This window comes from Pan troglodytes, chromosome 1 (genome assembly GCF_028858775.2).
Source record: "Pan troglodytes isolate AG18354 chromosome 1, NHGRI_mPanTro3-v2.0_pri, whole genome shotgun sequence".
NCBI lineage: Eukaryota > Metazoa > Chordata > Mammalia > Primates > Hominidae > Pan > Pan troglodytes.
In genome coordinates, this window is record NC_072398.2 from 129,769,072 (window position 1) to 129,913,250 (window position 144,179).

Here is a 144,179-nt window from a genome sequence, read left to right on the forward strand (position 1 = left end):
GGTCGAAGATGCTTAGTATTGCTCCCACTCAAGGTTCACAGCAGCAGAACAAAAAGTAATTTACATTTGTTGATTCTTAATTTAATACTTTTATAATGTGGCAGAAAAAACAGCATCATAAAAGTTTAAGATTCTACAGTGTCTCCAGTTAATTCTATCCAAAAATAAAAAATTAAAATAGGAGGTTTATTGGCCAATAACAAAAGAATGGAGGCAGCAAAGCTGGAAATATATGCCCAATCAACTTGGAGACATTGTCTTAAATTTATCGCAATCTTCTGGGATATATTGAATGGATATACAGCTATAAGCTGCCCTCTTTAAACTAAACACTGCACTGTATTTTTGCCCTTTATAACAACTTCCTCAGTGAAACCTGCCCTGTGATTATATCCTCCTCATCTGTCCCAAGAGAATAAGGCAAAAATATTATTAAAACCTTAGCTTTTTTCAGTGTCATCTCTTAAATATATCTGTTTCTGACTCATAGGCAGTATTTTCCTTTTATCTATTTCTTACTCATATGAATGAAGCTTTAAAGAAAATTTTACACTGATGCATGCCTCCAACTTGCCTCAGGTAAAATGAATGAGACATCATCTACACAGCACTTTGAGCTCCCCAGACAGGGACATCAGAAATGAGCAGTAGCCTTGCTCTTGTCAAAGATATCAACTGAGCCTGGCAAGACTCCAAACCATAGAATAACTTTCCTGACCCCTCATCTGTATCTCTCAACTAGATACAGAATTGAAAATAGGAACCAGTCATTTGGGGTAAAACATATGCCGAAATAGTTCTGCAGCGTGGGTAAGAAAAAGGGTGAGATGTGCAAAGGGGAAGCTCTCTGAAAGCAGAGAATATAATTAAGTCAACTTTCAAATTCAAATGTACTTCTTCCTTTCCCACATGTTCTAAATCAGACCTCTTTCCCATAGGGCTGCAGATGGTGCCTCTAGGGCTGGCTGTCACTGATCTCTGAAGGGTAAAACTGAACTGAAACCTACAAGCTTCACACCTGTGGGGTCAGCTTCATTAACAACTTTGACCTTTGCTCGTTTTTAAGAGCTGCCCCAACAAATATCGCTGCAAACAAGGTGCACCCTGACTCTTTGGTGATATATCACCTTCTCTTTTCACCCTGACCCTTTGGTCATATATCACCTGACCTTTTGGTGATACATTACCTTCTTGGCAATCTAATTTTAAGTCTCACTTCATGTTAATCCAGGACAGGGATCTTAAGTCAGTCTTGAACTCTCTTTGTAAAACCTAAGGGAGGTGTAACTACTAATTTACTGCTTGGACCTCAGTTAACATCTTCTGTTTTTAAAAATCACTTAACATTGCCACAAAATAATAGTTCTACGCTTCTCTGACAGATTTCATCACCTCAGTTTTCCAACTTTTGACCCAACTACAGTTAAAGCATGAAAAAGACACATTGGTAAGGCCAGCTAGTGGTCATGTCACACATAAATTACCACTTTCTACTGTAGGAACTGTCTCCATCTGTAGGAAAAACCTGGAGAATCCTGTAAATAGCAGAAATATTATAACAAATCTTTGGTGAATGGAGGAAAGTGGTGGAATTAAAGGTAGAACTATCAGAAATTACTTAAAAAAAAAAGGACTTGTGAGGCTTGTCCACAATACTTATCCCCATTTTACCCAATAAAAAACCTAGACACAAAGAGGTTAACTTGCCCAACTTATACAACTAAATTATAAAGATTCCTATAAATACATTCTCAATATGTGAAGCACATTATACACTTTATTGACGCATTTAGTATTTAGTGATTATCATTCTAACAATGTAGGAGAATATACTTTAAGAAATAGGGAGCAAAATCATTCATTTTGAGCAAGGCCTTGGGTTGGCAGTGAATCAAGATGACAGCTTTACTATTTAAGAACAGCTCTTTGAATTGTAGAAATAGTCCTTAATCACAGGACAAACTTGGCTCCATGGTGGAAAAGATTGTTTTGTTTTAATTCCAAATATCTATTAAGTACCTACTGCTAGTCCCCAGTACTGTGCTGATATGCCACAGATGTGCCCATCCCCTCTTTTTGCAAAATTTTGAAAATCTAATAAGGGTAGAGAAATAACCAACTTTTATGTTTTATTCTGCATTACAATTCAATGCAGAATCAAAAGATTTCCAAATAGAGCTACAAGCAAGCAGCATTTGGAACCCCAAGGAAGGAGCATGATGACCCAGGAAAATGTCAAGAATTGGATGTTGAACATTAGCCTTTCAGCCACAATCACAGACAGGAGCACTGTCTTCCAAAATAAAGAATAAGGTATGATTACAGGACTAAGCTGAACATAAAATTGGCCTCTAGATGGTCCTGGTGAGGTGAAAATGGCTAAAGGAACTTCATCAAGATTACCTGGAGAAAGTGGCCAGAGATACATTAAGTAGCAATAGGGTTTGGTGCCTAATGGTAAAGAAGAGCATGCATATCGGACAGTCAACGGGAAAGAAAAAAGGAGGGAAGACAAACAAAAAACAACATGGCCAAAGCTTTGTTTAAATAATTTAATCAGCAGCTTCAATTTGATCCAGAGATAAAGGGGGATGAAATGAAACAATGAGAAGGACCAGAATAGAAAACTTGAGTAACGTGATGATATCATCAGCATCAGTTTTCTAAGTGTTTACTATGCATAGGATGTTATGATTAGTGTGAAGTAAGGCAGCCTTTGCCTTCAAAGAACATTTAGGTTAGTTAGGGAGGCTGAAAAAATGTCAGAAGATGTCCATACAGATGCTAAATGGGAGTTATATCAAAATAAGTGCTTTGGGGCCAAGAGGCAAGGAAGACAGGAGTTAAGGTAAACAGAGGATGCCATAACTGAGGCTCAAGAGAGAGAGGCAGGGATATGGAACACTCTGTAGTGCAAGTAAAGAAGGAGTAACTTGAGATTATGTTAAAGTACTATAAACAAACCCAAACAAAGCATAACATTCTGTGGGGCATAACATATTCACCCACAAACACTAAAACCATTTGGGCCCCAGAGGCTTTTCCAGGATGTGAAGTTGCCACCAGATTTTCAACAAGCAAACGACAATTTGTTGAAGGTATGTTGTACATGCTAAGACAACCTTTTTGTCACTTATACTCACCAAACTTATACTATTCTGGCCAAAAATCAGGTTCCATTTTAGAAACTGAAGAACGATGCATCTGGTATGAGTGATACGATTAATTAGAAACATCTCCTATGGCATTTCATGTTGAATGAATCAGATTGCACTTACATATTATAACTTTCAGAGAATGCCATATAGCTAGCATGTGGTGGGAGTGGTCATGTATTCAGAAAATGTGAAATCAATCTCTTTTGTTTAGAAAATGGCGTAGAAAATCACTTTGTTCATTTAGAAACTGCTTTATGCAAATATGTGCTGTACTTATGCAGTAAATAATTCATTTGGCTTCCAATGCAATCAAGAGTCAATCATCTCCCAAATATCCTACTTTTTGAAGTGCTAAATGTATTTCATGCTTTCCATTCAAAATGTAAATAAAATACCTATAAAAAATTTAAAACCACTGTTTTTTAACAGAAATTACAAAGTACTAAAAATCATCTTAGTACTCTGTGCTTGGCAATCAATAAAATTGTTGTGGTAAAGATATCTGGACGGAGGTGACAGTAAGCATTTACCATCAGTAGTAGACAGAATCATGGGCCCCCAAGATGTCAACATCCTAATCCCCTAAACTTTTGAATATATCGTCTGATATGGCAAAGGTGACTTTGCAGATATGATAAAGTTAAGGATCTCGAGCTGGGAAGATGATCCTGTATTATCCAAGTGGGCCCAATGTAATCACAAGGGTTCTTAGAGAGGCAGCAGGGTCAAAGTCAGAGAAGGAAATGTGACCATGAAAAGCAAGGTCAGAATGAGGTGAAGGAGAGGCCACGACCTGAAGAATGCAGCCAGCCTCTAGAAGCTGGAAAAAGCAAGGAAACATTCTCCCCTGAGGTCTCCTAAGGGGACACAGCTCTGCTAACCCATTTTAGACTTCTAGCAATGTCCAGAAAACATTCTGTAAAAGACCAGACAGTGAATATTTTGGTTTTTCTGGGTCATATGGTCCCTGTTGCTCCTAAATTCTGCTGCTATAGTGCAAAAGAAGCCATAGAAAATCTTAAAATGAATGGGCTGACAGGCTGTGTTCCAGTAAAACTGTATTTTTGAAAAGAGTGGTGGGTCAGCTTTGGCTTACAGTCTGACCCCTGAACTAAGGTATTGAAATCAACCAGTAGTAACAGACAAGGTTAAAAAGTGCTCCATTAGAAAAAGGAACACTTATACACTGTTGGTGGGAGTGTAAATTAGTTCAGCCATTGTGGAAGACAGTGTTGTGATTCCTCAAAGACCTAAAGATAGAACTACCATTAGATCCAGCAATCCCATTACTGGGTATATACCCAAAGGAATATAAATTGTTCTGTTATAAAGAAGACACTGCAGCTGGGTGCAGTGTCTCACACCTGTAATCCTAGGGCTTTGGAAGGCCAAGGTGGGCAGATGACTTTACGTCAGGAGTTCAAGACCAGCCTGGCCAACATGGTGAAACCCAGTCTTTACTAAAAATACAAAAATTAGCCGCATGCCTATCATCCCAGCTACTTAGGAGGCTGAGGCACAAGAATCACTTGAATCTGGGAGGCAGTGCTTGCAGTGCGCTGAAATCATGTCACTGCACTCCAGCCTCAGTAATAGAGACTCTGTCTCAAAGAAAAGATACATGCATATGTATGTTAATTGCAGCACTATTCACAGTAGCAAAGACATGGAATCAACCTAAATGCCTATCAATGATAGACTGGATAAAGAAAATTCAGTACATATACACCATGGAATACTATGAAGACATAAAAAATAATAAGATCATGTCCTTTGCAGGGATAGGGGTGGAGCTGGGAGCCATTATTCTTAACAAACTAATGCAGGAACAGAAAACCAAATACCTCATGTTCTCAGTTTTAAGTGGGAGCTAAATGATTACAACACATAGACACATAGAGGGGAACAACAGACACTGGGGCCCTATCAGAGGGTGTATGGTGGGAGGAGGGAGAGGATCAGGAAAAATAATTAATGGGCACTAGACTTAATACCTGGGTGATTAAATAATCCGTACAACAAACCCCCATGACACAAGTTTACCTGTGTAACAAACCTGAACATGTACACCGTAACTTAAAATAAAAGTTAAAAAATAAGAGTTTGATGTATGGGAAGTATTGGAGTTCATGGATGGAGACTTTGCCTAAGCAAAAAATGAACCATGGGGACTTGACATCAATATATCAGAAGAGTTTAAAAGATCAGTATGAGAGGTTTGGTATATAAAATTAAAGACGCATTTATTGCCAGGCCTAGCCAAGGATTAGAGGGAATCTGAATTTGTTCCAGAATTGTATCTGTTAAAATGCATTTCTCCCAGGGACTTTTATTCTCCATACTCCTTCCCACTCCAGATCATCTCAGATTTACTCTGACAAGAACACTTTAAGTCTCAATAATTCTTTATTCTTAGTGTTGCTATGACAAAGCTTAATTTCAGCTCACAGATTGGGCTCATAGTCAACATAGGGAGAAAGTTGACATACGCTGCATATCTTCCTTTGTTCTTTGTATATAATTTAGTTTCAGCATTTTTCACTCTAGAGCATATGAAATGTTTCAACTCCAATTATCTCCACAGAAATGAAGGCTTCCCCTTCTCTTATTTTATAATTCAGAGGGGACAGCATATCCAGTGTTATGGCAAAAGATTTTTTAAAATAAGGGAAAAAACTCTCTGCTATAAATAAGTTATTGATAAATAATTCCTTCCGATATTTTTTGTTGCTGCTGTACTCAAAATAAATCACATGAAGAGTTCAGGAGAACAATGCAGATTCTCATTTTAATTTCAGTCACTCTTCTAAAGCCCTGAGGTCACTGTAGAGTCCAAAATTGGGTGGAATAGTGACTCATCTTGCTCCCTACCACTACTCTGTTTCCAGGTGTTTCCCTGTCACTTTCCATCCACCCTGCTGAGCAAATAAATCATTCAGTGAGAAGGTAGCATCATTTATAATACATTTTCTGGGAGGGGTATTTATCTCATCCCCAGACAATAATAACTTTTCCACTGGCTTCTCTATTATGTCCTCATGTGCCTTCTTAGCATTTCAGTTCCTTAATATGGTATTGAACAGGGAGAAGAATGAAAGGACATGGAAAAGCTCTGTGAAATACATGCACTTAAGGGACTGAGACACTTGCAAATACACAGGAGAAGAGAAATCTCCTTATGTTCTAGCACATTAGAATGATGTCAGAGAAAGTGCAAACTTGTAAGACTGAATTGGGAAGGATTTGAGATTCTACCTATATCACAAAGACATGTTGAAAGGGTAACAGTGCCCAAGCAGTCAATTTAGATTAAAACACAACTGCAATGACAGACATTCAATATAGAAGTCAATAGAGTTGGACCGATTGAAGTGACAAGTGCATAGGGACTGAATCTTAAATCTTTTCTACCCATACAAAAATCTGTGTACATGCGTGTGTGTGTGTGTATATATATATGTGTATATATGTACGTGTTTGTGTGTGTGTGTGTATATATATATATATATATATATATATATATATAGGCTTTCCTTAGATTGCAGGGAGTCCAGGGAGATGTGTTTGGATGCACATTTTAGTTTTCTCCTATACAGAACCTAACTTCATTAATGCTTTGATTCAATCAGCATTGACAAGTGATGAGTGATGGAAATATATATATATATATATATATATATACACACACACACATACATAGTTGTGTATATACACACATATATATAAGGATTAAAATAAGTCTATTAAAATCCTACACCTTGTTTTATAATGGTATACAGGGATTATCCCAAACTATAAAAGTAGCTAGGGGTGACTTTTATCACTATATATTTCTATATTTCTACAAGTTCTTTAGTGAGTAATATAACTTTCAGATTAAAATATTGACATTAATAAAAATCCTCCTCTTCATTTTTTTTCTTAGAAATAAGATCAGATCTCAGGAATGCCTCAAGTATCCTGCTGAGGAAAGACCATAAACAGAAAAAACAACTGCAAACAGGTGTCTTGTACTTATGTAGGGAAAAAAAGGGAATCTCCCAAGCCTTAATCCTGTGCCCAGAGTAAGTGCAGATGAAACACAGGAAAGCAGAGGGGGTCTTGGCCAACCCGAGAAGGGGCAGAGAGGAGTGGAAGCCCAGACACAGTGGGAAGAGGCAGGGGATGTCTTCAAGCCGGATGTGCCTGCTCATACTCTGCTGTCACTCCCCACCCTCTAAGCCAAGAGTCCTCCCTCCCATCCAGCATCCTTGGATTCTCTCCTAACTCACCATCTTAAAAGTCCTATGAACTTGGCTGGGCACAGTGGCTCACGCCTGTAATCCCAGCACTTTGGGAGGCCGAGGTGAGGGGATCATGTGGTCAAGAGATCAAGACCATCCTGGCCAATATGGTGAAACCCCAACTACTAAAAATACAAAAATTAGCTGGTGTGGTGGCACACACCTGTAGTCCCAGCTACGCGGGAGGCTGAGGCAAGAGAATTGTTTGAACCTGGGAGGTGGGGCTTGCAGTGAGCCGAGATTGTGCCACTGCACTCCAGCCTGGGGGACAGAGTGAGACTCCTTCTCAAAAAAAAAAAAAAAAAAGTCCTGTGAACTTATTCAGACTGAGATGTGACTGCTTTGGGTTAACCATCCAATGTGATGTAACAAGAGGATTGTTACAATTGTTACAAAGAACATTGTGAGGAAGGTCGCAAAAAGAATAAAGGAAAAATTTGGAGAAGAAAGTATTTGGGGTGACACAGGGAGCCCTCTGGGACTGCTCTCTCCCTCCTATATGGACACACCTCTGTTAAAACAATGTAGGTGGTGCTTCAGAGTTCAAGTCCAGGAGCCAGATGGCCACAGTTCATATGCCTGGTTCTACCTCTTGCTAGCAGTGTAAACTTGGATAAGTCCTTGAGTTCATTTGCCCCAGAGCTAATCCATACAAAGTACTTTGAATAGTGCCTACCATATAGGACAGAGACAATAAATGTCATCAATAATTATTATCACAACATATACACAGTACACAGTTTCAATCTCCCAAGAGAAATGAGAATCCTTGAGAGCAGGACCCATGACCAGTCATCTTTGAGCCTAGTTCACACAAAGCAATCCATAAATGCTGATTGAATCAAGGCGTTAAAGAAGTTAGGTTCTGTGTGGGAGAAAACTAAAATGTGCATCCAAACACAACCTAAGGAAAGCCCAGGGCCACTCCCTCTGGAAAGTCTTCTCTGATGGGGTCCTAGCCAAAGCTATGGGCCCTGATGGGAACCCCACCTGCACCCTGCACTTCTCCCTTATGATCATTTGTTGAAAACCCTTGTTTGATTCTTTTTTTTCACAAGAGAAAGCTTCTTGAGAGCAGCAACCATGTCATTTATCATGAAATGTAATCACCACTTTTCCCCTAGTTCCTTGCACGATATTACTACATAGTAGATGTTCAATAATTATGTGTAAGTACATAAAAATAATAATATTACAGTAAGTCCTCACTTAATGTCCTACACAGGTCCTTAAATAACTTTCTTTTTTTCAGTGTTGTTTCATTAAAACTGATGAGGAAAATGGCTTTGTAATACATCATTTCACTTAAAGTAATGGTTTCCAAGAACCTATCAATGACATTAAGGGAAAACTTACTGTGCTATTATTTTGTAGAGTCTTATATTGTACAAAATACTCATCTAATTCTCATAGCTAGTGGTACTTTTATTAATCCCATTTTACATGCAAAAAAAATCAAGGTTTACATGAATGCGCCGCTGCTCTCCACCTGGGCGACGGGAGTAAAACCCTGTCACAAAAGGAAAAAGAAAAAAGTCAAGGCTCAGAAAGAGAAATTATTCTGTAGTCAAACACACATAGGATGTAAACCCAGGTCTGTCTGGCTCAGAATTATACTCTATTACATGAACGCCTCTCTAAAGAGCTAGATCCAGGCTTACACACAGAAAACTAAAGGGAAAACTAGCGTTCATATACAAATTCCTTTCAAGCTCTATTATTCATATTTCCCCAATCTAACTTTGTATTTTAATTAAATACTGAATTTGATGGATAGGTTCTGTGTAAGTCTCATTGCTAAGGAACTCTGAACAAAGAAAACAGGTCAGCGTATTTTAACAGTTCCGTTTTGAGCAATGTTGGTGACAAAGGAAAAAAATCAATAGAGAAAACTGTGCATTAGGAAAGAAACACTGGGCTAATGGTAAATCAAAATGTTTTGAGCAAAAGCCAGACAAAACTGGATTCTACTTATGCCTTTCCACTATTTAATTCTTCAAAATCCTTGAATTTTTTCAAGGGGAAATAAAATGCACTGGTTTGAATGAGAGAGAGAACAGATGTAAACCACGTCTTGTAAATTTGAGTTTGTACCCAAGAACTTTAGTTCCCACATCCTTACCTGCAGCCTTTGTGATTTGTGCTGTGAGAGTGCAAATATGTCCAGCAAGAAGGAAATAGCTCTCAGCTTGCAAAAAAAGCTTCTAGAGGGAGGTTCCAGAGAACTGAAATGATGAGGCTGGCACGTGAGAAAGGCTACAATCATCAGGGAGTTTTTGAAGTGCCCCAGGAATTTGATGGGTGTCTGAACTAGGGGGCAGAACACTGATTTCATTTTCATTGCTTTACAGTGACACTCTGTAATGTGATGTGGTGTGTGTGAACGATTGCATGTGTGATTTTGTGTGTGATATGTTGTGCATGTGTGTGTGATTGTATGTATATAATGTGGTATATGTGTGATTAAGGCTTGTGATTATGTGTGTGTAAATATATTGAGGATCTATATCAGAGAGAGAAATCAATTACCCCTGTGCTTAGGTAGGGGAATAGACTGCAGCTAAAGATTCAACAACACCCAGCAATGTACTGATGAGTGTGAGCAAAGCAGGAGTCCTAAAGCCAAATGATACAACGTTTTACTGCAGAAAACACAACTAGGCTTGATTTAAAAAAAAAAATTTTACATAATTTATAGCAAAATGAGATATTGGTCTTTGTCTATCAATTTCGCAAAAGTTAAAAAAATTGATAATAGCCAGTGTGGGCAAGATGTGGGAGACTTGACATTAGTGTACATATCTGGTGGCAGTGTATTTAGTACACTGCTGGAGGGCCATTGGCAATATGTTCAACATAAATTATACTCAATATTTGATCCAGGAATTCCATGTTGTTGAAATTTATCATAGGAAATAAAAGGGTAAGTGTGGAAAGGTGTAAGTGAAAAGACACTCCTTGCAGCACCATGTGTAACAGGAGCAATCTCATCAACGATAGTATTTATTTGTTGAATAAATAATAATACTTCTATTTGAAGGATGAGCTGTAGTGCTGTAGGTAATGATCCAGAAAGATGTCTAATATATTCACAGTGTTAAGGCAAAAGATAACCTTGCCATATGTTTTTGTTTCAAAAAAATAAAATTGTGTTAACATTTATAGAAAATATTTGGAATGATTAATAACAAAATATTAACAGTGGATTATGACTGAAGGGGATGACATTGGGGATAGGCAGAGAATTTTACTTTCTATTCTATACATAATTATTTTTTCCAAAAAAAGCATATATTATGTCTATACTTGTGGGGAAATAACAGTAAGGATGTTTCTGTTTAGAAATGAAGGAAGAAAGGAAGCTTTTGCAAATACCTATGGTAGAGCAGACTCAGTTTATATCTCTCCATTTCTGACCTGAGGCTATGGCCAAATTTCCAGGCTATGCAACCAACTAAAAATTCAAATAACCAGATTTCTAAATCTGTTTTCCCATTGATTCATAGCCTGTTATTTCCTGTGCAGCCTGTGTATCTGCAGCCATCTGGGCAAAACAGAGCTGCTGCAGTAGACAAGCAAGGTAAGTCCTTCCCCAAGAGCCCACCTTGTGCTTGTGATAGATACAGGAAAAAGGAGAGCTTTGGTCGTAGAGGGCCTTATAGATGGTTTAATTTTTTGGATAGTAAAAATGAAAGCAAGGACTACCTATGCTCTTACAACCAATCAAAAGACATTATTAAGAAGTCATGCTATTTAGCATAGAAATGTACAGACCACCTTTTTATACATAGCAATAATATTTAGATTTTAAAGTGTGTGTTGAATAATTAAAAAAAAGTACCTACTTTCAACAATGCTGCAGTTCTATTCAATTGTTTTGGACTTTTCTGCCTGTGACTTGCTGAAATAGAGCCTTTCGTCATTCATAGCATGTCTTCTCATAAAATACTATACTTCTCCTCTGTGCAAAAATGTAGCTTCCATTACAAGGAAAAAGGCATCTTAAACCTTACAAACCATAAAAAAATTTCATTTTGTGTCACATTTTTAAAATGTATTGTGAATTTCGTATTTTTCCCTTGGCTTAACCATTTTCCAAGTGGATTTTTTTCAGTTTTTAAATCTTTAACCACTACTATTTCCTAAAACATTTTCTCTTTTTTTACCTTCTCTTCTCTACCATCACTATTTCCTATTTCTTTGTAATCTACAAATAAAATCGTAAGTATATTAGATCTGTTCTATTTAAAATAATTCTTGGAGAAAAGCCCCCTGGAAATTAAGGAATTATACAGGCCAATAATGTAACTCATCTGTCTTATACATTTCTCATTTAGAATATGAGTTCTTTTTGAAGTGGATACATCTAAATTTTTATGTTTCTTGTTGTATAACTATAAAAAACAAGCAAGGAAAGAGAAGGAAATATCTTCAGACAATGCAAATTAATTGCAGTTGATTCAGGAGTCCTAATTCTCAGTTACAACCAAGGTATTTTTAGGATTAATACATATATATTTTTTTTAATTCTGAAAATAGATCTTCCTATGAAGAGAAACAGGAATCCACTGCTGATGCTAATTTCTCTGAGAAGACTACTGGTCAGTTCTACCTGGCATGTAGCTTCCTTCTCTTTGACAACAACAAAGACTATTTTAATCTTCCTGGCATCAGCGCTTTGTCAGTAATCTGAAGGACAAGAGGATGCAGTAAAGCAACAATAAGTAACTATGACCTTATATGTGGAGCCTAGAATTATAAGAAAATAGTTAGAAATACACTCCATATTGTCATCTTTCTTTGTACGTGCTCATATGTGGGACACATACAGATGGGCAAATCAGGTGCCAAGCAAAATAGATTACATATGATTCTGAATAGGTACAGGTTTGTGACTTTGGTGGCTAACTCACTTGAATCTGACATGTAGCAGTTCTCAGCCTCAGTCTCCCTCAGATATTTGAAGCCTTATTGTAAAAGATTCGAACACTACAGAGGCTTCAGAAGTGCTAGACTCTTCCTTCACCTCTTACGTTTTTACCCCCACACCGAATGAGGATTGAACTGTTAATAATTTGTTGGGTTTCTGTGAAGACCTTTTCTTCCTCGTCTTTTTTTTTTTATTTGACAGGGTCTTGCTTTGTTGCCCAGGCTAGAATGCAATAGCAATATCTCGGCTCACTGCAACCTCTACCTCCCAGGCTCAAGGGATCCTCCCACCTCAGCCTCACAAGTCAAGTAGCTAGGACCACAGGCACATATCACCATGCCTAGCTAATTTTTTAATTTTTTAGAGTCGAGGTCTCACTTATTGCCCAGACTGGTCTCAAACTCCTGGGCTCCAGAGATCCTCCTGCTTCAGCCTCCCAAAGTGCTGGGATTACAGGAGTGAGCCACCAGTGTGGTGGTGGCTAGTCCTTTTTTTATGTCACCACTTGGATATAAATATAGAGAAAACCTTGATCTTCTTATTGTATTAATGGAGAAATACAGCTTTGGTGATTATGGTAGATTACATGGTTGTTGCCTACTATTGGGTCCTCTTCTTAAAAGGATAGCACACATCCTTGTCTATTGCAGTATGATTTGCAGTTCCTCCCAATATGTACATCTGAGAGAGTGGAAATTTACATAGGCAATTTGAACTTCCCATCTGGATCTCAGAGAAGTCTGAAATAAAGTGATGTAAAAATTTGGGGGTTGTCATATGAATGATGGTGCTGTTCTCTAAATCAGGGAACCATGGAGATGGGCCAGCATCCCAGTTACTGTGACTATGTATAAATAAAAAGTGCTTTTCCTTCTACATTAACACTAAACACATCCCACTTCACTTCTGACACCAGATGTGTCGGGGGTTCCCCACAAACCAAGCAATTCTCCAGCAGACACCAATTGGGTGTCCTATAATTTAACTCAATTCTGACACTATCTCCGTGGAGTTAGAGTCAGATCCCACAGGTTAAGGGCTCAGTTCCACAAGATTTCCCCCACTTCAGATGCCAATTGCAAGTAGTAGGTTGTCACCTACACTTCTGACAAACTAGCTATACATCAAGGTTCCCAAAACCCCCTTCTTCAATTTGCTAGAATGGCTCACAGAATTCAGCGAAACACACTTTCTGGTTTATTATATTAATTAAAAATATGATAAATGATACAGATGGGCATCCAGATGGAAGAGAAGCATAGGTCAATGTATGTGGGAAGGGTTGTGGCGCTTCTATGCCCTCTCTGGACACCATCCTCCAGGCACCTTCATGTGTTCAGCTATCTGGAAGCTCCCCAAACCCTGTTTTTTGAACTTTTATGGAAGCTGTATTATGTAGTCATAAATGATTACACCATTGGCCACTGGTGATCAATTCAGCCTTCAGCTCCTCTCCCCTCCCTGGAGGTCCGGTGGTGGTGCTGGAAGTTCCAACCCTCTAATCACATGGTTGGTTCCCGTGGCAACCAGCCCCCAACCAAGGCTCTCCAGGATCCCATGCAGAGTCGCCTCATTAGAACAAAAGATGTACCTTTCACTCAGGAAGCACCAAGAGATTTAGAGCTCAGTGTCAGATGCTCCTATCACTCAGGAAATTACAAAAAAATTGGGAAACCTGTCTCAGAATATTTGAGCTCTAACTCAAATATTAAAACAAAAGATTCTCCTAGCATCCCATCTCCAACGGTATTAGAAGCTGTCTCAGGAACTGGAGGCAGAAACCAAATATATATTTCTTATTATAAATCACAATACCCCAAAACTTAGTACCTTAAAATAACAATTACATTGTGTTGTGTTCTCTCATCGTCTGGGATTTGACGGGCTCCAGCGGGGCACTTCTCCCTCAGACTTTCTTACACGGTTTTAGGCAGAAGGTGGCTCATTCACATGTCTGGTACCTGGGCCCAGAGAGACTGAGGCATCTGGTGGCCAGAGCAGCTGAGGATCCTCCCACATGTTTCTCTGTCTCCATGTTGTCTCTCCGCATGGTCTCTCCAGCAAGATCACTTCAGCTGTGTGTCTTCCATGACAGTTTAGGATTTCCAAGGTTCCTATGCCAAGAGAGTGACTCATCCATGAGCTGCATCCTCTTTATGGCCTCAGAAGTCCTATAGCATCACTTCTCCTGTACCCTGTTAGTACAAGCAGCAGTCACAGGCACCTTAACAAAAATTCAAGGGGAAAGAACACAGATCCCCATCTCTTTGTGGGAGGAGTATCTTAAGAAGCACGTGGGGGATGGGATATATCTCTAGCATCTCTTTGGAAAATATAATCTGCCACAACCAGATTTAGGAGCCTAGTAAAATGGGCGATAGGGATATTGTCAAAATGGCTGTGAATTAAAAATTATTATTGCCATCGTTAAAATTACAACTTAAATATTTTCACCCAAACTACTGGTAAAAGTGGAAATGATGAGTCTAAAATTAAGCTATAATCACGTATTTCTTTTTCATTAAAGGGAAGCATTTTACTCATCTTTACATCACTTTAATATGTATATTAATAAAGATTTACATGAATAAGTTCACTGATCTCTACTACTCAAAACTTTTTTCCTTATCTTTTCAGAAGTTGATTACTAAAAACATGTAAAGTTCAGTATAAATAAGATTAATGGGAAGACTTTATTAGAAATACATTGATAAATTATTCATAATAAACTTAATTTCCTTATCTTCTGGGAACAGAGCAAACATTTAACAGGAGGAAATAGCGCTGTAAACCAAGTTATTTATTCAGAAAGCTACAAGTTTCTGGGATTCGTGTACTGTACAAAAGCAAAATACACCATAGAGAATACAGCCATACATAAGAAAGTAATCAGGCAGAGATTTCTGTCAGCGTTTCTGAATTATTTACAACAAATTGATCTCAGTTATTCTTTTAATGCAATTCAGAATATTCAGTTATAAAAATAGTCATGTTTTCAGTAATGAAGATAAGAATATCTAAATCAAAATACTAATAAAGAATTTATAATTGCATGAAGGCCGACATGTAAATTCATGGACAAAATTTCTAGTTATGAACTGTTCCATCAGCCACTGATTTGTTGTACAAAAATTGCTACATCCACTCTATTGGTTTAAAGTTAACTGAGCAATATAATGAGTCATTAATAGACACAGAAACCACTTTCCCAATATTGTCATGTTTGTTCAAATCCTAATGAAACAAAACAGATTTACTATTGAATGTAAAATCCTAACCTTTATATTGGTATTGTATAGAAGGCATATTTTTTAAAAAGCTAAACATCACATTATTTTCTATTTTTAAGTATTGATACCCGAAGATTACGGGCATTTCATCTATTGGATAACAATAGGATAAATAAAAATTCATTTGGTAATTAATCTAAGATACTGTGATTTTGCCCAAAAAGTTCTAAAAATCATTTGCCAAACTCCCAGTCAGCTGGAAAATTTCACGCCTGGCAGACTTGTCTTAATGTCCCTTGAAAGCACAAGTGTTTGTTCATATAACTAAAAGGTCTAGGATAAATCTTTCAGTGCAGTCAGAGTCAGCGACTCACATAATGTCATCATAGCCTCTCTTTCACTGCCTGTATTGAATGTAGTCTCTCTCTCAGGGAGAGCCCTTCCAGTGTCCTGGCTTGAAACACTGGGGTTTACTTTATAACACTTCAGCAAGCAGATAAAGAGAAGAGGAAAGAAGAGGGACGAGGGACGGGGAGAGGTGATGAGAGTGGAACAGAAGCGTCGGGGAGGGCAAGAGGAAGGAGGGAGGGAAACGGAAGTGGAGAGGGAGGGGAGAAAAGAAATAAAAGTAGAAGAAAAAGAAAAAGACAAATGCAATAAATGTGGAAACATGATAACTGTTGAATCTGGGTGATAAGTATGAATATGTAGGGATTCATTATATTCTTCTCCCTGACACTTCAGGGTTTTTAAATTTTTCAAATCTTTTTAAATTTAAGTTTAATTTATGAAGAATTGATCCAGAAAAATAAAGGACTAAAACAAGGAAGAAGAAAGCACATGACCAAGCAGAGGAGAGGTCCTGCACAGAAAAATGGTGTGGTCCAAAAATGACCGTGTGCAACAGCCCTGGAGGAAAGCAGACTGGAGCGGAAGGATCAATGCGCCACAGTAAAGTGGCGCGGCAGTGAAGGCAGGAATAATTGACAGATCATCAGACATGATTAAACCACTTGGGGAAAGCTTCTTAACTGTGTAGAGCAGACCTAATGGAGCATTTGGAAAAGATAAGAATAGGTCTATAGGAGACTAAGGACCTAAAACACATAAAGCAGTTTTTGATTCCGAAAAAAGTTTTTAAGTAGTAAAAAAGGAACTATAGAGCCTAATAAAGGGAATCATAGTATATTAGCAAGCTATTCAGTAAAATATATTTTCTACATAATCATATAAGGACTGATATTTTGTTGCTGTTGCAGTAAGATTGTGGCCTAATTAATTATAATAGACAAAGGAAGGGAATAAATTTCGGCCAATGCATCTGTAATCTCAGCACTTTGGGAGGCTGAGGCAGAGGGATACCTTGAACCCAGGAGTTTGAGGCTGCAGTGAGCTATGATCATGACACTGCACTCCAGCCTGGGCAATAGAGTGAGACCCTGTTTCAAAAAAAAAGAAAAAGAAAAAATTGGAGGAAGTGGTAGAGAGTTAAATCATCAGCTGTGATAAAAGGAAGTCAATAGAAAATGTCTAAAACTTTGGATTCAAGTAATTACAATATGTTGAAATTAATATTAGAACAGAGAGTAAAAAAGGTTAAAAGCGGTCTACTCTGATGTGGGAGAAGTAGGGCAGAAACGGCCACTTTTCATTAGAATCCTTGGGTAATATTTGTAACTGTGCATGTATTGTATTGACAACATTTATTTAAGAGTAAAACTAAGTTTATGAACCAAGAAAAACCAAAATTTTAAGTAATTTTTAAAAATGTGTCCTTGGAAACAGCTGGTTCAGTTTTATCCTTTAGCTCAAGAGTTTGAAAAGTACCAAAGACACTGGGGAAAATGAGCCCTAATGTCTGCCTTTGACCCGGGAAAGGCAGGGTCTCCAACAGATCATCATTAGGCATCAATAAGCTCAGGAAAGAAAGAATTCCCTGAGGGCTCTTAGTTATCCTGTCACACGGCGGAGAATAAGGGTGGTCCTAAATGAAGATGTTATTCCAATAAACGAATCCCCCAGCTTATAGAATAGCTTAGAAATCCATGGAAGTTTAATCGATTTGAATTAGGTTTTACAGACATAGTGTTATAATCTCAAGTATGCCTTTCTGAATCCTTTCAGGATTTTAGTAGCAATGGATCCAAGGGGTGGGAGTGTGAGCTTGGTGGAATAGAAACAGCACTGAAATAGAAACCATGAGATCTGGTTTCTTACTCCAACTAAATATGCAACACTAGGATGTGACTTAAATGTTCTGAGCCATAGTTTGCTCGTTTTAATTCCCTTCGAGTTTGAAAATACTATGATTTGGAACTTGCTACCCATGAGAAATGCCATAGTATAAAAATACAAAGTAGAAGCTTGAAATTCTTTTGTTTTGTCTTCCTTTTGAATTTTAGGCCCATTGTCTCACGTTTATTTGGAAATATGAATATTCAGGATTCATAAAGAGAATATATTGAACACGTAATAACCTCAGCATGAACAGTTGCAGACAAAAGCTAGAAAGGGTTCTTAAGGCCAAAAGTAGCAGAATACCTTGTCCTTTAGCTTCCAAGTGCATTTTGACATGAAAACACTCATAGAAAATGTAAAGGACAAGATAAAATAATGGCTCTTGAGAAGCTATTTGGGTCATTTGAGAAAGTTCAATTGAATAGATAATGCCAAAACATTCACTTACTCTCTTTACCACAGCCCATCTACTTGGCCTTGTGCTGCAGAGACTCAGAAAAAAAAAATTATCCTGTTTATGTGTGTGACCAGATAGAAGCAGAGCAGTAAAATAAGTCAACACAGTGGTGCTAAATTTGGGGGCCACACTTACAATATTTCCAGGCTTTATTTGATTTCATGGTCTGTTTTGAGTTTCAGAAGTATTTTCCTCATCGTGCCTGACCACCCACACTTCTTCTGCTCCCTGTAAGTCTCTACCTCTAAGCATGTACAGCATATGTACCTCCCTCCTCCATGTGTACAAACATTCATCACAAACAGAGTCCCGGCCATGTGTCAGGAGGAGATGTGAGGCATTATGAATGAAGACAGGAGTTGCAACCAAACATGCAGAAGACAAGCTCCAATGATATCTCACTGTCTGCTCACTTTTCACCAGCACTATCCAGAGAATAGTTTTTCTCCTTCTGCCTTTTAAGTCCCAAAGTTCTTTTTAATCTTTTTCTGTGATAGTGTTCCCCTGATGCCTTCTCTTGATTCAAGTCAAGCAGCATATGAAACTGCCTCTGGCAAGATGCCTGTTCAGTGGGTCAATTGGCATATCATACATATCATACTGCTGGAAATAAGAATATGAAGAAATCATAGAGGAGCTACTGCTTATTGAGGGCTTACTAAGAATCAGACATCCTCTTGCTTGCTGCCAGGTAAGACGTGACTTTGCTCCTCCTTTGCCTTCTGCCATGATTGTGAGGCCTCCTCAGCCACGTGGAACTGTGAGTCAATTAAACCTCTTCCCTTTGTAAATTAAAAAAGAAAAATCAGACATGATGTTAGGTGACTATTACATAACACTTGTCTCATTATTCCATCTTTCAGATTATGAACTTGAAGCCCAGAATGATTAAATCTCTTTGTCCAAGATCCCCCAAATAGAATGTGGCACACACAGGATCTGAACCCCTCTCTGTCAAGCTCCCAAAACCCCAGTGCTTGATTCTATGCCATTGTGGCAGCCACAAAAGATGATGAGTCACTGCAGTAGACTGCTTACTACACAAAGCACACAGAGATAAGTGATGGTTTAAATGAGCTTCACATGACTTAGAGTGGTTCACAAACCATAGCAACATAAGAATCATCTTGAGAACTTGTTTTAAAAAAAAAGTAGATTTGCAGGTTCTTCTCCAAGTCCCCTAACACAAACCTCTGGGGATAGAGCTTAGAAGATTAGCATCTTGAACAGCCTCCACCAGTGATTCTTAGCAGGTGGCCCTCACACCATACATTGAAAAACACCAGTTTAACAGCCCTTGGCAAGCTGTTTCTCTAATCCAGTGGTTCTCAAAGTGAGGTCCCCAGGCTAGCAGCACCTGGAAACTTTGTTAGAAATGCAAATTTTCAAACCCTACCCCAGATCTACTGAAGCAGAAACCCTGGGACTGGGGCCCAACAATTTGGTTTAACAAGCCCTGAGGTGATTCTAATGCATATGAAAGTATGAGAACCAATGCTCTAACCTAATGTGATCTTGACATTTTCAGGCCTGACCCACATTGCCAACACCATGGGAAAGCAGGCCTCCAAAACCTTCATGAATTTTATCCAGGGTGCTCGACCAATCCCACTAACTCATCTCTCACCACAGACTCTAACCTGTTCCCATCCTCCTGGATTCTAACCTTGTCATTTATTCTCTACCACCCTTCACCTGACATTCAGATTTATACATTTGGATCCATCCCTCTCTAATCAAAATGTGGGTGGGTAAAAACTTACCTAGTTCTCATGTTTCTCAGAGCAGGCCCCAGAGACATTCGCTCTGGTGAGTGCCCTTGGTCCTAAATGGGGTACCCAATTATTCTGTTTCACCCCAGCTTCTTTTGAGAACTCTTGAACTTGACATCTGCAGACTCAGTCTATCATTGTTGGACTCTGTAGTAATGTTGTTTGTTGTTGATATGGTTTGGCTGTGTCCCCACCCAAATCTCATCTTGAATTCCCATGTATTGTGGGAGGGACCCAGTGGGAGGTAATTGAATCATGGAGGCAGGTCTTTCTCATGCTGTTCTCATGATAGGAAATGGGTCTCACAAGATCTGATGGTTTTATAAACAGGAATTTCTCTACACAAGCTCCCTCCTTTATGTCTTTGCCTGCCGCCATCTATGTAAGATGTGTCTTACTCCTCCTTGCCTTCCACCATGACTGTGAGGCTTCTCCAGCCATGTGGAACTGTGAGTTTTCCATTAAACCTGTTTCCTTTGTAAATTGTCCAGTCTCAGGTATGTCTTTATCAGCAGCATGAAAATGAACTAATACAGTAAATTGGTACCAGTAGAGTGGGGCACTGCTGAAAAGATATCCAAAAATGTGGAAGTGGCTTTGGAACTGGGTAACAGGCAGGGGTTGGAACAGGTTGGAGGGGTCAGAAGAAGACAGGAAAATGTGGGAAAGTTTGGAACTCCCTAGAGACTTGTTGAATGGCTTTGACCAAAATGCTGATAATGATATGGACAATGAAATCCAGGCTGAGGTGGTCTCACATGGAGATGAGGAACTTGTTGGGAACTGGAGTAAAGGTGACTCTTGTTATGTTTTAGCAAAGAGACTGGCAGCATTTTGCCCCTGTCCTACAGATTTGTGGAACTTTGAACTTGAGAGGGATGATTTAGGGTATCTGGCAGAATAAATTGTTAAGCAGCAAAGCATTCAAGAGGTGACTTGGGTGCTATTAAAGACATTGAGTTTTATAAGGGAAACAACATAAATGTTTGGAAAATTTGCATCCTGACAATGTGATAGAAAAGAAAATCCCATTTTCTGAGGAGAAATTCAAGCCAGCTGCAGAAATTTGCATATGTAACAAGGAGCTGAATGTTAATCCCTAGGACAATGGGGAAATGTCTCCAGAGCATGTCAGAAGTCTTCACAGCAGCCCCTCTCATCACAGGCCTGGAGGCCTAGGAGGAAAAAGTGGCTTCATGGGCTGAGCCCTTGGTCCTTGTGCTGTTTGCAGCCTAGGGACTTGGTGCCCTGTGTTCCAGCTGCTACAGCTGTAGCTGAAAGGGTTCATTGCAGAGCTCAGGCCATGGCCTCAGAGGGTGGAAGCCCCAAGCCTTGGCAGCTTCCACGTGGTGTTGGGCCTGCAAGTGCACACAAGTCAAGAACTGGGGTTTGAGAACCTCTGCCTAGATTTCAGAGGATGTATGGAAACATCTGGATACCCAGGCAGAAGTTTGCTGCAGGGGCAGGGCCCTCGTGGAGAACCTCTGCTAGGTCAGTGCAAAAGGGAAATGTGGGGTCAGAGCCCCCACACAGAGTCCCTACTGGGGCACCATCTAGTGGAGCTGTGAGAAGAGAGCCACCATCTTCCAGACCCCAGAACAGTAGATCCACTGACTGCTTACATTGTGTGCCTGGAAAAGCCAGACACTCAATGCTGGCCCATGAAAGCAGCCAGAAGAGGGGCTATACCCTGCAAAGCCACAGGGACAGAGCTGCCCAAGACTATTGGAACCTACCTCTTACATCTCACATGACCTGGATGTGAGACAGCGTCAAAGGAGACCATTTTGGAGCTTTAAGATTTGACAGCCCTGCTGGATTTCAGACTTGCATGGGGCCTGTAGCCCCTTTGTTTTGGCCAATTTCTCCCATTTGGAATGGCTGTATTTACCTAATGCCTGTACCCTCCATTCTATCTAGTAAGTAACTAACCTGCTTTGATTTTACAGGCTTATAGGCAGAAGGGACTTGCCTTGTCTCAGATGAGACTTTTGACTGTGGACGTTTGAGTTAACACTGAAATGAGCTGAGACTTTGGGAGACTATTGGGAAGGCATGATTGGTTTTGAAATGTGAAGATATGAGATTTGGGAGGGGTTGGGGTGGAATGATATGATTTGGCTCTGTGTCCCCATCCAAATCTCATCTTGTAGCTCCCATAATTCCTACATGTTGTGGGAGGTACCCAAGGAGAGATGATCAAATCATGCGGGCAGGTCTTTAACATGCTGTTCTTGTGAAAATGCAAGGGTCTCACGCGATCTGAAGGTTTTAAAAACAGGAGTTTCTCTGCACAAGCTCTCTCTTTACCTGCCACCATCCATGTAAGATGTGACTTGCTCCTTCTTGCCTTCCACCATGATTGTGAGGCTTCCCTAGCCATGTGAAACTGTGAGTTCTCCATTAAGCCTCTTTCCTTTGTAAGTTGCCCGGTCTTTGGTATGCCTTTATCAGCACCATGAAAATGAACTAATACAGTTGTATATCCAACATATAGACTCTCCTCCCCCATCCTCAACAGAATTCAATTCCTGTTCAGATATCTACCCCATTTTTACCTTCAGAGACTATTACACATCAGTCAATGTGCCAATTAGCACATGACCCAGGGATGATTTTTGACTAATAGATGAGCATATAATCTGTCCAATCAGATGAAAAGGAATGAATTATATTCCCTGCTTAGGGAAAAGGTTTCCCTCTTTCTCTTCTACTGGACATAAACAAGGAAGAAAACAGCTCCTGTTGCCACCTGCATCCATCTTGCTACCACAAGGGATCCACCCTTAGGATGGTACCCACACCGAGGCAGCAGAGTGGAGACAGATAAGATCCCAGGTCCTTGACAATGGCAGTGAGCTCAAGATTGTACTCTTCTTGGGCCCACCCCGTCTTCTACCTCTGTACTTCCAGTTCTTGAGACAATAAATTCTCTTCATATTTAAACCAGTTCAAATCAGGGTAGTCTGGCATTTATAGCCAAAAACAATACTTCCCCATTTAAAAAAAAATTGTTCTTCAAGGCACCTAAATTTTGGTTTATTCTCTTCTGAATTCTGCCCAGCATCACTTTGTTCACTGCATTCAGACTCCACATCTGCCTAGACAAAATCCGTTCTAGCAGCTGCCTTTTCTCTGATTTGCCAGATAAGTTATTGTGCTCTTTTGGCTTCCTCAATCCCCTAAAACTTGTGTAATACAAATCTATCTCTTCTCAAGTTTCTTATATTTCTTAAACTCCTGCCTTTCTCTCAAAGTTCCTTTATATGTTGTAAATTATTCCTACATTTCTTAGAAGACCAGTCAGTATCATCAACATAGAAATCATGGTCACAGTTTTATTTGACACTTCATGATTTGGGAAAGTAAAACATCTGAGACACTAATTGTTGGGTTGATCCAAATATAGAAATGCTGTAAGACAACACCAGCTTCATTGGAAGATGAACCAAACTCTACCTGGGACTCCAAGCCCCCCATAGATACTCACATGTCTTTTATTGAAAATTAATGGCAGGGCATGGTGGCTCACACCTGTAATCCCAGCACTTTGGGAGGCCAAGGTGGTTGGATTGCTTGAGCCCAGGAGTTTGAGACTAGCCTGGGCAACATGGTGAAACCCAGTCTCTACAAAAATTAGCCAGGCATGTTGGCTCACACCTGTAGTCCCAGCTATTCAGCAGGCTGAGGTAGGAGGATTGCTTAAGCCCAGGATATGGAGGTTGCAAGAAGCCCAGATCGTGCCACCGCACTCCAGTCTGCATGACATAGACCCGGTCTCAAAAAATAAAAAACAAAAAGGAAGATGAATGAGAGGTCGAGAGGTTATTTCCTTAGTAATTTCCCCAATAAAAAAGAATATTTTTATTTGGCAGCTTTAATTGCTTTTAGCAACAAAAGGTAGAGAATTATGTTTTGTTCCAATTTGGGGAAGTTTTCTGTTTGGCATCCTCTTATTTTGGGAATCCTGTCAGGTGTCCCTAATATATAAACCTCTTTGCTAACCTAGGCAGGACACTGAAGCAGAGCATAATTTGAGACGGGAAATACTAAAATAAATTTCAACCAATGTGGCCTTGGAAATAATTAATGTCTTCTTTTGATCAATTTTAGAAACTTTGGGGAGTAACACTAGAGGCATTGTTTCTTCAGTTGAAATGCTCACCCATGTTCAGAGCAGCAAGGAAAAGGAAACTATCAGATGGGGCTGTGGCATAGACTTCCCTGATGCTCTGATGATTTCTTCCCCTAAAAAACACTGCAACAAGCCTCACTGGGCTATTAAATCCCAGTGGATTTAAAAACAAATGTTAAGGACTAAAAACAAAGAATATAAGGTAGAGGAATTTCCCAACCCTGTTAAGGCCCCACTAGGCCATCCTTTCCTGAGCTCTGCCTGAGAGTTATGGCTGTAGCTAACAATAAAGTTACCTCCTGTTTCCACTGAGTTATACTTCCTGTTTTATGTACCATTTGGGAGAATTCTGTTGAAGGGATGACCACAGTTTGGGGCTAATTTGGCACTTTTCTGGAATCCCTGTGGATAATGGCATCTTAGAGCCAACCTAAAATTCCAACAACTGCCAAGACAAAGTCTATGTTAACGGGATACCACATAATCAAAAAATATATTGGAAAGTTGGGCAACCTTTTTAAATATATCTACCCCTTTCAAGTAAAATAGCAACTTGTGTTCAATAATTCCCTAAGTCATTACAACATCATTGATTCCTTATGAATTATCAGAGGAACTGGGGATTAGCTTTAGTGGTAAGAAAATGTAGTCATTTTCCTAGGGAATAGAATAGGTGCAGACTCTAGAAGATATCTCTAGGTTTCAAACCTAAGTCTTCTCCACTAACTGTATGGTTATTTATATTACCTCTCTGGGCATTAACATAATCATCCTAACATCCCAGAGTTGTTTTGGGAGTTTCATGAGATTACATTTATAAAGTGCATAGTTCAGTACAAAGTTTGTTGAATGTACTACGTAAACATTTGTTCTTTTTCCTCCTTTACCCTTATTAAATTGAAAATGTATACAAGGATCTTTATTAACCAGAATATTTTATTAATCAGATTACCTATTCCCCAGTTAAGGGTTATCATATAAAATAGTAAAATTTATTTACCAAAACTCTGGTATATCTATTAGAATATTCCTTTGTGTCTCAATACTTCATTCCCTCTTTGCCTAAATAAGAAATTGGCTCTTTTCCATTTTCTTCATCCAGTCCATTCTTCATAGTTGAGTGTAGTTGCTGTGAATATCAATCAGCAATTCCATTGTGAGGCGAGCCCCATATGTGTGACAGAAGGTTCATCATTATTCATTTAACAAATCAATGTGCTGGGTGCTAGGAGACATAAATTGGTAACACGTGGTCTTCACCCCAACCCACATGCCCCAGAAAACCATATGTAGAGGGGATACAGGTATGTCTAGTGGCAGCTGGAATTCAGTGTGTTAGCTGCTCTGATAGCATAAAGAAAGAAGTCAGAAAAAGTTTTCTGGAGAAACTGATGGTCCCTTAATGAATGAGAAGAGAAAAGTGAGGCAAAGAGGAAGGAAAGGGTGTTCAAGGCAGAGGGAGAAGTGTGTGCAGAGGAGTTAAAAGAGTATGGTGTATTCAAGAAACTAGAAGGTGGTCAGTACAATTGAGGGTGAAAGATATCGTTGGAAAGAGAAGAAAGGGTCATATAATGAAGGGCCTTGTAAATCATGTTTAAAAAAATAGGGTATTAGAAACTATTCAATGATTCTAAGCCAAGGATTGAATCACTTTTGCTTTCAGAAAAAATCAGAACAGAGAATAGAAATCAATACACGTGTTAAGTATCAATTGATTTTCAAAAAACATGTCAAGGTAATTCAACAGGATAGTCTTTTCAACATTGATGCTGGAGAAACTGGAAACTTAAAAAAAAAGCAAAATGAAAGCTGACTCTTACCTCAAAACCATACAAAAAATTAATTTGAAGTAGATTGCATACCTACATATAATAGCTAAAGGTATAAAACTTTCATAATATAGAAGAAAATTTTTATGATCTTGGGATAGGGCAAAATTTTCTAGGTAAGATGCAAAAATCATGAACCCTTAAAGAAAAAGAATTATAAATTTCATGCAGTAGACTGAATAATGATCCCCCAAAAGTGTCCACATCCTGTCTCCAGAACCTGTGAATGGGTTACCTTACATGGCAAAAGGGACTTGGCAGATGTAATTGTGTTAAGGATGTTGAAATAGGGAGATTACTATGGGTTATCTGGGAAGGCCTAATGTAATCACAAGAGTCCTTGAAAGAGGGCGGCAGGAAGTCAGAGTCAGAGGAGGCACCTTTGACAAAAGAAACCAAGGTCAGAGTGCTGTGGCACCTTGAGGGAAGGAATGCAGGCAACCATTAGCGGTGGGAAAAGGCAAGGCAATGGATTCTCCCCTGGAGTCTCCAGAACGAATGCAGCCCTGCCAACTTAGATTGGTCTTCTGACCACTAGACCTTTAAGATAAATTGTGTTGTTTTAAGCCACTAAATTTGTGGTAATTTGTTACAGTAGCAATAAGAAGGAAACTAATACATTAGACATCAGCAAAATTAAAAATCAATGTTAAGAAAATAAAAAGTCAATCTACAGACTGGTATAAAACAAATACAATGCATATATCTAATAACAGGCTTGTACATAGAATATATAAAGAAATCTTACAATTCAATAAGACAACTCCATTTAAAAATGGGCAAAAAATGCTAAGAGATGCTTCACAAAAGAAGAAACGTGGATAGCAATAAACACATGAAAAGGTGCTCAAAATGATTAGTTATGGAAAATGAGAAATTAAAGCCACAATGAAATCTTACTGCACACCCATTTGAATGGTTAAAATTTAAAAGATTATAATACCAACTGCTGCCCAGCATGTGGTGTAACTGGAACTCTCAGACAAAATTTGTAGGAATATAGAATGGTATAGCTACTTTGGAAAACACTTTGTCCATTTCTTATAAAGTTACTTGCATAGTTATCTATGGCCTAGCAATTCCACTCCTCAGAATTTACTCAAAAAAATTAAAAATGAAACGATATATCCATAGGGTTGTATATACAAATATTCACAGTAACTTCATTCATTGCAGCCCAAAAAAAGAAACAACCTAAATAGGCAATAACCAGTGAACAGACACACAAAATGTGTTAAATGCATACCATGGAACACTTCTAAGCAATAAAAGAGAAGAAACTATTGATATATACCATATGAATGAATTTCAAAAACATGATGCTAAATTTTAAAACAAAAGCCTACACAAAATAATATATACTGTATGATTCCATCTATATGAAATTCTAGAAAAGGGAAACTAATCTATAGTAACAGAAGACCGCTTGGGGCAGGAGGGTAGCAAATAATTAATTGCAAAAGCGGAGGAGGGAACTTTTTATAGGAATGGAAATATTCCCCATCTTAATTGCAGTGATGTTTACACTGATATATGCATTTGTATGTAAATAATAACCCAATGAAACTGATTTCTTTTAAAACATAATGATTAATAAAATGTTGGGAATTGGGAAGAATGAGCATAAAAAGACCATCAAACTAAAGCGGGTATAGGCGGGTGCCACAGCCAGAGCAGCAAGAACAGGGGGTGGAGTCAGTATGCCCAGCGGCTATATGTGTTAATAGCAGGAGTCACCTTAAATGATCACTTAGAGGAGTTGAGCACACTGTGTGATTCTGTTTATTGGGCAGATGGCAAGAGTAAAGTATTTTTCACTGTTCACTGTCTGATGAGAAGTTTTTAGCCAAGTCAACAATACATATTTAGGGGAAAGTAGATTTTGCATGGGACAATTTTATACTGTATGATGTCTTACACATCAGAGCACTGAACTGAATGGGCTTAATGAGAGAGCTACCTGGAGATATTGCGAACAGGAAAGAGCTTTCTAGAATTGTTTGAATAGTCATAACTCTATAACAAAAATAATCAAGAAGAAGAACACAGTCTTTGTCTCAGCCATGGGGATCCTCCACTTATTGTACCATTTCCCCTTTGAAAATGGATAGCCTTGGGTTGAAAGAGGCTACCCACTGATTCTGCAGTAAGTAAATGAAGAAATACATTACTTCTTATTGGTGTTTATCTGAACTGGCTCAAGGCAATGTTGGTATTGTACCCTGCAATGACAGTGGAAGAATTTGTACATAGGCTAAGCAGTTATGCATACATTACAATTAATCAATGTTGTCCTTAGGGATAATGATGCCCAGTTCTTTCATCAGAAGCTAAAAGAGTATATTTGTATTCCTGCATGGCCCTTTTGACTAGGGGGTAGGTAGCCAAGCTACTGTTCTCTTGGAGATCTGCCTGTCAAGACTCAAGGTAATGACAAAAACCCTAGCAAACTTTCCTAATTATTCTTGTCTGACTTCTTACTGTTCGCTTTCAACCCATGAGTGAAGAGAAAGAGAAAGAGCGTGTGGCTTCCTCTACTCACTCAGTCATTCATTTAACTAGCAAAAGAAAGTCAGATAACATTTACATTGAAATGGGCTGCCTCAGAATGTACTCAGGAAGAGGTGTGCACCTAACCATCAGGAAAGGGTGATTTAGGGAAGTGTGACAGAATGAGTTATGGCTCCCCAAATATGTCTGTGTCTTAAACACCAAGAAATGTAAATGCATTGCTTTAAATGTAAAAAATGGACTTTGCAGATATGATTAGGGTAGGAATCTTGAGATGGGAGATTATCCTGGATTATTTGAGTGGGCCCATATAAGAGGTCTGTATAAGGGAAGGAAGTAGAGAACCAGTCAGAGTAGGAGATTGGCTGATAGAAGCAGAAATTGAGTAATTTGCTTTGAAGATGGAGGAAGGGGGCCACAAGCTAAGGCCTGAGAGCAGCCTCTGGAAGCTGAAAAAGGCAAAGAGACAGATTCTCCCAAAGAGCTTCCAGAAGAAATGCAGTTCTGTTAATGCCTTGATTTTAGTCTATAAGATCCATGTTCAGCTTCTGACTTCCACAACTGTAAGACGATACATTTGTCTTGTTTCAAGCCACAAAAGTTGTGGTAATTTGTTCTAGCAGCAATAGGAAACTAATACAGGAGAAATCCTACATTCTATGAGGGTTAGACCAGGAGATATGTATGTAGGATTCTAAATTACAAAATGTGAAGTGCTAATTGATTGACTACTTCAAATTCTGTGCCCAGCATGCTCTTCCAAACTCAAAACTCTGTCCCTCCTTCTTCTTAGTCATTGCTCTTGGTGTTCGTGTGTGTGTGTGTGTGTGTTTTCTACAACCTACCTCCATTTACAAACTGATGAGAAGCAAGTCAAGATACAGAAACAGAAGCCATTTCTTTTCTATTTGCCCTCATTAGTTCTCTCCTTGCCCTACTTTGGCCACCAAACACTTAAATGCATTCATTCACTTCTTGTGTGTCTGTTATGTCCTGTATCCTTGTGTCCTCTGCCCTGTCTTCATGTAACTGACAGCCTCACTCCCTACCCCCAACCCGTAGGGGACTCCCCATTCCCAAGAACGTACCTACTAACTATTTCCATTACTTGAAACAACTGGCAATTTGGCACAGAAGCTAGCTAGCATTGCTTATGAAATCTAGAGAAGCAGTGTTGGTGCCCCATTCTAAGTGGGATAGAGAATGGGCTTCTAGAGGGCCAGTCTCATGCGATTAATATAAGTAATCATTAAGACATGAGTTCAGCTATGGGACAAAAATAAAAGTTTGATCACTGATGTTGCCTCTGGCAAATCTTGGCCAGAAGAGGGAGAATGTTAACCGAAAATAAAGTTCTAAGCTGCCCATCTGACTGAATGACCCTCCCCTCCTTGGCCAACGGGATTCCAAATTAACCTGAAAAACTAGTTCAGGTCACGACAGGAAATGAGAATCAGGCATGCCTCATTATACTCTCCTGCTTTTAGAGTTTAGACACAACTGACCAATATTAACATGAAAACGGAGATCTTAAAACAGCCTCTTTGTAGCAATGACATACAAAATTCCAACCTGCCTCTGGTATAACATCACAGGACAAACAGTAGGCTCTGAAGGAAACCAAAGTATTTTATTTCTTTGACATATTTTGAAATAGCCCTGCAAAGCTGTTTCTTGTGGGGGAAATTTGCATTCTGTAAAGAATCTCCTTCCATGACTAGATATTTTCTGGAGAGTCTGATGCCTTTTGAGGTGTGAACAGAGACATTCACCATATATTCTCTCTGAGGCCTGCTGCTTGGAGGTTTCATATACTTGACAAGAACCTTGGCTTTCAAAACCCCCTTTATCTGAACTCGAACTGACTTCAACTCTTCAGGCAGCATTTAAGTCTTTCGACCAATTGCTAATTAGGAAATCTTTGAATCCACCTATGACCTGGAATCCCCTACCCCCTCTTCCCCCATCATGTCCCTTTTTTCCAGGCCAAACCAATATATGCTTTATGTATATTGATTTATATTTTTGCCTGTAACTTCTGTCTGTCTAAAGTGTATAAAGCCAAGCTATAACTCAGCCACCCTGGGCACATGTTCTCAGAACCTCCTGAGGCTGTGTCATGGGCCATGGTCCTTAACCTTGGCAAAATAAACCTCTAAGTTGATTGAGGAAAAACAAAAAAGACAGGAGGGGTTTTTTTGTTGTTTAAAAAAAAAAAAGAAAAAGAATAGAGACATTAATTCAGCATTACTGTGCACCAGAAAGATTACATAAACATTCATTTTATCTTTAAGTGCCCCTGCAAATTGTTATTTTCTCTTTATAGATGAAGACACTGAAGCACAGAACTGTTAACTTGCCCAAGGTTACCCAACTAATAAAATGGCAGCACTAAGACCCAAACTCGGGTCCTCCCCAACATTCTTTTTAGCTAAGTAACAACTAACTCCACAAGAACACTGGGTAGAATGAAACACTTCCACATCCCCTTGTGTGGCCCATGGTTGGCCCCCTGCTCTTTGGTGCAGTCTCCAACCACTTCCTCCTAATTCCAACCCCACCTGCTATTTGAGGGTGCATTTTTTTCCTGTCAGTCAATGAGCAGGACATGGAGGCAATCTCATTTAGCACTTAGCAATTCAGTATTTTGTAATAAATGCAAGCTCTGTTGGGTTTTCCTCAGGCTCCAGCTCTGCCACCACTTTGTCAAGTCTCCCATCAAGCACTGGATGCAGAAGGGAAAAACCGCTTCTCTGTGAGAAGCTGAGCCTCAAGGCCGGAGTCATTTCCATGGATGCCATCAACAGCTGCAGCTCTGTAGCCTGAATCAGGGGTGACTTACAAATGAGGGCAGGCTATTTGCAGCTCTCCAATTCCACAATTCTCTATGATTCTCTCCTCTGGGATCAGTAGGCCAAGCATAAGCCCTGGAGAGGAATGACAAAATGAGTCTGGATGCCTGGGAGAGACCTTGAGGCCAACCTGAAAATGGCCTCCTATTTTCTTTTTATTTATCTCAGAGAGACATCAAGAGAAATGCATTGCTCTTCCGAACCCCAGATTCCCAGAGGAGACAAAAAAACACACGAGTAGCCATTGCTTAAAAATCAATTTTGAAACAGTGGCTCCACAAAATATTGAACACGCAGTTTTATATTTCTTGATGAGTTGAGGTCAGAAAGTGTTACCATAATTGGTATATATATTGTATTTGCATCCCTAGAGTCTCAATGCGTGGGAATGGGGGTAGGGGAATTAAGAACTCTTGTTTCTGTAGCTTTGTTTGCTGGCAGCTCGTTTATGCTTGATGACCAGACCCGTCCATATATGCATGTGATGTTGTGCCTCACTAATGCTTCCTGACATGCTGTTGATTTAAGACTAAAATCCCTCACAATAGAGAATTTCACTGCTCTTCAAAGGTTCAAAAATAATGATGTGTTGAGGATAAGTATGCACAATGCATTTTATTCTTCTTTCTCCAACAGAGAACCAGGGGGAAAAAAAGTTATTTAAAGGCAAAGATAAGAAAAAGGCCCTTTAATACAATTACTATTTCAAAGGGCTTGCCAAGAAAATATTTTCAGCTGCCAAGTCAGCAATTTTCCAAAGATTTCCTAACAGGAAGAAAGATTAATGGAAAAGAAATTATCAGGGGAAATTTAACTATAGTTTAAAGACCAGCAGGTGATAAACAGCACAGTATTACTTTTTTATTCATTATTTGCCTCAGAGACACCCCCTAAAAATCTAACCAAACTGACAGACAGCAGCCCCGATCTGACCTGATAAATACCAAATCTGCACTAATAATCTCAGTCTGCGCTTCTGTGCTTTGCCCACCACATCCAGTACTGGTCTTCAAAGCACACAGCAGCACCCTCCCTGATTTGCAGATAAGGCAATCTGGAGCTTCAGGAAACAAAAACCTTCCCAGGAACACAGGAAAGCCCTGTGAGGAGAAAAATACCTAAAGCCCTCCCCTCTTTCACTCTCATCCTACTCCTGACCTCTTCATGCCCCACCCTCAATCCTCCATCACTAGCTTAATTCCTCTCTGACCTCCACCAAATGGATCCTTCAGTAAATCCAGACAATGGGAAACGGTGACCAGGTTTGAACCATTGGTTTAATGTGACTCCTGAGTTTTCCTTGGAGATTTTAATTTCTGGACTTAAGATTTACACCTCAGGGCGATTTGGTAAACTTTTTTTTTTTTTTTTTTTTTTTTGGGAGACAAGTGTCTCACTGTGTCGCCTGAGCTGGAGTGCAGTGCCACAATCCTGGCTCACTGCAACCTCCGCCTCCTGGGTTCAAGTCATCCTCCTACCTCAGCCTCCCGAGTAGCTGGGACTACAGGCACCTGCCACCATGCCTGGCTAATTTTTTGTATTTTTAGTAGAGACAGGGTTTCACCATGTTGCCCAGGCTGGTCTCGAATTCCTGAGCTCAGGCAATCCACCCACCTCAGCCTCCCAAAGTGCTGGGATTATAGGTGTGAACCACAGCGCCTGGCCAGGGTAAACATTTTTTATAGCAAAGTGTGCAAGAATCTTGGCAAATTGCCATGGGAAATATAGGAGTTCTATTCCTGAGCTAATTAACTTTCAATTTACTCTATAGTAGCTTATCCAGTTTGTGTGTTATTTATATTTTAATTCTCCTCTCTCTTGCCGTTTACATTTTTAGCCATTTCAATGTCTTCAAAACTTTCACAAGACCATGGCAAGGAACATATTTTGCCATTTTATAGTATGGAAAGAAATTTTAAATCCTAATTACTTCATCAGTTTGATACTATATATGGTGAGAAAGAAGTATAAATCACAGCTACAATTAAAATTGGAAAATTTTGTATTTTATTTATTTTGCTATTAACCTTTCAAACATTATTTGTGAGGAGCCTACAATATGTAAAATATTATGGAAAAAAATTACATGATAGAAGGGAAAACAGAAAAACATACACGGTTTGCAGGTTGATAATCACACCTTATATTTCTTTTATAGAATTTCCAAAGTGTTACTATTTATTCTTTCATATATATTGAATGATATATGATTTATATATTTATATATTATTATTATATTATTTATTCCTTCAATAATATATATTGAATGCCTACTACGTATCAGACTCTGAGATAGGTTCTGTATATACCTTAAATTGCTCACTAGCAGAAATTTGAGTCTCATTATTTTCAAGAAAAGGTCCATCACCGCAGGGCACAGTGATTCACGCCTGTAATCCCAGGACTTTGGGAGGCCGAGGTGGGCAGATCATGAGGTTAGGAGATCAAGACCATCCTGGCTAACATGGTGAAACCCCATCTCTACTAAAAATACAAAAAAATTAGCCGGGCGTAGGGGCGTGCTCCTGTAGTCCCAGCTACTCGGGAGGCTGAGGCAGAAGAATCGCTTGAACCCGGGAGGCGGAGGTTGCAGTGAGCTGAGATCGCACCACTGCACACTAGCCTAGGTGACAGAGAGAGACTGTATCTCAAAAAAAAAAAAAACAAAAAAGAAAAGAAAAGGTCCACCACTTCATAGCTACCATTTTACTAGGTACGTATTATATGCTAGTACAATATTAGGTACTTTATTAACAATAAAGACAGCCAAAATTCATTGAGCTCATCAGATGCCAGGTATTGTGTTAAGAGACAATTCTCAAAGGTTCTTTTGCATTCTTACAAATCTTGTAAATGAATGCCCCCTCGCTGTTTTTGTTCTGGGCTTTTTTTCTGATGTTTGTAAAACTACAAGCATTGAAAAATAGAGATATCTTCTTCCCAATCAAATAAAAAGGTTTACTTACTGCCCATTATTTTAAAATGAGGTTCCCATCAACCAAGTGGTGGATAAAGAAAATCTGGTATATATGTACCATGAAATACTACTCAGCCATAAAAAGGAATGAAATAATGGCATTCATAAGCAACCTAGATGGAATTGGAAACTACTATTCTAAGTGAAGTAACTCAGAAATGGAAAACCAAACATCGTACATTCTCACTCATAATTGGGAGCTAAGCTATGAGGATGCAAATGCATAAGAATGATACAATGGACTTTGGGGACTCAGTGTAAATGGTGGGATAGTGGTAAGGGATAAAATACTACACACTGAGTACAGTGTACATTACTTGGGTGATAGGTGCACCAAAATCTCAGAAATCACCACTAAAGAACTTATTCATGTAACCAAACACCACTTGTTCCCCAAAAACCTATTGAAATAAAAGACAAACTTACAAAAAAAAGAAATAAAGAAAAAAGATACATCAGGCATAAAAAAGTAAAAATAAATAAAAACGGGGCTCCCTAAAGTCAGACTTTCTCTCTGTAACACAACCCCATTGCATGTGCAGGCATCATCTGGCCCTCCTAGCTTTGCCTTGTGGGAAGTGGAGCTCAAGTGACCAGCATAATTTCTGATCCTCTGGCTACCACTGTGGTTGTGAATAATAAAGTCATTTGTCTCTGACCCAGGAGTCTTGTGTCTTTTGGCAGCATCCATGGACATGTAGCAGGCTAACTTGTTAGCTTACAAGTAGGGTAAAACCTCAGATCCTTCTTAGTTCTTGACACTGCTAAGAATTCTACATATGTGATTTCCCTGAATTTTCTCAGCAACCTGTTCATATTATTTCCATTTTATAATAAAGATTCTCAAGCTTAGAGATGTTAAAGAACCTGCTGGTCACTTAGCTGTCTTCTCCCTCTCATTTCCCAATATTTTTTGTTCATAGTGAATGTCCTGATTCCAGCCCGGGTCGAAAGAGTCTAAGGGTATGAGGGTGAGAAATCCCTCTGAGATTCCTCAGAAGTATTTGGAAACAAATGAAAACATATCCCATGCTCATGGATGGGTAGAATCAGTATTACGAAAATGACCATACTGCCAAAAGCAATCTACACATTCAATGCAATTTCCATCAAAATACCATCATCATTCTCCACAGAACTAGAAAAACTAATCCTAAAATTCATGTGGAAGCAAAAAAAAAAAAAAAAAAAAACCAATCCTAATAGCCAAAACAAGACTAAGCAAATAAAAAAACAAATCTGGAAGCATCACATTACCTGACTTCAAACTATACTACAAGGCTATAGTTACCAAAACAGTATGGTACTGGTATAAAAATAGGCATGTAGACTAATGGAACAGGATAGAGAATCCAGAAATAAAGCCAAATACTTACAGCTAACTGATCTTCAACAAAGCAAACAAAAACATAAAGTGGGGAAAGGACACCCTATCCAACAAATGGTGCTGGGATAATTGGTAAGCTACATGTAGAAGAATGAAGCTGGATCTTCATCTCTCACCTTATACAAAAATAAACACAACATAGATCAGAAACTTAAGTCTAAGATCCAAAACTGTAAAAATTCTAGAAGATAACATCCAAAAAACTCTCCTAGATATTGGCTTAAGCAACGAGTTCATGACTAAGAACCCAAAAGCAATGCAACAAAAACAAAGATAAATAGATGGGACCTAATTAAATTAAAAAGCTTCTGCACAGCAAAAGAAATAATCAGCAGAGTGGGAGAAAATATTCACAAACTATGCATCTTACAAAGCACTAATATTCAGAAGCTACAAGAAACTCAAAGCAGCAAGAAAAGAGCAAGTAATCCCACCAACAAGTGGGCAAAGAACATGAATAGACAATTCTCAAAAAAAGATATACAAATGGCCAACAAACATATGAAAAAATGCTCAACATCACTAATGATCAGGGAAATGCATATCAAAACCACAATGAGATACCACTTTACTCCTGCAAGAATGGCCATAATTTAAAAATAAAAAAAAAAAAAACAGATGTTGGAGTGGTTGTGGTGAAAAGGGAACACTTTTACACTGCTGGTGGGAATGTAAACTAGTACAACCACGATGGAAAACAGTATGCAGACTCCTTAAAGAACTAAAAGTAGAACTACCATTTGATCCAGCAATTCCATCACTGGGTAACTACCCAGAAGAAAAGAAGTCATTATATAAAAAAGACACTTGCAGGTGCATGTTTATAGCAACACAATTTGCAATTGCAAAAATATGGAACCAGCCTAAGTGCCTATCAACCAACAAGTGGATAAAGAAAATGTGATATATATATATGTATATATATATACACACACACATATATATCCACACACACACACCATGCAATACTACTCAGCCATAAAAAATGAATGAAACTATGGCGTTCACAGCAACCTGGATGGAGTTGGAGACCATTATTCTTTTTCATGCAACCAAACACCATCTGTTACCCCAACACTATTGAAATAAAAATACAAATAGGAAAAGAAATACCTCTGAGATAATACATTGACTAAGGTGCAGAAGCCAGTAGGCCTGGAAGGGAAGCAATGGGACTTTTCCCAGTGAAATGAGTCGTTTTGGCTTTGGAGGCCAAACCCAGCTTTGCACTTGACAGGACAGACTGGACTAAAGTACTGAGGCAGAGGAAGGTCGGAGAGAGTCATATTTTGGAAATTGATTCTATTGAAAGAGATGTAATAGGGAAAGGATCAGACCAGCCTTGAAAGAAAGGAAGGGAGCCAAAGTCAGAGGAAGGAGAGATAGAGGCAGAGATAGCATCAGGGAGGCTATGATTGCAGCTCACACATTAACTTCACCTTTCAGGCTCACCCAAAAACAAAATTTGCCCATCAGAGCTCACAGTAAGGTGTCCTATCAAATGCTCCCAGATATGACTCATACTGAGAAATTGCTCTGGAAATAAACTAAGCCTATCAGTTGCCAAATCTGTTAACCTGGAGTTGCTTTCCCATATGACTCAGAGAGTTGACAGAGGCCACATGAATGAGCTTCTTACTATCCTCTCAAACACAGATGTACTGGCCAAGAGAACAAGGGTTTGAACACTTCCAATGCTAAAAAGCATTGTGTGCAAAGAGAGGAACCGTGTTCTCATGAGAGAAAACAGAGAGTGGGTCCCTAAAGATTTAGACTTCTGCCACTAGAAGACAGTGTGGCAGTCAGACAGGGAGAATGGATTATCAGCATAGCTTTCAGTAGGAAAACAGGGCATGCCATTCAATCAAATGATTTTCCTCAGATCTGATGGCCTAGCGTGTCCAAAACTTGGATTGCACTCAGGGGTGAGCCAGAATCCTGAATACCATATTTAAAATGATTTAACGTTGGGAAAAAAAAGGATATGGGGAGAGTTACGTAGCATCAGAGGGCACAGACTACCAGTCTGCATCTGCCCAGATCCAAATGCATGGACAATTCTGATTTCTGCATGTTAGACTTTTGTTGTGATCCTTTGGGAAAAACTCACAAGTGCTATTCATAGCCTTTGATCATATATATATATATCGTGGCAAAATAGAAGTTATAATTAAGTGGTGCAATTCAAGAGGTAAAGGTCAGACAATGCACTAAAATACTGCTTAATACACAAAGCACTGTGCAAAAGTGCTGATACAGGAGAAATGACTACTGATTAAATCCTGGGCTTCAAATCCCTGCTAATGCCATAAAATTTAATGGATTACAAAGGGAACAGACAAAACACAAGGAAAACTATGGGAAGCACAGCTTCAGTGATTTTCTTAATTAACGCAAGTTCAGAAAATATACACTGTTTTTTCTTATTAAGCTAATCCTTTAAAGATCAGAGCAAAATGGCATCTTTATTTATACTTACCTAACGCAGCTTTCTATCCCCTCTTCTTGAGGAGAATTTACTATTCACATAAGGAATAGCCCTGGAGACTTCAGGGCCTTTCCTTTATGGCCAGCATCATTTGGGCTTTGAAAAGTTCAAGCCAAATGTCCCCACAGGCCTCCATCACACTCTCTGCCCTGTGCTGTCAATGTGTCCAACAGCAGCAGTGGAGGGCCAGCTGGGGTCACCTCCAGCATATTGTCATTCTCTGTGATTACACAAGGCCTTAAGAGGGACAATCATGGGCAGGTCTTGTTCTCTTTATGCTTTGCTTAGAGAGGAGGATGATTGCAAATGGTCTTCACAACTCCTCTCAGAACACAGCAGAAGGACCATGCCACCCGGGTGATCCAACTGAAACAAGCCTCAACTGTGACTTCACCTTACAAACAAAAGTTCTACTGAAACGATCACAGAGAGGTAAATCAATGCATAGCCTAGAGAACCAGGCTCAGAAACAAACATGTATCAGGGGAGACAAGGTACAGCCAAGACTGGGCCACAGGAATGGTCTGCTTAGAACTTTGTTCTAGACACCACCACCTCTGGCAGTGCTACAGCTCACCACCATGCTCACACTCCTCCCTTCTCTCCCTCAGAACTTAAGGTCCCAGGCCACAGCATCTATCTGGCAGAGACAGGTCACATGCCTGCCCCCGACCTGCCTGATAGCTGTAGGAGGGGATATCTATTCCTATAGGAAAGAATCCCTATAGCAAAGAATATCCAATTCCATGAACAGGAAGCATATGCAGATGCCAAGCAGCCACAAACTCAAAACTCTTCAATACATTTTCATTGCCTGCAGCATAAAGTCCAAGCCTTTTAACTTGTCATAATTGTAGGATGAGGATGCCTCCCAGTTTTCCTGAGAGGGTCCTAGTTTTCCATTTTTGCCCTAGGATAATTATTAGTGAGACTGCTTTCACTCTCAAAAGTGTCTTGGCTGGGTGCAGTGGCTCACGCCTGTAATCCCAGCACTTTGGGAGGCCAAGGCCAAGGCGGGAGGATCACTTGAGGCCAGGAGTTCAGGACCAGCCTGGCCAACATGGCAAAACCGCATCTCTATATTAAAAATACAAAAAAAAAAAAAATAGCCAGGTGTGGTGGCACAGGCCTATAGTCCCAGCTACTCAGGAGGCTGAGGCAGGAGAATTGCTTGAACCCGGGAGGCGGAGGTTGCAGTGAGCCAAGGTCACGCCACTGCACTCTAGCCTGAGTGACAGAGTAAGACTCTGTCTCAAAATAAAAAGCATCTGGGTTTAGAAAAATGGTACAGTCACCCTACCTTTAACACTCTTCATGACAAGGCACCTGCCTACCTTTCCAGCCTCACTCTTCGTTATTCCCTGATTCAATTTTATCCACTAGCATAACAAAAATGCTTATGGTTCCTTACATTCAATGTGTTGTTTTTACTTCCAAGTCTTTGCTCACATTTGCTCTCTGTCTGGAGTTTCCTTTACATTACGTCCATCACATTCTTTAATATCCAAGTCTTTCTTGCATTAAATGGGTTGTCGAGCTATATGCCCCTCCCCACTCATGATCTTCTGTCCACACATATATGGATCCTTGTGCTCATCAAGTTACATTGTGATCATCTATTTAGAAGCCTAGATGCTCCCTTACACTGTAAGTTGCTTGTGAGGAGGTACGACTTACTTATCTTTGATCTATCAGGACCTAGCACAGTGTCCGACACATGGAAGGTGGAGCTCCCCAAAATAACTCATGAATGAATGAACCGTACAAATTTGAAATAAGAGATGAATTGGGGAAAGACCAGAGTACGGTAGTAAGTAAGTGGAAAGAAGAAAGAGTCAAGAAAAATTATAAATGAGAGTGGCTTGAGTGGTCAGCACAGGAATTTGCTTCAAAGGTGGCTAGTGGTCCATATCCCAGGCCCCAGTCATTCCACAAATCAAGGTCAGTGCTCAAAGGGGTTTGCTGATGGGTGGGATGGAGCAGGGTAGAAGAATACTGTACCCAGCTGATTTGTTAGATTTTAGCGCAAGACTCAGCCAAGATATGAGAGTACAGTAGACAGGTCCAGACCCTCGGGAGCTAGGCAGAATGTTGGCCTCTGCGGGGGAACTATGGTGCAATCCAGAGACAGGCCACATGCACAGGAGGATAAAAGAACCCCAAGGCCCGGGAGACTCACTCATACCCCAGTTACTCCAAAGATAACAAGCTGCCTAGAGCAAGACTACTTCATGATGTTCCAGCTGCCATGATCAAGTCTGACTTCAGGCCCTGACCAGATGAAACTTCAGGTTAAAAAGCCACAACACTCACCATCTAGCAGGCTGGCAAAGGCAGAGACTGTCATCTGCAATTAATGACAACTGGGAGCAAAGCTTTAGATAAACAAGATCTATTTGGAGGGGGCGGGAGCATCCATATGCTTACCCTCTGAAGAATCCAACGCATACGTTTTGGTCTATTAAACTACGTGTTTATCTTCCTTCAAGGCAAAAAGGAACATCTGTCACTGAGCCCTTGTACTTAATTTCCATTGTGAACACTGGGCTTCATCAGACACCACAGTCAAATCACAGAAAGCAGAAAGCTCACAGGGCAGGGCGGCAAGAAAAGGCCCACAGAATTGCTTTTCGAAGTTCATAATGGGCTAGCACGTGTCCCCAGTGTATGTCCTCTGTCCTGCATTTCGTTATCTGAGCTGTGCTCCATTGTTGTTCATTTTGCTCTCTGTTTGGGCTTCTCTGGGAGCAAATTAGCACTTTTCTCTCTCACTTCTAGCATTGGTGCTTCTTGGTGAGGAGGGAACAGAGACTGAAATGGTTAGGAGACTGCAAAAGAAACATGAAAAACTTCTGTTGATTGCTAGCTGAGCATCATGATAGGTTTTAACGTCACACCGTGCACTAGTCTCAGCTCTCCCATTTGCTAGCTGCATGTTTTTTAATGAGCTTCATCCCAGAGCCTTTATGTAACTGACTTTGCATTGACAGTTCTTAACACATGGTAAACATGCAGTAACTATTAGCTGTTATATGAACTTGTACCTGAAGTGTCCTGGGTAGTATTGGCCTCTAAGACATATAACTAGTGGGAGAACAATCCTTCCTCTACAAAGCTTTGGACTGCATGCACCTAGTTCTGTATCATCAATACTTTTTAAAATCAAACTCCAAAACCCAGACTCTAATACTTCCAGAGTCTGGAATGGTAACCAGAGAACCATAATTTTGTCAGTAACTTTGCTTTAAGACCCTGACATTTTAATAAACTTTCTGTTTCCCAGGATGTTTCTTTATTATTTTAGAAGCCTAACAGAAGGAAAGTAGCACCTCTAAGTACCTCCCTAACTTTCAAAGCTCCCCTGTGGGAAAAATCATAAACTCTTATTCAAAAGAGATGGTGTCTGGTTGGGCAGAACCAAGCTGTCTCACTGGCAAAATTCCATCTGCCTTGAATCATTTTTCTTTTTGGCCTGGAAAATTACAGATGATTAACTTGTCCTCTAATAAATACCAGCAAGGCTTTCGTACAGAAAAATGTAAATAGTTAATTTTGAACTATATTATAATTATTACAATCACCCTCACGCAAAATACAGAAATGCAGGCCATGAGCCTCAATTTCTCCACTCTAACTGAAAATGGACCAGTTTGAAGACAGTCAGACTGCAATAAGCACTTGTAGCCTGGCATATTTGGCTTCTCTCTCTGAGGCCTGCCTTCCTGCCCAGGCCACCATCTCTGACTCTCCTGTCTAGGACAGCCTAGACTCCTGGTCATTACATGTTTCTGCTACATATGATTCACCAGCACCTTTACGAAATCAGGGTGCTCTCCTGGGTTAGGACTCTGGAGTTTGCCAATGATTCTATCTAGTTCTCTGGTCCCTAGTTTCTGACTTTTTTAAAAAAAATGTATTATAGAAAAAAAATCTAATTACACAAAAATAGAGAACAAAGTATAATGAGTCCCTGTTTATCCATCACACAGCTTTCACAGTTATTATCATCTTGCTGATCTAGTCTACCTCCACCTTTTCTATTTCGCTTGAAAATGCTAAAGAAAATTCCAGACTTTGTATAATTTCACTTCAATAGGTAGCTTCAGTTTTTGAACATACACAATTTGAAATATCTACCCTAGTTAAGAGATGATAGGATCTTTCCATTGATGTGTTTTTGTTCAAAGTGATAAATACCACTGCTTTAATAGGCCATTATTCCATCCTGACCTTTTAAAGGTCAAATGATTCTCTGTGTTCCTGGTCATCGCATACTAACTCAAACATGTTAAACAAACATTAATCTTCAAAAAAAATCACAGAAAGAGAACCCTCCCATCTGACCTACATGACATGCCCCTTGGGAAATTACTAAGCATATTTCAAACTACGTAGAAGGCCCAGGAATTTAAGGCTACAGTGACCCATGATCACGCCACTGCACTCCAGCCTGAGCCACAGAGTGAAACTCTATCTTAAAAAAAAAAAAAACAAAAAGGATTAAAAGTCTTTACCTACCAAGAAGTCAGATCTCCCCATTCCTCAGTGACGCACCATTAGCCCAACTTATTCCATTTATTAATACCGGGTACTTGGTAAATGACAAAGCGTAAGTCAATCACTAGAGAATTAAAAATACATCTTGAGACTAAAATATCAATGTATCCACTTTCAGGGTCATGTCTTACATAAACAGAATAACCCAAGCAGATTTGGCCACTTAAAAACTCAATTCCAATCAGGCAGGACCCACAGGAAGCAGCATTTGCTATGTCCTAATGTTCTAATTAACCCACGTAAAGGTAGAGTTTTAAACTTCAGAAAGCACTCAGCCACTTGATATTTATTTTTTTAAAATCAGTAGTGGAGACTAAATTGTTGCTTTCTTTAACCATTTGTTTTTTATTCCCAGCACAGTAGGAGGTAAGTGTAGTTCCAAGGAGAATGGGGCAAAACCCAGAGGCCAGCCCTCAAACTCAAGAAACACAGCACAAAGCTGTCTTTCCAAAGCTATGTGGTTCCGAGCCCAGGCTTATGGTATCCAGCTTTTCCACTGTGGTTTTGAAACGCTGGCATCTCCTCCTAGGTCCTCCATGAGCTCACACTCAGAACTAAGAGTTATGTTTGTCTTAGTAAATTCCTATTTTCTGACACTGACATTCTTGTTATGGCTCTTCCATCCTGGCATCCCCTCCAAGCTCCGTCTGCAGGACATCCTCCCTTTTCTAATGTCACCTTGTGTCCTGTCTCCTGTCTCCCATGGAGTAGACATCCTTTCAGCTTCCTTATGCCCCTCTGGACCCAAACAAACTGACTTCCCAAATGTTGAGGGACTTAGAGGCCTTTCCCTGCTCACCTAACGTCTACCTTTTCCTCCTAAAAGCTTATCTTGTTGGAAACCCTTCATGGGACTAAGCCAGCTTTGCAATTTAAGATGCTGAGCTGCACAACAGGAGAGGTCAGGTGACAACAGAGTGGAAAAATCAGGAGAGCACTTGGAGAAAGAGCCAATGGACAATTTCCTTAATCCTTCCATCTCCTTATATGTCCTGTGATCTTTTTTGTCACTGCTTGGGCAGTTTCCTATTACAATTACACTGCATTTCAGCATCAGACAGCTCATCTCTTTTCCTTTTTAGGAGAAACTAGGGAGATACTGTCCTTCTACAGCCCCTGACCCAGCAGTTCCCCTGGCCTCTGGAGCTCCAGACTAGTGCCAGATCAAAAAGGGCTTGCAACCAGAAGACCCCTGAAGTTCTCTAAGGCTGTCTGTCTTTTCACTCGCTACTAAAATAACTCCCCTTTCAGCAACACATACAAGTCATCCTGACAGCTCCAGGATTTATCTAGAGAAAGGGTTTAGTGGTGACAATCAGCCTGAAAAGGGAGCTATGGGACTGGCTGTGAAACTACATTTGCATAGCAGGTCCTTGGTTTAGGGGTGGATTATATGTTCCAAATGAGTTTTTAAGATACTATATTTTTGTAAGGATATAATACACATAATACATAACTTGTTTTAATTGTCTTTGTCAAAGGATGGGCGGTTCATGAAGATTGTGAAGGTAAAAGGCCCTAAATCGTCCCTTGACTACCACCATGGTTCCAGTCTTTCCTTAGACACTGAATATACTGAGTGAAAAGCAGTTTCTTCACTTCTCCCCCATCATATGGCATTTCCTCAGCACTGAAGGCTATAAGCCAGCATGGGGTAACACCACAATGGAGGTGCTGCTGAGCCTGCATTGTCTGAGGCAGATGCTTAGCAAGGGAAGCTCCTCACATTCACCCACAGAAAGTGAAAAAACACAGGGGCTCAGGCCCAGCTCCCAGATTTACTGAATCAGACTCTCAAAGGCTGAGGCTCAAGCACAAGTATCACAAGCACCCCAGGTGATTCTGATGCATAGCCCTGGACAAGAGACCTGGCCTAATGAGAAAAATCAGGCAATTCGAGTGGGGATACCTAGGTTCAAGTCACACCTCTGCCAAGTGTTATTCACATGGCTCAGAATAACTCATTAAACCCTGGGCACTTTTCTCATGAGTAAAATGAAGACAATAATAGTGCCTGCTCTGCTCTCCTCTAAGGTCATTATAAAGAGCAAATGAAATGACAGTTGTGACATGTCTGCAGCTCTTAAAGCTCTCAGCTCTGTCCAGTTGACCACTTGAGGGACCTGCACTCTCACCATCCAAGGACTTGGAGGCCTTCCTTGTCTATGATCTCAGGAAGGCATGTGTTTCCCTTATCTCTGCTGGATCTCAGCTATTTCCATTGTGTTAGTTCATTTTCATGCTGCTGATAAAGACTTACCCAAAACTGGGAACAAAAAGAGGTTTAATTGGACTTACAGTTCCACATGACTGGGAAGGCCTCAGAATCATGGCAGGAAGTGAAATGCACTTCTTACATGGTGGCAGCAAGAGAAAATGAGAAAGAAGCAAAAGCGGAAACCCTTGATAAACCCATCAGATCTCGTGAGACTTATTCACTATCATGAAATTAGCATGGGAAAGACTGACCCCCATGATTCAACTACCTACCCCTGGGTCCCTCCCACAACGTGTGAGAATCCTAGGAGATACAATTCAAGTTGAGATTTGGGTGGGAACATGGCCAAACCATATCACTCTGCCCCTGGCCCCTCCAAATCTCATGTCCTCACATTTCATAACCAATCATGCCTTCCCAGCAGTCCCCCAAAGTCTTAACTCCTTTCAGCATTAATCCAAAAGTCCACAGTCCAAAGTCTTACCTGAGACAAATCAAGTCCCTTTCACCTATGAGCCTGTAAAATCAAAAGCAAGCTAGTTACTTCCTGGACACAATGAGGGTACAGGTATCGGGTAAATACAGTGGTTCCAAATGGGAGAAATTGGCCAAAACAAAGGGGTTACAGGGCCCATGCAAGTCTGAAATCGATTGGGGTAAATTTTAAAGCTTCAAAATGATCTCCTTTGACTCCAGCTCTCATATCCAGGTCACGCTGATGCAAAAACTTTCCTCTGGTCTTGGGCATCTCTGCCTTTGTGACTTTGCAGGGTACAGCCTCCATCCCAGCTGCTTTCACGGGCTGGCAATGAGTGTCTGCGGCTTTTCCAGGAGCATGGTGAAAGCTGTTGGTGGATCTACCATTCTGGGCTCAGAGGACGGTAGCCCTCTTCTCACGGCTCCACTAGGCAGTGCCCCAGTGGGGACTCTATGTGGGGGCACCCACGCCACATTTCCCTTCTGCACTGCCCTAGTGGAGGTTCTCCATGAGGGCCCTGCCCCTGCAGCAAACTTTTGCCTGGGTATACAGGCGTTTCCATACATCTTCTGAAGTCTAGGCGGAGGTTCTCAAACCTCAATTCTTGACTTCTGTGCACCTGCAGGCTCAACACCATGTGGAAGTTCCAGCTTTATGTCATAACCTTATTCGGCGAGGCTTTGATTGCTTTTCACTTCCGCCAGATATTACACTGATCCGTTACATTGATGACATTATGCTGATTGGATCCAGTGAGCAAGAAGCAGCAAACACACTAGACTTATTGGTGAAACATTTGCGTGCCAGAAGATGGGAAATAAATCTGACTAAAATCCAGAGACCTTCTACCTCAGTAAAAGTTCTAGGGGCCCAGTGGTGTGGGGCCTGTCTAGATACTCCTTCTAAGGTGAAGGATAAGTTGTGCATTTGGCTCCTCCTACAACCAAGAAAGAGGCACAATGCTGAGTGAGCCTATTTGGATTTTGGAGGCAACACATTCTTCATTTGGGTGTGTTACTCAGGCCTATTTATCAAGTGACCTGAAAGGCTACCAGTTTTGAGTGGGATCCAGAACAGAAGAAGGCTCTGCAACAGATCCGGGCTGCTGTGCAAGCTGCTCTGCCACTTGGGCCATAAGACCCAGCAAATCCAATGGTGCTTGAGGTGTCAGTGGCAGATAGGGTTGCTGTTTGGAGCCTTTAGCAGGCTCCCATAGGTGAATCTCAAAAGAAGCATCTAGGATTTTGGAGCAAGGCCCTGCCATCTTCTGCAGATAACTACTCTCCTTTTGAGAGACAGCTCTTGGCCTGTTACTGGGCTTCGGTGGAAACTGAACTTTTGACTATGTGTCATCAAGTCACCATGCGACCTGAACTGCCTATCATGAACTGGGAGCTTTCTGATCCATCTAGCCATAAAGTGGGTCATGCACAGCAGCATTCCATCACCAAATGGACATGGTATATACGTGATCAGTTTTGGGCAGGTCCTGAAGGCACAAGTAAGTTACATAAGGAAGTGGCTCAAATGCCCATGTTCTCCACTCCTACCACCCTGCCTTCTCTCCCCCAGCCTGCACAGATGGAATCATGGGAAGTTCCCTATGATCAGTTGACAGAGGAAGAGAAGACTAGCGTCTGGTTCACAGATGGTTCTGCACAATATGCAGGCACCACCTGAAAGTGGACAGCTGCAGCACTACAGCCCCTTTCCAGGACATCCCTGAAGGACAACGGTGAAGGAAAATCTTCCCAGTGGGCAGTACTTGGTTGGGCAATGTTCATGGAAGAATAAATGGCCAGATGTGTGATTATATACCGATTCATGGGCAATAGCCAATGATTTGACTGGATGGTCAGGGACTTGGAAGAAGCATGATTGGAAAATTGGTGACAAAGAAATCTGGGGAAGAGGTATGTGGCTGGACCCCTCTGAGTGGCCAAAAACTGTGAAGATACTTGTATGCCATGTGAGTGCATGCCACATGCATCAACGGGTGGCCTCAGCAGAGGAGGAGTTTAATAATCAAGTTCATAGGATGCCCCGCTCTGTGGACACCACTCAGCCTCTTTCCCCTGTCATCACCCAATGGGTCCATGAGCAAAGTAGCCATGGTAGCAGGGATGGAGGTTACACATGGACTCAGAAACATGAACTTCCACTCACAAAGGCTGACCTGGCTACAGCCACTGCTGAGTGCCCAATTTGCCAGCAGCAGAGACCAACACTGAGCCCTCAACATGGCACCATTCCTTGGGGTGATCAGGCAGCTACCTGGTGGCAGGTTGATTATGCTAGACCTCTCTCATCATGGAAAGGGCAGAGATTTGTCCTTGCTGGAATAGACACTTACTTCAGATATGGGTTTGCCCATCCTCCATGCAATGCTTCTGCCAAGGCTACAATCCGTGGACTCATGGAATGCCTTGTTCACTGTCATGGTATTCCACACAGCATTGTCTCTGACCAAGGCACTCACTTAGTGGCTAAAGAAGCATGGCAGTGGACTCATGCTCATGGAATTCACTGGTCTTACCATGTTCCTCATGATTCTGAAGCAGCTGGATTCATAGAACGGTGGAATGGCCTTTTGAAGTCACAATTACAATGCTTACTAGATGACAATACTTTGCAGGGCTGGGGCAAAGTTCTCCAGAAGGCTGTGCATGCTCTGAATCAGCATCCAATATATGGTACTGTTTCTCCTGTTGCCAAGATTCACAGGTCCAGAAGACAAGTGGTGGAAGTGGCACCACTCACCATCACCCCTAGTGATCAACTAGCAAAATTTTTGCTTCCTGCTCCCGTGATCTTACGTTCTGCTGGCCTAGAGGTCTTAGTTCTAGAGGGAGGAACGCTGCCACCAGGAAACACAACAACAATTCCATTTAACTGGTAGTTAAGATTACCACCTGGACACTTTGGGACCCTCCTACCTTTAAGTCAACAGGCTAAGAAAGGAGTTACAGTGTTGGCTGGGGTGATTGACCCAGACTATCAAGATGAAATCAGTCTACTACTCCACAATGGAGGTAAGGAAGAGGATGCATGGAGTACAGGAGATCCATTAGGGCATCCGTTAGTATTACCATGCCCTGAGATTAAGCTCAATGGGAAACTACAACAGCACAATCCAGGCAGGACTATAAAAGGCCCAGACCCCTCATTTGGCCCAGACCCAAATGAAGGTTTGGGTCACACCACCAGTACAAAAACCACAACCTGCTGAGGTGCTAACTGAAGGCAAAGGGAATACAGAATGGGTAGTAGAAGAAGGTAGTTATCAATACCAGCTACGACCATGTGACCAGCTGCAGAAATGAGGACTGTAATTGTCATGACTATTTCCCCCTTCTTTTGCTAAAAACATGTTTGTGCATGTATATATACACTTGTACTAAGAAAAAAATCTTTTTTATTTCCTTTTCTTTTATCATGTGACATAAGATTTATTAACCTCATATCAGCATTTAAGTATTGTTAACTTTATGTAATAGTATTTGGGTTGGGGATTGGTGTGTTTCCGGTTGTACAAAGGATAGTTGTATTATGTTAGGCATAATTATGACCTTATTATTGTCTTTATTTGAAGATTATGCATGACCTCAGGAGATGCATATAGGTTCAAGTCGACAAGGCGTGGACTTGTGATGGTTAGTACTGAGTGTCAACTTGATTAGATTGAAGGATACAAAGTATTGCTCCTGGGTGTGTCCGTAAGGGTGTTGCCAAAGGTGATTAACATTTGAGTCAGTGAGTTGGGAAAGGCAGATCCACCCTTAATCTGGTGAGCACAATCTAATCAGCTGCCAGTGAATATAAAGCAGGCAGAAAAACATGAAAAGGAGAGACGGACCTAGCCTCCCAGCCTACATCTTCTCCTGTGCTGGATGCTTCCTGCCCTCAAACATCGGACTCCAAGTTCTTCAGTTTTGGGACATGGACTGGCCCTCCTTGCCTCTCAGCTTGCAGATAGCCTGTTGTGGGACCTTGTGATCCTGTGAGTTAATACTTAATAAACTCCTCTTTGTGTATATATATATCCTATTAGTTCTGTCCCTCTAGAAAATCCTGACTAATACATCCATTGCAAGGAAAAGACATTCAATTGACCTCAAAAGATGAGTTTGTTTGTAAGCACAGATGTGGAGCAGAGCAGAACTAGAACTGGACCTGGAACCAGGAAGCCATCAGAAACTAAGGCAATTCTAGTGATTGTCAATTGTCTCTAGCACTTTCCTCTCGGCGATATAGTCTCTGGCAGGATATCTTTGCCAGCTCCTGCTTGTCCTCTCTTCATAACCCCACATGGAGCCTCTATGCATACTTTCAGCTACAGTCACCGACTATCTAATATTCTCAGTATTTTCCATTTCAAACACCTGAAAGAAGAAATACAACTGGCATGGCAACCTCTGTCTAATGTCAAGTCAATAATCTAATATGTCACTAGCCAATCGTGGATCAAGTGCTCATCTCTGTCCAAATAATAGTTACAAAGTAGGCAAAGAAGGGAGGAGAACAGAATGGCCCTGGCAGCACAGGAAAGTCTGCTCAGCAGTGGCTACGCAAAGGTCTGTTTCACTGAGGAAGGACAGAGGGCCAGCAGCCTCCATGATTGACATCTCTAATGTAATGCCTTAGTTCTTTTGTCCTCAGGTATAAAGCAATGAGACAAAATGTTCATTTTGGCTGTAATAAAATCACAAGATTACTTTCCTAGAGTGTGAGGTTATAAAAGATTATAAACTATATCCAGGTCAGCAATTTCAGCCACAGTTAGAGCCCAGCTTTGAACTGCCTGGGCTTATTTAGAGCTCTTGAGCTCAAGATATCAATGTTCAGTCACTTCTGCTGCCTCTTGTGCCTCCTGGAACCCAATGCTCCGTTTCTGGTTCCTTTGTTTACCTCTGCCCTCTCTACTTCCTAAACGCAAAAACTCCTTCCTAAACTTCCCAAGCTACTGGGGATTGTTAGTCATGATCCACAAAGCTCAGTTAAGGGTAAACACTAAATTCAAGTTTTCCTGGTTGTCTAAAGAATGCTCTTCCCGTGGTGGCTCATACCTGTAATCCTAGCTCTTTGGGAGGCCCAGGTGGGAGGATCCCTTAAGGTCAGGAGTTCTAAACCAGCCTGGCCAACATGAAGGAACCCTGCCTCTAGTAAAAATACAAAAAAAATTAGCCAGGCGTAGTGGCAGGCACCTGTAATCCCAGCTACTTGGGAGGCTGAGACAGGAGAATTGCTTGAACCTGGGAGGCAGAAGTTGCAGTGGGCCGAGATCACGCCACTGTACTCCAGCCTGCGGGACAGAATGAGACTCAGTCTCAAAAAAAAAAAAAAAAAAAAAAAAGAATGTGCTTCTACAATCTCCAGTTTCTGCAAGTAACCTTCCCTTTCCCAGACTTGGAAATAACTAAAGGCTCAGGTAACTATCCCAATATAATGCTATTTTCCCAGGCCACAGTGACCCTTCATTAGTATTGTACTGAAAAAAAAAAAAAAAGGCTTTATCCATCATGCTTTCACCTCCAGCTTGCCTCCTGTCCCCAAAACCCCAGTCTCCTGCAAGCTACTGCGGACTCCTGTTTGCTGGTCTATTGTCCCAACTATTGCTATTCTTTACTCTGCCACATGGTGGCACTGTTCTCTGACAGCTTCTCCCCTACTCCTGGTTTAAAAGATGATGATACCGGATTTGTGAGAGTTTCTCCCTCAGTCTAGTGTTGGAATGAATATTGCTCTGTATCAGACTTCCAAATGCAGGCTTTTCTCTCTCTGTTTTTATGCCCCCCTCTTTTAAGGATCTGCATAAAGGAATGTTTGAGCCTCATCTGCCTTCATTGAACTTAAAAGAGACTCCTCTCCTACTGAATGTGAACCAGGACCTAAAGACAGGATCCAGGCTCCTTGACTCTCCTAACTTAAATTCAGTTCCCTGACTCCTGCTGGAAGATGTACATTCTGACATCCTCAGGTGCATCCTTTAGTCACAAGTCAAACTAAAACTACATCCAACTAAAAGGCTTCTGCACAGCAAAGAAACAACAGTGTGAAGATACGATCTACTGGTTGGGGGGAAATATTTGTAAGCCATACATCTGATAAGGGGTTAGTATTCAAAATATATCGGAAACTCGAACAGCTCAATAGCAAAAAAAAAAAAAATTAAAAAATAGGCAAGGGACTGTAATAGACATTTCTCAAAAGAAGACATACAAATGGCCAACAGATATATTTTAAAATGCTCAACATCACTAATCATTAGGAAAGTGCAAACTAAAACCACAATGAGAAATCACCTCATACCTGTCAGAATTGCTATTATCAAAACAGGCAAAAGATAACAAGTGCTGCTGAGAATGTGGAAAAAAGGGAGCCATTGTATACTGTTAGTGGGAATGTAAACAGCCCTTATGGAAAAACGTATGGAGGTTCCTCAAAAAACTAAAATTAGAATTACCAGGTGATCCAACAATCCCACTTCCGAGTATTTACCCAAAATTGAAGTCAGTTTTTTGAAGAGGTCTCTGCACACTCATGTTCATTGCAACACTATTCACAATAGCCAAGTTATAGAATTAACGTAGGTGTCCAAAAACAGATGAATAGATAAAGCAGATGTGGTAAATACACAATGAAATACTATTTAGCCTTGTAAAATAAGGAAATTCTGTCATTTTCAAAAATATGGATGTAATTAGAGAGTGAAATAAGTCAGGCAGAGAAAAACAAAACAAATATTGCATGTTCTCATTCATATGGGGAATCTAAAACAATGAAACTCAAAGAATGGGGAGATTATAGCCAAAGGGTGCAAAATCTCAGACAGGAGTAATAAGTTTGTTTTTTTTTTTAATCTAATGCATAGTGTGGTGAATATAGTTAATAAGAGTGTATTATACATTTCAAAATTGCTGAGAGAGTAAATTTCAAAGGCTTTTACCGCACACACAAAAAAATAACATTTGCAGCAATAGATACATTAATTGGCTTGATTTAATTATTCCACATTGAATTCATAAATCATAATATGTTTTACCCCATAAATGTATACAATTATAAAGTGTCAATTTACAATTTTTAACAAAGTCATTTGTGCCATTTTCCCCAGGAGGCTCCCCGCTGGTGACCGCTGGGATGTCCTCCCTCCAGCTCTTCACCACCCTCAAGATCTCCCTCCACCCTCTCTTCGAGCATACAGGGAGAAGAGCTAGGTTTGGGGATCAGACTTGCAGCTAAATTCCGGTTCCACCCTTACAGGCCACTGGCCAAATTCTCCTTGCTAACTCAGTTTCCTTAGCTACAAAATGAGGATAACATTAGTAAACTTTAGAATTAAATGAGGTGTCATATGTAAAGCCGCTGACATAGTACTTGGTATATAGTAGATGCTCAGTAAATGCTAGCTCCCTTTTCTTGTCTCCTTTATTCAAGCCTGGCTCCTACATTCTAAAATCTGTGTTTGTCCAGGCTCCAGGGCCACTCAGTCTAATCCACTTTCCATATATAGCTCTATTGGTTTACTTATCTAAATAGCAATAACCAATATGATACACAGAAGATAAAGGTTTGACTACAGGATTATGAGAAAATGCAAACTTGTTGTATTTTTTTTAGGATACAGTTTTAAATGATAAGACCTATTATTGTCCAAAATAATAGTGGCTTCAACAAGGTTAAAGTTTTTCTCTCACAAACTGGAGTCAGGTGGTAGTAGCTCTGCATGTGGGGACCCAGGCCCCTTTTATGTTGTCACTTGTCTCTCCTAGAGTATTGCACTAGTCTCTAAAGTCCAAGGTGCCTGCTCCCGTATCTGCATTGCAGCCATCGGAGAAAGGGAAAAGCACAGAAGAAGGGTAAGCCACCTTCCGCTTAGGACACACAAGAGTTGTACAGCTCTCACTTCCTTCATATTTAGAATTCAGTCACTCAGCTCCAAGGAGGCTGAGAGGTCAAGGAGGCTGCTATGTGTCAGCTGAAAAGCCTATTACTACGGAGGAATGGGAGAAAACTGGCAGTTTCTGCTACAGAGCTAATTAGGAGTTTTTCTCCACCAAAACAAATAGCAAAGCCAGAATAATCCATGGAAGCCAAAAACTATCCAAGCTGCAAGTAATGACCCATTTGTTTCAAGCAAATCCATAAAGAAAATTTAACATCAGCCCCAAACACATATATAAATGACAAAGACTTTCAGCTAAATCAAGGGAATATGGCCATATAAGAAAACATTAAACATTTTATCCTATAAAATCACCAATCCTTAAAACTGGTGGGAATCTTAAAAGAGATTTAGTACAAACTTCTACTCTGTGCAAGAATTCCCTCTACAGTAATCTTGACTAAAGCTATCACCAAACATTTTCAGGTGATGACTTGAAGGTCGCCGTTGCTGGGAGTTGTGGGCAAAGGCAGAAAGAGGGAACCAACAGGAGACAAGGTTAAGAGCCTGCACTCGGGGCGCAAAGCCATGGGCAAAGCAAGGTGTGAAAGCCCCAATCCCAGGATCAGGCAAAAGTACAAAACACAGAGGGGGCAAGGGATTTTCATTGGTTCAGGTCTAGAGGTAAGTTTGCAAAAAGGTCGTATCTTTCCTGCAACATAGTTTTGGAAGCCCCAGAATATACAATTTTGCCACAGGTGTCTATAACTAAAAAAGTAGCTCTGATAGGCTGGGCGCGGTGGCTCACGCCTGTAATCCCAGCACTTTGGGAGGCCAAGGCAGGCGGATCATGAGGTCAGGAGATCAAGATCATCCTGGCTAACAGGGTAAAACCCCGTCTGTACTAAAAATACAAAAAAATTAGCCAGGCGTTGTGGCGGGCGCCTGTAGTCCCAGCTACTCGGGAGGCTGAGGCAGGATAATGGCATGAACCCAGGGGGCGGAGGTTGCAGTGAGCCGAGATTGCGCCACTGCACTCCAGCCTTGGCGACAGAGCAAGACTCCGTCTCAAAAAAAAAAAAAAAAGTAGCTCTGATAATACTGAATTCAAAGAGACATTTGGGTGGAGATTTCAAGTAAACACCTAGAAACGTCTATTTGGGGCTCAGGGATAATGTCAAAACTGGATATATTTAATTAGCTGTGCAAAGGTTAGGCTTGAGATAGAGTTCGAAGAGCAAAAAGATACAGAAGTAGGAGAAGCTGGGAAATAATCTTGCTTTTAGAGAATGGAAAGTAGAAATATTACAAAAGAAGAAAGATGAAGAACAGTTTTTAAAATAAATAAACAGAAGAAAGGAAGGAGAGATAGAGAGAAGAAGGAAGAAAAACAAGTGGCTCTCATATGAAGTCCATGGAAACTAAACTGTAATAATCATTCTAAAACTTAGCAGCTGGGTCTGCTTTCTAGGGCATCATTTCGGGGTAGCATTTGTTCTGCATGATGCTATGGATTAAAACTGGAAGGAGCACCTAGCTCAGAAGGATTCCACATCCCTTTGTTTTGATGAAATTCCCCATCCTCCAAATCACAGGCTGGTTCCTACCCAGTTAAATTAATTACAGTGTCTCGAGGCTTTACCACAATGACTGAAGCTCAGGTGGGCTCATGACCCAAGCAAGCCAGTATCAGTCTTTCCCTGAGGTCTTTTATAAAACTGGAACTAGAATAGAGAAGCTTTTCTCCTCATGCTCTGTGTTGTAAGAATGTGGCCCTGAAAGAGCCAGTGGACACATGGACACATCCCCTGCCCATGTATAAGCCTGAGCCAATAAAACCAAATAGCAAAGCAAAGAGGTACAGACAAAAGTGGAGTTAGAGTCCTGAGAGAAGGCGCTGTTTGACATCGGTGAAGGGTGTACATTTCCGCAGGAGCCCTCCTTATGGGGCAAGGTATTCCCCAAGTGCCAGCCCAGTAAGGTTTCCTGAGGTCAAGCTTAGACCTACATTTGGACCACACAAGAAGTCATTTTTAGTAGTAGTTGAAGGATCTGCCCCATGTTTTAGAGGGGACACAGTTAAGAGAAGAAGGATCTCCTCCCTGAAGCTGATTAAATGAGTAAATAGGAGTTACCAGCAGGATACATAGGTGCTCAGGAAAATGGAATGTCACCAAGGTCACTGGCAGTGGAGGCAGCCATCTGGTAATGAGGCAAGAAAACAGGATATGGAAAAAGGCAGTAGCCTGGGGTAACCCAACTCGAGATGGCAAGAAGACACGTACAGAAATTGATACAACTGTGTTATTTGAGGTGGCAGGCTTATAAAAACATAAATGATTTTAAACATTTATATGTTTTTAAAACATTAAAAATGTTTTAAACATAAGCATAAAATGCTTATAAAAAATAAATGATTTTATTTAGTCATATAAATGTCATATTACACGACAGAATAAAACAGAATTTATATGACAGAATAAAAATCTATGAAACATAAAATAATTCCCTGGAAATTTCCAAAGATGTTGGGAAAGAAAATTCAGTGAAACACTAGAATTCCTACAGGTAAGCATAATAATTCAAATATAAAAGGTGATTGTTGCGATTATAGCTTGGTAAGGGTTAGGATACACAGATAACAAGGAAAATGTTTCCAAGGGTTGGTGTAAGTGAGGTCTCATATTCTAGACAGAAAGACAAGGATGAAGATCAAGAAAATGCCATTGGACAGAATGACCTCTTTTATTAGTGACCTTCAAAAGAGTTGTCGAAGTAAAATGATGGGGCAGAAAGCAAATGTCTTGACCTGGGCTTGAGACTTACATGTCAGAGAGGGTGCTTTAAGAAGCAAATGAGGCCGGACGCAGTGGCTTACACCTGTAATCCCAACACTTTGGGAGGCCAAGGCAGGTGGATCATCTGGGGTCAGGAGTTCAAGACCAGCCTGACCAACATGGTAAAACCCTGTCTCTACTAAAAATACAAAATTAGCCAACCATAGTGGCACATCCCTGTAATCCCAGCTACTTGGGAGGCTGAGGCAAGAGAATCGCTTGAACCCAGGAGGCAGAGGTTTCAGTGAGCTGAGATTGTGCCATTGCACTCCAGCCTGGGCAACAAGAGTGAAACTCCATCTCAGAAAAAGGAAAGAAAGAAAGATAAAGAAAGAAAGAAAGAAAGAAAGAAAGAAAGAAAGAAAGAAAGAAAGAAAGAAAGAAAGAAAAGAAAGGAAGGAAGGAAGGAAGGAAGGAAGGAAGGAAGGAAGGAAGGAAGAAAGGAAGGAAGGAAGGAAAGAGAAAGAAAGAAAGAAAGAAAGAAAGAAAAGCAAATGAGGTGACTTCTGATAAATCACTTAGCACAGAGCAGAGACAGGAAGCCAGGAGCACAGGCACTTCCTGTGGCCCCAAGTGGAGGAGTCTATTGCCTGGTTTGCCTCTCTGTCAACTCTCCCTCTGTCCCCACGAAGTGCCTGTTAGGAAAGAAGGGAGGAAAGACAGAAAACCATCTGTGTCTCTGGTCAAGTGATCTTCATGAGTGGATGCTCACACTGCCATCCAACACCCACACTGAAATAAAGTGAGAGGCAGAGAGATGGCATCTTGTGTTCCCACCTTCCTCCTAGAAAGAACACACACATACAGAATTACCCAGAAGGCTCAGAGAGCTTTGTCCTCAGAGATACCAGTAATAAGATACTACATGTGGGGGAATTATAAAGTTGGGCAATGGTCACTAGATAAATGAATAAACAAAATGTATTATATACATACAATGAAATATTATTCTGCCTTAAAAAGGAAGTAAGTTTTTTGATACATTTTACAACGTGGAGGAACTTTGAAGACATGCTGAGTGAAATATGCCAAACACAAAAGGACAAATATTGTATGGTTCCACTTACATGAGGTAGCTAGAATAGGCAAATTAATAGAGACAGAAATAAAATTGGACATTACCAGGGGCTAGATGGAAAATAGGGGAATTACTGCTTAATGGTTATAGAGTTTCTGTTTCAGTTGATGAAAAAGTTTTGGACATAGTGCTGCTGATTGCATAACATTGTAAAAGTAATTAGTCCCACTGAACTGTACACTTAAAAATGATTAGAATGAAAAATATTATTTTATATATGTTTAACATGATAAAAATTATTTTAGGCAAGGCAAAGTGCTCATGCCTGTAATCCCAGCACTTTGGGAGGCCTGGGTGGGTGGATCACAAGGTCAGGAGTTCAAGGCCAACCTGGCAACATGATGAAACCTCGTCTCTACTAAAAATACAAAAAATTTGCAGGCGTGGTGGCGGGCACCTGTAATCCCAGCTACTCAGGAGGCTGAAGCAAAAGAATCACTTGAACCCAGAAGGCAGAAGTTGCAGTGAGCCAAGATTGCACCATTGCACTCCAGCCTGGGCGACAGAGCAAGACTCTGTCTCAAAAAAATACATATATACACATATTATATATATAATATATAATATATTATATATATAATATATTATATATTATATATATAATATATTATATATTATATATATAATATATAATATATTATATATATAATATATAATATTTCATATAATGTATATAATTTATATATATTTATATAATATATAATATATATAATTTATATGTTATACTTATATATATTATACATAAATATTTTTTTTTTAAGTTGAACACTGGATGTTGAGCCTCTAATTAACTAGTTTATCTCACTGCAGCATGAAAGAACAAATGCATCAATAGCCAGACTTCCAGGAAGTCCCTGATAGGCATTGGGTAGGCCAGCTCAGAGAATTTCTTTCTCTATATACACTACCCTTTCTCCTTTCATCTGGTTCCATGGCCTTTTAAACTTTCTGTTTCTTCTCAGAATTCTCTAGTGTCCTTCAGTTCCAAAGCTGCTATGTTTTTCCTTGACATAACTTCTAAGTCCACTCTTGCAAAGGCATTTAGCCTCTGGCATGGCTTATGAAAATACAATCAATCTCACCTACCACCATTTCCAGTGCTTCATAGTAGGATGAAGGTGTCCCAAGGTAGAGTAGTGATTACAGTTTCTCCCTAAATAGCTTAATAATTATTATAACACATAGCCTTTCCCATACTGCAAAAAATTAACTGTCCTGGAAAAATGAACTTTCATTGGTTTTTCTTACACAATCATGGCTTACCTGATAGCATCATTCTTACATGATTTTGCTGGTATTTATCCTTGTCTTGACCTTCAGTTATGTTGTAATGATCTCTTTCATCACCTGCACTGACAGAAACCATTTCTCTTGTTTAACTCTTTTTTTTTTTTTTTTTTTTTTGAGACGGAGTCTCGCTCTGTCGCCCAGGCTGGAGTGCAGTGGCGCGATCTCGGCTCACTGCAAGCTCCGCCTCCCGGGTTCACGCCATTCTCCTGCCTCAGCCTCCCGAGTAGCTGGGACTACAGGCGCCCGCTACCACGCCCGGCTAATTTTTTGTATTTTTAGTAGAGACGGGGTTTCACCGTGTTAGCCAGGATGGTCTCGATCTCCTGACCTCGTGATCCGCCCGCCTCGGCCTCCCAAAGTGCTGGGATTACAGGCGTGAGCCACCGCGCCCGGCCTTATTTAACTCTTAAATGATTCACGTGGGGGCTGGGGAGTGAGATGGCGGAAAGAATGGGAAGGTCAAATGGTATATATATGCTTCCAAAATAAAATAAAAGGATACAAGATGAAAGTAAAAATACATGGGTTAATAATGGAGAAGAAATGAGATACTTTTTACGGTGAGTTGAGATGGTGTTAGAAAGATTGGCTGAAGATAAATAGAAATCTCAATGTGGAAAAGAAGTCAACAAGATCAGGTAGCATGGTCTCAATCATCTGTTAAGCCAGACACTCTAGATATCACTGTTCAGCAAACTATGAATCCAAATTTTTCCATCTTGCCAGCAAAAAGAATCATTTGTCCTTTATTAACATTAATTAAGCATTTATATGGAGTTTGTTTTGTTTTGTTTTACAGTCAAGGTCTCACTCTGTCACTCAGGCTGGAGTACAGTGGCTTGATCTCAGTTCACTGCAGTGTTGAGCTCCTGGGCTCAAGTGATCCTCCTGCTTCAGCCCCCTGAGGCTAAAGACTACAGGCTTCAAGCTGGGACTATAGGCACACATCAGCACACCTACCTAGAGACGGAGTCATACTATGTTGCCCAGGCTGGTCTTGAACTCTTGGCTTCAAGTGAGTCTCCCGCCTTGGCCTCCCAAAGAGCTGTGACTACAGAAATGAGCCACTACACTTGGCCTAATTGAGCATTTATATGTAACACGCTAGTAAGGTGGAAAGAGAAAAAATACATTTGGCAAAGTCTGGCTCCTGAAGATCTCAATGGCTAGAAAAGGGGGGAAGAGTAAAGAAATAACTTCTATGCCATCTAATAAGTGCAATAATAAAGATATATATAAGCTGTTATATGAACATAAGAAAGGGAATACCTAGCTCTCCCTGAAGGTGTCAGAAAAGGCTTTACACAGAGGTGACACTGGCTTTGCATTGAAGTATGAGGAGGAATTTGCTAGGTAGAAAAGGAGTTCAGAACACAGTAAACAGAAAAGAAGAATGTTAATAAGGGCAAATAATTGAAAGTTTAGTGTGTCAAAACAAGACTAGCAAAATGATTAGGGAAGCAAAATCAGAGGTTTATGCAATGCTCCGTAAGGTAATTGTTTTGCTAGGAAAGCCAGAAACAGACTATGAAAGATTCGCAGGTTAAACTAGGATGCTGGGATAAAATCGTGAATGGACATCAAAGAGCCAACAAAGTTCTAAGTATAATCAGCTCTATTTTTAGATAAATCTGGTAGCAACATGGAGTGTGATTCAGAGTGTTGAGAGAAAGGTGAGACATTATCACAACAGTATAGGAGAAGTGAGGAGCAAAGCACCAAGGGTAACTAGGAGGATAGCATCTTAGAAGACTGGAAGTTTGACTTAAAAAGCACACACTAGCAGATTAGAGGAAAAAAAAAAAAAAAAAAAAAAAAAACCAAGACCCATCGGTCTACTGTCTTCAAGAGATCCATCTCACACTTACTGATAACCACAGGCTGAAAGTAAAGGATTCACTGTTGTTGGTTTAAAGTCTGTTTTATCTGATATAAGAATAGTGACCTCTGCTCTTTTTTGTTTTCCATTTAGGGTGGAGGTCACTGTTCTTATATCAGATAAAACAGACTTTAAACCACCAACAGAAAAAGGACAAAGAAGAACATTACATATTGATAAAGATTCAATTCAACAAGATTTAACTATCCTAAACATATATGTACTAAACACTGAAGAACCCAAATTCATTTCAAAAAATGCTTGTAGACCTACAAAAAGACTTAGTCACACAATAATAGTGGGATACTTCAATACCCCACTGACATTAGAGAGCTCACTGAGCAAGAAAACTAACAAAGAAAATCTTCACTTAAACTCAACACTTGACCAACTGGACCTAATACACGTCTACTGAATACTCCACCCAACAATCACAAATTATACATTCTTCTCATTGGCACACAGAACATACTCTAAGATAGACCACATGCTTAGCCATAAAACAAGTCCCAATAAATTCAAAAAAATTGAAAGCACACCAGCCATACTCTCAAATCACAGTGAAATAAAGACAGAAAATGATACCAAAATGATCTCTCAAAACCACACAATTACATGGGAATTAAACAGCTTTCCCCTGAAAGACTTTTGGGTAAACAATTAAATCAAGGCAGAAAAAAATTATTTGAAATAAATGAAAACATAGACACAACATACTAAAATCTATGGGATGCAGCAAAAGCAGTGTTCAGAGGAAAGTTTATAGTGCTAAACACCCACCTCAAAAAGCTAGAAAGATCTCAAATAAACAATCTAACATCACACCTACAAGAATTACAAAAGCAAGAGCAAACTAACCCCAAAGCTAGAAGAAGAAAATAAATAACTAAAATCGGAGCAAAACTGAATGAAATTGGCACACAAAAATCCATACAAAAAAACAACAAAACTAAAAGTTGGTTCCTTAAAAGGATAAACAGGATTGATAGAACACCAGCTATATTAACAAACAAATATAAGAGAGAAAATCCAACAAAACACAATCAGAAATTACAAAGGTGACATTACAACTGATCCCACAGAAATACAAAGGATCCTCAGAGACTATTATAAACACCTCTACTTATACAAACTAGAAAATCTAGAGGAAATGTGTAAATTCCAGGAAACACACAGTCTCTCAATTGAATCAGGAAGAAATTGAAACCCTGAACAGCCCAATATTGAGTTCCAGAATTGAATAAGTGATAAAAAACCTACCAACCGAAAAATGCTTTGGACCAGATGGAGTCACAGCCAAATTCTACTGGATGTACAAAGAAGAACTGGTACCAAGTCTACAGAAACCATTCCAAAAAATCAAGAAGGGAGGACTCCTACCTAACTCATTCTGTGAAGCCAGCATCACTCTGATATTAAACTGGCAAAGACAAAACAAAAAAAGGAAACTACAGACCAATATCCCTAATGAACACAGATGCAAAAATCCTCAACAAATATGAGCAAACCAAATCCAGCAGCACATCAGAAAGTTAATTCAGCATGATCAAGTAGGCTTCATTCCTGTGATATAAGGTTGGTTCAACATATACAAATTAATAAATGTGATTCACCACATAAACAGAATTAAAAACAAACATATTGTCATCTCAATAGACGCAGAAAAAGCTTTTGATAAAATCCAACATTCTTCATGATAAAAATCCTCAAGAACCTAGGAATCAGAGGAACATACCATAAAATAGTAAGAGTCATCTATGACAAACCCACAGCCAACATTGTACCGAATGGGCAAAAACTAGAAGCATTCCCCTTGAGAACTGAAACAAGACAAGGATGCCCATTCCCACCATTCCTAGTCCACATAGTAATGGAAGTTCTAGCCACAGTAATCAGGCAAAAGAAAAAAAAATGGTAATAAAAGGCATCCAAATAGGAAAAGCAAAAGTGAAACTATCTCTCTTTGTGATAGAGTGATATACCTAGAAAACTCTAAGGACTCCACCAAAAGGCTCCTGGAAATGATAAACACCTTTGGTAAAGTTTCAGGACACAAAATCAATGTAAGAAAATCAGCAGTATTTCTATACACCACTAACATTTAAGCTGAGAGCCAAATCAGGAACACAATCTTATTTACAATAGCCACACACACAAACAAAAAAACGCTTAGGAATATATCTAATGAAGGAGGTGAAAGATCTCAACAAGGAGAACTATAAAACACTGTTGAAAGAAACAGATGACACAAACTGGAAAAACATTCCATGCTCATAGATGGGAAGAATCAATATCATTAAAATGGCCATATTGCCCATTCCATTTTTCCTGAAATCTCACCAACATCTGTCTTTTTTTTTTGTTTTAGTAATTTTTAAACTAATAGCCATTTTGACTGGCATGTGATGGTATCTCATTATGGTGTTTTTCATATGCTTTTGGCTTCTCAAAAGAAGACATACAAGCTACTAACAAACATATGAGAAAATGTTTAACATCACTGATCAGACAAATGCAAATCAAAACCACCTTACTAGGTCAGCATAAATAAGAGAATTAGTTGTTTATCTTAAGCGAATTAATGTAGGAAAAGAAAACTGTATACCACGTGTTCTCACTTAGTGGGAGCTCAACATTGGGTAGTCACGGACATAAATATGGCAACAATAGAAACTGAGGACTACTGGAGGGAGAGGGGTGAGGGTTGAAAAACTAACTATTGAGTAATATGCTCAGTTCCTGAGTGACAGGATCATTCATACTAAACTTCAGCATCACACAATGTACCCAGGTAACAAAGCTGTACATGTCCCTCCTGGATCTAAAATAAAAGTTGGAAAAAAAGTTACTATAAAAAAGTTATTTAAAAAAGTTACTATAAAATTAAATTTTAAATAAAGAAGGCTGAAAGTTTGGACAGAACTTGAAAAGAGAAAACTCTTCTCTGAGGGAAGACTAAATTCAGCTTGGGTCATGATGTGTTTGAGAGGATGATGTATTCATTAGACAGTTAAAAGGGGATATCATTAGATACAAATACCTTAATAAATTCAAAATCAAGTGCATCTCAAATGCTCCTCTCATCCTCCAGTTGGTGTCTTTTCCAAAAAGAAAATGAGCTTGATTTGGTATAAATTACTTTAAGGGGCATGGATGTCATGAAAATGGATGCAACAATGGGTAGTGACAATAGATGACAATGAAGGACCACCACTTTTTTTTTTGCAGTTTGCAAGCCATCTGCTTAACAATCTGTTTAATAATAAAAATCAATGGTTAGCCTAATTTCGCATCATTTTTAGAAATTATCTTTTGCCCTTTTTGGAAGATTAATACAACATTGCACATCTCTAAATGTCTTCATTTTGTTATTGACCATTATTCCTCGAAGATAAAGGATGACAGTCTGGCTTCCCTGCATGTCTTCTCACAGCCCAGGGATATCATCCATCTGGGGTGGAGATTCGATCTTATTAAAAACAACTAATTCTCTTACTACGCTGACCTAGTGAGGATTGCCGTTCCCTTTTAATATTACTTGTTTGGGCTTTCCAATCTGAAATTATTTTTGTGGGCAAAGAATATGAAAACAAAATAGGACTTAAATAGTTTTGCTTTCTCTTTGTAATAGAAAGTCAGCATTACACCATCTGTTTCATTCAGGTCAGAAACATGCCTTGTTTTTGTGTCTCCAACATGTTAAATCAAAGTTGAAATGTTGCTGTCCTTGGCATTTGGGGGAGTCTGCGTGCCTGCAGGTTTCCTAACATTGGTCTTATTGATTTCTGCCACTCTTTTGAATTCCCTCTTAGCCGTGGGTCCCTCCTTCTGTGTTTTGTGAATATGCTGCCTGTGGGTCCTTTATATAAACTCCTCTTTATATCCTTATTGAAGTCAGTTGTAATTGCAATGTCAGAGAAATGCTTTTTACACTGTGTTTTTTTGCCAGTTACTATTTGTAATAATGGAGTTAATACCTATCTTTCCTCTTCACAGTTTTCAGTCTGATTTCCTGAAGTTCAGTTTATAAGTCTGATAATAACCAGCATCCTTGACAATCATGAATACCAAGATCAATTTCTTTTAAAATTCAGATCACCATTACTTTACTCATATGCTCTCTTCTTTGTTGGTCATAGTTAAGCTCCAAGTAGCAATGCATTGTATTCTCAAACTTCTGAGAGATTGAATTATCTCCAAGACGAGAGGATACTAGTGCTCTGTATTTGTTGGATTAGAGCTCCCAGCAAGATGGATTAGAGCATCTTGAGATGCTCCCATAGTGATGCTTGGAGCTATAATCCAAAAAATACAAAGCACCAGTACCTTCACCCTCCCATCATATCACCTTGCTTCCATGCTGACCTTGAAGTTTCCATTAAGAAATCATCATCTGTGTTTCTTTCCTGCATAAGTGTTCAACAATGCCCACTACTTTTTGTCCTTACAAAAATGTTCCATACCATTTAATTATTAATTTAACAAATCCATATTAAGAAAATGTATAGTGCTATATTAGCTTGTGAGGGCTGCCATAACAGAGTACCACAGACTGGGTAGCTTGAACAACAAAAATTCATTTTCTCACGGTTCTTGAGGCTCAAAATCTGAGATCAAAGTGTCATCAAGATTGGTTCTTTCTGATGATCATGAGGGAGGATCTGTTCCAGGCCAGGCCTCTCTCCTTAGCACATAGATGGCCATCTTCTCTCCATGTCTTCACATCATCTTCCCTCTGTACATGCCTGTGTCCAAATTTACCCTTCTTAAAAGACCACAAGTGAGATTGCACTAGGACCCCCCTTAATAACTCTAATAGCTTCATTTTAATTTAATTGCCTCTGTAAAGATCCTGTCTCCAAATATGGTACATTCTAAGGTACTAGGGGTTAGAACTTCAACATATGTATTTTTGTGGGGACACCATTCAGCCTCAGGGCGGTCTTATGTACATATACTCTAAGCCAGTCACTGTTCTAAGCCCTGGGAATATAGAAGTGAATGAAACAAAGTCCCTCCCTTCATGGACTTTATTTACACTCCAGTGGAAACAGGGGAAGATAAACAATGAACAGTAAGTATTGCTGTAATGCCAGCAAACAGTATTTAGAATCCAAACAGGGCAAAGAAATAGAGAGTACCAGAGAGGGGATGGAGCTGGGAGGGCTGTAATTCTAAATGAGGTCAGAATGAAACAGAGAGAGACATGAATAAAGAGAGGGACAAACCACCTAGTTGTGCAAGAGACCTGCATTCTAGGCAAAGGGAACAGCACATGCAAAGATCTGAGGCAGGGTTATGGTAGGCATATTCAACAAACAGAAAGGAAGGACCCTGAGTCAGGAAAAGGAATGGCAGAGTATTAGTCCATTTTCACGCTGCTGATAAAGACATACCCAGGACTGGGCAGTTTACAAAAGAAAGAAGTATAATTGGACATACAGTTCCACATAGCTGGGGAGGTCTCACAATCATGGCGGAAGGCAAGGAGGAGCAAGTCGCACCTTACGTGGATGGCGGCAGGCAAAAAAAAAAAAAGAGTTTGTGCAGGGAAACTCCCACTTTTTTTAAACCATCAGATCTCTTGAGATTCATTCAGTATCACGAGAACAGCATGGGAAAGACCCACCCCCATGGTTCAATCATCTCCCACTGGGTCCCTCCCACAACATGTGGGAATTCAAGACAAGATTTGGGTGGGGACACAGTGAAACTATATCAGGCAGGAAATGTCATCATCCATGTATGGAGTCCTGTAAGAATCTGAATTTTGGCTGGGTGCAGTGGCTCATGCCTGTAATCCCAGCACTTTGGGAGGGCGAGGTGGGCAGATTACCTGAGGTCAGGAGTTTGAGACCAGCCTGGCCAATATGGTGAAACCCTATCTCTACTAAAAACACAAAAAACCTAGCCAGGCATGGTGGTGGGCACCTGTAATCCCAGGTATTCGGGAGGCTGAGGCAGGAGAATCACTTGAACCCGGGAGGCGGAGGTTGCAGTGAGCCGAGACAGCCCCATTGCACTCCAGCCTGGACAACAAGAACAAAACTCTGTCTCAAAAAAAAAAAATTTGAATTTTATTCTCAGTGTTATGGGAAGCAATTTGAGGGTTACAAGCAAATAACTGATATGAGGAAGAAAATTGTACCAAACCTGGATTTAATGAGATAAAATTCACAACCTCTTTTGAGAATTACAGAGAATCCCTGATAAAATGCTTACTTAAACAACTTTCTGGTGCACTTTATTGAAATTAGAATTTCTTTCTGAAAAAGAAATTCATCACCCACCTACCTGACTGTGGGTATTGTGACAGCCTGACAGTCTTAAGGTCCTTACTTAAACATTCATGTAAAATATCTCTATTAAGCAGGAGTCTTTGAGTTGGCTTTTTCAAAAGCATCTTCTCTTACTAAAGTTTGAAATTGAACTTTGACACATGCTTGTCATCAAATTGTCTAAGAAGTTGCTTGAATAAATAAAATCATTTTTGAAGGATCACTGTAGGTTCCGGATAACTCACTGTAGAATTTCCATTTGGGTGTTGATCTTCTTCTATTTTACCTGTTTCTTTTGCATATTCCAGGCATAGCTCTCTTAACTGTGCTAGTTCCTTTCCAATCTAAATTTAATACTCAGGTCCTCTGTCTCTAACATAATCTATTTAAATTTCAAGAGGATAAATGATTACAAAATATCTGAAAGCCAAAGCAAGTCCATTTCTGATACAAACTGACCTTTCTGGAATAATAAGAAGCCACCTAACTCCCCTCCTCTGTCTTACAACTTCCTTCTTCAAAATCATAGTTAAATATATGCTAAGAGCCAACAATGATTTGAAGACAGTGAAACCAATTAAATAAAACTGATAATCCTTTTCCTACTTAAAAAAAAAAAAAGGCAAAAGACTGTTATACTTAAACGATTTACGTTTTCTGAGCTAAGCATAACGTTAGTATTCACTAAGGGAGTCCCAGCCAACATCAAGGAGAAATCACACTGCCAACAGAAGTCGTGTCTTATATCATCTGGTAGTATGGAGTGTTGTCAGTCTCAAATTATAAAGTAAGTCTTATTAATGAAAAGGGACAAATTAGAAGTTTTTAGATATTCCAAGGCTCTGCGGGGTTTTGTTTTGTGTATGTATACAAAACATAAAATTGTCTCCTAATAAAGGACTTACAAAAAAACGAAATTTTTTTAAAAGTCAAATGAAATCCAGCTCTATTTCACCAAGATGGGCAAGTACAATGTTAGCCATTATTGGAGCTTTCTCCCTCCACAGGGGTTCCATAATCCTGGGAACCAGGTAGAAACAGGTTCCTGATTGCCATCTTTTACCACACCCACCCTCTCAACTTTGTTTATTGAAGAGTAAGTACCTGTTGGAAATATGAATTTATTATCTAGTTGAGATTTTATTTATTTATGAAACCCACAGGGAAAAAATGGATGAGGGACACAAAGAATGGATAGAAAGGGAAGGCAAGAAAGAAGAAAGGAAGGAAAAAGGAAAAAGAGAACAGAGAGAGAGGTAAAATTGAGCATTTTAATAAAGAATCAGTGCATGCGAAGTAGTTTACACTCAAGAGATTATTTACTTTAACGTAAAATTACTTGAGTATATTGCAAGTTAAAAATTATTAGTGCTACATTAAGCAACTGGGAAATTAGGGGCTTGCACTGACAGGAGCACATAGACTAAAAATTGGAACCTGGAAATTAGTAATTAATGTCAGAGTAGTGATGCATTTTCTTCCAAATGAATTGTACCATTTTTTGCCTAGATATTTCAAGCATTCTGTATGCAATGTTACTGACAGTCCTTGTTAATTCCAGCTAAATATATCTAAAATGTATTATACAATATACCAGATCCCCCTCTATTACTGAATTTCTAAGTGAAGAGCATCATAGAAAATGCTTTCACATTATGGCTGATTTTTATTTGATAGCTTTTATTTAACAATCAACTTTTTACAGACTCATCTTAAATTTGATATAGCCCATATTACAAAGAACATTTGCATTTTTGTCCCCTCGCCCTCAGTTAAAATCTACAGATCACTGTGGGTAGCAGCATCTGAGCAGGAAGCATGACTTCGCATGCACCATCTTTCCTTGAGCTCAAACATTCTGTACAATGCACTGCTGTGATTTCCTGGAATCTGGCTTTGTCCCTCCACAAAGCCATATCTGTGGATATTTTGGGTCATAAACTACTCATGGTGCATAAGAATTGGGGCTTAACTAGGTTATGAGGTCAAAACAAAGATCGTTCTCTCATATACATTGAATGCACATAGACCCATCTGTCTACGCCCAGAGACAAATCCATCTGAGATAAACCAGTGGAATTCAAATAAACATTTATTCCACTGTTTTCAAAATTTTGGTGGACTGAAATTAATTAAAAATAAAAACCTAAGTTTAAATGCAGGATCTTAGTAATAATCTTAAAAATACTTTACACTTTATTTGAGCCAAGTCACTTGGCATATGACAGGTTAACTGAAACATTTGGAAAGGTTCAGAATAAGACTGCCGGGCTTAGCCTAGCTCAAATTCTGAGGTTTTTTGATATTGACTAAGGAATTAGGAATTAATTATCCACTTTCAAATTTCAAGGTAATTGCAAAGTAGAGATACTGAAAATAATTACTTAATTCATGTGTTATCAGTCACCCAGAGTTTGCTGGAGCTCCAACTGTACTGATTCCATGTCAAATTGGGATGTAAGCCAGTCTCTGCATGAACACTTAATTATTCCCCCTTTGTTATGCTGTAGAAAGTTAAGTGGTAGATTCATTGAACTAAATAGCCTTGATAAACACTACCAAACTCATTTTAAAAATCAATAAGAACCAAGCAGACATTTCTACTGGACATTTAAGTGAAAATTTAAATGTGAGCCAAGTGTTCTTCTTGTTTTATTCATGTTAATTATTTGAATGTTACATTTATAGCCTGACTAATGTTATCCTAACTTGATTTCTGGCGTGAGACCTTGTCACTCAGACAACCTATAGCCCCAGGCCCCCAAATTAGAACACTCTCTCCAATTACAAGGAACAATTTATGGTTATGTTTCATAAAATAATAAGAGGTTCAATCCCCCTTCCACCCTTGTCTATCCCCAACTTTTTTCAGGACAGTTGTCTTCAGAGAATGACACCAACCATTAATCTCTGCAGCCAACAATTGCAGATGCAAAAAAATCTAGCACTGGGAGGCCAGATGCAATTTATTCTTCACCTCAGAAAAAATATCTTGACATGGCCTACACCATTGGACCCTTAAATTTCACTGAGGTAGAATATAATCACCCGATGAGTTCTTACTGCCCACTGCACAGATACAGCCAACTTGCCAAGACAGTGGCATTGCAGTAAAGAAAGAGTTTAACACACACAGAGCCAGGTAAGCAGAAGGACAGGAGTTTCAGAAGCCCTGAAAATTTGGAGGCTAAAGTTTTTTAGAGATACTTTGGCAGGCAGGGGGCTGAAGAATGGGGAATGCTAACTGGTCGGGTTAGGGAGGAAATCACAGGGAGTCAGAGCTTGTCTTCTTGCACTGAGTCAGATCCTGGGTAGGAGCCACAAGACCAGATGAGCCAGTTTACTAGTCTGGGTGGTGCTAGCTGGTCTATCAGAATTCAGGGTCTGAAAAATACTTCAAACACCCATCTTGGGTTTTATGATAGTGATGTTATCTATAGGAAAATTTGAGAAGGTTAGAAATCTTGTGGCCTCCAGCTGCATAATTGCGGAGCCACAATTTCTAATCTTGTGGCTAATTTGTGAGTTTTACAAAGGCAGTCTGGTCCCCAGGCAAGGAGGGGGTTTGTTATAGGAAGGGGCTATCATGATCTTTGTTTCAAAGTTAAACTACAAACTAAATTATTCTAATAGTTCATCTGACCTATGCCCCAGATGAACAAGGATAGCTTGGAAGTTAGAAGCAAGATGGAGTTGGTTAGGTCCTATTTTTTCCAGTGTCATAATTTCTTATGTCAGACTTTTCTCACTGTTATAATTTTTGCAAAGGCAGTTTCAGGAGGGTCCCTGAATTTTAGTCATATTTATTTCCCACTTCTGACATGCAAATTTCTCATCAATAAGTGTAAAGTAGCTGCTACTTCTTGCTCAGTAGGTCCAGTCAGCTTAATGTCATCAATGTAATGGAGCAGTGTGGTATCTTACTGAAGGGAAGGGCAATGGGCAATCAAGATCCCTGCAAACTAAGTTACAACTTAGGACTGAACTGTTTACATACCCATGAGGTAGAAGGTGTATTGCTGGCCTTGCTAGCTGAAAGCAAACTGCCTCTGGTGGGCCTATGGACAGACATGGAGGAAAAAGCAATTGCCAGATTAACAGCTATATAACAAGTACCAGGATGTGTTAATTTGTTCAGTCAATGAAACCATATCTGGTATAACAGCTTCAATTGGAGTCATAACTTGGTATGGTTTACAGTAATCCACTGTCATTCTCCAAGATTCATCTGTCTTCTGCACAGGCCAAATAGCAAAATTGAACAGGAATGTTGTGGGGATTAGCACTGCTACATCATTTAAGTTCTTGTTGGTGGCACTAATGTCAGCAGTGCCTCCAAGAATGTGATATTGTTTTTAATTTGCTATTTTCCCAGATAGAAGTAGTTCTAATGGCTTCCATTTGGCCTTTCCCATCATAACAGGTGTGACCCAATGTGCGGATTTTGCCAACTGCTAGGTATGTTTATTCTAATTGTGCATCTGGCACTGGGGAAATAACCACCGGATGGGCTCAGGGACCCACTGGACCCACTGTGAGACTGACCTGAGCTAAAACTCCATTGATCACCTGAGCCCCATAAACCTCTCCTCTGACTGGAGGGACACAGTGATGTTTTGGGTCTCCTGAAATCAATGTCAGTTCAGAGCCAGTGTCCAGTAGTCCCCAAAAGGTCTGATTATTTCCTTTTCCCAACACACAGTTACCCTAATAAAAGGCCATAGGTGCCTTTGGGAGAGGCTGGGAGAAAGATTAACAGTCTAAATTTGTAGTAGTGTACCAAGGGCCTCTCTGGAGGGGACTCAATCTCCCCTTTATTCAATGGCCTTAATGCCCCCAACTTTAGAATATAATAGACACATGAAATTATCACCTAGCTTTAAAAATAGCATTACCATTGCAGTTGAAGTCCCCTGGGTAACCACTATTCAGATTGTTATTTTTTACATGCATCTCATTATACTTTTCATAATTGTCCATGCATACATTCTATAGAAGTCTTTTATGTATATAAAGGTTAAAACAGTGCATATATATTTGGCAACATCCTTTTTTCCCTCAAGCGTATGTTTATAGGTCATATATGGGTATTTGTAGTTGTTACTCATTCTTCTTCATTATTGTACAATATTTCATTTTATTTGAATATACCACAATTTACCCATCCATTCTCTTGTTGATGGATGTTGAGGTTATTTCCAATTTTATGTTCTTACAAACAATTCTTCCACAAAGACTCTGTCTTTATCTCTTTCCATAAGGCAGAGACACTAAGTCAGTATGCTGATCACTTGGGGCACAGAGGGGTTATAGATGTGCCAAGGAATGTATTCTCCTGCCCCCACATTGGCTAGGTCAGGGCTTAGGTTGACCGAAGCCCATCAGTGGTCCATTCTACCTGGGCTGCTTCCCCTGTTTATGCCAGTGTGCACTATGAAATGAGAACCTAAATAACCTCAGTAGGGACACCAAGAATGGAAACCAGATGTGACTGTCTACATTCATATGACTTTACTATTCTACTACACGAGCATTACTTTACCTTCCCAGATGTCTGTTGTCCAGGCCACTGCTTTGATTGTTCATGTCAAAACTTCCAAACAGGCCCACTGACTCTTCAATGGAAAGTACTGACAGTCTGTGCTCTAAGATTCTTTGAATCTCTTGCCTCAAAATCCTTGCCTTGCTGTTTCCATCAATCCTGGACTGTTGTGTCATGATCCTTACCCAATCTTAATAAAATCCCCGCATTGAAGTACTTGGCTTAAACCAAAATTACCATCCTCAGTAAATTCTCACCATGCCTTTCACCTTCGAAGATACCGTCAAAGTTCTGTATAGGTGGTAAACAATAACTAAACTTTGTCTTCTCAACAGGTTGTATTTGGGGAGTTGGCATTCACTTTCAATAGGAACACTCATATTTTCAACATGTGGCAGGACAATAAAAGCTTTGAGAAACATGCCTCTGATGATATCCCTTCCCCATCTAGGATGCCCCCTTCTCTCATTTTTGTCTACCCTTCAGCTGGCCATTTCCAAGCATAAACTCAACTCCAGTCTCCTCTGTGAAAGATTCTTGGAAAATTTTACATCCCTGTCACCTGTCCTATTTGTAAACTCCAGAGGCACATCAGCCTGAAGCCAACCCCAGTGACTGGCCATTCTTTACATAAAAATGCTCTTCGGTGCTTCTGTGCTTTTGCATATATTTTCTTGAAACTTAGACTCTCTTCCTCTCCTATGTCAGCCTGGCCAACCTCACCCTTCAAGATTAAGTTCAGGTGCCACGTCATCTGCTCCTTGAAGTCTGATAAATGCCTCCTTCAAAAGTTAGGTATTCATTACTACTCAGCCATAAAAAAGAACAAAATGATGTCTTTTGCAGCTTGTGGATGGAGCTGGAGGTCATTATTCTAAGTGAAGTAAATCAGGTATGGAAAACCAAATACCGTATGTTCTCACTTATTAAGTGGGAGCTAAGCTATGGGTAAGCAAATACATACAGAGTGGTATAATGGACTGTGAAGACTCAGAAGGGGGAGAGGGAGGGAGGGCAAGGGATAAAAAACTATGTATTGGGTACAATGTACACTACTCGGGTGACCAGTGCACTAAAATCTCAGATTTCATCTCTATACAGTTCATCTGTATAACCAAAAACCACTGTACCCCAAAAGCTATTGAAATAAAAAATTATTTCTTAAAAAAAGTTAGGTATTCCCTTTACTCAGCTCCCCAACCATCCTGTGTTTTCCTCTGTTATAGCAAGCATCACATTGTCCTGTAGCTGTTTAATTATCTTTCTTCCCCAGAAGACAGTAAGTCCTTTGAGTGCTGGGATTTGCATTCACGACACCTATCACAGTACCAGGTACAGGGTTAGTAGTCAAGAAATGTTTGCTGAATTAAAATGAAATGAAATAAATTAGATTTACTTCAACCTATAGAACTAGTTCAGCTTTCTCAGGAAAATTGTGGGGTTTTGTTTTGTTTTGTTTTGTTTTGTTTTGTTTTGCTTTTTGAGACAGAGTCTCGCTCTGTCACCCAGGCTGGAGTGCAGTGGCGCGATCTCAGCTCACTGCAAGCTCTGCCTCCCGGGTTCACGCCATTCTCCTGCCTCAGCCTCCTGAGTAGCTGGGACTACAGGCGCCCGCCACCGCGCCCAGCTAATTTTTTGTATTTTTAGTAGAGACGGGGTTTCACTGTGCTCTGGATCTCCTGACCTCGTGATCCCCCTGCCTCGGCCTCCCAAAGTGCTGGGATTACAGGCGTGAGCCACTGCACCCAACCGGGGTTTTTTATGGAACAGAATTTGTTGATAGATAACTGTGGTTTCATTTATATAATTCTGTCAGACTTTTGTCATAAATAAGTTCACAGATTAGGGAAAAGGTCTTTTGCCAAATTCCATGCCCTCATCTTGGTGGATGTATTGTTGTCACTGAATACCACATAATTGCATTTGCTGCAGGATGAACGATTCCTTAGGAGCATGACCTGATCTGCTCTTCTTTTTCCCAGACAATAGACTCACTGGTTGTTGTTGGATGTATATACTGTCACCTGTGAGGAATGGAGGAAACATGATGACCATCTAATGCAGTAAACAATCAAGAACAATCCCCCAAGTCAGTGTAACTGTAAAAATATAGGACAGGCAGACAAGGACCTGGCACTTTAGTTGGTGCAAAATGTTGGATGCTGGAGAGAAAATTCAAGAAAGAACTATGGAGTGATGAACTATTTGGAAATATATTGCATGGTTGGTCAAGAGTAGAAAGGAGATGGAATCAGCTGTCTTCCTGAGTAATTGTTTTTTGCAGCAGGTCATTTTTTTAAAGGAAACAGTGTGGGAATTCGTGATGAGGAATAGCTGAGAGAGAACATTTCTACTCCCCAGATTTATTTTGCAGCCTATGTCCGACTAAAGTTGGAAAAACAGAATTACATTCCAATGAAACTTCTTTCTGTAAGATGATCAGCAAAAAGGATTCATTTTGGCTGTAAAGGTTTAGGAATTATGTACAGTTACTCCTGAAGTAGGAAGCTCAAGACTAATAAGGAATCTCCCAGCAACTGTCAGATTATGGTCCATCAATCTCGTTTCACCATTATGGTAGCCAAAGCAACTGGATCAATAATTTTAAAGTCCAACTCTTTGTTGTCTTGGAAACAGGATGCCTTACTCCTGAATGGAACTGATCAATTTCTCAGCAATCAAATTGCAAATAATGCTCTGACTAGAATGTATACTTGTTAGTTTTCAGGCACAGTAATTAGAATTCTAGGCAGGTTTTCCTCTCACAGAAGGTTAAGGAGACTTCACCAACACAAAGGACTGAGGTGTTATATATTTGAAATTACTCATTTTTCTATTTCCTTTGTGGCTTCCCAAAGTCACAATTCCTTTCAATAAAGTTGCATGCTTAATTGGTTTTGCTGAAACTAATAAGAATGGTTATTTCAATCTAAGAACTGAAGGTAATGATTATAAATACAGCATTTGAATCACTTGTCATGTATATTCAATTTCTGAAAAAATTATAAACATCTTTCTTATATTGAATCTTTTTGTAAACAGCAAAAATATTTTGTGAGAGTGTTTAATTTTGAGGTGTTAAGCAATTTGCCTCAGTCCTATACAGGAGATCATGAGTGGGAATTTGAATAAAGGAAAATGTTAATGAAACTGTTGGAAACAAAAATGAAGAAAACAGAAGGTTTAAGGAGAATGTAAGTGCTCTTTAAAATAAGAAGGAATAATTTTAAAAGCAAAATAATTGGGGAAAAACATTTCTTCCCTCCCTGAAAGCCTAGGATTGAAAGAATTATAATGAGTAAATAATTATAAGAAAGAGAGAACCAGTGATCTCCCAAACATGTGTACCCATATTCTGCCTCATTCTTCCTCTTATGTTAGAGGAAGTGACCCACCTCCCAGGCCCATTCATGTACCCATGCTTTGGAAAACTCACTTTCCCTCATCCCTGGGACCTTCTGTCTTCTACAGAAATCAATCTCTCCCTTTCAACTGGATCCCTCTCATCAACAATTATACATGCCCATGATTAAACCATCTTAAGAAAAAAAAAAAAACGCAACTCTCATCACTACAGTTCAATTTCGCTGCTGCTCTTCACAGCCATTCTCTTAAAAGAGTTGTCTAAACCACTGTTTCCATTTTCTCACCTTCCACTCACTAAAACTCACTCCTAAATGGTCTCTGTGACCAACATGCCACGGCATTTAATTTCCAAGTCAACAAATCCAAAGGGCACCTTTTAGCATTTAGGACAACATGTGACGCTCCCTCAACTTAAAACACTCCTTCCTTCAGATTCCAGGACACCCCACTGGCCTGGTTTTCCTCTCACATCTCTCTTTTTTTTTTTTTTTTTTTTTTTTTTTTTTTTTTTTTTTTTTTGCCTGCTTTGCTGTCTCTTTTTCCTTTGCCAGTCCCCATGGTAGAGTTCCTCAAGACTGTGCCCTCTACCACCTTTTTTTACTCTTTGTTCTCTCCTTAGGCAATTTCATCTAGACCCATGCTTTTTCCCAGCATCTCTAGTCTCTAAGACTCTCAAACACATACTGCCACCCAGACCTCTCCTCTGAGCTCTCAAACAAGATGCCTAACTCCAACCATGAAATCGCTAATCGAAAGTCTTGGAGGCAACCCAATCTCAATAGGTACAAGGCAAAACTCATGCTCTGTCCCTAAAACCTAATCTTACCCCAGAGTTCTCAATTTCAGTGAATGGCACCAAGCCAGATAATATGGTTTGGATTTGTGTCCCCACCCAAATCTCATGTCAAATAATCTCCAGTGTTGGAGATGGGGCCTGGTGGGAGATGACTGGGTCCTAAGGGTGGATTTCCTCCTTGTTGTTTTTGTGATAGTGAGTGAGGTCTCATTAGATCTGGTTGTTTAAACATGTGTGGCACTTCCTCCTTTGCTCTCTTCCTCCTGCTGCAGCCATGTAAGACGTGCCTCCTTCCCCTTTGCCATCCACCATGATTGAGTTTCCTGAGGCCTCTCCAGCCATGCTTCCTTATAGCCTGCTGAACCCTGAGCCAATTAAACCTCCTTTCTTTATAGATTACCCAGTCTCAGGTATTTCTTTGTAACAGTGTGAGAACAGACTAATATACCAGAATCTTGGCTTCAGTATTTTTCAAATATGTTCACTCCTTATTATGTCCACTGCTTCTACCCTCACCCAAGCTGCCATCACCTCTTGCAAAGCCTACTACTAGATGGTCTGCCTGTATCTTAACCTCCTCCAGCACATTCACCACATATCAGCCTGTGTGATGTTTTCAAAACCAAAGTCTGATGATGTTGCCCCTTATAACACCATTATTTACTCCCCACAAATTGCAAATTAAGGATCAAAATTTTTCGTGTAGACTAAAAAGTCCTGCATTTCTGGCCCTTCTTCACTTTCGAGCATCAAGTAATACCATCCTTTACCTTGTTCTCTATTCTGTAGCCCCACTGACCTTCCTTCAGTTCCTTGGGCTCAGCAATTTTCTTCCACCACAAGGTTTTAACACATGCCACTCCCACGGCTCCCTCTCTCCTCTCCTACCTCTAGCTTAGTTAATAATCTACTCATCATTTGTGTCTTAGCTAAACCATCACCTTCTTCCAGAAGATTTCTTGCCACTCCAGTCTAAGTCAGCTTCGTTGTTAGTTTTTCACAGAAACGCATCCCTTCCTTCAGAGAATTTACCTGTGTTTATAACTGTATATCAATTAGTGCCATCATCGATTAAGTGTCTGCCTCACTGACCTGACTGAAAGCAGGAGTAAGATCCAGATTTGCTCCTGCTCTCCACACTTTCCAAGGAGCCTCACAGAATAGCCAGCACATAAAGATAGCTTGACAAGCATATGTTTAATAAGAAGTGTTTTTAAAGTATTTCACTATACTTTATCTTCCTGTCATGAAAATTGTGATAAAATATCTCAGAATAGCTGTTAGATGCCTCACACAACTACTTTGCATGAAGGCAAATACCACAAATGTAGAATAAATGTTCTAGAAACTGGAAAATAACTGAGTCCAGGAATTTTAAGGTAAAAAGGTGGAGAATCCATTAAATAATTCCTCAACAATAGTCACTGTGCTCAATGAGAGAAGTTGCTAATGAGAGTGTGTTGTGACTACAATGTGTAGAGTAAACAAAAGATGGTCATCTTTTTTGAGTCTCATCCTCTCAACTTACAAAGTAGATGACTTCCAGAAAGATAAAACAACCTGTCCAAGTTCCCATAATAGAAGAACCAATGGCACCACTACATTTGTATCCTTCCATGCACCTAATATCAGGCTGTGTTCTCAGATGACATATGATAAAGTATATTAATTAAAGGGAACATGTGGCTGGGCATGGTGGCTCATGCCTGTAATCCCAGCACTTTGGGAGGCTGAGGCAGACAGATCACCTGAGGCTAGGAGTTCGAGACCTGCCTGGCCAGCATGGCAAAACCCTGTCTCTACTAAAAACACAAAAATTAGCTGGACTTGGTGGCACATGCCTGTAATTACAGCTACTTGGGAGGGTGAGGTGGGAGGATCAACTGAGCCCAGGAGGCAGAGGTTACCGTCAAAAGAGATCACGCCACTGCACTCACCCTGGGTAAGAAACCGAGACTCTATCTAAACCAGAGCTTCAAAAAAAAATTCCTCAGTTTACTCATCTGTATAATGGATATCATAATAGCATGTGACTTACGAGATTGTTGTGAGGATTGACTAATTCTCACTTACAGGATTGTTGTGAGGATTGAATAAACCCTAACTTTGTGGCTCTCTCCCACTAATTTGTAGGAAATTTACTAGCTTATTTTATGGGACTGTTGCACTAATGCCTTGCTATGGTCAGTAGCAGAAAGCTACAGTATTCATGCACTAGCTATTATTCCTTTTGCTGTGAGGATTGAATAATGCAAGAAACTATTAGCAAGTACCTGACAGAGAGTAGGGGCTATTTACTTTGGCAACACTGTGCCATTCCTAAAGAATGCCTGCCACCCTTTGCACTGAGAAGACCCTTCAGGAAAGGGGCAACGCAGAAGATGTGAAGGACAAGAGCTACGTGAAGGACAAGGGCTGGGGGCCTAAGAACCAAGCCTTTAGAGGAGCCCTTTGCCTAATTTCTAGAGTAGTGACAGCATTAAGATCCCAATCATAGAGAAATCTTTTAGTGTTGGGCTTAGAGAGTTCCCCTAGGCCCAATTTGTTATCTATTTTCTTCTTAATGTTCAACATCCTTTCCTGGCAGGATTTCAGAGCAGAAAACATGGTCTTCCTTGTACCAAGTCCTCGGCAGTTTAGGACTTACTTAGCTCAAGCAAGTTATCAAAGGCAAAGCCAAGTCCCAACCCTTAGTGCTTTGACTCCCAAGTCCCACACTCTTCCTCCGAAAAAAGTCACATCGTGTGAGATTGATTTTACCCTCTACTATGCTTCTGTTCGCACAGTAAATGTCAACATTTCTGTTAATTCGGTTCGTGCATTTTTGAGCACTTTTTCTGTTCTTGCAAGACATTGTGATGAAAGTGAAAGACTGAGGTAGCTAATCAAAGGAGAATCAAAAATAACTCCAAAGTGCCTCTTGAATCTGCCTGCTTCTTCAGAGTCACTGCCCCTGCCTCCATTGAGATCACACCTCAAATATTGCAAGAATCTCCTAAGTGGTCTCCATCTCTAGTTGCTTCAATCCTCCATCATTTGTACACACTTCAAAAGTTGTCATTGACTTCATTAAAAACCTTGATGGCACCTCAGTCACTTTGTCAGGGTCTTCCAGTCCTACCTATACAGTAGAATTACCAGGGCATTAACTGTCCAGACCCTATCCCAGAGATTCTGACATTAATTGGTCTGGGTGGGGCCGTTATCTTTTTTTTTTTTAATCTCCAGGTGATGTTAAATTGCAGCCAAGAGTAATAATTCCTGGCCTACCAAACAGAGCTAGACTTTCTGAACATTGCATTTGAGGCCCTTTACAATTAAGCAACAACCTACTTTTCTCATCTTATCTCCCCCTATTTTATTCCTACCACAACAGCATTTGCTATCATAACCATTTCTTCAGGTCAGCCAGGCGTGGTGGTTCATGCCTGTAATATTAGCACTTTGGGAGGCCAAGGCAGAAGGATCCCTTGAGTCTAGGACTTGGAGACCAGCCTGGGCAACGTAGGGAGACCCTGTCTCTATAAAAATAAAAATAAGTAACAATACTACTAGTAATAATAGCCGTCATTAAGGTATCGGTGGTCTTCATTAGACTACGAGCCCAATAAGGCCAAAAACTATGTCATTTATGTCTGCCTCCCTAGTATCTGTCACAGTGCCTGAAAAATAAGAACTGCTTAATGAATATTGGTTGAATGGACAGATGGATAAATGGATGAACAGACAGATAGGTGAGTGGATAGATGGATAAATTCTGAACTAATCTGATCAGGATCCTATGGGACTGCTCTTCCACAACTGAATTATCAGGCCTAAAAATGAAGGTTCTTATGTCAATATGCCTCTACTATTTATTTCAGAAAATTCTTGCCCAGGAAAGTAAAAGTGTGAATTATTGGTCTACAAATCCTAAAGTGTTATAATCTGAACTTTGTCTGATCCAATCAGACCACTACATTGAAAGTGAACCTACTTTCAACCAGACCTCCAAACCCTATAAATTTATGCCCCTAAGCTCTATCTTCTGAAACCTTAGACATTGTCAAGGGCGTGCTCTCCCTATATCAGCAAGTAATGAATTCAGCTTTGTTTGATCAGTAGGTTATTCACTTGTCTTTTGGAAATATGGAAATAAGCATCTACATTATTTCCTTGTAGTGCTTTGACTAAGTCAGCTACATTGTCAAATGTCTCTACCTGTAAAATGAGTCCAATAGTATTTGTCACATGTCTTCCCATATTCTTCTTTGGAAGAATTAAATATGCTATAATTTTCTACAGCACGTTGAGATCCAAGGATCTCAAAGCCTTTTCTTTCTGCCAAGTGCTAAGTATGTTACATGAATAGCACTGCTTCTGAGAGTGGCAGAGAAAAGGATTTCATAGCTCCAAGTACTGTGCTGTCAAACTGGTCATTCTCCAAACACAATGACTTTATCATACTATTACATAAGAGCAATACAATGGGAAGGACTGGATGAAAATTATGACTGTTAACTTGCTGCTAGTTTCCGAATTAAGAACTAAAGAATGCTTCCCAACTGCTGATTTCTTTATTTGACTTCATTAGAAAATCACTCATGGATGGATTCATAATTAATCTTAAATTACAAGTACTTGTTTATTAATGTTACCAAACTCAGAAGCAGTACAACTGTCTATGATATGTCAATTTTAAAATGCTGTGAAGCAAACTGTTACTCTGTGTTAATTATGTTGAACTTTTCACATTTTGGATTCTAAATGGCACTAACGCTTTTACAAACTTGGAACATTCTATCCTTATGCTTCACAGTGAGAAAGAAAAACTACCTACTGTTCATTATCTAACAAATGGGTAGATAGAAAATAGTTAATACCACTAAAAAAAATCGTAAACGAAGCTGCATTCCATTTCAATAAAATCTGACTAGAGAATAAATTAGCATTAATTTTTATTTTTTTTGAGACAGAATCTTGCTCTGTCACCCAGGCTGGAGTGCAGTGGCACAATCTTGACTCACTGCAACCTTCGCCTCCCAGGTTCAAGCGATTCTCCTGCCTCAGCCTCCCGAGTAGCTGGGACTACAGGCGCCTGCCACCAAGCCCAGCTAATTTTTTGTGTTTTGTTAGTAGAGACGGGTGGGGGGGGGGGGGTTTCACCATGTTGTCCAGGCGGGTCTCGAACTCCAGACCTCAAGTGATTTGCCTGCCTCAACCTCCCAAAGTGCTAAAATTACAGGCGTGAGCCACCGCGCATTAGAATTTCTATGCAAGAAAAAAAATGCAATATTGGTTTCGACAGCGACAGGAGTTAGCCAAAGGTCCCCGGGCGAAACCCCTCCTTAAAGCCTAAAGCAGCTTAAAGCTGAAAAACCAGACTGCTGGTCCGGATGAAGCCTGCCCTTTCCCAGCTGATTCTTTCTGAATAATGCCCGCCTGCGCACTGGGAGGACGGGGAGGAGCCTGGTCTCTCCGGTTCCCACGTAGTAACCTGGGATCCAATCTGTGAGATGGGAAACCTGCTAGCAGGACTTTCTCTAGCTTTGCAGAGAGTTATTTTTCCCTTTCCTTTTTGTCCAATACATTCCGTTCCCCCTCACACTTCAAAGTGTCTTCGTGCCTAGCTTTTCCTGGTCGTGTGACAAGAACCTGGCTTTTTCTACAGTTTCTTAAGTGTCTCTACCAATTCTTGTTGCCTGGGTATTTAAGATGCAAAGAAGAGGTCTAGAGATTTAGTGAATAAGTCTTTGGAGAAGGACCCTACTAAGTTTCTAAGTTTATCCATGCATGTTGGGGTGTGTATAATTCAAAAGATATAATTTGACATTAAAATTATAATGCAGAATTTACTGGACAATACTGAAAAACATGAGAACTGTGAGGTTTTCTACGAACTTGAAGTAATTGCTTTTATCCTTGTCAAGATTCACTGAAACTGGATTTATAATCACCAAAGAGGGTCCTGTAGGAAATAATTATGTACTCTATAAGACCTTTCCAATTTGTACTAATTAACTAAAACACCCATGGTGAATTATAAAATTTTGTGAACTGGAGAAATAAATAATATGATTAAGACCCCAAGGCAATGAATCAAGCCCAGTGTCTTCATTGTACATAGAACAATGCCCTTCAATGGTGACCAGACTGTATCTTAGCAACACAATAAGCTCTTCACTGGTAACAAAGAACATATAATAGTTAAAGCAAATAATTGCTCACCCCCAGTTTTGTATTCTAGTCTTGGTTTTGCTACTAATTTGTAGATCTAGTAAATCACTAATCTACCTTCATGTCTCTAGGTCTCTTTCCATAAAATTAAAGGAAATGTTGTAGGATATTTAGCAAGGAGAGCAAAGATCTGGACTACGTTAAATAATATTAATGTAACTCAAATTTGAGGTCAATCAGAAAAGAAAGAAAGGTAAATGTTAAAGAAAGCTCAAATGTCCCCTTAACATTCGACATGGTTTCACAAAACACTGCTTGTTCTTTGGATAGTCTCCAGAGAGCAGCCTTCAAATCTTTATTATAAAGTATTGTCAAAACCCAGCCACATGGAACAATGGTGATTTTTTCCCCTCTCTCCACTACCCCTTTTGGCTCCGTATTTCCTTCTTCCTGCCTTGACAGTGGGATAATTTCAGGAGCAAATTAGGGCCAAGGGAAAAGATTTTGGTTCCTCATCTACCTCCCTCCAAGCTCCTCTCCTAAGTATCTGTCCCACTCTGAATACCACCTTGTTACAGAAAGGGCAAGCAAAACCCTGGAAAACTCCCACCACTATTACTCCCTCTGCCCCATACCCATCCACCTAAGGAGGCCAGGAAACCCCATTGTGTTTGGCATCCACTCCTAGGCATGTCATAAAAACACACTCTCAGAAGGCATCAATGACTTCTTTTCATGTCTATTAAAGGAATATGAAGTATTTTTAAAACAAAACAAAACAAAGAAACTTCTCTTTGACCCTCTCCAGGGTGTTATTGGTGGAGGGTGTCAAGGTTCTTGGCATTTTGAACAAAGAATTGGTCAAAATGCACAAACAAAGCAAGGAAAGAATGAAACAACAAAAGCAGAGATTTATTGAAAACAAAAGCACACTTCACAGTGTAGGAGCAGCCCAAGCAAGCGGATCAAGAGTGCTGGTTACAGAATTTTCCAGGGCTTAAATAGCCTCTAGAGGTTTCCCATTGGTCACTTAGTGCACACCCTATGTAAATGAAGAGGAAATGAAGTTACAAAATTATTTACTCGCTGTACACCCTATGCAAATGAAGAGGATGTTTTCTGCCATAGTTAAGGTAAAGTTACAAAATTACTTACGTGGGTGAAGAAGGTTGGGATTTAGTTCTAGGAAGTCCTTAGTTTCCCTGCCTCCAGACCCTATTCCCCTGCCTCAAGGGTATTATCTTCCGCTGCTAAAGAATCCAAGTCCATACATTGCAATGAGCCCCAGACAACGCAGCTACTAAGAACTACACTCAAATCTTACCAAAGGTGTCACCGTGGTGGCCATTCTCGTGGTCCTTTCATCAGATGAAAATCCATCTCAGAGACAGGCAAAGCACTCATTTACAAATTAGTTCCCTTGCAGTTAATATATTGTTGCTAGAATCTAATGCTATCCTTATCTTTCATTACTTACAGCCAATGTATTAATATCCCATGTTTCTTCTAAAATGATTTCAATCTTCTTATTTAGCTTGTTCTAAACTCAACCACTTTGCAGTAATAAACCTGCTCCCCCTAATTAACTGCTCATGGGGGGCCCACACTACCCTGCAAGGAAGTGATTACTAATGTGAAGTGTTCAAATGGCCCCAGTGGGGGGCCAGGATGCCAGCAAGCTCAGTATTCACAGTTCCATCAATTTCTTCATAATTATGAGCTTGGATTCTCATAATTTGGAGTAGCAAAAACCTTCTAACTGGTACCTTAAAATCTACCAAATAAACATTTACATGTTGCTTCACTTCATGGCGAGGACTGCAACAATGAACACTAGAAATGTATTTATTATTACTAAATTAAAGAGCTCTTATTGATATGCTTACCAAAAAACATCACTATGCAGGGCACTGAAGATTAAAGCACACATAAGCCACAGTCAGTTCTCCAAATCTCATTGGCAAGCAGGGGAACTTCACAGGAAAGGTATTTCCAACAGAAGATAACATTAAAAGTCCTGTGCACATAAAAATATCATAAACTGTTACAAGATTAATTGCCAAATAAGTAGATTCAATGATTCACAATAGTAAGAGATCATTTTGGGATAGAACGGACTGGGAAGGTTTCAAAATTTTGAAGATGCTTAGGCAAAATATTGACTAAAGTGTGGGAGTTGAGTGGTTACCAATGGAGAAAGACATTCTTAGTAACTGCAAATTGCTCATTTAATAACTATTATGTGAATACCAATCAACTCAGGGCATTATTTATACAAACTTATTTATACTTCTAAACATGGACAGGTAGGTTTTATACCTTGATTTTTTTTTTCAAAAGAAAACAGGCATAGAAAAATCACACAGCTAATTAGTGGCAGCACCACAATTTAGACACTCTGACCCCTAAGTCAGTTTATTCACTCAGCTATAATATGTCACCGTTTAAAGTTAGGTGGAAGAAACTGAGTGAGGAAGAACCTGAAGACCAGACACTTTAAATAGATCAGTTTGACGGTACAAAAGGGCCCATGAAGTTGAATCAAGAGAAATAAGAATATAGAGGCAGACTTTGGAGAGCTCTGAACACTATGCAACATGGAGTCACTGAGTAAGTTGAAAAGCTCACTTTGGTTGTTGGATCAAAATTCATTACAGGGGAAAAGACTAGACATAGAAAAACAACTTAGAAGACAAATCATTCAGCAAACATTGTGGTATTCCACATACAACACGATAACGGCTTGCACTAGTGCAGTAGCCATGGAAATGGGCAAAGGACATGGATGGGAAAGACTACAGAAGAACAATCTGCGTGATTTGGCAACTGGAAGAGACTGGCCAGCTTCCTTGCATTTGTTCCTCTTCCAGGACACACAGCTAAACTATACATTCCAATCACCTTTACAGTTACATTGGTGAGGTGCCTGAGTTCCAGCCAAAGGAGCATAACATAAGTGAGGGGCAAGGCAACACTTCCAGGTCTGAGCCGAAAACCTCCCACACCTTACCCTCCTTATTCTTTTCCCCTTCTATCAAGCAGCCACAGAGCCTAGGACATGATAGAGTGAAAGGATGGAAGGAGCTCAGGTCCCTTCTCCCTGTTTAAAGGAGAGCTACCCAGTGACTAGGGACTCTTATTAGGGATGTAATATGATTGAGAAATGTGCTGCTATCACGAGTTATTATCCATGTTTTTACTTATTTTCTATATCAATTAGCATTATCTTAACTAAAACTGCAATAGATCAGATATAGATATGAGATTAAGTGAGAAAGATAATTCTAATAATTTGCACCTAGTGCCAGGAATGATCATTTTAAACACAGAATTGATAAAAGGTAAATAAAGAAGTGGGAGCATTAATTAATTAATTGACAGTTTCATGTCAAAGAGAAGGCAACAGCGGAGCAGCTAAATTGAAATATCCACCTGATTGTTCATGTTATAGGTAAGATAGAGCAAGGCTAGACAGAGATATTTGGGAGTTGCTGCAAAAGATAATGGTTAATGTCCTAGGAGCTGTTGGGCTCCCAAATATGTGTAGAGAAGAGGATAAATGAAAGATAGCATCCCTGGGGCAGAGGTAGGGAGGGTGACAATCAAGTAAAAGTTCCTGAGAGGCAAGTGAGGAGAGGTTTAAGAAGGTAGTTGTGTTAGTCTGTTCTCATGCTGCTAATAAAGACATACCCAAGACTGGATAGTTTATAAAGGAAAGTTTAATGGACTCACAGTTCCACATGGCTGGGGAGGCCTCACAATCATGGTGGAAAGCAAAGGAACAAAAATCATATCTCACATGGCAGCAGGCAAGAGAGCTTGTGCAGGGGAACTCCCATTTATAAAAACCATCAGATCTTGCGAGACTTATTCACTACCATGAGAACAGTATGGGGGAAACTGCCTCCATGATTCAATTATCTCCACCTGGCCCCGCTCCTGACATGTGGGAATTATTATAAGGTGAGATTTGGGTGGGGACACAGCCAAACCATATCAGTGGTTAAGTGCTGGGGTGGGATGAGAGGCATACACAGATCTTACATAATAAAAACAAGACTTGGCCGGGTGCTGTGGCTCACGCCTGTAAACCCAGCACTTTGGGAGGCCGAGGCGGGCAGATCATCAGGTCAGGAGATCAAGACCATCCTGGCTAACATGGTGAAACCCCATCTCTACTAAAAATACAAAAAAAAAATTAGCCGGGTGTGGTGGCGGGCACCTGTAGTCCCAGCTGCTTGGGAGGCTGAGTTGGGAGAATGGCGTGAACCTAGGAGGCAGAGCTTGCAGTGACCCCAGATCGCACCACTGCACTCCAGCCTGGGCGACAGAGCAAGACTCCGTCTCAAAAAATAATAATGATAATAAAAAATAAAAACAAGACTTTGCTTTCTACAAGGACTGAATTGCATGCAGGAAGGAAGAAGGCTAGGGCTCACCAATAAGTTTCTGGGGTCACCACACCCCAGTCATTCACACAACAAAAGCAGAGGGTTATTTTTAAACACATGAATACAACATAAGACCCCCTCCAGGAGCTGCCTTTGGATCAGAAGTCGGGGAGAAAGTATGAAACCTTATGACAGGTGGTAGAGATGAAGATGGAACTCATAGTCACAAGCCAGTGGAACCTCAGGAGGGGCTACTTGACAAGGATCCAGTACCATTTGAGAGACATCATGGTATTTGTTCAATATAGGATCTCTAATGGGATTACAATATTTAATCATGGGAGAGAAACATTAAATATCTCTTTATTAAGTTTTTGCCTTTTATGGCCAAGCGCGGTGGCTCATGCCTGTAATCCCAGCACTTTGGGCAGCTGAGGAGGGCAGATTACCTGAGGTCAGGAGTTCGAGACCAGCCTGGCCAACATGGTGAAACCCTGTCTCTACTAAAAATAAGAAAATTAGCCGGCAGTGTTGGTACTCACCTGTATCCCAGCTACTCAGGAGGCTTAGGCAGGAGAATCGCTTGAACCCAAGGGGTGTAGGTTGCAGTGAGCCGAGATTGTGCCACTGTACTCCAGCCTGGGTGACAGAGTGAGACTCTGTCTCAAAAAAAAAAAAAAGAAGTTTTTGCCTTTTAGAATATATGATGCACAGTTCTGTTAATAACAGGAGTTGCTTTCCTTATCACAAGAGGTCACAGATGAACTAGCAATATTTTATATTAAATTTAATGAATCACATGAAGACATAAGTTTAATATTACTATGACTTTTTTTATTTTTTTAAAAAAGAGGCCATTGAAAGTTGTATTTTATTTTTTTCTTCTATCTTATTTGCTATATCATTAGATTGGGCTGGTTTCACAAAACAGACTTAAGACTCTTAGATTTGAATTCTATCATTTATTAGGCAAAATGCTTTAAAGTTATGCCAGGCACAGTGGCTCATGCCTGTAATCCCAACCTTTTGGGAGGCCGAGGCGGGCAGATTACCTGAAGTCAGGAGTTTGAGGGCAGCCTGGCCAACATGGTGAAACCCCGTCTCTACTAAAAATACAAAAATTAGCTGGGCATGGTGGCGTGTGCCTGTAATCCCAGCTATTCGGGAGGCTGAGGCAGGAGAGTTGCTTGAACCTGGGAGGTAGGAGTTGCAGTGAGCCAAGATTGCTCCACTGTACTCCAGCCTGGGCGACAGAGTGAGACTCCATGGCAAAAAAAAAAAAAAAAAAAAAAAAAAAATTATATGATATTATCAACACTAGCCTAGAAAAGGGGTCACTACAAAATAGTCATTGGATTTGGTAACTGTATGTCACTAAAGAAGGTACATAGCAAAAAGGCGGTAAGGAAGGAACCTGTCTATAAAGGACAGGTAAAGGAGTGAGATACTCCAAAACCCTAGTCAGTGTACAAGTGTTGACATAGATAGAATTGAATATTTGTGTGTGATAAATATACAAGAAAGAATACATGCAAAGCTGTTGACATGGGAGTGATTGTGGGGAAGCGAGAAACCAAGACAAAAAGAAAAAAGTTTGCACCAACAAGAAATCTATATTTTTGCATTTAAACACTTAAGAATAATTATCTATGCATAAACATTGATAAAACTAAATTAAACTTAACTTGGAGGCAGTGGCACTCATTGCAAATGTTTTCCAGATAAAGAAAATGGCAAAATAGGATGTTAATTATAGGGGAAGATTGGGTAAATTGAAGGGTTTAGCCTTTCAACAGATGAGCTGGCAATATTTTATATCAAATCTTATGAACGTCATGGAGAACATAAGTTTAATATTAATATGACTATTTTTCATTAAAAAAAGAAGCCTTCAAAAGCTATAATTTATTTTTTCCACTATCTTATTCGCCATATCATTTAGACTGAGCTGGTTTCACAAAACAAGCTTAAGACTCTTAGGCTTGAACACTATCATTTATTGGGCAAAATGCTTTTTAAGTTATACGATATTATCACCACTAACTTAAAAACGGGGTCACTGGCTTGAGTCCCATTGTACAGATAGGCATACAAAGGTCATTTAATAATTTGGGATCCTTCAGAGCATCTTTGCCCCATCCTTTGCAGAGTCTGCTCTGAAATCTTGGAACTAAGAAGTTTCTCCAGCTCTGAGCCCTCAAGCAATGTTTGCTACTGCTAATATACTTAAAAATAAAAAGGGGTGAATTGAGGAGATGAAGTCTTTTTCTGAGCAGACCCATAACACACGATTATGGAATGAAGTTCCCAAGAAAGTTCCCAAGCCACAAGTTTTCCAACCAAGTGCAGGTGCCATGTAACTTGTGTAACTTTGCTATTATTTCTGCTGCAGAGGAGAAAAAAATAGTATCTTTTCCTAACCCATCCCAAAGTTCACAGCTGAGAACCCTATAACAAAAGACAGAGTAACATGAGAAAAGCATAACGAATTTAATAAAATTTTTACATGATATGGGAGCTTTAGAAATGAAGACCCAAAGAAACAAGGGAAAGCTGTATTTTTGTGGACAGGTGTGTAGAAGTTTGGAAGACAAAAGGATATGATCTAATGGTAATAAGCTTAGGAAACATAGCAAGGCCTGTTTGTTCAGATTCGTCTTGCCCTCTGGGTATAAGGAAGGAACCCTCCAGAACAAGGGTCTTAAGACCTCCTTTTAGAGAAGATAAATAGATAATTCTCTTATGGTCTGCTTCAGGGGAGAAAGGCAGAAGAAGGTCAGAGAGTGACCATCCTGCTTCTGCAGTTTCCAGCAGCTTAAAATAATATACCAAGGTGCCATATTTGGGGGTAGCATGCTCTGCACCCCATCACTGCTCTCGAAGCCCCCAAAAGCAATCAGCCTAGATAGTTTAAAGGTGCTTGCTATATGATACAAAGCCTCAGAATATCAAAGCTAGAAGGACTCAGAGAGATTCTCTAAGTCAAGTCCCCTTATTTCTGGGTTCTCTCTGTCTCACGCAAACCTCTACATTACCTGCTAGGGTCAATAACTAGATGCAAGACTGTTCCCCACACTGCCCCTTTCTGGCCATCTGATCTTGAACTCAGGACTTATTTTTTACCTAAATCTCTCTATCTATAGTGTGATCTCTATACTTGCTGCCCAGACAGCTTACGCAATCTCTAAACACCTCTTTAGACGTCTGATACCCTAGCTCCCAAAATGTTCTTGAAACTTCTTTACCCATCTGGGGAAACTACAGAGTACAATTTCCAAGATATTTTGCCTACAAGAACCCTTACCTAACATTAAAAATTGTTGATACCTCTCCCCCATTATAGCAGATGTTTGTTTTGTATCTATTGACTGAAAAAATAATGGCCAGAAGCTTCTAGTAATTTAGCTACTTTTGAAAATACATTTGCAGCCAGGCGTGGTGGCTCACGCCTGTAATCCCAGCACATTGGGAGGCCGGGGTGGGCGGATCACTTGAGGCCAGGAGTTCGAGGCCAACCTGAGCAATATGGGAAGCTTTGTCTCTACTAAAAATACAAAATTAGTCAGGTGTGGTGATGCACGCTTGTAATCCCAGCTCCACGCCTGTAACCCCAGTTACTTGGGAGGCTGAGGCAGGAGGATTGCTTGAACCCAGGAGGTGGAGGTGGAGTGAGCCGAGATCATGCCACTGCACTCCAGTATGGACTACAGAGTGAGACCTTATCTCAAAAAAAAAAAAAAAGGAAAAGAAGAAAATACATTTGCACTTTGCTATTTGAAACAGTATCTAGTCACAGTTCAAAAATAAAATGACCAATCTGTGGGAGTCATTGTATTTATTCAGACTGTCGACATAGTGATTGTCTAATAGATTTGCCACACCTCGCACTGACGTTTATGCCCTTCCAAAGATATTCAGCCCTCTCACTGGGAGCCACCAACCAGAAATATTTAACTTAATTAGGTAATTATTATCTTCAGAAAGTTAATTTTTCCTATAGATCCCTCATTCATTGAAATGGGATGTTAAATGCCACTGCTGTTACAGGAGCCACACAATCTGACCTGTTTGACGTAAGGCACTGTAAATTACAAATATAGAAATTCTTTACTCACCTTGATAGTACAACTATATTCTGATAAAGAATTTAGAAAGCAATTGCTTAAAGGGCAGAACTCATGTTTTGTTGTTTGCTAGTTTTCCCTTCTGAAAAGCCTCATTAAGCACAAGAAGCTGAGCAGCAGTTTAGAAAAAAAAAGGGGGAAGCAAAACTGCCTTCCCAAATCCAAGAGTTCAAATGAGATTGCATACAAATTGCTGGGGTCTCTCTTCCTTCAGCCTAGCAGCTATTATTCCTCCTTCTATGTGACTTGCATGGCAAACAATGGAAAGAACTCGGAGACAAAGAGCCGCGACTGGTGAAGACAATAAAATCGCGGTATACGTTGCTCGGGCAGTCTACCAGGCTAGTCACTGCTTCGCACATTTCTTCCACATGCTGCTGTCCATCATACAGGCGGCTTTTATGAAGTGGGGGAAAAAAGCCATCAGTTGTCATAGAAACAATAGCAATTTGTGCCACCTTTGTGCAAGCAGATAGGAGAGGCTTGCTGCTGCTGTTTGACCATTGTCCAAGGACCCAGATTGAGAAACATCAACCGGCTTAAAAGGGAGCCCCTGAATTTCTGCCAAGCAAGCAAATCTGCACCCTTCAAGTGGGCTATCACATATTTGCTTAGGATTGAGGGTTAATTAAAATACAACCCTCGATGTGGGAACGCTTTGAGAAAGACTCAACCCCCAATTCCCCTCTACAAGGGCCATTGAAGCAATGGTAAACTTTTTACACCAGCGTCATCCTACGGGGAACAGCAGGGGTGACTGCTGTTAGAATTGTTAGAATATATAGCAGGGGTAACAACAACAGAGGTGTGGACCTCAGCCTGATGGGATCTGTTCTCATCAGGAGAAGCTATAATCATCTCTAAGAAACCATAATTAAATTGGTGATGAAGGCTAGCATTGGGAAAGGAACAGTTCCCAAGGGTGAGGCTGAACGGCCAAGGATCACGCTGATAGAGCCCAAGGCCAGGTGGCCGTGGCTTTCTCTCAACTGATGGCCTCTTTGCGTCTGTTGCAGAATGGTTTCCCCATAAATCAGTAACCCCATCCTTCCACAGCAGGCTCTAAATGGCTGGCAATCCCTGGTGGCTCACCCAATACTGAACGCGTCTGCCTGAGAGATGGGACAGAGTGGCCTTAACTATATTAACCTCATGTAAAAATTCAGGTCTCTTTGACTCATGGAGAAGAGATATGTTAGCAGACCTTCTGGGAGTCTCTCTCCTGCTCTTTATGCTGTTTTTATTTGTCAGTACTGAAGGAAGCTGAGAGTATCCAAGGTATGTACATACAGATCAGTGAGCCAGGAGTGGAGACTTAGGGTTTGGTGTTAAAGCCATGGGTGACACAAGCTGGGCAGTGGGTCTGTCACCAGGCAGAAAGTCAAATCCAAATGAAGGGCAGAAGAAACTAGAGACCTGAGGGAATGAGGTTGGGAATCACATGGAAACAGTAGGAGGCAGGAGGGCAGCCATTCACAGGGCAAAGTTTCCAGAGGCTACAAAACAACACAGCCTCACACCAGGCAAGTGGGTTGGTTTGAGGCTCGATTCTGAGCCATGGTCCAAATTCATTCAGAAGCTTTTCGCATGCTCCTGCTAGGACGAGAACAAATTGCACACCAGATCAGTCGGATTTGGCTTAGCTGCATGAGACAGAGAGTCAAAAAGAGCCCTATCTTCTTGAATTCTAGGTGTTTGGTAAGAAATAAAATATTAAATTAAGTTAAAAAGAGCCCTGACAAAAGCCAGAAACTGGCAGACCTGGGCTGCTATGGGAGTTTTGCCATAGTTGGGGACGCAGGCTCCTTTCAGCTTTCCTTTCCACTTTTAGGCTGAGGGCCTCAGCCTCAGGGTCCACAGTGGTTGTTATTTCCACAGCAGTCACAACCACATTCCAAACAGCAGGAAAGAGGGAAAAAGGCACACTCTTCTCTTTCTACAAAGGTTTGCCAGAAGTACCAGCCAACACTTCCATGTAAAACTCACTGGCTGGAATCTAATTATATGGCCATACCTAGCTGCAAGGTGTATGGAAAATACAGTCTTTAGGCTGGATTCATTGCTACTCTGAATAAATTACTGCTGCTAAGTAAAAGAGGAAAGAGATATTTATAGGTAACTAAATGTCTCTGACAATCAAGGTATTTCTTCTAGCACTTCTGATGAGCCTCTGAGAATAGCTCAGTCATAGTCACACATTCTACAGCAAGAAGGTCTTTGCACAGTCCACAGAACAAAGCACCCTCTCCCTGAGCTATGGAGGGCAGTGCTGGAATCATGGATCCAATGGGAGGAAAGAAGTTTCAGAAAATCCCGTCTATCAGAAGAGGCTCTGGAAGGTAAAGCCCCAGCAGTGAGTCATCACCACCCAGGGACTGAGTCAATGTCAGAGCAGCTCCCGGCTTGAACCACTCTGGGTCATGCTAAAGGAGGGTCAAGCTTGTCTCCTTTAATAGCTGAGGAAACCAAGGTCATAATCATAACTTTACAAGCAATGGAATCCTTTCACTGAATGAGTATTCACTCTCTGCAAACACTGTTCTAGGTGCTGTAGACTCAAACACTGAGAAGCATCCCTTCCTCTGAAGATGACTCCTGTATTGCAGGTGAAACAATAGGTCAATTACAGGTTAAAAGATGGCGTGATAGTAGATGTTGCTTCTGCAGTATGGTAGAATCATCTAAATCATATAGGAAGCAAAAGAAGACTTCTCCTAAGCCGAAATCCTGCTGGGTTTTGAAAGACAAGTTGTTGAAATAACACATAAACAGGTATAAACATAAACCATGATATGTTCAAGGGGAATACTGGTGGTTCACTCTAGGTGGAACATGTGGTAAAAGTGGACAGCTAGAGATTCAATCCTGAAAAATGATAACAGCTAACAGCCTATGATGTGTCAAATTCTGTTCTAAGTGTTTTAGGTATATCAACTCATTTAATTCTCTTGACTACCTTAAGAGTAAATATCACCATTTTATAGGTAAGGAAACTGAGTCCCAAGAGCAAGTTCACACAGCTAGTATATGACAGAACTCGGAGACAAAGAGCCACGACTGGTGAAGACAATAAAATCGCGGTATACGTTGCTTGGGCGTTCTACCAGGCTAGTCACTGCCTAGCACATTTCTTCCACATGCTGCTGTCCACCATACAGGCGGCTTTTATGAAATGGGGGAAAAAAGCCATCAGTTGTCATAGAAACCATAGCAATTTGTGCCACCTGTGTGCAAGTAGATAGGAGAGGCTTGCTGCTGCTGTTTGGCTATTGTCCAAGGCCCAGATTGAGAAACATCAACTGGCTTAAAAGGGAGCCCCTGAATTTGAATGTAGGCAGTCTGAACCCAGGATCTGTGCTCTTAGCCACTACACAAAACTGTGTCATACTACAGTCTGGTAAAGGATGATTATAACTTGGAATTTGAACTTTCTTTGAAAGGGAATGAGGAACCTTTGAAGGGTTTTAAACTGAATGGTGCTAGGGACAAATTGGTGTTCTAAATCTTTTCTAAAGAAAGTGTCTCTAAGCAAGGTGCAGTGGCTCACACCTGTAATCCCAACATTTTGGAAGGCCAAGGTAAGAGGGTCACTTGAGCCCTTGGAGTTCAAGACCAGTCTGGGCAATATAGAGAAACCCTGTCTCTCCAAAAAAATAAAAAATTAGCTGGGCATGTTGGCACATACCTGTAGTCCAAGCTACTTGGGCGATTGAGGTGGGAGGATCTCTTGAGCCCAGGAGTTTGAGGTTGCAGCGAGCTATGATCTCGCCACTGCACTCCAGCCTGAGCAACAGAGCAAGACTCTGTCTCAAGGAAGTCTCTCTGGAGGTATGTGAAAGTCAGAAGGGGTGAGACTGAAGTGATGAGCCAAACTAGGACAGCTGGGACCTGAAGGCACACAGACCTGTTTGGGTGAAGTCAGTACTAGGAAGAAGTCCCTGGGAGTATTGACATCATGAAGTCCGGTTGCATCCAACAGGGTAGACGGGCAGCTGGAGCACTGCCTCAGAGATCCAAGTAATTGTATCAGAAGAACCCAGAAATAGACACCCAGCACAGTGTCCAGCATTTAGGAGCAAGACTCTGGTCCCAGGATAACTGGGCATGAGGCAGGCGAGAGAAGGTGATCAAAAAATGCCAGAAGGTGAGGGCAGGTGCTGTGGCTCATGCCTGTAATCCCAGCACTGTGGGAGGCTAAGGCAGGAGGATCCCTTGAGCCCAGGAGTTTGAAGCTACAGTGAGCCATGATCCCTGTACAGGGAAAGGGTTCAGGAGCTCAGGCCCTGTAGGGAACAAGACTAGGACTCAGTTACCAGAACAGCAGTATAAGCAGAGCTTAGACACAAAGAATCAGGCAAGAACCTAGTTCCTAGAACCTACTCTCAGAGTTACTACAAAGTGAAAGGGAAACCATCACAGGCAAACTCCATGAAGTAACATCAAAGCTCCCAGCTTAAAGATCCCACTGTCCAATGTTCTGGACAAGAATTTCAGGTCAGGCTGAAAAATTGGTTCAGGAGGAGGCTCTAGGGCCTTGCCCGGGCTGCTGGAGGAAGCAGCCAAGTAGCGTGTCCTTGAATTTCCGGCCCAGTCCTAGCCCTAAGCCAACCCAACCCCCCGAACCCAGAAGTTTTCACCACAGGGCATGGGACACTAGAAACACAATGACTTAAATAGATGCTAAAAGGAATCTGGGCGAAACCACTGGAAACATTCAAATGACCGAGCCCAAGAATCTTGTATTTAATCAGGATTCTCCAGAGGAATAGAACCAATAGGATATATACAAGGGCAGGGAAAGACCAACGTCCTTGCTCAAGCAACCAGGCAAGAAGCAAAAGGTGGCAAACTCCTTCCCCTACCTTTGTTCTACTCAGGTACTCAACAGATTATTGGATGATTCCCACCTACATTGGTAAGTATGGACCTTCTTTACTTGGTCTTCTGATTCAAATGGTAATTGCACCCTCATTGACTGTTGCAGAAATAAATTACAAATACATATAGGAAAAAGGACTTCAAAAGGCTGCGGTATCAAAGTGGCAGTTAAAGAGAAGGCAATACTCAGAGTTGCAGGTGGAGCAGCGGAAACTATGTTTATCAGCTTTACCCAGCCATCCCTCAGCCCAGTCAAGTTGACACATACAATTAACCATCTCAGAACCTGTGACCAACAAATGGATTTTGGATGCTGTCATGCCCAGTAGGCTTTCTTATCCCTGGTCTTTCAAGCGAAGTTTCATCTGGCTTTTCTCAGTAGGACCATCAAGTCCACAGAAGCCACGTCTTCCCCACTTTGACATGAGCAAGGAGATCCCAGGCATATAGCCTATAAAGGGGGTCAGACAGGGAAAGAAGCTGGAAGAGGACCAGCCAGGGTATCCCACTGGGATTTTGACAGCTGGAAGGCATGAAAGAGATCTACTGTGAGCTGCACAGTGCAAGCCATCTGGATCTTGAGCAAGCAGCACAATCTTCTGACTCCCAAGAGGAGTTTAACCTCTGGGTGGTTAGTGAGGGGGAAGGTCCCTACCCAGAAAAGGTGTTGAAAAGGTGTTGCCATGTGAGAAGGATCAAGATGCAAAAGGAAGTTGGCACAGTGGAAAGAGCACAAGCCTTGGGATTGTTTATTTATTTAGGAAATGTTTCTTGAGCTCCTAATATGTGTCGCACTCTTCTGGGGATGCAGCCGCAAGCATTGACTTCTTGGCATGAAGTGGAAGGGAAATACCTTTACCCTCAATTTGTGGAAATGAAAACAAAATGAGGGTAGGAAGACATGGTTCCCTGTTATCCAGAAAGTGACAGAGAAGCTTCAGAATTTTAGACCATTGTGAGGGAGGGCAAAAACCATAAAACAAATAAACTACACAACAAAAAAAAAACCAGATTGTATCACAATGACAAATCAAGAACAGCTGTGGAGTATCCCTTGCATTTTCTCTATTTTCTTTCTTATTATTCTAAAGTCAAGATAACAACTCTGCAGTTACAAACCATCATTTAAATGTGTATACACTACACACTGGAGACAACCTGGCCTTGAGGAGCACAACATCATGTGTGTTCATTGCCTTGAATCTGTCACCACAAAACCAAAACCCGTGCTCTCAACGATTTCACTCTTCCTCTTCCTGTCTCTCCTGCACAGTGAAGCCTTTTCCATTTGAATTTCTTGTTTAGAATAAATATATGAGCATCCCAGTGTAAACTGAGAACAGATGTCCCTTGTATATTCTTAAAATTATAAAACATGTCTCTCCTACACCTATAGGCATTTGTTTCCTAGTACAGATCTCCACACAATCCCCTTCCCTGCCCCCCTCCCCTGAGAGAAGGAAATGCTCTGGTCATTTAAAAACGAATGAAGCCTTATTATTTTGAACTACATTTTTTGGAAGATGCAATTTTCTGTTGGGATGAAATCTGCAGAACACGACTGCAGGAAGGTTTGTAAACTGCTCAATAGCACATACACACAGTATAATAAGGCACCTGGTATGCTGATTCTTTTCAGGAGTTAAATATTTCTGTTTCACTGTAGCTCAAACAAATGCAAAAATCCCCCAAATCGTCCTGTGCCCACTACCCCCAAAACCAGACTTCCTGATGGGGGTGTGACTTGGTGTCAAGATGAATATGCAGTGCTAGAGAGAGAGAAGAGGACCAGTGGGGAGGTTTTGTTTTTCTTACCCCCATTCCCCGCCCCAGTATTCAAGGCTGTATTAAGTTCTGGCCCTCACGGCCTCTTTCGTGCAAAACCCCGCTGTGCAGGGACTGGGGCCGTGAACAGCTCCACAATGAGGGACTCCAGGGAAGCTGGAGGAGAAACAGGGGGGACACAAGTGCAACACAAGAGATCAAAAGGTGGTCGCCGGCTAAAGGTGACGGGTCCGAATGAGGAAGTGGGTAGGGGGCCTTCCCTGCCCACACGTGGCCGTGACCTCCGCAGAGGGCTGCAGGAAGGAGCTCAATGCGGAACCGCGAAGGCTGCTGCAGCCCTCAGATCTAACGCCTTTGACGCGTTGGAGCTTGTCAGCGATAAAACCTGACGTGTGAAAAAAGAACAAAGGGAAGTCGGAAGGCTAGTGTATATCAAAGGAAAGGGGCTCCACGAAATGCTACAAAGAAATACTTCAGCCCAAAATGTTTTCGCAATTTGAGACGCTGATGCAGCCGCCGCTGCTCCACCTGCAACTCTGAGCGTTGCCTTCTCTTTAACTGCCACTTTGATACCGCAGCCTTTTGAAGTCCTTTTTCCTACATGTATTTGTAATTTATTTCTGCAACAGCTAGAACTTACTGTGGCTGCTGTTTACCCTCTAGTTGGGCTCTACTGCGAGGCAAGGCAAAAGTCAGGTCAGTCGGCGCCCTCTCCTGGTAAAGCTGCGAAGCTGCAGCAAACAGAGCTAAATTGGTATTTTCCCGTTTGCTGCGGCAAATTTTTATTAAAGTATACCCTATATTTATGATTATTAAACTTTAGTGTTCGCCAGAATCGCCTGCAGGCCTCCTTAAAACAAGATGTCTAAGTCCCCACCCCCACCTCCCCGCCGGATTTCTGATTCACTAGGTCTGGAGTGGAGCACAATACATTTGCATTTCTAGCAAGTTCCCAGGTGATGCTGGTAGAGCACACGCCCAGAACCACCGCCAGGTACACAAGTCACTGGACAAGGTGGGAAGGCATCTCACTCAATCAACGGACCTTATTCTAAAGCGGGAAGGGCACTGAGAGTAAGTAAACTGAAAAAGGTTGCTACTTGCCAGAGTTGTAAGGGATGAAATATGTTTTCTCAGTCGCTGCTCAGGGGTTTGTGGCTGAGGCCCCAAAAACAAAAGACAGATTAAAAAGAGAAAAGCATACGAATTCATTTAAGTTAAAATTTAGGCCAGGCGCAGTAGCTGACACCTATAATCCCAGCACTTTGAGAGGCCAAGGTGGGAGGGTCGCTTGAACCCAGGAGTTCAAGACCAACTTGGGCATCACAGGGAGACTCCATCTCTACAAAAAATAAAATATAGCCAGCCCTGGTGGTGCGTGCCTGTGGTCCAAGCTAAATGCGAGGCTAAGGCAGGAGGATGGTTTGAGCCCAGGAGTCGGGAGGTCAAGGCTGCAGTGAACTGTGTTTGTGCCACTGCACTCCAAGCCTGGGTGGCAGAGCAAGACCTGTCTCCAAACAAATTTTTTTAAAAAGTTTTACCTGACATAGGAGCCTTTGGCAATGTCCCAGAGGAACAGGGAAACCTGTGTGTTTTCATTCTTAGGTTTGATGAAGAGAGTACAGTGCTGTGAAAGTATGATTGGACAAGGGGCTGTGATCTAAAGGCAATAAGCCGGAGGGAATTTAGCAAGGCTTGTTTGTTCAGATTCTTCACGGCATTTCTGTGTCTTCTGCTCCTTTCCTCCAGGTATAGGGAGGGTATCTCTCAAATGAGGAGCCTATGACCTGCTTCAGGGGAAGGCCAACAACTTCTTGGATTTTATGACCTGCTTCAGGGGAGAAGGACAAGGGAAGGTGAGAGAGACCTTCCTGCTTCTGCTGTTTCCTCAAATGCCACAGTGTCATATTTTGGGGTATTGTGTTCTGAACCCCCAGCAGTGTCATTCAAGGTCGTAAATGGTGCCACCTCAATGAGCAATCAGGCCTCTTAACCCCAGCCAGTGCACTTTCCAATACGATGTGCTGGGGGCTTCAACCCTGAAATGACGTTGATTTAAATAATTCCTGTGACTGCTACCTAGGAGGAAAAACAGACCTCAGAATGTTGCTGAGACAGTCAAACTTACCATCTCCACTGCCTGCTAATCACATTCCCCTAGTAACATCCACCTCTCTCCTGAAAATCTACAGCCTGAGAACACAGCTCACAAGAGTCACAGCCATAGGGACATAGTCAGGTCGTCAGGAGCAGGTGTGAGAAAGCCAATCTTTGTTGCTGCTGTTCCAGCCACTGCTGGTTTCCCATTGCCCTGAGGATAGGCTTTATTGGGGGCCCTAAAGTAACACCCTCTGATTTCCCTTTTTGTCCCACTTTGTGCCTTACCACTCTAAGTAATTTCTAGTTTCTTCTCTTTCCCTATTGAAGCTTTGCACTTGTGTGTCTTCCACTTGGAATGCCCTCTCTGCACCTGCTCAGTGACACCCCTTCCTATCACCACACTTGTCTGAGGAACTCCTAGTCATCCATCACAGCTTCAACTTTATCTTTGGACAGCCTCCCTTCATCCCTGCCCCCGACTCCCATACTAAAGTGCTTTGCAAGGAAGAAAAGATTGATTCCTTCATGTATGGCAAGTTTCATGACTGAGCCCCCATAGCAAAAGACAGATTAACGAGAGAAAACCATACACATTTATTTAAGTTTTATGTGACATGGGAGTCTTCAGAAATAGAAACCCAAAGAAACATGGAGACCTGCATGTTTTTATGGACAGTCGTGCAGAAGTATGACTGGAGGACAAAAAAAGGGTGTGATCTAATGGTGATAAACTGGGGGAAATTGGCAAGGCTTGTTTGTCCAGATTCTTCTTGGCACCTCTATGTCATCAGACATGAGGATATCCCTTTTCTCTGGGTAGAGGGAGGACTTCTATGGAACGAGGGTCTTATGACCTATTTTAAGGGAAATTCAGCTAGGTTTTATGGCCCTTTTCAGAGGATAAGGGATGAGGAGGATTCTTTCTAGAGTCTATGGCCTGATTCTGTTTCCTCAAGTGCCAAGGTGCCATATTTTGGGGTAGGATGGCCTGAACCTCATAAGCTCCCACAACACCCAAGCAGACCATGACCCTCAGCACTCTATAGCAATTGCATGTTCATGGTGGTCCCTCCACTAGACTTCCCTGAGGGCAGAGACCATATCATTTTCATCTTTGTTTCCTTCAAATTTAGTACAGTGCCTACAACAATGCAAAGGCTAGAAGGAATGAAGGCAGGGACATGGAATGGAGAATTTCCATTTCACAGATCCACATAAACTGAAAAGGAACAAGAGTCGGTGAGACCAAAGAGCACTGAAGGCCATGAACCATCACCATTCTCAACCCCTGGGCCAGGCAAGAAAAGCCACAGTTCCTGGAAGGGATGACGACAGGTACGTTATGCTGAATCCTGGAAATCCTGGAACAAATCATAAACTTTGAAATGTCATGGTTAGGAAGGACCTTGGAGATTTCACAGAGACACAGAAAGGTGGCATGAATTGTCCACAAGGTCCAAAATTTTTAGCAAAGCAATAGGAAATGGTACTCAGGTAGTCAGATTCGTAATCCATTATATTTTCACCACACCTTACGATAAAGATACTGGATATAGGCAGGGCATGGTGGCTCATGCCTGTAATCCCAGCACTTTAAGAGGCCAAGGCAGATGGATCACTTGAGGTCAGAAGTTCAAGACCAACCTGGCCAACATGGCGAAACACCATCTCTACTAAAAAATACAAAAATTAGCCAGGCATGGTGGTGCATGCCTATAATCCCAGCTACTCAGGAAGCTGAGGAAGGAGAACTGCTTGATTATGGGAGGTAGAGGCTGCTGTGAGCTGAGATTGTGCCACTACACTCCAGCTTGGGAGACAGAGCAAGACCCTATCTCCAAAAAAAAAAAAAAAAAAGACATTGGATAAGTCCAAGGACGAAAAAGTGAGACTGAGAATAGCAGGAGGCTCCCAATAACAGTGCCAGTTGTGGCAGCCATGGGGTGTGCTGTTCATATCTCCCTCCAACAAATCACTTGCTGGCAGCTGCCAGGAGTGTAGCTAACTGACAGCTTACAGCTGTTAGAAACTTCAGACTTCACCTAGGCTTTTAAGTCTTGGCTATGCTCATCCTCAGAGGCTCCCAGTCTCAGCACAGCAGGTGGACTATGGGACCATGATAACGGGCAACCTTTGAGAACTCCCAATTGGGTTGGCCAAGACAGTCAGATCTGTATAGCAGTCTGAGGCTTTCCCTGCACTATCCTGTTGCTTCTCCCTATCTTTCACAGGCCTTTCCTCTCATTAAACCTTCTGTACTCCTAACTCCATCTTACCATCTGTTTTATGGAGGACCTAACAGACACAGTGACCAAAGCTACAGGGGCCTCCAGAGGAAACGGTGAGAACCACAGGAGAAAGGGGGTCTTTGCTGCTGACGGCGAGCACCCAAGCCCAAGCTCCCAGTGGTGATCTCTCACAAGACCACACAGCCGATTTCCCTGGAGACAGCACAACCTGTTAAGGGCATCTTCCATGCCATTAAGGGTCAGTTCTCATTTTTTTAACCTAAATCTCCAGAACTATATATCAGGTGACCTTGCTTTCCTACCATGGAAGAATTTCCATGACTCTTTCTTTTTGTGTGAGTGGAATTTGGATAAAGAAAGAGAAATCAGGGGTTCCAAAAGAAAGATCCCCAAAATTTCATATTTAAAGGCAAGCTCACATTTAACAATGGAGCTAAGGGATTCTCTCCAAACGTCATACCACAACCAGGCACACAAAATCATCTCCTTAATCCCAGTGAACATTACCAGTGCATAAAGTAAAAAACACCAGGCGCTCCATCTCACAGCATAGCCTTTCACCCATGTACCCTTTTTTAACCTATTGCCAGTTTCAGAGTTCTTTCCATTTAGGTGAAATGCTCTCAAAAAGTGCTAAGAGGCCAGGTGTGGTGATGCACATCTATAGTCCCAGCTACTCAGTAGGTTGAGGCAGGGGGATTGCTTGATCCCAGGAATTTGAGACTGCCGTGAACTATGATCGCACCACTTCACTCTAGCCTGGGCAACAGAGCAAGACCCCATCTCAGAAAAAGAAAAAAAAAAAGAAAACTAAAAGAATTAAAGAATTATCTTCTCTTATAACTTCAAATGTTCTCAAATCTACTGGCAAATTTTCAAATTTTCTGACATCCTAGAACATATTGGTTAAAAAGCTGGAGCTGAGATGGGTAAAAAGGCAATACAGTGAGCAGGCTTACCTTGGAAAAACTCACTCAAATATCTGTTTACCTTTGTCCACCAGCAAGCCATCTTCAAAGCCTGCGACACAAGAGATTTCAAATATATCTATGAGTATCTTCCCAGCAACTCCAACCTTACAGGGCTAAATCCTTTCAAGGTTCCAAAGAGAGAAGAGCAATTCACCTCCAGTTGGGAGTAAGGGTGGGCTGGAGTAGTTCATTTCAGGGAGAGGATTGCCCTTTGGGAGTTAACTAAAAAATCAACCACAGAAACCAGCCACATACTTCACACTTGATAGATTTTTCTTAGCCCTCCATTTTATCATAAATTAATTTTTAATCCAGATTTTTAATCTTTAGCCAGCTGAAATTTCAGATGTGTGCCTATCTTTAAATGTGTCCCTACTGGCACTTGCTCCATTCATAGTGATGCAGGATAGGCGAGCTCCAAAAACTAGGGCTCAGCCCAGGCGGGTTCTTGGCTTTGCCCAGGAAAGAATTCAAGGGCAAGACAGAGGTGTTAGCAACTTTTATTGAAGCAGCAGTGTACACAGCAGCAGCCGAGGCACTGCTCCTTGTGGAGCAGGGCTACCCCAAAGGCAATGTGCCCAGAGCAGCAACTCAGGGCAGTTCTGCAGTCACATTTATACCCACTTTTAATTACATGCAAATTAAGGGGTGGATTATGCAGAAATTTCTAGAAAAAGGGTAACTTCCAGGTCATTGGGTCATTGCCATGGAAAGGGGTCATAACTTCCGGGTGTTGCCATGGCAGTAGTAAGCTGACATGACAGGCTGGTGGGCATATCTTATGGAAAGCTGCTTCTGCCCTGGCCTTATTTTAGCTAGTCTTCAATCTGGTCCAGTGTCTGAGTTCCCACCTCTGGAGTTCAGTCTCACCTCCTCCCTCAATAGCATCTCCAAAACAGCAACATAAGTATACCTTTAAAATACCGTGTTCCACCGCAATCATTATTTGTTGTCCCATCTGGCTCTCAAAGACACATTTGCTTGATAGATGAGGTGATGGATATGCCAAATACCCTAATTTTATCATTATACATTATATACATGTATTAAAATGACACTATACTCTATACATATGTACAATTATTATGTGTCAATTAAAAACAATATTAAAAGCAAAAAAAAAAAAAAAGACACATTTCTTGGTCAAAGTAGACCTAGGAACAGATACTGAACTGGATAGTTATTCTATTTTAGCTCTTACTGTCAAAGACAGTTTAGAATTAGGTTCATTTTCTTTGCCTCCAGGCTTTTATAGAACTCTGGGAATCAGAAGGTGGCTAACAGGGCACCTGGTTCGTCTACCATGTTTAAGCAGGGCCACACTTAAACCTTCCAGACAGAGGAGAATCTATGTTTTAAAATAATTCTCAAGATACTAAATGAATGAAAGAGGTCATTTCATGAATTATATGGTGAGTAATGGACAGTTGTGCACATAGATGATACAGCCATTGGCTGTACTGCCTGTAGAGATTCAGACTGCACAGAAGTACTACACATAGGCACGTAATCTCATCTGGGATGCATTATCAAAAGATAACCACATAATGGGGCAGAAGTTATAGAGCATTTCCCAGTTTCATAAATGAATTGAATTGACTTTCTAAAGTCCTCTGAGAATGCGCATAAAAACCTGAGAAAAGGAACATCCTTATCTCACCAACTGTGACCAACTCTCAGGGTATTTCCCGGGAATTCACAGCCGGCAAGTCCACTCACTGACCCAATTGGGCATGTCATGCCATTAACTCAAAACTGGACACTCATTTCCAGGAAATCTTTTGAGCCTGAATCATCATCACTATAATCAGCATAAAAGAAGAGGGCACAAAGATTTCACTTGGATGAAGCTTTTGACCTAGCACTAGAGAGTTGTTTGCAAGGCCTCAGCCTGGGAAATTCTTCCAGTCTTCATGACTCTTCTTAAAAGAAGATAATGATTTGTTACAGACTGCACTGGGGAAAAAAATAGAATCTCATGTGTGCTCCTGTGGCACTGGATAGAAACTCAGCTGACATTCCAGGTGGCTCATTTATTGCATGTATATCTATGGGGAAGCTGTTTAACCTTTGGGAGACTCAGTTTTTTTATCTGTGTAGTAAAGGTTATATCCTCTACCTTATGGGGGGCTGCAAAGATTGAATGACATTTAGCATAGCAGTAGGTTTAAGAGCTGCTCTTTGGCACCAGATTCCCTGTGTTCAGAATGTCTTCTTACCAGCTGTGTCAGTTTGGTCAAGTTACTTGCCCTCTCTTCATCTCAATTCCTCATAATAATAACATCTGCTTACGGTGCTGTTATAAGAATGACATGAGTTAACAAAGGGAAAGTGCTGAGAGCAGTGCCTGACACATATTAAGCACTCCCAAAGTGTTCACTATCATTTTTACTGTACATTACGAACCAAGCAGGGCTGGGTGCAGTGGTTCATGCCTATAATCCCAGCGCTTTGGGAGGCTGAGGTGGGAGGATTGCTTGAGGCCAGGAGTTGGAGACCAGCCTAAGGAACATAACTTCTCTACAAAAATTTTTTGTCAATTAGCTGGGCATGGTGACATCACCTGTTGTCCCAGCTACTTGGGAGGCTGAGAAGGGAGGATCACTTGAGCCTAGGAGTTCGAGGCTGTAGTGAGCTATGATTGTGCTACTGCACTCCAGCCTGGGTGACAGAGCGAGACTTCATCTCAAAAAAAAAACAAGGCTGGGTGCGGTGGCTCACACCTGTAATCCCAGCACTCTGGAAGGCTGAGGTAGGCGGGTCACTGGAGCCCAAGAGTTAAAGACCAGCCTGGGCAATATGGTGAAATCCTGTCTCTACAAAAAACACAAAAATTAGCTGGGTATGATGGTGCATGCCTGTAGTCCCAGCTACTCAGCGGGTCTGAGGCGGGAAGAGGACTTGAGTTTGGGAGGTCAAGGCTGCAATGAGCCATGAACACAGCACTGCACTCCAGCCTGGGTGACAGAGCGAGACCCTGTCCCCCCCCCAACACACACACAAAAGCAAAACAAAAGAACCAAGCAAAATCAACGCCTGCACTGCACATTCTAGACACTCAATAAACATGAATTGTCTCTCTCTCCACTACTCTTTTGGCCAACTCCAGGGGGAAATGTTAAGCAATGTTATTCAGCACTAGTTATTTGTCAGCTCCTCTCATAAATTAGGGTTACAGCCAAAGACAGCACTCTCATCTTCATGGGCCTAGGCTTCTCTGTCTCATTTTACAATGGAAACATATCAAATGTGGCTGACCCCAAGCCCAACAAAAATGACCTCTAAAGCACTCCTGACAAAAAATACACATCCCTATAGCCCACCTGGCTCCAAACGAAAAACACACATCCCCCACTCACTGACCCACACATGTGCTTCAAATCCCCATGATTCCATAATTCAACAAATACTTGCAAAGCACCTGCCATATGTAAAGCCATAAGAGGAACACAAAGAAGAAGAGGTCAGCGACCTGCCTCAATGACCTGATTGTTAGTAGGGGAGAGGAGAAACAAAAGACTGCAAGCATTAACCACCTTGCAAGATAAACTGAGTGCTAAAGGAGAAACACAGTTCAGTAAGGGGTCAGAAAAGACTTCAGGAAGGAAGTGAAGTTTGGACTTCATCTTAGCTCATGTGTGGAATTTCAAATGGGAGTGATGTGAATGGGGAATTCCAAAAGGAAGGAAAGTGGGAGTAAAGGTTTAGCTGTTGGAAAGCTTGGGGAAAATATCAGGAAAAGTATGTCGTCTCACTATATGTCATATCAGGCAGGAACTTGGGATAAATAAAAAGTTGGCCCCGGGCGTGGTGGCTCACACCTGTAATCCCAGCATTTTGAGAGGCTGAAGCAGGCGGATCACCTGAGGCCAGGAGTTCGAGACCAGCGTAGCCAACATGGTGAAACTCTGTCTCTACTAAAAATACAAAAATTAGCTGGGCATGCTGGCGCACACCTGTAGTCCCAGCTACTCAGGAGGCTGAGGCAGGAGAATCCCTCAAAACCAGGGGGCGGAAGTTACAGTGAGCCGAGATTGTGCCTCTGCGCTCCAGCCTAGGCAACAGAGCGAGACTCCATCTCAAAAATAAATAAATAATAAATTTAAAAACCTAAACGTTGTAGATAAAATGTTAAGGATGTTTTAGGGCAGAGCTGAAAGAACATCAGAATATATTTAAAGTGGGGAGCCAATAAAGCTTATTGAAAGGCAAGGAGGTGGCATGATCAAAGCTGGTCCTTGGATGGTAAATCCAATGTTATGGAGGCTGAATTTGAGAAAAGAGAGAAAGGAGTTAGGTGACTATCACAATAGTGTAAGTGAGAAATTAGACTGTTTGGTGGAAGGAATGGGAGAAGAGAATGACATTGGATATAGTATCCACAGACCTTGACCAGTGATTTAATTTGAAGTTGAAAAGAGAAAGAAATCAACAATGAGCCCCGGATTTTACACCTAGCTGCCTGATGGAACAAAGAAACAATGTCTTCTGCAGAAGTGGGAAACAGGAGTCTGGTTCTGGCAAGAAATAATGACTTAGGTTTATCCACCTGAAAGAGCTAGTACTGCCTCTTCTAGGCATCCTTCTATGAAACTGCAAATAGTGGGAATTTATTTTCTCAGCTTTCTTTATTTACAGGAGTCCCTATGAAAATCATGGAGTCTTGGGACATCTGAGGCGAGAGGAAAGACGGCAAAAGCAGAGGCAAAGACAGAAATAAATCTTCTCTTCTTTTCTTGGGTTTGTCTGACAAGCTTATCTTTTGATCACGAGGGAGAAAGAAATAGATGACAAGAGGAATTTCTCCCACTACACTATAAGTTCCGTAAAAGCAAGGATTTATATTTTCTTTCTCTTTTGTTCACTGATGTAACCTCAGTACCTTGGACAGTCTCTGGCAATAGGGAGAGCTGAGTAAATGTTTGTTGAATGAATGAATGATCTCCTTCTCTAGGCATATGAAGAAATAAGGAAGAGTGGTCACTCACAGCTAACTCAAGATTCCCCTCCCACCCCAATCATCTACCCTGTTAATTCTTTTTCATCCTTGTTCAAAAAATACCTAGAGGCTGGACACGGTGGCTGGTGCCTGTTATCCCAGCACTTTGGGGGCCAAGGTGGGAAGATGGCATGAGGCCAGGAGTTCAAGACAAGACTAGGCAACATAGGGAGACCCCATCTCTACCAAAAACAATTCTTTTTAATTAGCTGGGCATGGTGGTACACACCTGTGGTTCCAGCTACTTGGGAGGCTGAGGTGGGAAGACTGCTTGAGTCCAAGAGGTCGAGGTTGCACTGAGCCATGATTGAGCCACTGCATTCCAGCCTGAGCAAGACCTTGTCTCAAAAAAAAAAACAAACCCCTAAAAATAATTCTCAAAGAGCCCTGCTTTGTATTATCACACTCTAGCAAAGTTATCAGGAATTGACACTTGCGGGTAGATACAGCCAAGGAAATGGCAGCTCCCTGAAGAGCAGGAAGCAGTTTATGACACCAAGCAAATCTGGTTTCTCGCTGGGAAGGGAGGCTGGTTTTGGAAGTATGCAACAATTTGACTTCTTTTCTTAATTTTATTTTCTATTTATAGGCTTACTGAATTATTTTCATCCATGCCCTTTTAAAATATGGTTGGTAGAAATTTGCCGTTTGAGACTAGAATCCCATTCGGAATCATGTAAGTCTCTTTTGACTCCACGAGGACATCTTTCACCCAGTTTTGGGAAATCTGAGGAATGGATTCTTCTACAGACTCTGATAAAATATCACAAGGTCCAAGAGTTGGTGTGAGAAAGAGGACATCAAGGTAAAATATTTTTAAGTGGATAAAGATGGAGAAGTAGAAGGATGTTATTCAAAAGTGTAGTTTATGATTAAGGTTGGTCTTGACATCAGAAGCCTTTAATATCAGGCCCACCCATCCGGATTCATTAAGCAGATTGTGTCTTATCTTGCATTTCTGTTTCCTGAGACTTAATCATGGTTTCCTCAGTGAGTATCATCCGCTGCCTAAACTTCATAAGAGGATGTTTTCTTTTTTGGAAGCTACTACTCATGGGCTGAAACTGACTTTCAAACCTACAACTTTAAACTATGTAATACTTGATATGAGCAACTCATCTCACTCTTTTCAGATTATTCCCTAGGATCATTTATTATGTGCCTACTGCATGCAAGGCACAGTGGGAATACAGATACAAAGATAAATAAGATTGTCTCTGCCCTGAAGAAAACTATAATTTCTGTGTGTAGAAAGACACACAACTGACTCTTCTATCACAGACCATCCAAGTTCTGACAGAGTCACTAGAGGTTTCTGAACAGTAAGTATGATCATTCAGGCTTAGCCTTTGTAGATGTGTTTTGCTTTATCTCTGTCATGACTAAGTTCATCCCTACCAAGAAAGTACATGGGAAAAGATAAGTTATTTTGTTCATTTCACAGATATCTATTGTTCAATCCATTTTGAGGAGTTATGTAGGCACCGACTTCTAGTTAAATCCTAATGAGAACTAACACCATGGCAGAGCTAGAGCTGATGGTGAGAAAAGTAGTCAAGGCCAGGAAAAAAAAAAAAAGTTAACCAGGTGAGGAAGCCAGGAAGAAACAGGGGAAATGGGGGTCAGGGAAGAGATGTGGAAAGATATAGAAATGTGAAATCTAGGAAACAGAAAAAAGAATCTAATTTAGAGTCACGGAAATACCAAGACACATCAAGATGCATGAGTTGGGGCCTCACATATGGTATTGGATAAATATTTCGGACTGAATGTCCTAACAAACAATTAAATGTATCTTTTTATAATCCTTATATTTATGATTCATACTTGTTCTCTTTGGAAAGCAAAGCTTGAACTCTGTCATCTCTGTTTAATTTCCCATGTCATCTTAACATATACTAGGTTAATGTATCATGATGTATCATTTAGGTAGTTTCCTGTTGTAAATAACCTATGTCTTATGTTACTTGCAGTGATGGATGTGAACGTGGTAGACATACAAAGGAAGGCAAGAAGGTATCTCAACACAGCAGAACAAGACCCCATGAGGAGCCCAGAAAAAAAATAAAGAAGTTTCCTCACTGGTTAGGAATTCAAAAGCAGTCCTGGCAACCTCATAGCATCTTTACCTCAGAAGCAGGCAGCTCTGGTTACTCCACCATTTTCAGGAACAAGGTTTTTCTCTCCTCCTCTGCTGCATTTCCTCTGCTGCTCCTGATCCGTCTGCCTCTACCTTCTTCCTACCATCAAATTTCCTCCCAGGAGACAACATGAATGGGTTAAGAAGTACCTAACGAGGGCTGCTCCAACTGGACAGCATCTTTGAAACTGGGACCTCACAGGTGGTCATCACAGGCCCCTGATGCCTGGGTACCCAGCGACCATCCCCAGTCTAGTCTGTCTATAGCAACATAGGTGAAGGGGAGTCTCAGGGGCTGCCTAAGGGGCTCAGAATGTGGTGAGTACTTAAGACTGCATGGATTTTCACTGTTTACATGAATATAGGACAAGTATTCACAGAACTATTAGCTAGATCTGTGAACAAAACATTAATAACATTGTATGTCCATGTCTGAACCCCTGAAATTCCAACAACCACCACCCGCCTACCAACTTGCAGCAAACCGGCTCTCTCCACAGTCTTCCCCAGATCAGGGAGAAACAATTCCATCCTTCCAGTACTCAGACTGTAAAACTGGATTCATTCTGATTCCTCTCTCACACATCCCACACCTGATCTGACAGGAAATCCTATAAACTCTGCCATTAAAATATATCCAGAAACAGGCCAGGCACAATGGCTCATGCCTCTAATCCCAGCACTTTGGGAGGTCGAGGCGGGCAGATCATGAGGTCAGGAGTTCGAGACCAGCTTGGCCTACATGGCAAAACCTGTCTCTACTAAAAATAGAAAAATTAGCCAGGTGTGGTGGTGCACACCTGTAATCCCAGCTACTTGGGAGGCTTAGCTAGGAGAATCACTTGAATCCGGGAGGCACAGGCTGCAGTAAGCCAAGATCGTGCCACTGCACTCCAGCCTGGGCGACAGAGTAAGACTCTGTCTCAAAAAAAAAAAAAAAAAAAAAAAAAAAAAATATATATATATATATATATATATATATCTCCAGTAATGTGCAACTTTCACAGTCTCCACCAGGATCATCACAGTCTAACCACTGCTTCCTCCAGCCTGAACTTACTGCAAGAGGCCACTCACTGGTCTCCAGGCATCCACTCTTGCTTCCCCCACGCACCCCACCACCAGTGTCTATTCTCAACAGAGCAGCCAAAATTGTCCTTTTAAACATTGGTTGGATTGTGTCTTCTGTCTGTTCAAAACTCTCCAGTATGTCCACATGGATCTCAAAATAAAACCAAAGTTCTGGCCAGGCACAGTGGTTCGTGTCTGTAATCCCAGCACTTTGGGAGGCTGAGAAGGGAGGGTGGCTGGAGCCCAGGAATTCAAGACCAGCCTGGGCAACATGGCAAAACCCCATCTCTCCAAAAAATACAGAAATTTGCTAGGCGAGGTGATGTGTGTTTGTAGTCCCACCAACTCAGGAGGCTGAGGTGGAAGGATCACTTGAACCCAGGAGGTTGAGGCTGCAATGAGCTGTGATCACGTCACTGCACTCCAGCCTGGGTGACAGAATGAGACTCTGCCAAAAAAAAAAAATTCAAAGTTCTTACCACAGCCTACAAGACCTGCCATGACCTGGTCCTTCCTACCACCTGTCTCATCTTTGCACTCTCACTCACTCTGTACCAACCACACTGGCCTCCTGGATGTTTCTGGAACATACCAAACATGCTCTAATCACCAGTCTTTGCACTGGATTTTTCTTCATTCTGGGATGTTCTTCCCTTGGAACTCCACAGGGCTAACCCCCACAGTTCCTGCACATCTATCAGTGATGTTTAACAAACCACCCCACTTCGCCTCTGCAGTATTCCCAATCGCCACACCTGCCCTGTGTGGTATTTTATCACATACCATGTAATTAACGTATTTGCTATCTTTAGGAAAAGGGGTTTTTTTTTAATTTTTTGTTTTCATGTTTTGTTTTCTTTTTGCTTTTGGTATCTCTTCCCCTGGTAGAATGAAAGCTCCGTGAGAAAACCTAGGCGAATCTCTGAAACTTAATGCTCAATAAATATTTGTTGGTGAATGCCTGATTTACAGGACAGCTGAAGCAGTTTATTAATTTAGAAGAGCTTATTAATTTAGAAGTTATCAACTATTGTAAAACTTCCACTGCAGTTTGAAGTTTGATGTGATGGGTTGAAAAAAACCACAATTAGCAAAGTGCACTCTCCTTTTTTTCTATTTATCTTCTAATCACCAGTCTGCTCTGATGCTGATTGACACACAGATACTGATGTGTTGTTTCCCATAAATTCACAAGCCAGTGAGTCAGTCCTTCAGGTAATAAACAGATGGCTGTCGGCCAGGTGAGATGAAAAGGCATGGTTGCCATCCTCGAGGAATTTACGTGTAGCATGCCTGATTTATTGCACTAAGGTATAAATATAAGGTATAAGAAATATCTTACTGGTTTGTTGTGGTGGTTTCTTGTGATTTTTTCTGTCTCTAAATAAAATTAAATCTGCTCCATTCCCTCTGAACCAAGCTTAGGCTGAGATTCTCTGCTGTGGGTCCCAAGGCCACTACTCTTAGCGTGTACCACTCTGGCTTCTATATGTCCTCCTTAGTGGTCCTCTTAACTCCTGAGGTGCTGTGAGGGATGTGACACAGGTCCATGACACCCTCAGAATGTTCTATTAACAGACACCCTTCCTACATTTCAGGGAAGCTAATCCTCCACAAGGTAAACTCTTTTTTTCAACAAAAGCAACTTCTCGTCCCTCCCTCTCAATAATCCTGAACTCCAGGCTGGCCGAGGAGACTCACGCCTGTAATCCCAGCACTTTGGGAGGCCAAGGCAGGCGAATCACGAGGTCAGGAGTTCGAGACCAGCCTGGCCAACGTGGTGAAACCCCATCTCTATTAAAAAAAAAAATACAAAAATTAGCTGGGCATGGTAGTGCGTGCCTGTAATCCCAGCTACTTGGGAGGCTGAGGCAGGAGAATCGCTTGAACCCGGGAGGCGGAGTTTGCCATGAGCTGAGATCCCGCCACTGCACTCTAGCCTGGGCAACAGAGTGAGACTCTGTCTCAAAAAAAGAAAAAAATAATAATCCTGAACTCCCAAGGATTTGTTACGTCAGCCTAAAAGGTGTTGGGCAAGGGAGGTGCTCATGTGACACAAGGAATTAGATCTTAATTCATCTCTTTACCTGATAATATGTCTGATAAGACAAAATAGCTTCACAACTGTTACAACAAAAGAAATTCTATAATGAAACTTCTAGGCTTAATGTATAAATTCTCAGACAATAAAAATTAAATATGCTAGAATTTTTTTTTTTCTTGAGACGGGGTCTCATTCTGTCACCCAGGCTCTAGTGCAGTGGCATAATCTCATCTCACTGCTACCTTCATCTCCCAGGTTCAAGAGATTCTCCTGCCTCAGCCTCCCAAGTAGCTGGGATTACAGGTGCCCACCACCACATCCAGCTATTTTTTGTATTTTTAGTAGAGACGGGGTTTCACCATGTTAGCCAGGCTGGTCTCAAACTCCTGACCTCCAGTGATCCACTTGCCTCGGCCTCCCAAAGTGCTAGGATTACAGGAATGATGCACCATGCCCAGCTAAAATAGGCCAGAATTTATCAGAGAAGTATTCCTGGAAGAAGCTGATTTTGAAACAATCCTGGAACCAATGGAAAGAGAAAGAAACTTTCCAATAAAGAGGGGACAATTTAGGGAAAATTGTTACATTATAGGGAAAATAGGGGGAGGGCACTAAGGCAGGAAATAGTGTGTCACAGATGGGGGAGGAGTTAGAAGGTTACAATGTGGGGTACCACAGTCATCAGGGGGATTCTTCACCACCGCAGAAAGGCAAGTCTGTGGTGCGTGGACTCGCCTGGAAATCAGAGCACACCAAATATGACTCAAGACCAGTTTAGATTCTGGGAAGATAAATAGGGCAATGAAATGTTCTCATGAAGCATTAGTAAAATAAGACCCACAGCAAAAAAAGAAAAGAAGACCAAATACCACAATGAAAAGTCCTGAGCATGGCATTGGGTGCTCCCTTCCAACTGAAGCATAAAATTTCAACCACATTGCTTTCCCAGAGCCACTGCAACCACTGGGTTCATCAAATCCAATTCCTCCTTTTGGTGGTCAAAAAATTGAAACCACAGAGATGCACTGACGTAGAGAAACCTGAGGCCATCTATCCCAATTTTCTGAGATGCTGCTAGACTTTGTAGCACTTTTTTCTGCTGCAGGAGCTCAAAGCCCTTTTGAAAATACATTAATATCACAGAGGATATGCTTCTAGCAACAGGAAGGGCCTTTAACAAAGAAAAGGCACACTGCCCCCCTTCAAAGTATTTTACTGGGAGGTTATATACTTAGTCCCAGCTGCTAGTGCTTAGGGATATATCATTTCTTTAACGTTTTTTTTTTTTTTTTTTTTTTGAGACAGTGTCTTCCAGGCTGGAGTGAAGTGGTATGATCTCGGCTCACTGCAACCTCCACCCCGCCATGGCTCAAGCAAACCTCCCACCTCAGCTTGCCAAAGTGCTGGGATTATAGGTGTGAGCCATCACGCCTGACACATTTTTTCTTTATTCCTAAAATTCATTGAATCTTTATCCTTTAAGATGAATGATTGTGTGAAATAGCTTAAAGTCCTTTGTTCCTAATTACGGTGATTAAAGTAGTGATCAGGCACGGTATAATACCATTTTTAAATAATAAACTAAATAAACTGGACATGGTGGCTTATGCCTATAATCCCAACACTTTGGGAGGTCAAGGTGGGAGGATCGCTTGAGACCAGGAGCTCAAGACCAGCCTGGGCTTGACCTTGTATCTACAAGCAAGACCTTGTATCTACAAAGAAACTTTAAAAATTAGCCCAGTAGGCCGGGTGCAGTGGCTCACTCCTGTAATCCCAGCACTCTGAGAGGCCGAGGTGGGCGGATCACCTGAGGTCAGGAGTTCGAGACCAGCCTGGCCAACATGGTGAAACCCCCTCTCTACTAAAAATACAAAAATTAGCTGAGTGTGGTGATGCGCGGCTGTAATCCCAGCTACTTGGGATTACAATTGTCCTGCTGAGGCAGGAGAATTGCTTGAATCCAGGAGGTGGAGGTTGCGGTGAACCGAGATGGTACCACTGCACTCCATCCTAGGCAACAGAACAAGACTCCATTGCAAAACAAACAAACAAAAAACAAACAAAAACAAACAAACAAAAAACCATAGCCCAGTATGGTGACATGTGCCTGTGGTCCCAGCTACTTAGGAGGCTGAGGCAGGCAGATCCCTAGAGCCCAGGAGGTTGAGGCTACAGTGAGCTATAATTGTGCCATCCAGCCTGGGTGACAGAGTGATAAATAAACTAAATAGGTAAACTCAATAAATACATAAACTAAATAAATTGATTTCCTCACTTGGTTCCTTATGGAGGCTCTTCATAGACAGCTGTCAACCTCTTACTGTGTTGGACACTGCAAGAGGAATGGATGGTTTCCATGGTCCCTGCTGTCAAGAAGCGTACATTAGAAGGGAATACTTACTCAAGCAAACATGCTTCATTATCAGCAAAAGTGAAATACTATGACATGTGAGAAGAAAGCAAGCCATCTTTTTGATTTGAAGAATAAGGAAAAGCATCATAGGAAAAGTAGCATCTTAGTTGGCCATTGGAGGAAAAACAGAATTTTAATAAGGAAAGAAAGGCATAAAAAGAGCAATCCAAGCTGAATAAGAATAACAAAGTCATGGAGATGTGAAAGTGCAGGGTAAGTTCAGGAAATAGGAAACTGCTGTGTGGTTAAAGCAATGGGCACGTGGGAGATGGTGGTGGAAGATGCAACCCGATCAGGCAGGAGCACAAACATCAGACTCTGGATTGCATCAGACCCAGGAGAGCGTTTTCAGTCAGATTTTCAACAATGACAGCCTTGTTAGAATAAGTGGGTGGCTTCCCCTGATAACTACTTTGAAGGACAACATTCACTGAGGTGCTTAAGTTCTAGGACTGCTTAAAACCAAATCAGGTCCCATTGCTTGATAATTACAGCTGATAAAATCATGTCTCAGTACAGGAAAATTTAGCACCAATTAGTTAAGTCATCAGGCTTCAGAGCAGAGTCATCAGCAAAGCCACAAAGGAGGAAGAGGCTTAGTCCTGCTGGGCAGTCTGGCAAATGAAGTTACTAAGTATAAACATAAAGTCTTCCAGGCACTCCCCTTGGGAAAATCTGTTTCTGGCTTGGGGGAATTGGAGAGGTCTCTCCTAGGATCAGGAGTTACAGGGGATGAAGATGGTGGGGGTAGGGGTGCATGGACTGAGTTTGGGAAGGACCTAGCATCGTGGAGTGCTCAGGTGCAAAGGAGAGAAATCAGAAAGAAGCCCAATTTATCTCTAGCACCAAGATAAGATGGAAATGGTGGGGGCACTGAAGGAAGATTGCAACTTGTTCAGCCTCTGGGTGCCCAACATGCATACCAAAGCCTCAAGATAAAGCACCCATGACAGCACAACTAATTCCAAATGCTACAGGCTTGTGGTTCAAGGCTACCAATAGAATACCCTTAGTCCCACCCACAAAGTTTCTAATTTAGTGAGCTAAATTAGACCTGAGATGGGCTGAGAATTTGATTTTCTAAGAACTTCTGAGGTGGTGCTGATGCTGCTAGTCTAAGAACCTCCGACCTAGAACTTATGAACCACAGCCCTCAGGTGACATGTTTAGTAGCTGAATCTGAGAGAAACTGCAAAGGGTAGGAGTTGACAGTTTCCAGCTCAGACTACCTGAGGGGGATCTGTATGCTCCGGAGACTGATAAACATCAAAACAAGCAACAATCCAAGACAGATAGTGATCATGCAATAAAAAGAAGGCAGAAAGGGAAGGTTAAAGGAAGGAAGCAGAGAAGGAATCTGGGCCATTTGCCTGGAGACAACCACCCAGTAGAGCAGAAAGGAACTGCATCACTAGCCAGTCACTCGGAAGCTACAACTCTGTTGTCACCTGGCTGCATCTAGAATCATCTACGGAGCTTTCCAAAAATGCCAGGTGCTAAGCCTCACCCCCCAAACAAATTAAATCAGAATCCTACAGATGGGGCTCTGACTGTGGGAGTTTCTGAAAGCTCCCAGATGATTCAAACGTGCAATTAGGGTTGAGAGTCGCTGTTCTAAGGGAAATTTGATCCTGTTTAAAGAAAGAAAGAAAGAAAAAATCCAATAGAGAAATCTGTGGAAGAAGCAGTCTATCTCTACTTAACTTAAAATGTAACAAGATTTCTAAAGTGATTGCTCCTCACCTTCTTACTCTATCCTTCCCAAACCTTCAAATTGGTTTACAGCTGTGGATACATCCAGCACTGTGCCTGAGCAGTTTCTTTCATATTTATTTATTTATTTATTTATTTATTTTAAAATAAAGATGAGGTCTTGCTATGTTGCCCAGGCTGGCCTCAAACTCCTAGGCCAACCGATCCTCTTGCCTCAGTCTTCCAAGTACTGGAATTACAGGTGTGAGCCATTGTTCTCAGCCTATGGAGCAGCTTCTGTGCTGTTTTGCTCCCCCATGCTTTGCTTACTGTGGGTCATGATTACGGATTATGGTTAACAGCAGTCAAACAAGCCTTGTAGCTGAAAATACTGAAAGAGGCCTTCTCCTAGGGCTCACTCTCTTCCTGTCTCTCAGAGGTCTGACACCAAGACAAATGGTTTTTGTCTCTGCATAGCTACAAATTTATGGATCATTTATTTTATATTAGATTAAAAATGTGAGCTTAAGAGTCAATGCTGCCAAGCATGGTGCCTCATGCCTATAATCCCAGCAACTCTGGAAGCAGAAGGATCTCTTGAGCCCAGGAGGTCAAGGCTGCAGTGAGCTATGATCGCACCGCTGCACTACAGCCTGGGTGACAAAGTGAGACCCTGTCTCTAAAAACTTTTAAAAGAGTAAAAGTAAAAAAGAGTCAATGCCCTTACAAAAGAGATTTCTAGAGCATCTAGTCAAATTTTATATATCTATGTCTGAGCATACTGAAGAATAAGTGAAATGTTATATGAAACTGCAATATATAAATAGATAAAAAGAAGCACTATAGAACTGTGTATGATGTTATTATTTGTGTTAATAAAAGAAAGAGGTGGGGCAATATGGGGGATATCTCCAAAAACATAGATAATAGATTGTGACATTGGTTTCCTCTAATGTGGGGCAGATTAGTGAGGAGACTTTTTGCTATGTGCTCTTTTCTACCTCTTGAATTTTGAATCACTTACATGGATTACCTATTCAAAAATAAAATTTTTTGAATTAACTTTTATAGTGGGGCCTGTTCTGGTTAAAACAGTCTGGACCTTCCTTTTCAACCTCTTCCCCTCATCCCAAGCCCTCACACCCAGACAAAGATCCATGAAGATTTCTAAACCCATGATGTTCCTCAGACGATGCCTCCCCAGCATGGGGTTTGGTGGAGAACTGCTAAACCATTTACTCCCACATTTTTGTTTTCTTATTTTTTGTAACGACAGGTCTCACTATGTTGCCAAGCCTGGTCTCGAACTCCTGGCCTCAAGCAATCCTCCCTCCTTGGCCTCCCAAAGTGCTGGGATTATAGGGGTAAGCCACCACATCTGGTCCAACCCCACATTTTTGAGCAGCCAGAACTGATATAGAGAGAGACCCAGTGACTTGTTCAAAGTCACACAGCTAACATATACATCAAAATCTGATTATTTCTCCAGTGTTTTTTTTCTTTGCCCCCTCAAACATTTAATCCTTTCAACACAACCTCTCAGATACTTGATGAACTTCTATACCTATGCCAAAGAGATAGCATTAGTACAAACACACAACAGTGGCAGAAAAAAATGTACGGACCAGACACCAACTAAGTAAACACAAGCCTCCCAGTCACAACATTAATTATACAACAGCAACAGTCCTCACCACTTGTGAGCTGTTTACCACTGCAGTATAAAAAGGTTTATGTAGCTTATTTGAGTGTTTTGTGGCATGCGTCAAAAGACAAACATTTGGAAGATGAAAGCTCCATACACAGATTTCTTTGGTGCTGGCACAGCCCTAATGACCACTAGGTGGCAGTAATGTCCTAACAACAATGCTGCTGCTGGCCTAGAACCCTTAGAGAGTGAAACAATGAATTAATATCACACAACTGACTACACATCTGAATACACAGTCTTAGTACAAAGCTCCAAATAATTCATTCGTTTGATAAGTTATGCTACCATTGTAACAGCTAAGAATGTTTTAGTTTATGTCACAAGTAGGCTCAAATCAACAGCCTTTGGGCAGAATCTGGTCAGCAATGTATTTGTCTAGGGTAGTATTTGGTTTTGTTGTTTTGTTTTAATCTGTAATGCTTTTTGGCAAGCCCTCTCTAATTTGCCAGAACTCCCATCATTCTTCAATATCTTATTCCATGCCCCACACATGTGTATGGCCCTGGAAGGCATTTGAGATTGGGATCCCTGCTAGAATATCTTTGTCTGAAATACACAGTGACTGTGCATTGCAGTCTAGCTGGTCTGGTCAACTCTCTTGGGCTTTTCCACCTCCATTTATTTATTTTGGAGACAGAGTCTCACTCTGTCACCCAGGCTGGAGTGCACTGGCATGATCTCGGCTCACTGCAACCTCTGCCCGCAGGTTTCTAGAGATTCTCCTCCCTCAGCCTCCTGTGTAGCTGCGACTACAGGTGCATGTGCATGCTTTTTTTTTTTTTTTCAGATGGAATCTCCTGTCCCCCAGGCTGGAGAGCAGTAGCGCAACCTCGGCTCACTGCAACCTTCGCCTCCTGGGTTCAAGCAATTCTCCTGCCTCAGCCTCCTGAGTAGCTGGGATTATAGGAGCCCGCCACCACCCCCAGCTAATTTTTGTACTTTTAGTAGAGACAGGGTTTCGCCATCTTGGCCAGGCTGGTCTCGAACTCCTGACCTCAGATCATCCACCTACCTCGGCCTCCCAAAATGCTGGGATTACAGGCATGAGCCACCATGCTCGGCCCTCCATTTATTTTTCCCTAAGTCATTTTGGAACTGTCCTCACAGGGTCGACAAGAATTGCATGCTGGGTTCTGGACAGAAATATAGGTGTAATAAAATATTAATCAAGCTGTAATTTGATCCATTTTCTTGTTGCTGAAAATAACGTAGCACTAGATATTGATCATTGGCATCCCCATCGTTCCTATAGATAGGATTTCTTTTTTTATTATTATTATTAATTTATTAATTTATTTTTTTTGAGACAGGGTCTTACTCTGTCACCCAGGCTGGAATGCAGTGACACAATCGCAGCTTGCTGCAGCCTTGACCTCCTGGGCTCAAGTGATCCCTCCCACCTTAGCCTCCAGGGTAACTGGGACTACAGGTGCATGCCACCATGCTCATCTAATTTTTTTTTTTAATTGTAGAATTAAGGTCTTGCCACGTTGCCCAGGCTGGTCTCAAACTTCTGGGTTCAGGCGATCCTCCTGCCTCAGTCTCTCAGCCCAGCCTAGATAGTATTTCTGGCATTAGGATCATAAGACTTTAAGAATTGATTTGCATCTCCACTGCTCCTGTAGACAGGATCTCTGACATTAGAATCATAAGGCTTTTGTTTAGGAACTGTTTAAGATGTTTTTCAGATCCCATATTCCAGCAAAATAGCTGATGCTAACCAGTTTGAAGACCCCCACTGAGGAGGAATGGAATTGGCATGAAAATACAGCTTCTTCATCTCCTTGCCCTGACTTCACCCTCCACTCTTTGATCAATCAATGATCTCCAAATTTCAGCCTACTCCCAAACCTCTATAACCCCTAGCCACAAATTCCTTTAGGAGGTGGATTTGGGGTTCCTTCCAATGTCCTCATTTGGTGGTCCTGTTATTAAACCTCGTTCTCTGCTGCAACCCCATGTCTCCATCTATTGACTTGCTGCACATGAGGGGCAACAGGTGGCAAGGCAACAGACCTCCGATGGCTGCAATTTCTCTATCTATCTACAATGTTCTTCCCCATGGTTTTCCTTTTTTCTTTTTCTTTTTTTTTTTTTTTTTTTTTTTTTTTTGGCAATCTTTCTCATTCCTGAAGGCTCAGGTCAAATGTCACCTCCTCCTTCCATCAGGAAGCTTATACCAGGCCTCTCTCCTCTAACATCCCATGGCACACAGAGCCTCTACTACTTTGTTGGTGCTTGTTTTCTGCTCTGTATTGTTAGTTGTCTTTTGTCTGTCTCAGCTCTTTGTAAGTTCCTGAGGAGAGCAGAGAAGTCGGCTACTTCTTTGTGTGTGCAATGGTTTCCAGTACAGTGTCCTACTCATGCTTGTATTTCTTCTGACTCAACAACTCTGCCAGCATCTCCTCCACATGGACTAAAGGGAGGCAGGATGATTTAGAAAAAGCTTTTTATAACATAGGACTAAAGGAATACAAGTCTATGAAAAATTAAAACTAAGCTAACAATTCCACTGTCTCCTAAAAGTACTAAGAGGATATATCATAGGGTACAGGATAAGCTCTAGAGTCAGACAGCCTGAGTACATAGCTTTGCTCCACCCTTAACAAGTTGTCTCACCCTGAGTAAGCCAACTTACTTGAGAAAATATTAATAGCACCTAGTTAAAAGGGATTTTTATTTGTTTGTTTTTTACTGTGGTAAGAGTACTTACCATGAGCTCTGCCCTCTTGACAAATTTATAATTGCACAATACATTAATGTTGCACAGCAGATCTCTAAAACTTATTCATCTTGCATAACGGAAACTGTACACTCATTAGAACATGAAGGTTTTTTTAAGAAATTCTACTTTGAAATAACTTTAGACTTACAGTAAAGTTGCAAAAATTGTAGTTTCTATATACACTTCACCCAGTTTATTGAAATATTAGTATCTTACATAAATGTAATGCAATTATCAAAACCAGGAAATAGACATTGATACAACAATATTAACCAAATCTACAGACCTTGTTTGAATTTCACCAGTTTTCCCACAGATTTCTTTTTTTTTATCCAATCCAGGATCTCATATTGCATTTAGCTATTATATCTTCTTCATCTTCTTCAATCAGTGATAGTTTTGGAAAATCCAGGCCAGTTATTTTCAAAATGTCCCCCAGGTTTTCTCATGAATAGATTGAAGTTATGCATTTTGGGCAAGAATAGCACAAATAGGATATTGTGCCCTTCTCAGTGCATCATATCTGGAGGTACATGATCTTGGTATGTCCTATTATTGATGAGGTTATTCTTGACCACTTGGTTAAAGTGATGTATGTTGGGTTTCTCCACTGTTAAGCTTACTATTTTTTCCCTTTGTAATTAGTAAATATCTTTTAGGGAGATACTTTGAGACTATACAAATATTCTATTTCTCATACTTTCACCAACTAATTATAGTATCCATCCATGGGGCTTGCCTACAGCAATTACTACTATGGCATTTGCCAAATATTAATCTTCTATTTTTCTGATTCCTTCTACATGTATCAACTGAAATTCTACTGTAAGGAAGAGCTATTTCTTCTTCCCTATTTGTTTATTTGGAGGCATTTTATGAGGATTAAATGAAGTAGGACATTTACATGGTGTCTAGCACACAGTGAAGGCTCAGTAGGTGTGAGTCATCTTTAATATTATTATTACTGAGACAGTATGGAAGTTATGTAACTAATTGTTATGTGACTAATATTTTCTAGTTAGAAATGAGTATTTCTAACATGTTTAAAGGTGTTCCAAAATGGTCTACTATATTAGTTTGCTAGGGCTGCCATAACAAAAGATGACAGATTGAGTGGTCTAAACAACAGAAATTTATTTCTTGCAGCTCTGGAAGCTGGAAGTCCAAGATCAAGGTGTCAGCGGGTTTGGTTTCTCCTCTCTCCTTGGCTTGCAGACGGCCACCTCCTTGCTGTGTCTTCACGTGGCCTTTCCTCTGTTATGTTGGCACCCCTGCTGTCTATCTGTGTGTTCTCATTTCCTCTTCTTCTAAGGACTGGTCAGATTGAATTAGGGCCACGCTAAGGGCCTCATTTTAGCTTGTTCAAGTCTTTAAAGGCCTTGTGTCCCAATACAGTCACATCTGAAGTACTGGGGCTTAGAGTTTCAACACATGAATTTGGGAAGGGGGAGACGTCATTCCACCCATATCTACCTATTTGCTTTGAAAAACCATTGTGAGCAAATCATTCAACATGTGAAAGCACTTTCAGAACTGGAAAGCACCGTACAAACATAAGGCAATAGTATAACAATACGACAAATCTTGGTAACCATTCATGCACTTTACATTTCAGGTACTGAAGCATTCCTTTACAATGTTATTGCCATTATTCATTTAACTTTCCTTTCACGGCTGCCACGGAACTCTGGAAGGCCCACTTCAACCTGGGCACTGTCTGTGTTATCGCACATCCTCAGCGAGTGTCAACCACATCAGTGTGTTTTGCTTGCTTTTTGTCTTTCTGAAGCGTGGGCTTTCAGCAGCTCATTTCAGGCTATCCCAGCTACCTCTTCAGAGGCCGGAGGCACCTCCTTCCTCACAGGGAAAGCTGCCTGCGAGGCGGCCGGCAACCGCCTGATTTCCCAGTCTACCAGCTGCGTAGCCTTGGGCAAGGCCTCTCCGTGCAGCACTTCGTCCCAATTCCACGGCTGAAAAAGAAGGATAACAATCCTCACAAGGAGGCTGAGGATTAATGAGTTAATCTTTATAGAGCATTTGGAGAGCACACAATGGACAAACCCCTATTTATCTCTTTGTAGAACTAGCCTACAAACTAAACTCCCACTAGGAAACTAGGACCCTTTTATATAATGTTTACTTGAAGGAGGCAATTTGCAGATTCTAATAAATCTTAGCTTCCCAGAAGTGGGAAAAAGCACACATTTCACTATATCTGAGTAAGTAAAAAAGTAGAACAATTTCTCCCCACCGAAGGTTTTGCTTATCAGAGGCTAACAGAGGCCAGGGAGAAACTGTGACCTGTGGTCTGCCTTGCCTGTCATGGATAAGGAAGAACCAGAGACTCTCCCCAGGGCTGTCAAATGTTTTTAGAGCTGACATCCTTGCGGTCCACAGCCTCCAAACTCAGAGCGTGTGGGAGGAGGGGATGGATACAATTTAATTGCCTCCTGAAACTTGCCAAGCCCACCACCATTTTCCCAGGCTAGCAGTAGCCATTCCTTGCTTAATAGTAGTGCTTTCAAGCCCTTCAGAGACAGGAGTACTTCAGCAGCCAAAGTGGGAAGTCCTTCTTCCAAGTCTTCCAAGGCCTTTGGCCACTGCCAAAGCACCCCAGAAAAGTGTGTCTGTAGGAACTGTCTCTGTTTACCATGTTGCATTACCTTTTTGCTCAGAATCAATCACTCCACCTGTGATTGATTGCCAGGGGCCACCAATACTGCTTTAGGGGGAAGCTTTTCTCCACACCACATCCTTATTTTCCTTGCCTCACTCCCAGGCAATTTTCACCACAGGTCTGGCAACAGCCTTCTAAATGATCTCCATAATTCTGCTCCCTAATCCCTACTGCATGGTCTTCCCCGCTCCTCTCCACCTATCCAACTTCTAAATCTGAAACCATAAAATCTTACAAATCCCACCTCTATTCTCATATCCCTTGGAAGTTCTTGTTTAAAGGATCAGTAGAGATTAGCCAGGCCAAGAGAATGCCTGTGTGTGAGACGGGGCGAGGAGGGAGAGAAGAGGGCCAGAGAGCAACAGGGACTGCAGAACAGCACATACAAAGTCGTGATGTGAGAACGTGGCTCACGTATGCAACTACTCGGGACTCAGCAAAACTGGAACCTAGAAGGAAATAAAGCTGGCGAGGATCAGCAAAGCCAGGCCCCCCGTGAAGGAGTTTGGACTTTATCTAGGAGAAAGTGGGGGCCATTGAAGGGTTTTAAGTACGCAAGTATCACAAACAAGTTTGCATTTAAGAAAGATTTCTCTGGCAACAGAGCGGAGAATACATTAGAGGAGAAATACCGGAAGCAGAGAGACCATCTGAGAGGCTGGTACAATTATCCACAGTTGATGACAGCAAGGGGTAAGAAGGAGAGGGGATGTTAACTTCAGCAGCGTTACTCAAAAGTGTTGTCCTTGGGCAAATGCCAACTTCTGGACCAATGTCTATCCTCCAACTGTTTTTCCTGATCTGTTATGAGATAAAGAACTTGTGCCAGAATGTAAAGTCAAGGCAGGCACTTATTGCTTCATCATAAAAAGTCTTGCTTTAGGGGGGAAAATAAGTCAGTCATACTACACAGTGTGCTTAGTGAAGTATTTGATTTACATTCTGGCCCAAGTCCCTTATCTTTGTGAAACGGTAACAGTCTGCAGACCAGCACTGTAAGTGGCACTGACTCCAAGGACTTTCTGGATTAATGATGATTTGGATCCAAATGAGAAGTTTATAATCATGGTGGGTTCGGTAAATGAGGGAGACAATACATGCTTATAAGAAAAACAAGTAACCCAACTGTGGACAGGGTGATAACCTGAATGAGTGATGCATTATCTCACTCATTCTTTGAGGACTCCAACTGAGAAGCTGGATCCCTGAATGGATCCAGGACCGTAGGTTTTTGCATAAGTCAGAACTGAGTTCAAATCCTAACTTCATGACTTACTGGGTAAACTTATGTTAGTTAGCTGACTTCTCTGAACCTTATTTCCCTGCGTATAAAATGGGAGAAATAATACCTGCCTCACAGCGATGTGAGCTCATGACCTAGCACATGGGAGGTGTTTGTTCACTGTTCCCCAGATGTGGCACATGGTGTGAATTCTTTGAAAAAAAATGTGCTGAATATCATTTTTAAAATAAACAGAAAAGTAATGAGAAGACAGTTTTTAAAAAGTGATACAAAGAGTTGGGAGTGTGTAATCAGCTCTTCTGGAATATCAAACTGTAAAAAGATAGTAAAACCATGCAGCTAAGATCTGTCTGCAGCCGAGTTGTAAAATCTACTTTTCTTACCCCATCTTCCGCTCACAGACACTTCTTCCTACCTCCAGCCTCAGCCTCACATTCTGGGGCCCAGCTTTGAGTCATCTTGACTAAGGATCCATCCTCAGCCTTGGGTCTTGGTCTGGTAACAGGGCTCTGCCTTGGTGCCTGTTTTGGTCCTGTTCATGCTGTTACAGGTATTGTCCCAATACTCCAGGTCCCTCTGCTAGAACACCTGGGCTGCTCTTGCCAATCCCCTCCCAAAGAGATTCCTAAGTTGTCAGGCCTATGGCTATTGCCCGGGTGCCTACTTGCAGACAACTGTGCTTTGAGAACATACCAGAAGCCCACTGCCAGCTTGTATGGATCTCTTTACAATTTGCCTGCTGGATTCTGATGCAATATGCTGTCCCCTCAGGCCCCAAACTTTGCAGTCAGATGGAAACTTTCCCAGAGCCTGAGGAGTCCAGGGGTCCCCCATCCCTCAGTGCCTGCCTTAGCCCTAGTATCAAATTCAGTTCTATAGCCAAGCTTTTTGCTACATGTACCTGAGACAAGAAAACAAGACAAACGGAATGTATTTTATGTCTATATAGCAGTTTATAATTTACAAAATTCTTTCACATTATCTCATTTGACCCTCACACCAAACTCACGATATAAAAAATAAGAAATTTCCGTATTTTATAGATAAGTGCAAGTGACTAACTGAGGCGATCAACTGTCCCAGTTTGTCCAGGATTGAGGGAGTTCCCAGACTGCAGGACTTTCAGTGCTAAAACCAGGACAGTCCTGGGCAAACTGGGATGGTCAGTCACCCTAGGTCACATAGCTAGTAAATGACTGAGCTAGGATTTGAACCTAAGGCACCTAGCCTGTACTTATTATACTTTTTGAGTTATTGAACTCAATAGTTATTATTGCTAATATTATTTAACAGTTATTGAGTTATTGAGCTCAATAACTGTTAAATGAATGACAGACACCTAGTCTGTCTCCTTTCCACTGTGCCATGTGCTTCTCCTAAACAGCAGTCTCTTCAGACTAATACATAAAGGTGTTGCTTGCCTTCTTTCTTCTTGAAATGCCAATCAGTGGAAAGGAGAAGGGAAACACTGCTTTGCAAGAGAAAAGCATCCTTGCATTGACTCCATGTCAGAATAATCACTGACAGTAATAATTTCAACAAAGGGATTAATTACAGAGTCTGTAATTATCTTAGCAAGAGCTTGAAATCAAAAATGATTGTGATGGGCCACTAACCCAATCAATATATGCACTTTGCCCTGGGATAATCTAAGACTGACTGCATATATGAATATTCAGTACATGTAAATTTTAAATCCTACCATCAGATAAAAACAAAGAGTTGTAAGAGATTTAGTGGTCAGTATATGTCCTTCCATTCAACCTTGACTTCACTGAAACCATCTCAGAAAAGATAACAATTGGTGCTCCTTTTAAAGATGTCCCTCTGAGGCAAGCCCAAGAGCTTCTTCAGGTGCCACTTTCAGCCACCACTGAATGATGAGTACAGCTTAACCTAAGCTTAACCTTTACTTAGCTTAAGCTAGTAAAAGGAGTGCTGGATATCAGAGCCTGTTTACTTTCCCTCTACCAGACTCTCTGTGCAGGACACAACCTCCAGTTTCCTATCCCCTCAAACCCCTGCCAACTCAAGCTCTCCTCTGTCACCCAGGATGCCACTATCCCCCAAGACTGTGTCTAGCCTTTCTTTTGACATATTTCCTTAGTTAACTTATATAATCTTCTGGGATAATTTTTTTAAGAGATAGAGTCTTCTCTGTTGCACAGGCTAGAGTGCAGTAGCACAATCATAGTTCATTGCAGCCTCAAACTCTTGGGCTCAAGTAATCCTTCCTCTTTCAGCCCCCCCGAGTAAATGGGATTACAGGTGCATGCCACCAAGCACAGCTAATTGTTTTATTGTTTGTAAAGACAAGGTCTAGCTGTTGCCCAAGCTGGTCTGGAAGTCCTGGCCTCAAGCAATCCTCCCACCACAGCTTCCTAAAGCGCTGGGATTACAGGTGCGAGCCAACACACCCACATCTTTCGGGATAGTTAATTCCAGAGATTTGTATGCACCCAACATTTAACTTTTTTTTCTTTCTGGATATCCATCATTCATTCAGCAAACATTTAGGAAATGACTATAATGTGTCAGACACTGTGCTAGGTACTGAGGTTAGTCGCAGAAAAGTTACAGGACTTCCTAAGGCAGTTAAGGGAACACAGAATAGAAAAGTCATTCCTGGAAAAGAGGACAGCATCACATATACAAGACAATATGCTCAGACAACTACAAAATAAGTTCAAAAAAGCAGGAGGCAGGAAGACTCTAGGAGTTGGCACCCACGGCCAACTGGATAATTCGGTACTTTTCCAGGAAGTCTTCTCTGGCTAATCTCGAGAGAACCAATAGCTTCTGCCCCTCACCTTGAATAAACATAAGGCATTCAAGACCTCCTGAGGCCATCCTCTCTTATTTTCCAGTTTCCAGTTGTTTTCCACTGTGAAAATATCTTAGCTCCTATTTGCATTTTCTTTTCCATCACTCTCTGTATATACCCTATATACTAATCGACATCAATGTTTTCTGCCAGCAACCACTGGGAAGGGTGGAGTAGCCGTCGCTTCCTGAGACCCAGGAAGAAGAGAAAACCATGAGGTTATCATCTCTGTGCTATGATTAAGCCACTGTGTGTTTCCTTCAAAGTCTGGTTAACCTATCTTAACACAACCTCAAATACCTGTCTCTGTGAAGCATGCTCTATCAACTGAAGGAACAGAATCCCTTACACTCCCAAAGATGCTTTCCAATGGCAGAAAGGGAGCTAAGCAGAGGACTGGCTTAATTCAGGCTGTATTAAAAGCAATACCAAGAAAGGGAAGGGAACTGAAAGAAGGCTAGGAAAAGCAAGGGAGGAGGAAAAAGTGGCTCCCTAGAAAATGTTCCTGGTTTTCAACACTATTACGGGCATGACAATCATGTGCCTGCTCCACACACAGGCTTAGCTAGAAGTTATTCCCCAAATCCTACCTGCCAAGCCTAAGCTGATTGGAAAAGTGGTAGGATCTGATCCAAGCTCTGTCACCCCACGGGCTGGACAATGGCCTGTGAAGCAGCCTCAGCATGATGGTACTGATGGCTGTAATAATAGCAGCTATGATGCATTAGGGCTTACGATGTGCATGGTAGATAATTTATCTCGTTTAATCCTCGCAACAACTCTATGGGGTAGATACTATTATTATCTCCCTTTCACAGATGACAATACATGTTTCAAGAGGTTTCACAAGTCTGCCAATCTTAGAGGATTGAGTCAAACTCTGGTCTGTCTGATTTCAGAACCAAACCCTTCCTCACCTTTCAGTATTGCCTTTCTTTCATGTATTTATTTATTTTAAAAAAATTTCTTCTGTACCCGCTATTAACCAAGCACTGTGGCAAGTGCTGGGGATACAATGGAGGCCAAGACTTAAAAAGACCCTGCCCCCTGGGGCTTATACTGCACAGAGGAGATAGATACACAGTAAGCAAATAACACAAATAAGTACAGGCTGCATTCAGTAGTATGAAGAAGACGAAGAGTTTGTTATGATAGGTATAGGGGAGGCCGGGTGTGGTGGTTCATGCCTGTAATCCCAACACTTTGGGAGGCTGAGGTGGGCAGGTCACTTGAGTTCAAGAGTTTGAGACCAGCCTAAGCAACATAGCAAAACCCCGTCTCTACAAAAAATAAAAAAATAGCTGGGCGTGCTGTTGCTTGCCTGTCATCCCTGCTACTCAGGCGGCTAAGGCTCAAGGATCACTTAAGCCCAGGAGGTGGAGGTTGCAGTGAGCCGAGATCGTGCCACTGCACTCCAGCCTGGGTGACAGAGCGAGACTCCGTCTCAAAAGAAAAAGAAAAAAAGAGAAAGAAAGGAGAGGTGTAAGGAGACTTACTTAGATAGGTGGTTAGGGAAGCCCCCTCAAGGAAGGGACATTACACTGAGATCTGAAGGATGTGACAGAGCCAGTTATAAGGTGACCTGAGAAAAAGGCAAGGGAACAAGATGCAGAACACGCAAATCAAAGAAGAGACAGAGGTCAGTGAGGCTGGGTGTCTAGAGAGCTTGGCAGAGGCTGGATGTCACGGGGCCTTAAAGACCACCAGAGGAGTTAGAACTGGCTTCCAAGTGCAATGGCAAGCTACGGGATAGAGTAAAGCAGTGGAGAGTGGAGATGGCTGGTTTACTTTTTATTAAAAAGAGAAGGGGCATAATGCAGTAGTTAAGAAGATAGACTCTGGACCGATAATGCCTGCACTCAAATCCCTGACTTGCTGCTTACCAACTCTGTAACTGACAACCTCTTCTGTGCCTCAGTTTCCTTATCTTGGAAATACAGACACTAACCAAACCTGCCTCAGAGGGCTGTTGGAATGATTAAATTAATTACTATTTGAAACCACGTAGAATACTGCTTGGTATCTAGTAATAAACATGCTTACAAAATACATTAATAAACATAATTAATAGATGTCTTTACAAATATAACCACATAAATTTGTTTTGCAGACGTACAGAAACGTAATATCAAAAGCATGCTTTTCTTTCAGTGAAGACTTACTGCATTGTTCTTTCTCTTTCTTCCTCTTTCTCCCGCTCCACTACATCAGCAACTGCTCCCCCACATCAACAACTGCTCCCCCTTAAGGTAATTTATGTCAGGAACGCCATATGTTTCCGACCACAGAATTCTAAACAGGCAGACATAAGATTTATGTGCGTACACATATGTGGCATTCTTTTATCTTTGTTTTGCAAAAATTAAATTATTATGTACAATTGACCCTTGAACAACTCAGCATCTAGGGACGCCGACCCTCTGCACAGTCAAAAATCCATGTATATCACCACCACCAGAAAAAAGAAAAAGATATTTTGTATGTTATATGGATTATATATGTATTCTTACAATAAAGAAATAAAGAAAAGAAAATGTTATTAAGAAAGTCATAATGAAGATAAATATATTTACTATTCTATTCATTAAGTAGAAGTCAACCGTCATAAAGGTCTTCATCCCTCATTGTCTTCATAAGTAGGCTGAGGAGGAGAGGAAGATGAGGGGTTGGCCTTGCTGTCTCAGAGGTAGCAGAGGTGGAGAAGGTGGAGGAGGTGGAAGGGGAGGCAGGAGAGGAAGGCACTTCCTTGGTGTAACTTCTATTGAAAAAAAATAAAACATATAAGTGGACCCACACAGTTCAAACCTGTGTTGCTCTAGTGTCAACTGTATATCTTTTTCTCACTCAAACCAGTATAACTCCATTTCATCATTTAAATGAGTGTATTCTGGTCCATGGAGGCAGATGTACCATAATTTATTCAGCTGTCCTCAACCAATGGACATTCATTGGTCCCCACTTCTTTTGCTGTTACTAACACTGTCTCAGTAAACATTATTGTTTAAATGACCTTGCAGTCTAGTGGTTTCACCTCTATGAAGTAGATTTCTAGGAGTGAGTAGATTTTTAGGAGATTGCTAGACTAGATGACATAATTATTATTTTCTAAATAGATATAGATGAAAGATCGCTTGTTTAAAAGACTAATACTGTTTTCATTTCCTGCAGGAAGATATGTGAATGCTCATTTGCCTACATCCTTGCCACAGCAGGTCATTTTTGGATGGGTGCAAACTTATATTACTTTTTTTATAAAAATGTTTGTATTCAGTGAAAATGTACATGTAGTAAAAATACACAGATTATAAGTATACAGTTTGAGGAGTTTTCACACATGTTTATACCACGTTATACCATGTCACCAATACCACGATCAAGATATAGATATTTCCAGCACCCCAGATAATCTCCCTTGCAGCCAAACCCCACCCTCTGTAGGCAACCACTGTTTTGATTTCTATCAACGTAGATCAGTTTTGTGTGTAATTAAACCTCCTATAAATAAAGTCATGTAATGTTCTTTTTGGTGTCTGGCTTCTTTTGCTCAACATAATATTTTTGAGATACATCCATGTTGTTGCACGCATCAATAAGTAAACAGTAGATAATCAGGCCTGGGCATGGTGGCTTGCACCTATAATCCCAGCTACGCGAGAGGATCACTTGAGCCCAGGAGTTCAAGGTCAAAATTTAAATGGAACAAAATGTACTATTCCATATGTTCCATTGAGTTTTGACAATTGTATACACCCATTTAACCACCATGCCAAACATTTCCATAATCTCAGGCTCTCCTGGCCCTTCATGGTTAATTTCCATGCCACCTTACTCCATCCAGAGTCTGTTCTAGAGCTTTATACAAATGGAATCATAGAGTATGTACTCTTTATATCTGGTTTCTCTCACTAAACATAATGCTTTTTTAAATTCATTTGTGTTGTTTCAGTTAATGGTAGTTCATTCCTTTTTATTACTGATTAGTATTTCATATAGCACAATTTGTTTCTCCATTTTCCTGTTGCTGGACATTGGTGTTGATTCTCATTTTTTAGATTTTCTGTATAAGACTGCCATAAACTTTCTTGTGCAAGTCTTTTTGTTGACGTGTATTTTTATTTCTTTTGTATAAATACCTGGTATAATTGTTAGATTACAGTCTGATGTATAAATTTGTAAGAAAATGACAAGCAGATTTCCAAATGTAACATTTTGCACTCCTACCACAAATGTATGAGTTTCAGTTGCTCCACATCTTCCTCAACATCTGATGAGTCATAGGATCTTTTTATATATTCTAGAAATAAGTCCTCATATTCATATATATATTCATATTCATATACATGTACATATAGAGAAAGAGAAAGAGAGAAAATTATAAGTATTTTCTCCTGGTCAGGGCTTGCTCTTCCATTTTCTTATTCATGTCTTTTAACGAAGAGAGGTTTTTCCTTTTATGTAGTGCTTTTTTCCTAAATATTTGTCTGCCCCATGTTCACAAAGATATGCTTATTTCTATGCTTGCTATGTTTACTTATAGAAGTGTTCTACTTTTAGTTCTACATTTAGGTTTTTTATTCATCCTGAATTAATGTTTGTGTATGGTATAAGGTAGGAATCAAAGGTAATTTTCTCCACATTTATAGAGTTTTTACAAAATGATTTGGTGAAAACTTTTCTTTCCCAGTTAAAACTGCTGCAGTGTCTTTTATTAAAATTGAATTGAACATACATGCGTGCAAATATTTCTGGATTCTCTAGTGTATTGATCCTGTTTGCCTATCCTTATGCCAGCACAATGCCACATTTATTACTGTAGCTGTGTAGTCGGTCTTAAAATCAGATAGTGTATTTGTTTTTTTATTCTAATGAAGATTTGTTTTGGTTATCCAGTATGCATTATGCATTTCCATGTAAATTTTAAAGTAAACATGTCAATTTCTACAAATAAAATCTGTTTTCATTTTGACTGGAATGACATTGAATCTATTAATCAATCTAGGTAGACTTGACATCTTGACAATATTTAGTATTCTGACCCAGTTATTTAAGTCACCTTTAATAGCTCTCAGAAATATGTAGTTTTACTGCAGAGGTTTGGCATATCTTTTGTTAAATTTATTCTCTAGTATTTTATGCTTTTTGGTACTATTGAAAATCTTTCATTTAGCAGGGTAGAAAATTAAAAAAGAAAGAAAAACGAATTTGAGTTGTTCTCTTCTGTATGCTTTCCAATTGTTTGCCGCAAGTATATAGAAATAAAGACAACATTCAAATTGTCCCTGTTTGCAGATGACATGATTGTATATCTAGAAAACCCCATCGTCTCAGCCCAAAATCTCCTTAAGCCGATAAGCAACTTCAGCAAAGTCTCAGGATACAAAATCAATGTGCAAAAATCACAAGCATTCTTATACATCAATAACAGACAAACAGAGAGCCAAATCATGAGTGAACTCTCATTCACAATTGCTTCAAAGAGAATAAAATACCTAGGAATCCAACTTACAAGGGACATGAAGGACCTCTTAAAGGAGAACTACAAACCACTGCTCAATGAAATAAAAGAGGACACAAACAAATGGAAGAACATTCCATGCTTATGGGTAGGAAGAATCAATATCGTGAAAATGGCCATACTGCCCAAGGTAATTTATAGATTCAATGCCATCCCCACCAAGCTACCAACGACTTTCTTCACAGAATTTGAAAAAACCACTTTAAAGTTCATATGGCACCAAAAAAGAGCCCGCATCGCCAAGTCAATCCTAAGCCAAAAGAACAAAGCTTGAGGCATCACACTATCTGACTTCAAACTATACTACAAGGCTACAGTAACCAAAACAGCATGGTACTGGTACCAAAACAGAGATATAGACCAATGGAACAGAACAGAGCCCTCAGAAATAATACCACACATCTACAACCATCTGATCTTTGACAAACCTGACAAAAACAAGAAATGGGGAAAGGGTTCCCTATTTAATAAATGGTGCTGGGAAAACTGGCTAGCTATATGTAGAAAGCTGAAACTGGATCCTTTCTTTACACCTTATATAAAAATTAATTCAAGATGGATTAAAGACTTAAATGTTAGACCTAAAACCATAAAACCCCTAGAAGAAAACCTAGGCAATACCATTCAGGACATAGGCATGAGCAAGGACTTCATGTCTAAAACACCAAAAGCAATGGCAACAAAAGCCAAAATTGACAAATGGGATCTAATTAAACTAAAGAGCTTCTGCACAACAAAAGAAACTACCATCAGAGTGAACAGGCAACCTACAGAATGGGACAAAATTTTTGCAATCTATTCATCTGACAAAGGGCTAATATCTAGAATCTACAAATAACTCAAACAAATTTACAAGAAAAAAACAAACAACCCCATCAACAAGTGGGTGAAGGATATGAACAGACACTTCTCAAAAGAAGACATTTATGCAGCCAACAGACACATGAAAAAACGCTCATCATCACTCGCCATCAGAGAAATGCAAATCAAAACCACAATGAGATACCATCTCACACCAGTTAGAATGGCGATCATTAAAAAGTCAGGAAAAAACAGGTGCTGGAGAGGATGTGGAGAAATAGGAACACTTTACACTGTTGGTGGGACTGTAAACTAGTTCAACCATTGTGGAAGACAGTGTGGCGATTCCTCAGCGATCTAGAACTAGAAATACCATTTGACCCAGCAATCCCATTACTGGGTATATACCCAAAGGATTATAAATCATGCTGCTCTAAAGACACATGCACACGTATGTTTATTGCAGCACTATTCACAATAGCAAAGGCTTGGAACCAACCTAAATGTTCAGCAATGATAGACTGGATTAAGAAAACATGGCACATATACACCATGGAATACTATGAAGCCATAAAAAATGATGAGTTCATGTCCTTTGTAGGGACATGGATGAAGCTGGAAACCATCATTCTCAGCAAACTATCACAAGGACAAAAAACCAAACACCACATGTTCTCACTCACAGGTGAGAATTGAACAATGAGAACACTTGGACACATGAAGGGAAACATCACACACCGGGGCCTTTTGTGGGGTAGGGGGAGGGGGGAGGGATAGCATTAGGAGATATACCTAATGTAAATGACGAATTATTGGGTGCAGGACACCAAAATGGCACATGTGTACATATGTAACAAACCTGCACATTGTGCACATGTACCCTAGAACTTAAAGTATAATAAAAATATATATATATATCTAAAATTTCAAAAAAAGAAATAGGGTTAATTTGTGTATTTTGACCTTGTATCCTACAATCTAACTATTCAGGTAGACTTTGTAGGTTTTTATAAACAAGTTTTTTTTAATGTAACAATTCATGTTGTCTCCAAGTAAATACAGTTTCATTTCTCCCTTTGCAATCACATGTATTTTATTTCTTTTTCTTGCCATATGGTATTGGCTAGTGTCTCCAGTGCAGTGTAAAATAATAAGTAATAAATGCAAACTTTCTTGCATTGTTTCAAGACTTACAGTGAAAGAATTTAATATTTCTTTATTATTATTATTTCTTAAGACAGGATCTTGCTCTGTTGCCCAGGCTGGAGTGTAGTGGCACAGTCATATCTCATTGTAACATCAAAATCCTAGGCTCAAGTGATCCTCCTGCCTCAGCCTCCTGAGTAGCTTGGACTACAGGCATATGTCACCACACTTGGCTAATTTTTGCATTTTTTTGTAGAGATAGGAGTCTCCGCATGTTGCCCAGGCTGGTCTTGAATCCCTGGCCTTAAGGGATCCTCCTGTGTTGGCCTCCCAAAGTGTTGAGTTTACAAGTATTAGCCACGTGCCCAGTTTACATTCAATATTTCATCAATAAGTATAATGTTAGCTTTGCAGACACCACCACCACCGGGAGCCCAGTACTACCCACCATAGTCAATTACACTGTGTTCTTTGACATCACCATCAACAGCCAGTCCTTGGGCCTCATCTTTTTCAAGCTGTTTGCAGACAAATTTCCAAAAACAACGAAAACTTTGATGCTCTGAGCACTGTAGAGAAAGGATTTGGTTATAAGGGTTCCTGCTTTCACAGAATTATTTCAGAGTTTATGTGTCAGGGTGGTGACTTCCCATGCCATAATGGCACTGACGGCAAGTTCATCTACGGGGAGAAATTTGATGATGAGAACTTCATTCTGAAGCATACAGGTCCTGGCATCTTGTCCATAGCAAATGCTGGACCCAACTCAAACGGTTCTCAGTTTTTCATCTGCATTGCCAAGACTGAGTGGTTGGATGGCAAGCATGTGGTCTTTGGCAAGGTGAAAGAAGGCATGAATATTGTGGAGGCCATGGACTGCTCTGGGTCCAGGAATGGCAAGACCAGCAAGAAGATTATCATTGCTGACTGTGGGCAACTCTAATAAGCTTGACTTGTGTTTTAACTTAACCACCAGACCAATCCTTCTGTAGCTCAGGAGAGCATCCCTCCACCCCATATGCTTCAGTATCCTATAATCTTTGTACTCTCATTGCAGTTCCCTTTGTGTTCTCTCTTTTCCTTATTCCCTTTCTATGCCTAGCTGGATTGCAGAGTTAAGTTTATAACTATGAAATAAAAACTACATAACAATAAAGAGCATAACATTATCTGTAAGTTTCTCATAGATGCCCTTTATGAAATTAAAACATTTTCTTTCTATTCTATTCTTCCTTTAGTGAAGGTTTCTAATCATGAATTGATGTTTTATTTTGTCAAATGCTTTTTCTGCATATATTGAATATAACTATCATAGTTTTCTCTTTTTCTCTTTGATGTGTGAGTTACATTGATTGGTTTGAAGAAGACCTTGGAGTAAGCTTGCATTCCTAAGATAAGCTCTACTTGGGAATAATATAGTATCCGTTTTAGGCATTGCTCAATTTGATGTACTAATATTTTGTACAGAATTTCTGCATCTGTGTTCATGAGGAATACTCATCTGTAATTTTTTATTTCTTTGTTTTATTATCTGTTTTTAAAATTTATTTGACAGGCTTTGATGTCAATATAATTCTGGCCTTGTGAAGGAAATTTGGGGCAGTTCCCTTCTCATATATTTTTTAAGAAGTTTGCAGGCTGGGCATGGTGGCTCATGCCTGTAATCCCAGTCTGAGGGAGTCTGAGGCAGGAGGATCACTTGAGTTCGGGAGCTTGAGACCAGCCTGGTCAACACAGGCAGACTGTCCCTACAAAAAAATTTGAAAATTAGCCGACATGGTGGCATGCACCTGTAGTCCCAGCTACTCAAGAGGCTGAGGTGGAAGGATTCCTTGAGCCCAGGAGTTTTGAGGGTGCAGTGAGCTATGATTGTGCCACTGCACTCCAGCCTGGGCAACAAAGCAATAACCTGTCTCAAAAGAAAGAAAAAAAGTTTGTGTTAGATTTGTATTATTTCAGCTGGGCATGGTGGCTCACACCTATAATACCAGCACATTGGGAGGCTGAGGTGGGAGGATCACTTGAGATCATGAGTTTGAGACCAGCCTGAGGAACATAGTGAGACCCTGTCTATACAAAATATTTTTAAAGGCTGGGTGTGGTGGCTTACACCTGTAATCCCAGCACTTTGGGAGGCGAAGGCAGGTGATCACTTGAGGCCAGGAGTTCAAGACCAGCCTGGCCAACATGGCAAAACCCCATATCTACAAATACAAAAATACACACAAAAAAATTAGTGAGGCACGGTGGTGCACATGTGTAATCTCAACTACTTGGGAGGCTGAGGCATGAGAATTGCTTGAACCCGGTAGGCGGGGTTGAAGTGAGCCGAGATCTCACCACTGCATCCCAACCTGGGCGACAGAGCAAGACTCTGTCTCCAAAATAATAATAATTTTTAAAAAGTTAGCATGGTGTGGTAGCACACGTCCATAGTACCAGGTACTTAGGAGGCTGAGACGGGGGATCCCTTAAGCTCAGCAGTTTGAGGCTGCAGTGAGCTATGATCAGTGCCACTGCACTCCAGCCTGGGCAACAGAGTGAGAACTCATCTCCATTAAAAAAAAAAAAAAAAGATTTATATTATTTCTACCTTAAATATTTGATGGAACTCATCATTGAAACTATCTGGGTCTATGAGATCAGCTACTTCTGGATGATGCGGTATGAGAGAAAAAAACATATTCATGGGCTCACTCCTGTGCCTCCTTCTTTGAAGTGGGTTCCCTGCTCAAATGCTGTGTTTGTGAGAGTCCAGGCGTAGATGTCAGTAATTCTGTAAGCCCCCTAGAGAGTGGTACTAGCTGAGATTTTGCATTCCTGGAACCAGTATTTATCTCTGTGAGAATGAAATTCTGACCGTTCCAGAATTTAATAGTTGATTTGGTGGAAAATCAACTACTTGGATGGAAGGGGCCCAAAGTAGCTGACTTGCCACCAAGTTACGGGTTGTCTTCCTGGAGGATCAGTGCCATATATTGCCATATTAGTGGTAGGCACATTGGTCTACGCCACTGAAAATTTGAATATTCAAAAGAGGCAATAGCTATATTGAACCTGGTAAAAAGTCCATGCTGTTGACCTATACGTAGCTTCCATATCTGCCACTATAGCATTTCTTGTGCTGGTTGCAGGATGGCCAATGACAAAGACTAGCTAACATCAACTGGCCAAATAATGTTAAATAATTTGTTGCTCAGTGCCTCTTTGCTGGTGGATGTGTGCAAGTGAGGGTTAATGTGTGATACAAAAATCTTTACACTTTATGCCCACTTTCATATTTCCTCTGCCTCCATATATCTACCTGAGACTTCCTTGTCTTCAGTCTTCTAGTCCTTTTCCTTCCAGCCCCCTTAACAGACAGTTAGGCCATTTTCCACTATCTAGGATTTTTCATATATTTTTGTTTCAGGCGACTTCTTTCACAAAAAGTGGATGGCTCAGTATACTTACAACAGGTCTGCCCATTGGAAATTTCTCTCTCCACTTTCAAGGCCAACTCGGATTGTACCTATAATACAGTCACTGTTTATAGTCAGCTTGCACACACATACTGAGACCAATCATTGACAAACCAAGATCATGCTTTTTCCTCCTCCATCAGCTGGTCGTATGAGACCCCTTATGTGGCCATAGGTGTAAGCTGGGAAATAAACACTTGTGCAACTATGGAGAGTGATGTACTGTATACTCATGCCCTCTGATCATACTTGGGCTTGACCTCGGAAAAACTATTATGATGAACAGCAGCTGGGCCTGCTCTAATTTGTGATTTGGTAAGTCCCACCTCTGACATTTCCAGCAAATTTGGGGTCAGTCATGGGCCCGGATGACAGAACTGCTTGCACCACAGCCTTGCTTTAGTGGACAGCTTTTTCCTGCTCTGGGCCTCACTCAAAGCTAGTGGTATTTCTAGGTGTATAGTGTGTTATCTTATATACCCACAAATGAAAGATGCCTGTCACACACTGAACTTCCTTCTTTGTGATAAGGGATGCAAGATGCACCTCTTAATTTGAAGGGGATAGTCCAATGTTCCCCAGACTACTAGATCCATACAAACTACATCAAAGTGAGAGGTCAATAAATCTTCATAGTGTTTATCTTGCATGTGTCTTATGAAGTCTTCTAGAGTATTATCCAGTCGGCATAATGTCATTGATGGAATGAATCAATATGACTTGTAGCGAAATTTCAAGATGATCCAAATATCTTCAGATTATATTGTGGTAAAAAGAAGAGGGTCAGCATAGCCCTCGGTCAAAGCTGCAGTTGAATATTACGTCACATGAATGCAAATTATCTCTAATCTTCTTTCTAATTGGAATAGAAAAGAATCCATTTCCCAAATCAATGACCACACACCACGTACCCGAAATCTCATTAACCTATTTTATCTTATTTATCTAGCAATAAAACCACATCCAGCACAGTAGCTACAACTGGGGCTATCACTTGTTTGAGCTGTGGTTTTCTGCTGTTATTCTCCAGAATCACCCAGTTTCTGCAGGATCCAGACTGGTGCTGCTAAATGAGGATATGAGAGTGAGTAGTGACCACCATCCCTGCATTTTTAGATCTTTAATAGTGGCATTAATCTCTGCTATTCCTCTACTCCAGGATGCAATTTTTCTCTATTTGCTGCCTTGGCTGGGGGAAGGGGTGTATGGACGGTTTCCAGAGGTTTCCACTTGGCCTTCTCCACTATGATATGGCCTTCCCCACAGGTCAATGATACAAAGTGGGGTTCCTCTGACTGCCAGTATGTCAATCCTAGTTATGCACTTGGAGATTTGAGAAAGGATCAATGGGGGTGTCTATGGACCCACCGTAGCTAGAATTTACACAGGCATTTATTTGTTACCTGGCCTCATCAAACTCCAATCTCACGGGGGCAGAAGGAGGACCATGATGACACTGTGTCTCTGGAGATGAATCAAATTAGACAATGTGTCCTTTCTTTGAGGCAGGGACTTCTGAATTAAGATGATCCTTCAGTGCTATCCCAAGTTGAGGTGAGAGAGTGGTGCCTTTGTACCCCTACTGGATCAGTCATTAGGTGTTAGCTGCCCTGAAGAGGCCTTATCTCTGAATATGTTTGCCCAAGATTCCCAGCACCATAGCAATTAATTCCTTGTTCCTGAAGGGACATTTGGGCAATGGATCACAGTATCTACTACAGGAATGTCCTTAGAAACAATGTCTGTAAGAGAGTAAAAAAGCATGATTGGGCGGAGGGAGAAGTTGAAGTGTGATGCAGTTGTAACAGAGTCCTCAGCAAATCCAGGGAGCTCTGGAACTGGCATGACCCTTCAGAGTTGTCCTGAACTCTTGTACTCTTTGTACCAGAGTTTGTACTCTTGCTTCAATCAGCATTGAATGCAGGCTGCCCATCAAAAAGGGATATAAAGCCGGTTGCCGTGGCTCATGCCTGTAATCCCAGAACATCAGGAGGCTGAAGAGAGCAGAGATCATTTAAGGCCAGGAGTTCGAGACCAGCCTGGCCAACATGGTGAAACCCCATCTCTACTAAAAATACAAAAATAATCTGGGCATGGTGACACACGCCTGTAGTCCCAGCTACTCAAAAGGCTGAGGCACCAGAATCAGTCGAACCCTGGAGGCAGAGTTTGCACAGAGCTGAGATGGCACCGCTGCACTCCAGCCTGGGTGACCCTGTCTAAAAAAGAGTGAGACCCTGTCTAAAAAAAAAAAAAAAAAAAAAGGAAAGAAAGAGAGAAGTAGAAAAAGAAAAAGGGATATATAATCTTAAACCGAGGACAATGCTCAAGTAGGGAATCCTTGTGAGCTGCCAACAGTCAATACTCTCAACAGTTGGGAAAATGAATGCCTTAGTCTTAGAGGGAGTCTCTGGGTGGTGTACCACAATCTCCATAACAGGAATCAGCAGCATATAGACACTAACTCATGCCATGAATATGGATGAGATCACTAGGGAGAAAATATGGAGAGTAAAGAGAAGAGCATCCAGAACCTAGCCCTAAATCAAACCAAACCAGTAGAAGTCAGTTAGAGGAGAGCTGGCAAAAAGAGATGGAGAAAGAGCAATCAGCATGCTAGGAGAAAATCCAGGAGAACAAAGTGTAACTGAAGTCAGAAAAGATAGAATTATCTACCAAGTGGAATAATACTGAAGGGCTAACAAATAAAAGACAGAAAACATGTCCATTGTTTTGTCAACATGAAGTCCACTGGTAATTTTGAGCAAAAATTATTTTAGCAAATGCAATACACAGAAGCCAGATTACAGTGTGTTGAAGGATGAAATGGAGTTCAGGCAGTGAAGACAGCATACATATTTATACAACTTTTTTAGTTTTACTGTACAAGGGAACATAAAAATGGGGGGAGGTGGTAGCTGAAGGGAAATAAGGGTTTACAGAGGATTCTAGGTCTTTTTGTTTATTTATGCTTGCTTCTTAATTTGGTATCTATTAGAGTATGTTTGTAGTTGGGGAAAGAGACGAATGATGGTGGAGAAAAAATAAGAGAAGAAATAGGGACAATATTTGGTTGATAGAACAACTCAGTCCCAGGACAGAATTGGAGAGGATAGCCTTTGGTAAGCACAAAACTATGAGAAAAGAAGATGGGGAGAGATGCAGGCAAGATTGTTGATTTGATGGTGGAGAATGAAGAAGTTCCCAACTGATGCCTTTTATTTTCTCAAAGAAATATAATAGTCTTGGGTAGGTCTCTGCTTTATGCATTGCAGATCTGTCTCCATCCTAAACTATGATGGCTCAAGGCTCTGGTTCTCATCATTACACAGGAAGAGAGAAACAAGGTGTGGCTCTGAAGAGCTGACAGCCACTTGGCACATGTCACTTCAGTTTTTTGCCTTCTTTCTTTTTACTTCCATTTAGTCATGTGTGCCAGCTTTCAGACTGGTAAACAAAGGGTGGGGCTGAAGGTCAAAAGGTGATGAGATCTCAATCTGAACTTACTGGCGTGATCAGCTGTGCTTCCTCATTATAATCAGGAAATCCTGGAATGACCCATCCAGCAAGAGCACATCTGGAGAGAGGGGGCAGGGTGTATGGTAAGGAAGGGAGGGGCTCATCTCCCTTTTCTAGGCTCAAAATGGATGGTCATTTCTTTCATTCATATCTGTGCATATATTCCTATAAATACATGCACATTCAATCTCTGCAATATTTTGTTTGCCCTTTAAGGCTCTGTTGTTTTTATGATCTCCTTCCCCACTAGAGATTTCACTGAATTTATAGATAAGGTCTGTTGATTTACAGATAGAGCAAAGATAGTCAATATTCTGTCTTATGTCATAAAAGCATACAGATATTAGTGGCAAAACAAAGAAAATAAAGCAAAATATATTTCTTTTTTGTTTTCTGTTTGTTTCTTGAGAAAGGGTCTTGCTCTGTCACCCAGGCTGGAGTACAATGGAGTGAACATGGCTTACTGCAGCCTAGGCTTCCTAGGCTCAAGACAGCCTCCTGCCTCAGCCTCCTATGTACCTGGGACTACCATACAGGCTAATTTTTTTTCTTTTTTTCCTTTTTTTTCTTTTTTTTTTTAATTAGAGACACGATCTTACTGTGTTGCCCAGGCTGGTCTTGAACCCCTGGCCTCAAGTAATTCTCTTGCATTGGCCTCCTAAAGTGCTGGGATTATAGGTGTGAACCACCATACCCAGACACAAGATACATTTCTTGACATGAAAAAATATTCCCAATATATTGCTCAGCAACGAAAGTAGATTTTTTAAGTGGATATAGGCTGGGTGTGGTGGTTTACACCTGTAATCCCAACACTTTAGGAGGCTGAGGGGGGAGGGTAGCTTGAGGCTAGGAGTTTGTGACCAGCCTGGGTAACATAGCAAGATCCCTTCTCTACAAAAAATTTAAAAAGTATTCAGTCTTGGTGGCATGCACCTGTAGCCCCAGCTACTCAGGAGACTGACGCAGGAAGATCATTTGAGCCCAGGAGTTCAAGATTGCTATGAGCTATGATTGTGCCACCACACTCCAGCCTGGGCAACAGAGAGAGACCCTGCCTCTCAAAAAAAAAAAAAACAAAAGAGGGCCT

General features: G+C 40.9%; 2 long non-coding RNA genes across 3 annotated transcripts; one reads left to right on the top strand and one right to left on the bottom strand.

Moving 5' to 3' along the window:
• Positions 1-15,062: 15,062 nt before the first annotated feature.
• LOC129144118 (uncharacterized) lies at positions 15,063-94,955 on the bottom strand. The gene is made up of 4 exons (XR_008548304.1): positions 94,808-94,955; positions 87,541-87,657; positions 84,494-84,624; positions 15,063-19,078 (listed from the first exon to the last, which is right to left on the bottom strand). It is a non-coding gene; the product is annotated as an uncharacterized LOC129144118 (long non-coding RNA).
• Positions 94,956-97,846: 2,891 nt separating this feature from the next.
• LOC104001723 (uncharacterized) lies at positions 97,847-110,657 on the top strand. 2 transcript variants are annotated; one of them, XR_010152994.1, is made up of 8 exons: positions 97,847-98,859; positions 99,535-99,641; positions 101,019-101,220; positions 102,178-102,372; positions 107,744-107,845; positions 108,694-108,909; positions 109,238-109,426; positions 110,078-110,657. It is a non-coding gene; the product is annotated as an uncharacterized LOC104001723 (long non-coding RNA). The 2 variants fall into 2 exon arrangements; XR_673658.4 differs by lacking the exon at positions 102,178-102,372.
• The last annotated feature ends 33,522 nt before the right edge of the window (positions 110,658-144,179 follow it).